The 144,179-nt window shown below is 37.1% G+C and overlaps 5 protein-coding genes across 12 annotated transcripts; 2 read left to right on the forward strand and 3 right to left on the reverse strand.

Annotated features, from left to right (window-relative positions):
* Positions 1-11,022: 11,022 nt before the first annotated feature.
* On the reverse strand, positions 11,023-90,397 carry LOC128855141 (putative thiamine transporter SLC35F3). 6 transcript variants are annotated; one of them, XM_054089825.1, is made up of 11 exons: positions 89,896-90,397; positions 53,806-54,355; positions 53,256-53,703; positions 52,989-53,167; positions 52,776-52,904; positions 52,506-52,695; positions 52,334-52,423; positions 46,186-46,315; positions 45,661-45,730; positions 34,652-34,681; positions 11,023-13,303 (listed from the first exon to the last, which is right to left on the reverse strand). In XM_054089825.1, the coding sequence occupies exons 2-11, from the start codon at positions 54,241-54,243 to the stop codon at positions 12,875-12,877; spliced, it is 2,133 nt and encodes a 710-aa protein (XP_053945800.1). In that variant the 5' UTR covers positions 54,244-54,355; positions 89,896-90,397; the 3' UTR covers positions 11,023-12,874. The 6 variants fall into 6 exon arrangements, 5 of the variants coding, with proteins under 5 accessions (XP_053945800.1, XP_053945797.1, XP_053945796.1 ...); XM_054089822.1 differs by lacking the exon at positions 45,661-45,730 and adding an exon at positions 69,520-69,658 and having other exon boundaries at positions 13,087-13,303; XR_008453695.1 differs by lacking the exons at positions 11,023-13,303; positions 45,661-45,730 and adding exons at positions 16,457-16,530; positions 16,908-17,257.
* An 11,843-nt stretch (positions 90,398-102,240) lies between these two features.
* LOC128855142 (serine/threonine-protein kinase polo-like) lies at positions 102,241-103,504 on the forward strand. 2 transcript variants are annotated; one of them, XM_054089827.1, is made up of 3 exons: positions 102,241-102,681; positions 102,770-102,868; positions 103,096-103,504. In XM_054089827.1, exons 2-3 carry the CDS (start codon positions 102,770-102,772, stop codon positions 103,387-103,389), a joined length of 393 nt encoding a protein of 130 aa, XP_053945802.1. In that variant the 5' UTR covers positions 102,241-102,681; the 3' UTR covers positions 103,390-103,504. The 2 variants fall into 2 exon arrangements, with proteins under 2 accessions (XP_053945802.1, XP_053945801.1); XM_054089826.1 differs by having other exon boundaries at positions 102,242-102,868; positions 103,096-103,500.
* Positions 103,505-104,343: 839 nt separating this feature from the next.
* LOC128855143 (serine/threonine-protein kinase polo-like) lies at positions 104,344-105,771 on the reverse strand. Of its 2 annotated transcripts, XM_054089829.1 has the most exons (3): positions 105,324-105,771; positions 105,137-105,235; positions 104,344-104,909 (listed from the first exon to the last, which is right to left on the reverse strand). In XM_054089829.1, exons 2-3 carry the CDS (start codon positions 105,233-105,235, stop codon positions 104,616-104,618), a joined length of 393 nt encoding a protein of 130 aa, XP_053945804.1. In that variant the 5' UTR covers positions 105,324-105,771; the 3' UTR covers positions 104,344-104,615. The 2 variants fall into 2 exon arrangements, with proteins under 2 accessions (XP_053945804.1, XP_053945803.1); XM_054089828.1 differs by having other exon boundaries at positions 104,365-104,909; positions 105,137-105,771.
* A 6,474-nt stretch (positions 105,772-112,245) lies between these two features.
* On the forward strand, positions 112,246-115,520 carry LOC128871889 (uncharacterized). The gene is made up of 3 exons (XM_054114044.1): positions 112,246-112,266; positions 114,373-114,452; positions 114,524-115,520. Exons 1-3 carry the CDS (start codon positions 112,246-112,248, stop codon positions 115,518-115,520), a joined length of 1,098 nt encoding a protein of 365 aa, XP_053970019.1.
* Positions 115,521-115,552: 32 nt separating this feature from the next.
* Positions 115,553-119,109, reverse strand: LOC128855144 (cyclin-dependent kinase 2). Its single transcript, XM_054089830.1, has 6 exons — positions 118,817-119,109; positions 117,998-118,193; positions 116,427-116,537; positions 116,200-116,361; positions 115,947-116,144; positions 115,553-115,885 (listed from the first exon to the last, which is right to left on the reverse strand). Exons 1-6 carry the CDS (start codon positions 118,939-118,941, stop codon positions 115,769-115,771), a joined length of 909 nt encoding a protein of 302 aa, XP_053945805.1. The 5' UTR covers positions 118,942-119,109; the 3' UTR covers positions 115,553-115,768.
* Positions 119,110-144,179: the final 25,070 nt, after the last annotated feature.

The following is a 144,179-nucleotide window of genomic DNA, read 5'->3' on the forward strand; positions in this document are numbered from 1 at the left end:
AGAAAATCTTTTCTTAAATGCCGTTCAAGAAGAATCTCACACGTCACCAAACGTCTCTCGATATCATCAAGAGTTCGACATGCCTCTTCATCGTTCGTCATGCGTCTTCATCCAATAATTGTTGTAGTTGAGTATCTTCGAACTTTTTCAGTGCCTCTTCGCAATCTTTATTACTCATGTCAAATAGTATCAGCAGCGACACCTCTTTTACGAGGGCGAAAATTTATTCCCATACCCAATACTTCACCTAGGGAGTCTCAATGGGGCACCCCATATTATTATAAAATATTATATAATTATCTGAATTTTATTTTCATAATTCAATGCTATCTATATAATTTATAAGAATTCAATTGAATCTGTATATTACTCAAATGAGTTTCCTGTTGTCCTTCTACAACATGAATCTTTGAATACAAGAAGCTGTCTATAGTATATACCCGCCGTATATAGTAACTCCCGCCCCACGAATGCTGCCATCGGAGTCCAACAACATCCATCGCAGACAAAGAGCTTCAGCTGCCTCGTGAGGTCCGCATTATCTTAGCACAATTGTGATCAGGATATTATAGTAAGTTAAACTGGTCGTTTCTAGGATCAATCCCCGGAAACTCCTTTTGAATAGCGCTATTGCGCGAAGAAAGTTGAGACATCTTTGCCGATTGCTGGAAACTGGATTTGGATGAGGTACTGTGAGGAGTAAAGGGCATAACAGATCATGAAATCGAAGTGCAAACCTCAAATTGAATCTAATCTAAAGTTAAACTCCTACCTATCCAGAATTCACCTCGACATATTCAACGTACATACTATATGTCCGGCATGTGAAGGTGCCGCTCACGATACCAACCAATTATTCACATGCCCCCTTGAACCCACTCACTTAACAGTCCTCTCCCTTTGGACCCAATCCCTCGAAGCAGTATGTTTCCTGGGCATACCTTAGTTTTTTTTTTATAGCCGATTTAAAAAGCAAATTTTACATGGCCCACCCTGTAATTATAAGTAATTTCGTCGATTCTTTTCAGGAATTTTTGATGTTAAAGATGCACCTTGTACATACAGGCTCGTCGTCGATATGAAATACTCGAAGTTAACCGGCATGTTAGTAGCCATAGCATCGCCCAAGAGCTAAGGATCGACCATAAACAGTTTTTTTTTTTATTTTGGTCGAAGTTATCGATTTGGTAACCTAAAGAAAATATGCCCCACAGAATTGATCTCGACAATTTTTTTTTCTAAAATTTTAAATTGTGGCATAAACTAACTATGTGCAAGTATCTATTTTCAACCTGACCAATTCTATAACTGCTTTATGTTATTCCTTTATTCATACAGGGTGTTTCAATAGAGGTATACTAACTGTCAAATGTCTAATTGGTTAATTATTTTCTAATTGACGGCGTTTTCTGGGAATTTTTGTCTGAAAATATAATTTTTTTAATAATATTCGTTTAAAAAAATTATTGTAATTACTTTGCATTACAAAATTTTATAAAATTCACTGTATGCCCCTTGTTTTGTTTTCCCCCACAAAATTTAAAATCCACGTCACCTTTACATTTCTTTTATTTATATTTATTTTAAATATATTTTTTTAGCTCTTGCTTTTAAATGCTTATAACATTATTTTATTGTAATTGAACTAATTTTTCACTTAGTTTTTTGTTCTTCCAATTTTTATACGATTGTTGAAACGTGTTAAATATAAATATTATTATTTTGACTATGTAAATACAGTTAATTACCACGGAACTATCCAGTTACATCTCTAAACTTATACTTATATAAACTATAACAACAACAATAACAATAATAATATTAACATTAATAACAAAATATATCGCGCATTGAAGAATTTTCACATTTTTTCGCTTCATCGATTAATCGATACTAATTACAAACAATTTTGTATTATAGCCATTCACTTTGATAAAAAATAGAAATTTTGTTGCAAGAAATATACAGCCCGCAAACAAATTTTGAATATTTGTGTATTTATTTTTGCATTTAAATATTTTTTTTAAATATAGTTCGTTCTATAATGAAGACTATATTAATACCAGTTACACACTTTCCGATAAAATTCGATAAATATCCATCAAAATTTCGAATTTATTAAGACTTAAAAAGAATTAGGGGCTTCGGATTGCACGGTAACCAACGGCAATTCGAATCAATCCATTGAAGCAATCCCAAGTCTCACCGCATGGCTACGTAACAGACAATGCCGGGTAAGGATAACCACATAATTCGAGAGCTGAGACTTTGCTAGACCTAGAACCCAGCGCTCACTAAATTGACATGAGGCCCATCTTTCCAGGAGTATACCACTGGTAGTCAACGGGATCCTAGTACTCTAATTTCGCGGGGAAACTTCTTCACAGGTCCCCTATCTAGACAGTTCATTTGCCCAGCAGTTTCTTTCTATGCCACTGCGGTCGGGAATCCAATGAGTCTAATATCTAAGTATTCGGATGCAGTCGAGAGAGAAATTAGGCATTCCCCGACTGATTTGGAGCGCACGACTAATTTAGGGCAAGAGCCCAAGGCCCTAATTGCGGCATGGCTGTCGGAATAGATATTTACATCCTTAATTAAGTAATTACAGTAATTACAGAAGTAATTCATCCAAACCAATTCATTGCCGCTTTAATTGCGGCTCTCCGCTTGTAAACACTACAGTGATCCGGGAGCCTAAATTTGAGCTTGATGAGGAGTTCCTCGTAGAATATTCCCCCCACCGACTTCTCTTCTGTCTAGCTTCGAGCTATGCGTCAACATATTTGCTATGTACTGTCTCCAAATGGTGCACACCGCCCACTCCTTCCTTGAGGGAATATGAATGGAAAAAGTACCGCTCGGACCCAGCGAGGGTATACATTGATCCAGCACCATGGGGATGAGCTCGAAGTCTCTAAGTGCACTAGACCACAGATACCACATTAAGTTTGGCGTTAAGCGCGAGAGTAAGTAGCGCCAAACTGATTCCAATGAGGGCACCTTTGGATCTGGCTTCTCTAGCTTCTTAAACTGATGTCGTCCTTTTCAGCGAGTTCCACCAGACAAGAACACGGATAGGAAACAAATTATAAAAATCAACCGGACTTTAAGCAACTTAAATTTTCGACTTTACTGTAATAAAATTTAGTAATTCTCTATAACTGCGTACCAAACATTTTCCTATAAAATCTAATTAAAAAGCGTGAAATAGTGATGAAAATTTGTGTAGCTTTTCTTATTTTAGAATAAAGCGTGAAATTTGCTTGTTGCTAGACAATGCTCTTAGACTTTTATAAACAAAATTATGAACATTCAAAACAAAAAACAAAAAGCAATAGTCCACACTGGGAAAAATGTTGAGGTGCTATAGTTTTTTCGCGGACTGTATAGTAAAAAGTACATTTCTCGTCAATGCTGATAGAATACGTCGTGCATTTACGTTTCTATAAACTACTACACTTATATTTCATTGCAACAAGAATACTTGTATATACAGGGTTTCCCAATAGGAAGTATTCTATCTTCGAAGAGTCCAAACGACCATTTCCTGTTTGAAAGCATTTTTGGCAGTCACATATTTTCTATATATCTCCATTGCAGTTCAGAGAAAGGACATGTCTAGTGAAAAACCCCGCAATTATATAAATCAAATTCTTTTGTCGACAACAATAACAATATTTTAGATATATTTGTTACAACTCTTATATTTTTAAGTAGAACTAATATATGCTTTATTTCTTTAATTTCTAAATACAATTTCGCTTGAATAAAATATATACATAGTACATAAATACATGTGCACTCACATGAATAACAAACTCATAGGTAAAGGGCCTTTCAATTGGGAGTTTACTTCTTAGCAGTGTAACAATTCGATGGCATCTCTTTTGAAAATCTTCAAACTACTACAATTTCGCACCAAAACCGTATAAAAATAGCAGTTTATAAAACGTTGCCCAGGGTAGTGAAGTCATCGGTCATCGCCGTCTATCTCAGCGAACGACAGGCCCAGGAAACTGGCTGTTTCGACTGATTTAAGTGGCCAGGCGAAGAGGTGGTTAGTGACATGCTGACATGCCTACAGCTCCATTCACTGCGTATCACTAGAACTCGGTATCCAAATAAATGCCGCATAATTTAATAACGGGAGACTGATTGCCCTGAATGTTGCCAGCAACATTTCTTTATCTTTGCGACAAGTGCTACCCGCTAGTGACTTAAGAGCATTGTTGCTGTTTTGGATCTTAGTGGCGTATGAGCTGAGAAGGAAAGCAAAGTATCGAACGTTTTTTGGTTACTGTTGGTGAGTTTAGCCACCCTCGTCTGGCCGTTCAACTGTAAATATTGCTGTTCAAAGGAATCATTGGAGAATACCATTTTAAGCCGAAAGCTGACGTTTCCCATCAACGGATTGGGATATCGAGATATATTAGCAACGTTTTATATCCTATTGTTGATGGGTATAGATATTGACGATGTCAAAAAGCAATCAATTTATTGCAAACGTAATTCCCATTGTAGCAATTCAACCTCAAGATCACCCGATTTAACGCCTATGGACTAGTTTTTGCAAGGCAGCCTGAAAGATAAAGTTCATGTGAAGGAACGAGAAATAATTGAAGCTTTCTAAGATAATAAACAAAAATTTCATCAAAGTAATCGACTACTGAGCGTACAATTTCTGGCGTATTCCGATGATATTGGCATCATCGGCCTTAACAATCGGCGCTGTTAGTTTTGTTTCTAAACTGGCAAAAAAAGCAAAGCGAATGTCTGTGGTGGTGAACCAGGATAAAACGAAGTACCCCCTATCATCAAACATATAGTCGTTGACAGTTGTGATTTCGAGGCTGTAAGAGTCGTCCTTTATCTAGGAACCAGCATTAACACCGATAACAATGTCAGCCTTGAAATCCGACGTAGAATCTCTCTTGCCAACAAGTACTACTTGGGATTAAGTAGGCAATTGAGTAGTAAAGTTCTCTCTCGGCGAACAAAACTAACACTCTACAAGACTCTCATCAGGCCCGTCCTAAGGTATAGCGGAGCAGCGTGGACGATGACAACATCCGATAAGGCGTCCCTTGGAATGTTTGAGAGAAAGATTCTGGGGAAAATCTTAGGACTTTTGCACGTTAGCGATGGTGAGTATCGCAGGCGATGGAACAATGAGCTGTGGGTGCTTTACGACGACATTGATATAGTGCAGCGAATGAAGATACAGCGGCTTTGTTGGCTGGGTCATGTTGTCCGAATGGACACCAGCCCTCTGCGCCGAAAAAATTGAATGCGGTATCAACTGGTGGTATCAGAGGAAGAGGAAGACCTCCTTTGCGTTTGAAAGATGAGGTGGAGAAGAACTTGGCTTTACTGACGCCGGTTAACACGAGAAAGAAACGATTGGCACGCTTTGTTGAACTTGGCCAAAATTGTCATTTTAATTCAATATTAATACGTACCCGGTTTATTTGCAGTGATTTTTTCTACCATAACAATACCACCAATCGGTTTTTATACCATATCGATACTTTCGAGAATATATCGCATCCCAGGGCAAGCGTGAAGTAGTGGAAAAAATGTATTTTCAAGAATGGATGTTATTTCTATGATGTGGTTCAAAGAAAGATGTAATGAGATTTTCATCAGTCGAAAGTGTTAGATTGAAAATATTTTAAGAATTATGCTTTTGCACAAAATTCGATCAAAAAGTTTGGGATGTCTTTTTTATTTATTTACCCTTCACAAATCAAGATAGGCAATGGCATAAAAAAGTTCCTCATAGAAATCCACTGTCGTTCGGCAGCATTAAACTATAGGTGGAGCATTAAATAATAGGATGAATGAGCTCAGCCAAGCAGTCAACAAAGGGTGTAAGCAGAAATTGTTATTATTATTATTTAAATGGAAACTGGAACGAAAGTCTCGAAAAATGATTGGTTATTAATTAATTTTCCCACTTTCCAACTACAATAAATTCTTACCAAAGCGATTCACGTCAGCGTACCAGCCTAAAAATTTAGCGCTCCCATTTTGAAGAAATTTAGAGAATACGGTATTACTTCACCTGAAGATGCTTTTTGTGGGATCGTCGGTATGTAACCTCAAGACATGTGCTGCCCACGGCAAGGACTAAATAGTGGCTAGCTCAATATCATTTTAGTTTGAGGGGCATTCATTTTGGTAATTTCCATGTCTTGGCATCACATGGGACGTACGGGTGGCTTATGGTTTTAATAAGAGAGAAAATCGGGCCCTTCTCCTCCAAGGGCTTGCGTGTCAGTAGAGGCTGGTTGTCTTTGGACGGAAACCTCCGATTTTGGAGGTAAAAGCAGTATCGCTGGAACGATGGAGTCCTCCCATCTTCAAATATGTGTATCTACTTTTAGCTGCAGGAAGCTAACTACGCACTAGCATAACTTGTGGTGAACTGGGAGAGCAAATATTTGAGTGGTTGCTGAAATATTGGATAAACAATTTTACTTTTTGTGCGGGTTGTTGTTTCTTTAAATTTCTGATACAAAATGTAAAAAAAAATATTTCGAAAAAAAAATTAAAAACTGTTTTTTCTTTTTTAATTTCGGTACTTCCAATGTTTATAATTTTGCTCAAATTAAAGCTTAGAACTTTGCTTTAAAATTGCCTACTTAAAAATGTAACAAACCAATTCGAACAAAAATTAAAAAGAAAATTATTTATTTTCTGCTTAAAAAAAACTTGTTAATATTTTTTTTTTTAATTTCGATATTTCCAATTTTTTTAATTATTTTCACTTAAAGCTTAGAACTTTGCCTTTGAAATGGTACCTTACTTTTGGTATTTTTCTGATTAAAGATGTAAAAATTCGCACCAAAATTAAAAATAAAACTGTTTTTGTGTTTAATTTCGATATTTCCAGTTTTTTTAATTATTCTCAAATTAAAGCTGAGAACTTTACCTACAAAATGGCACCTAACTTTTTGAATTTTACGATAAAAAATTTAGAAAAAAATTTCAAACAAAAATTAAAAATTATTTATTTTATTTTGAATTTCGATATTTCCAATTTTTTTTTTTTTAATTAAATATTCGAACTTTGCCTTAAATATGTTAACTAACTTTTCACATCTTTCTGTTACCAAATAAAAAAACAAAAATCGAAAAAAATTAAAGAGAAAATGCGTTTTTTTTTTTAAATTGATATTTGCAATTTTTTGTATTATTTTCAATTTAAAATATTGTAATTTCGAACAAAAATTAAAAACGGTTTATATTTTTAATTTCGATATTTCCAACTTTTCTGGTACAATATTAAAAAGAAAAATGTCGAAAAAAAATTAAAAAGAAAACTGTTTTTTTTTTATTTCGATATTTCCAATTTGAATACAATGAATAATAATTCACATTTTCAAACTAAAAAAATTTCGAACAAAAATTCAAAATGTTTTATTTTTTTAATTTCGATATTTCCATTTTTTTATTATTCACAAGTTCAAGCTTAGAACTTTGCCTTTGAAATGGAACCTAACTTTTTGTATTTTTCTGATAAAAAATGTAAAAAAAAAATTCGAACAAGAATTAAAAAGAAAATAGGTTTTTCTTATTTCGATATTTCCAATTTTTTTAATTATTCTCATATCAAAGCTTAGAACTTTCCTTTTAAATAGCAGCTAACTTTTCGCATTTTTTTGATAAAAAATTAAAAAAAAAATAACAATTGGAACTAAAATTAAAAAAAATTTAAATACAAAATTTTTTTTTTTTTTGATTTTAATGCAAAATATTTTTTTTAATTTAATTAAATTAAATTAAATTTATTAATTGCGCTGTTTCCAATTATTTTAATAGCACTCGTACTACAGTTTGTAACTTTTCTTTTAAAATGTTACCTTTTGAAGAGAAAACTTTATGATAAGTTTTGATCTTGAACGCACTTTTTCCCCACGCAATCGATCAATGTACTGTTAGAAAAATTAAATAAATTTACAGTACCCAACATACTTTTTTATTACCTCTCTCGACGAACAGGAATAACAATATGCAAGTCTCTCGCCACACCCGTCATTTGGTGGCACAGAAAAATGTATGTATTTATAATTGGCGCATACATCCTTTTTGGGTGCTCGGCCGAGCTCCTCCTCCTATTTGTGGTGTGCGTCTTGATTTTGTTCCACAAATGGAGGGACCTACAGTTTTAAGCCGACTCCGAACGGCAGATATTTTTATGAGGAGCTTTTTCATGGCAGAAATACACTCGGAGGTTTGCCATTGCCTGCCGAGGAGCGACCGCTATTAGAAACATGTTTTTCTTAATTTTGGAGTTTCACCGAGATTCGAACCTAAGTTCTCTCTGTGAATTCCAAATGGTAGTCACGCACCATGGAGGATGGTTCCATGTGTAGAAGTCCACGCAAGTGGGGAAAGTTACTGATCGCCATTCACTTGGGAGTGGCCAGGACGATTCTTCTACATATGGTTCAAGCAGCTCACAACGGCCGGGATTAGCCCACGTATCCTCTGGGTAGCTCCCGAACACCCGTTCGGGAGTGAGCTAACGTGAGAAGGCGAAGCATTCCAGGATAGCTGGTTGTGCGCTGGGTTTGGGACCCGCCACTTAAAAATCCCCCCCAATGAAAAGAATTACAAAGCCTCGGATGAGAACTGCCTTTACTGATGACGACCCCTGCAAACGAAATAAGGAATATGATTTGAGGGCATGCACCTGGAATGTCCGGTCCCTTAATGGGGAAGGTGCCTCTGCCCGGTTGGTTGATGTCCTCGTGAGAGTAAAGGCTGACATCACTGCCATCCAAGAGATGCGATGGACGGGGCAAGGTAAGAAAACCATAGGACCTTGCGACGTCTACTACAGCTGTCATGTAAAGGAGCGCAAATTCGGTGTCGGATTTGTTGTGGGAGAGAGACTTCGTCGCCAAGTACTGTCGTTCACTCCGGTGGACGAGCGTCTCGCAATAATCCGCATCAAAGCGCGATTTTTTAACATCTCGCTAATTTGCGCCCACGCCCCGACGGAAGAGAAGGACGATGCGACCAAAGATTCCTTCTATGAGCGCCTGGAACGTTCCTATGAGCGCTGCCCCCGCCACGACATAAAAATCGTGCTTGGCGACTTCAACGCCAGGGTGGGCAAGGAGGGAATTTTTGGTCCCACAGTCGGAAAATTCAGCCTGCACAACGAAACATCCGGTAACGGACAGAGGCTGATCGACTTCACCGGGGCCCGAAACATGGTAGTCTGCAGCACCAGATTCCAGCATAAAAAGATACACCAAGCTACCTGGCTGTCTCCTGATCGAAAAACGCGAAACCAGATCGATCATGTTGTGATAGATGGAAGACACGCTTCTAGTGTATTAGATGTACGTACGATCCGAGGGCCCAACATCGACTCGGATCATTACCTTGTTGCAGCCAAGCTGCGCACCCGCCTCTGTGCAGCAAAAAACGTACATCTACCTACGCAAAGAATGTTCGACATCGAAAAGCTGCAATCACAACAGACAGCCAGAAGATTCGCCACTCGACTCTCACTCCTGCTCTCGGAGAGCACTGCCCAACACACCGGCATGCGCGAGCAATGGAGCAACATTTCTCGTTCACTACGTACCGCCGCCGAAGAAGAAATCGGATTCCGGCGAGCCCGAAAAAACAATTGGTACGACGAGGAATGTCATGCTGCCGCAGAAAGAAAGGATGCCGCCTATAGAGCCACGCTGCGATCGGGCGCAACGCGAGCCATGTGGGATCGCTACAGAGAGCTGAAAAAGGAAGAGAGACGTATTATCCGACAGAAGAAACGAGAGGCCGAAATACGTGAGTGCGAGGAGCTTGAGATGCTGGCCAACAGGAACAACGCCCGAAAATTTTACCAGAAAGTTCGGCGGCTTACAGAAGGTTTCAAGACCGGGGCGTTTTCCTGTAAGAACAAAGACGGCGATCTGGTGACTGACGTACAGAGCAATCTTAAATTATGGAGGGAACACTTCTCGAACCTGTTAAACGGTGACAGCTGCGCATGTCATAGAGAATGTGAAGATCCCGATACCCCAATCGTTGACGACGGAATTGTCGTTCCGTTACCCGACCATGACGAGGTGAGAATAGCAATATCACGGCTAAAAAACAACAAAGCCGCGGGCGCCGACGGACTGCCGGCTGAGCTATTCAAACATGGCGGCGAGGAGCTGGTAAGGTGCACGCATCAGCTCCTATGCAAAATATGGTCGGATGAAAGCATGCCTGCCGATTGGAATTTAAGTGTGCTCTGCCCAATCCATAAGAAGGGCGATCCTGCAATTTGTGCCAATTACCGCGGGATTAGTCTTCTAAATATCGCCTATAAGGTTCTAGCGAGCGTATTGTGTGAAAGGCTGAAGCCCACCGTCAACCAACTGATTGGACCTTGTCAGTGTGGCTTCAGACCTGGAAAGTCCACCATTGACCAAATATTCTCAATACGCCAAATCCTGGAAAAGACCCATGAAAGGAGAATCGACACACACCATCTTTTCGTCGACTTCAAAGCTGCATTCGACAGTACGGAAAGGAGTTACCTGTATGCCGCGATGTCTGAATTTGGTATCCCCGCAAAACTAATACGGCTATGTAAGATGACGTTGCTCAACACCAGCAGCGCCGTCAGAATTGGGAAGGACCTCTCCGAGCCGTTTGATACCAAACGAGGTTTCAGACAGGGTGACTCCCTGTCGTGTGACTTCTTTAACCTGATGTTGGAGAGCATCGTACGAGCCGCAGAACTTAATCGCTCAGGCACAATTTTTTATAAGAGCGTACAATTGCTGGCGTATGCCGATGATATTGACATCATCGGCCTTAACAACCGCGCTGTTAGTTCTGCCTTCTCCAAACTGGATAAAGAGGCAAAGCGAATGGGTTTGGTGGTGAACGAGGACAAAACGAAGTACCTCCTGTCTTCAAACAAACAGTCGGCGCACTCGCGTATCGGCACCCACGTCACTGTTGACAGTTATAATTTTGAGGTTGTAAAAGACTTCGTGTATTTAGGAACCAGCATTAACACCGATAACAATGTCAGCCTTGAAATCCAACGTAGAATCTCTCTTGCCAACAAGTGCTACTTTGGACTAAGTAGGCAATTGAGCAGTAAAGTCCTCTCTCGACGAACAAAACTAACACTCTACAAGACTCTCATCATGCCGTCCTAACGTATGGCGCAGAAGCTTGGACGATGACAACATCCGATGAAGCGACGCTTGGAGTGCTCGAGAGAAAGATTCTGCGTAAGATTTTTGGACCTTTGCACGTTGGCAACGGCGAATATCGTAGACGATGGAACGATGAGCTGTATGAGCTTTACGACGATATAGACATAGCGCAGCGAATAAAGATCCAGCGGCTTCGTTGGCTGGGTCATGTCGTCCGAATGGATACAAACGCTCCGGCTTTGAAAGTATTCGATGCGGTACCAGCTGGTGGTAGCAGAGGAAGAGGAAGGCCTCCTCTGCGTTGGAAAGATCAGGTGGAGAAGGACTTGGCTTCACTTGGTGTGTCCAATTGGCGCCGGTTAGCACGAGAGAGAAACGACTGGCGCGCTTTGTTAATCTCGGCCAAAATCGCGTAAGCGGTTATCGCGCCAATTAAGAAGAAGAAGTCACGCACCAACCCATTCGGCTCCGGCGGCCGCAAGAAAAATGTATGAGACCTACCATAAATGTAAAGCACAAGTTCTATAAGGGCACGGTCTTTGTAAAAAGCATTGAATTGCAACGATTACATTGACTTAAACATGCCATACCCATGGCCGATGATATTCATTAGATTCGAGGATAGAAAAGAAGGACGGCAGACCAAAAACTGGACGTTCTGTTGAGAATATTGCTGCCGTAGCGCAAAGTGGAACAATTTGGTATTCATTAGTCGACTGTTTGGCGGAATTTGCCTGTAGGCTTGCTCTTGGTGGACATTTAAATGATGCCATTCTTCGCATATGATTGTTAAGAGTCGTATTTTGAGTAAAAAAGAGGAAACTTGAAAGAATCTACATTTTTACATGTTTTATCTTAAAGCAAGGATCGAATTCGGAAACAACATCCATACGCGTCGCTTGAAATACCCTTTATTTTAGCCAAAGATTCCACATGATTACTGAAAACCTCCGTATTACCATATTTTTTCGATTGCTAAGCCATTTTTTATAGTACTTTAAGATGTTTTATGGAATTTTTTTCAGTTATCGAACTCATTCTAACTATGCCTTTGTATTAAATCGTTCATCTTTTATATTTTTTTATTAAAATTTTCAAATGAATACAACTTTCACAATTGAACCATTACTAAATATGTGCACCAATCATTAATATACGTACATATGTATGTATGTATTTGGTATGTGAGTGCTTTAAAATCCTTTATATTAATTTTTTGTTATTCACGTGTTTATTCTTCGAGATTTTCAATTGAGCAGAATCAACTTTATATTATACTCGTAAACTACCTTCAACCTTCAAGGTGATTTATTAAATTACTATATAGACAGATTAATTATAACTTTGTTTGTTTGATAAAATTCTTCGACAGTAAGAATAATTCACTGCGGCCTATTTTTGAAATAGGTGTTTTATATTTTCAGAGCCTTACCCTCGTACATTATGCAATGCGTCGTTTGAAGAATTCCACATGTACATTTATTAACTAATTTTGCATTACTAATTTAATTAATTTCATTAATTGCATAAATTCATATTTTTCAAATTCAAACCTCAATTATGGAATTTAAATTCTTTTTCGCTTAATTTCCTTGCACAATTATCATCATTCTATCTCTTATAGGTAAGTGTGTCAATCATTCAATTTCCCTACAACAGTGCGTTTAGACATTTACGCATTCAATCCTTTAATCAGTGGAGGCATAATAAACGACCGTCGATTTGCGACGAAAGCCTAAATTAAAGAACGATGTTTCGGATTTTTTACGTTCTCGCTCGTGCTCGCCTCCGAAGTAGGGAAACAAACGACCGCCTACACCACCGCCGCCACTGCCAATTGGTGGCGCACGTGTCGTTGAACTGCTGCTGTGACTATGGCTACTGGAGTGCGGTCCCGACGATGTGGAATAACCAGCATATTGTTGATGTGTTTGGTGTTGATGCGGATGCTGGTGTTGTTGTTGCTGATTATTGAGTAGAAATCCAGTGGGCGACATGTCAGTCATCTCACACGGCCAGATGGTGACCGAAGATGGGACCTTATGTATCCCGTCCGATAGTCGATAATGGTGGGATGCTGACCGGCTAACGATCCGTGGCGAGGACCTCGACCCCATCTATGATGTTTTTGGTGTGTGTGTTTTATATGTGTTTTTTAATTAAGTGTTTTTGGGAAAATAAAAAAAGTGCTATTAGTCTCAAGGTATAGAAGTAAGTAGAAAAATGTGAGATTTCTACTTGAGTTTACATAGATGTCTAGCGATTGCGAGCCTTGCTGAAATTAATCGGTTTCGTAGAATGCCATACTATTATATACCTTATAATCAGAAAAATAATTCCATATATAGTGAATAAAGCTTAAGATTCAGGTGACTAAAGCAGGCTACATCCTAAAATAAGCATCCTGCTCAACATTATTTGCCTTAACAAAAAGCCCATATAAAAAGTTTAAAGAAAAATAGGTTATACATATAAAAAGTCTTGAAGGATATGTCTGTCAAAGACCTTGAAAGATCAGTCAAGATCAGAAAGATCGTATCGGCGAGGTCAATTGATCACCTCGAAACTGATATTTGACACCGTTGGAAAAGCTGTAGAGACCCGATGTTATGAGGAAGCCATTGATGAGATAGAGCCAGAAACCGCCACCAAGATCTCGGAAACTGGATTGATAGGGTGCGCTAATGCGAAGCCCATCGAGGCAGTCCAATGAATAAAATCGTGTTCAATAATGTTTGCGCGAATGTGTTTTTTTTTCGAATAAACAAAGGTTGGAATGTTTTCTTTTTCGAGTAAACAAATACATATTATAACGAAACAAATTTACTTTTGCTCATTTTTTATGCAGCCATGAACACATGAATGTGTCGTTCCATCCTTGGAATATATTTCAAGAACGCCTTTTTACTTCATGGTATTTTCACAAGGAAGTTTTATATGCATTTATATATATATATATATATATAATAATTGGCGCGTGTTTGGCGCGGGAGTTTGACCGAGCTCCTCCTCCTATTTGTGGCGTGCGCCTTGATGTTGTTCCACAAATAGAAGGACCTACAGTTTCAAGCCGACTCCGAACGGTAGATGTTTTTATGAGGAGCTTTTTCATGGCAGAAATACAATCGGAGGTTTGCCATTGCCTGCCGAGGGGAGACCGCTATTAGAAAAATCTTCTTGTTCCACCCAGATTCGAACCTACGTTCTCTTTGAATTCCGAATAGTAGTCACGCACCAACTCATTCGGCTACGGCGGCTGCATGCCAAAATAAATAATGCAAAGAACGTTTTAACGAATATTCTTCACCTCAAACTAAAAGCAGGAAAGTGATTCGTTCGCTGGGATGCATGCTAGTAAGTGTCCAATTACCGATAAGTTGGCTGGTACTAGCTGTTATTTTTTTTAAGAATGTATTGAAGTCATAGTTGCGTAATTCCTTTTGGATCTCCGATTTCCAGCAAGGAGATCTTTAGTTTTAGTGATCGACATCTGCGGGCATCTGATCAAAATCGATCATATTGTGATAACATCAGTATTCTGGCTACTGTCCAGAACACACTGAATCCATTATGCACCTACCTCCTTGCTTTGCTGAATGGATCCAATGGAGAAACTTCACCCGTTTAAGGCTTTGCAAAAACATCTTGAACGAGAATATTGACTTTGCGGAAATTGGGAATGACATCTTTAATGCAATTGATGCCAAAGGAGACCTCAGATAGGCTAACTATCTAAAATACAATTTCTTTGCATGCTATCATTAGCTTTGCGTTTTTCTAATTAGAGATGAAATCAAAATACTTGAAGTACATGGGCGAGAACAAGGCGAAGTGCCTCTTGCTATTTAAACTATCAGTGTACTCCGATATCGACACCCAGTGTTGATATATTGGCAGTTAAAATTTCGAAACTATAGAGAATCTCGTTCGTTTTAGGAGCAGTATAAGCATTCTAACAACGTCGGCTTTGAAATTCAATAGAGAATATGAGTAACAGCTCTTCTGCTAGTAGACTTTATACCCTATAAGTGCGAAACAACAACGCTTTCTCCACCTCAATGCTTGTTGTAAAGCACGGTGGTCAATTGTATGGTATTTGGGTACCAGGACATGAGGGACACGAAGGAAACAAGAAGGTAGACTTGGAGCAAACCCATTTTTCGGCTTTAACAAAAACAACCTAAAACAGCAAACCAAAAAATTTACCCAAATAAAAACCATCTGCAGCTTCTTCCATTAACCGATTAATTTCAACAAGGTACAAGAATATTTTATAAAATGCTTGCTGCTACTATCTTATACGATGCAAGTGATTTCCCTTCGATTTATCTAAGAATATCCTTTTTAAACATTTCACATCTGGCTCTATATGTATGACTTTTGCACAATAAGTAAGTAAGTATAATAAACGCTATATGCATCTAGTAGTTGCTCGAATTTTTACTGATTTACTGATGTGAATTCGAAGTTATAACAAAAATGTATAAAATCGTTATGAAATACGAGGAAAAGAATAATCAAAGAAATAAGAAAAAGAGCTTTGTAAAGCGTGGATAGACGGGCGGTTAGTGAGTTAGTAAGACAGAGAGAGAAAGAGAGGCAGACTTTAAATAACGAGGTATACAAAAGGACTGCGTAAGCCAAAAAGCGAAACACGATTTACGATATACGGTGTTACGATAAAGCGCAAAAAAGCCACGAAGTATACCGATAAGTGAGTTTACAATAAATACAATGGCTAAGAATGGAAAGGCTCAAATTTTTAATATAAATATTGTACATAGGTATGGTTTAAAGTTATGTTTTTTTTTGTTTTTTTCGGTGTACTTAAAATTTTTACATGCTTGTTTTAGTTTGAGTTTGCAATGAGTAACTAATTATTATATTTAAATTATTTAACGGATATTAAAATTTCTTATGCACCAATAAAGCGTTAGCATTAGGAAAGCGGTGAGTTAGCAGGCATGAGAAATTCGAGAGTGTTCAATAGTTCTTTACCTTCTATTTATTTACAAACAAACGATAAGTGAGTGAAAGTATAGAGAAGAAGCGACCAATTCGAGAGACGTGCAACCAGAGTGGCGGTGGTAAGTACATACTTGGCATGAATAAAGCGCGTTTAAAGCATATCTCGAGTTGTTATCGAATAACGTGGTGTTGTAAGATCGTGTTGTGAGTGGTTGTCAATAAATAGAATTTAATATTTCATAATTATAGAATTTTTTTTTGTTTTTGTTTTTTTTCTTTGGTAACATTTGGAAAATTTTAATCGGCAAAAGCATTTAGATTCACCGCATAGTATTTTTGACTTAATTTGCAATCGTACGCGTGTATTTGTTGGTATCTGTGAATGACGAAGTAGAAAAAAAATATATATTTCGCTATAAATGTACGAATATTAAGCAAAAAATATAGAAATTTAATAAACAAAGTTAACTGTTTGAATCAAAAATCATAAACGCAGTGTTGCATTTCCCAGCAGCAAATCAGAATGCTTATTTGACTTTAGTAATTCCTCAACGATTCAGTATTAATATAATATTTGAACCTTATGCTACCATTTACATATAAAAATTTGAACTATTCGTTGATTTGACGACGCTTACTTAGGTATGTATGTACATATATAGATTTTACGAGTACACTATACGAACAGTTTGACGATGCTTAAGCGGCGATCGGCAGCTTAAGTGCTGTACAATGCGGCACACTTGTACTTACCAAAGCTGTAGGAAGCGGCTACGTTTACGTTTACCATTTGTGTTTGCTTTCACGTTTAAGTTTAAAATATTTATTTGCGGCTTGCTAGTAGTTACGTTGCTTTGTGTTTGCTTTTTTTTTTTGCTTTTTTTGCTTATTTACAAACGCTCTTGTACAGTGAGTTGAGATTCTTACGTTTACGAGTAGTGAAATCTGTGCAATTGTGCTGTGCGCTCATTTGACATTTGTGTATTGACATTATTTGACGTTTACGAATTGACACGTGTTTGTGGGTAGCGTGATCGTGTGTCACCGCCTATCTTGTGGTGGGCGATGAGACCACAACATCTCTTCTACAAAACGCTGGGCGACTGCAATTACGTGGCGTGATTACATGGCATTTGCGAATTTATATTTTTTTATTTTAAAAAAATATTTTTTTTATTTTTCATTTATAATATTTTTTGTTTTGATTTTTTTTTTCGAAAGCGTTTAATGCAAATTAACCAATTTATAGAGATTAGTTTTGTAGTTATTATTTTCGTTATAAAATGTAGTTGGGAGAAAAATTTTGAAAAGGAAAGTGAAAGAGTAAAATGTGAGTAGAAGCGATAGTTGTGTGGCATAGTACTTTTCATACAGTTTGTTGAGTAACTAAAACTACTTCTTTTTAAATTTAACATAATCAAAAGGCAAAAATAGTTAGGTGCGTGTGTAAGGCAAATATAAATTCAATCCATAAAAAATGTAACTCAGCATAATTACAAAAGTTTATAAATTTCGTAGGAACGTAAATTATACTAATCAATTTAATATAATATTAATTGCTTGTTAAAGCAGGAACGTAAAATGTTTGGGCTTAGAGTGTCATTGAAGATAAAATCAGGCTTCGTAAATACTCATCCAAGTGCAATTCTTCAGTAACCATTATTTGAACTTATTTAAACCATTTTGTGCTCACAGCTCAAGAGTCTGCTGATGATATTTGTGTACTAGAATATCAATCACTGATAGTATCACGAGGAAGAGACTATAACTACGGAGGAGGCGTCGTTCGCAAACCGTTACTTTGTTCTTGACGAATTTGACAGAATCAGCTGCTTTGAGTGACGCCAGCATAGAAAATAAACAGATATTAGTTTGGAAAAAAACTAAACAAAATAAACAAATATTAGTTTGGGCAGAAAGAAATGCATTATTTTCTCGCTAGATGGCTGTAGTGATCGATATTTCGTAAAGTATAGATCAAACAATTTAAAGTTTATGCTCCTTGTCTAGGTGACATTTCCAACTAACAAAATTATTTGGCTGTTTTTGGTTTGTTCTATTCAGTTGTGAGTTATAGGGTGTTAACAATGAAAGTTAACAAGGAGAAAATTCGGTAAATTTAACATTTTTTCTTTGATAAAAACGAAGACGCAAGCCAGGTCGCTAAAATATCATAACCGAAAGCCATTTCAAACCTATGTTTCACACCGTATTTGTGTTGCGTTTGCATGCATTTTTTTATTTTTATTTTTTACTTTATGCTTTTTTTACGCATTTGTTAAATTGCTGCGATATTATTTTTAATTAATTTTAATTTTTAATTTTCAAAAATTTTTGTTTTTTCGATGTTTCGATTTTTGAAGTAAAACTTCTTAGGCGTTGATGGACGAAGGAAAATGGAGAGTGAAATTTCAAGGCCATGCACCGTTTTGGGCATTTTCGTTCCGCGAGAGAGAAAAAAGATATAACGTAGAGGAAAAGGAGAGAGAGAGCTATACCTTATATACACTTTAGGCTATTTTTCCTGAGTTTTTCCTTGTGGTTGCTAATTTCTAGTGACAAATAACACTGACTACCTTCTGGCATTTGTTTGTTGGTGCAAACTTGTAGGAAATATATTTTTGGTGCCTACTTTTTGGCGTTATATTTCCTTGGTGCCTACTGTTCGGGGCGTTTTTTGGTCCCAATTTTTTGACGTTTTTTTTTTGTGCCTACTTTTTGGCGCTTATCTCCGTTTCCTGGCTAGTGCTTGTGTGTACTATAAAGTGCTATCCACTCCGGCGTCGGATTTGATAGTATTGCCTTGCGGTAATTTGTGCCATTGCTGGGGTCCTGGAGTCGCTGCATTTGTGCGGGTGATAAACGCTCGGAGTAGTGCGCGTTGTTGCCACGGTTTGTGTCCGGCGTTTACCTCCACCGGTCGACCCTTCCCCGTTTTTTGTAAATTTTGTCTATTTGTATTCTCTGCAAATGTTGTGAATTTATTTAGATATATACTCTTTATCTCTCTCTCTCTCTCTATCTTTGTCTGCCTTGAAAGTTTCACTTCTGTTATGTGTACTACGCTACACGCAGTTTTTTGTTTTTCCGATACTTGAAAGTATAGTATCTTAAGAATATTCTCTGAAATTTTCAATATTCTGCGGAAATTCCGCATATTATAGCTTCTACAGCCCATTAACTAGGTAGAGAGCGGTGCGCGCGCTCCTGTAGTTCAAGCTTTAAACTCATTTATCTCGAAACGACTTTTTTCGGCCTGGTGTTGTCAAAAAAAAGTGCGTTTAACGTAGTACACATAACAGAAGTGAAACTTTCAAGGCAGGCAAAGAAAGAGGGGGAGACCCGAAAGAGAATGAGAGAGAGAGAAAGAATATATATCTAAATTTACAAATAATACACGTTGTATATCAACTGCGTATATATTGCGTCTGTCACCAGCGCGTACGGCCACAGCACGCACAATACGATCTGTCGTATTCTAACTATACATTGCTCTCTCTCGCACCGATGTATTAGCGTGGCGTTAGAGCAGTGCGCACATATAGCGTCTAACACTATAACGAGCATAGACAAGGCACGCGCATGCACAATACTATCTATCCTATTCTAACAATATGATACTCTCTTTCGCTCTACTATAGTATATAATATGGCGTTAGTGCTGTACGGTTACGCGTCACTCTTTTTCTCTCTCTCTTGCTCCTACAATACGAGTAACGTCGTACGACTTAGACTAGAGCCTTAGCGTAGGAGTGGGAGAAAAGACGAAGGACCGCACAAAAGGGAGACGTGAATAGCCTACAGTGTATCTAAGATATATGTGAGGTATAGCTCTCTCTCACCTTCTCCTCTACGTTATATATTTTTTCTCTCTCGCGTAACGAAAATGCCCAAAACGTTGCATGGCCTTGAACTTTTACTCTTCATTCTCGCTCTTCCATCGACACCTAAGAAGCTTCACTTCAAAAACAAACTATTCAACCGAATCGTCTGAAATTTTAATATGTTGTTTACGACATCAATTACAATGGCCGTACTATGTAGAATCATATTATTATTTCATTTATTTGGTTTTTTTTTTATTAAAAAACTGAAAAAAAAATCCGATTTTTAGAGTGTCAAATTCAAAACCGCGCCATTTTGTAATTTTTTTTTTATTCTAGTACGGGACATAGCTATAGTCATACTGATTAATCATTTTTTTGGTTTTTGTGTTTCAGATTAATAGAAGAGCCTAAATTGGCAACACCATCCAGGTCCAATTTTTCGAGAGGGGTCAACTTCAACACCATTTTTAAAATTATTAAAACTAAACATTTTTTTCAGTTTTTATGTAAAAGAAGTTAAATAAAAAGCCTAAAAAATTTAAATGTCGTTTCTCATTTTTTTTGTAAAAAAAATTCATGAAATTACCCTAAATTTTCGACGTCTAGTTTGCATTATATTCAATAAAGCCAATTAAGGCTAAATAGTGGCAATAATGTTGATTTACGAGATTTTTTTCCATTTGTTATTGCATTATTAGCGAACTATGGCAACAATGTTTTGCAGCTAGCAATATCTAGACGATTTGATTGACTGTGGGCGTCTAAAATTTATATATTTAAGTATCTTTTTAAGAGCTGGAGAACTTGAAATTATAATACAAAACAGAAATATTTCTGAAAGGAATTTTTTTAATTATAGCCTGGTGGATAATTTCATGGCATTTATCTTTTGAATATGATATCCGACATTTGTCCGCCGCGGCTACAAGTTAAATAGCCCATTCGATCAATCCAATTTGTGACCTCTACTTTTTCCAATAAATCTAACCAAATGGCGTCAATGGTGGCTAAAATATTGGAATAACACAATTTTAAAGCCCGTTTCGCCATATGGAAAGTTGCGCTGTCTTGTTGGAATCAAAAATCATCGATAGTTAGCTGCTTCATTTTTGGAAATAAAAATTAAGTCAGCATTTCTCGATAGGGCTCACCATTCACCGTAACGGCAACTTCTTTCTCATTACGAAAGAAGTAAGGACTGAGGATGCCACCAGAGCTCTGTGAACTTCGTCAATTGCTTGAAAAAGGAAGCGAATGCTCGAAATTGTGAGCTTAAACTTCTGAAAACATACCTCCTATATAGCAAATGTATGGCTCTAGTTTGAGGTTAGGGGATGTTCTACTGTATATAAAATTAATTTATCCTAGCGCGATTACACACAGTTGTTACAGAGGCCATTGACAAGCAAGATTTGTATCATCGATACAATTCTATTCGTCTTTTTCAGGATTTTAATATTATTGGTATCAATTGCATACATTTTTAATTTTTTATTATAGGTATAAGAGTACACATACGGAGTAGCTCATAATAATAGCATTGGTGGAATGCTCGAAAATTTTTTTAAGGAAAATACTAAAATTGAAGGGGCTATAAAAAAATTTTTCTAAAAATGTTCTAAAAAGGTTGAAATTTTGATGAAATTGTTTTGATTTTTTTTGTTTTTAATTTTTGACAAAGTGCGAAACTCTCAGTTATGTGGTTTTTATTGTGGTAGAGGGTTTTTCAATAAGAGGTGTTATGATCAATGGTTTCGTTGCTTGTGTGGCGCGTAGAGCCGTCTTTTTGAAAATAAACGTTGTCCAGATCAATACCCTCCAATTCCGGTCTTAAAAAATCGTTAATCATCTCTCGATAGCGGAATCCATTCACCGTAACTGTTGCTCCAGTTTCATTTTCGAAACAGTAAGGTCCACTGCCTCCGCCGGACCATAAACAGTCACACGTTGAGGGCAGAGAGGCTTTTCAACAATAACTCTTGAATTTTGTGAGCTCCAGATCCGACAATTTTGCTTGTTGACGAAGTCACCGAGGTGGAAATGGGACTCATCACTAAAGATGATTTTTCGATGGAATTCTGGATAATTTTCATACATTTCAACGACCCAATCGGCAAAGACACTCGGTCGGCTTGAGTTCTTGTGTTAACTGGACTTTATAAGCCTTAAGATGCAAATCTTTTATCTTAAAATACGGTGTAATGACGTTTTTGGAATGCCTAATTCGAAAGAACTATGAGGAATGGACAAACCTGGGTTTTCTTCAACACTTTCGGCTGCAACAGCAATATTTTAGGCTGTTCTGGAGCGACGTGCATGGATTTTATTCTTCACATCACTAACTTGTCCCAACAGGTCGAATTTTATCACCGATTTCTGTATTGCGGTCGGACAAGGTGCTTCACGATGACCCATGTCCGAGTTTTACGAACGGTCTCTGTCTTTTCACCATTTTTATAGTGAATTTTAATAGTTTTAATGCGTTCTTTAAGCGTATATAATTCCATTTTTATTAATGGCGTAGTTTCTACTTGTCAAATATTAATAAATTACAGCTTCAAAAGTGACATCTACCGAAATAGTCCGCTTCAAAATAACACCTGTTATTGGAAAACCCTTTAAAACATATATTTTTCATTGAAAACACAAAAACAAAACTCTAAATAATTAATAAAAAAGTTAAACTTTAAACCACGCCTTGCTATTATTGTGAGTACATCTCAGTCTCATCACAGTGTACGTATATGAGTAAATATGAATATAATTTATTATAATAAGAGTGTTTCAAATTTCAGATTTTCCGTACATAAAAGTAGCAAGCAAAGCTTCTGAGGCCCAAGCAGGCTCGGGAGCTTTGAGTTTGAGTTTGATTTTGACTAGCCAAAGATGAGCAAAGCACAAAGCCTAATAAGAACCCAATATTTACTTGGCTGGTGTATTCCTTTATATTTTTTTTTACAACTTATTAATTTAAGGGCATGCGGAGTATATTTATACGTACTATAAATATATATATATGTATGTATGTGTTTCACTAATATACATAACTCTAATATGTAATTGCGTTGCTTATGCTTCTATGTATGCATGTATGCACTATGGACCTTTGAATAAAAAAATTATTCATGTATATGTATGCACGTGTGGGCGGTGGGTGAGAATTCGTGAAGTGATGCTTGGATGTTTTAATATTTAACGAATTGGAAGAAACCATAAAAAGGCGCACTAATCTTTTAACAAGAATTCGTTGAGAAGTCCAATAAGTTTGCTGTATTGGGCTTTACAATTTTACAGAATATCTTACAGAAAATGCTTTAATCTCATATTTTGGCAGCTACATATGTATTTTAAAAGTCAGTTTGAGTAATGAGCTCGTAGTAAGTGCGACTAACCAAACCATACCGAAACAAACGAAACTTAGTTGCTTTTTGTGTATGCCTCAAAAGAGTATTGTAATTTCATTAGCGTATGAAATGTAGTGACATATTGAATGAGAAGCGGGTTCGTTGATGTTGAAAAATATCGAAGCACTGGTCAATTGGATCAGCAAAAAGTATCAAGTGGAAAAATATGCCCTAATCGCTGCATATAACAGAGAGTTTTACGAAAAAGTCTTCTGGAGTATAGCAGTAGGACTATTTTTGTATAAATACAGGTTGGTTGAAAAGTATTACAACTGGCACCTATTAACTAGTAGAAGAGAGCATAATTTTTTTTTTCCTTGTTCACTCCTCTTGGGAGCATAGGGCCTCGACAAGACTCTTCCATCGTACACGGTTCTGTGCTGTTGCTTTTGCACCGCCCCATGAGATGTCGGCATCTGCTAGTTCGCGCAGCATCAATCTTCTCCAAGTGTTTTTTGGTCGACCGCGACCTCTTCTCCCTTGTGGGTTCCAGTCCAATACCATTCTCGTTATACTATCAGCTGGTTTTCTCAATGTGTGACCTATCCTTGCCACTTTCTGCGTTTGATTTGCCTAAGGATGGGTTCCTCGTTCGTTAATCTCCACAGTGCGTCGTTACTGATGGGGTTTGGCCAAAATATTTTGCAAATGATGCGGAGGTATTTCTTAGTGAAGGACTGTAGCCTCTATGTGATGGCGTTAGAGACCAGCAATGTTTCGCTTCCATACAACAATGTCTGCCTTGCGTCATTGTTTTTAACTCTCATAGCCTTGATCTTGGCGATGTTGACCTCCAGTCTAGTATGTCCGCCTTCGCTTGCATGTCAGAGAGTTTGTGAGAGAGGAGGCAGATGTCATCGGTGAAGGTCAGGTTCTCAAGATGTCGGATGAGGCAAAATGTGTACGACTTTTTAAAATTTCATCTTTCATTTGAACAAAAAAAAAAAATAATATTTCTAGCTATCAATTCATTCTTTGGTTAGGAGCCATTTGAAGTTGACTTGTCGTTGTATTTTTCACTCTGCTCAAAGGGTTTAAAAGTCTTGCCGAGGTCATACAAGTGTTGAAGATGTAAGTATGCCGTAGTGGAAGTTGAAAAATGCAAAAACGCTAGAAATCATGTTCTAATTCTTATTAAGCGATATTATAGATTATTGACGATATTATAGGAGCCTCACATTCGTTCAAAATTCAACAAAAACTGTCAACCAATATTTTTCAGAGCTTCTGGAAAATCATTAAATTGATGCTAAAAATTATTAGAGCATCATTGGAAGAACTGTATTAAAATTGAGTTGATTCATTGAGTAAGTAATAACATAGAGTAAAACTCTCCAACCAAAACTATTTTGTATGTGGAGTGCCAGTACTGGCACATTTCCACTGAAATATCTTGTGCCTTTCCCTTTTGTAAGGAAAATAACAGGATAGACGAATTATCTTGTTGAGCTATAAAGGCGACCAATGATGGGTTTGCTCGTGTACACAAAGGGTAAACGACGCAGCGAGCTGCTGCTCAATATAAACTGTGGGCAAAAATGGGATAACGGATGACTTTTGTTAAAAATTTGTTCTTTAGTGGGCGAAATCCTGAATATTCGTGTTTGTTTATTCATAGTTTTTATACTCTCGATGAAATTAAGTGTAAAATGAGGATAACATTTTTTTCTGAAGCATTTCAACAATCCAAATACGTCTATATTTCGGACAACAAAATTTTTGATTTGTGCCCACATCCAAGCAAGATTTGCGCCAGACGCACAGAAAAATAGCAGGCAATTCGCTAAATATTATCGATTATTGATCGATTATTGATATACAGTCTGTGTCAGAAAAAGGGAACTGCGATTATTCATGAAGTATAAAAGATATATATGTATATATAATTTTTTTTACATGAAAGTATGTACAAAGCTACGAGTCGCAATTACTCAATAAGCCGTGTAGTCTCCATTGTTATCGAGTATAGCTTGGCATCTTCTTCATGCTTTGAACCAGCTTTTCTGCGTACCTCGTGGACAAATAGGACTAGATTTTGCGAACTTGACGCACGAGTTGCTTTAAATCATGGACTAGCCTTCTGGCAAGATGTGTTTTCGTAGTTCCCACACATTTTCAATGGAGTTGGCGTCTGGGGACTGGGAAGGCCAGCTCAATACTGTGACGCCATTTTCTTGTTTTGTTGTTTCTCAATGGGGTTTTCTGAGAGCAGTGGTTTTGATGATGCGGGACGGTAGGATATGTTCGCCTCCTTCGGTCGACGTTCGATGGTGTTGAGACTCACATCTATTCCCTTATTACCAAGAATTGATCGTGTTTGGCGTAATCACAAAGAAGGGTCCGCTTAAAAAGTTGGACGATCACTTTATCCTGCTTTTTTGTCGTTACTCGCTTCAAGCCGCGCTCGGAAAAGTCATTAACATTTTTGTACACCTTATACCGCTGATTCCACATCACAACAAACTTTTTTGATTTTTTAATTACTTTGGCAGGCGCGGCGTAAGAAAAATTTGGCTCTTTCGAATGCGTGCATAAAAATACCGCCTCAAAACGCTTCGCGTACTTTTCACTAATTTTTGTTTGGTTGCGTTTACGGAAAAGTTTCGAACGACACTAACCTGAGTTAGTACTGACGTCGTAGCCCTTGAGTGAGACTATTAAGCAGCAAAGAGCATAACGAAGTATATCTTGAAGTTACGAGAAAAAAACCGGTTCTTTTCTTCTGACACAAACTGTATGAATAAAAAAACAATTTACATTTTTCCATTTTTGTTTTCTTACCTTTCAACCAACCTGTATTCTCGAACGAACAGTGAAAAACAGTTTGAAAGACTTGATACTGCGTGAAAGGCCACTTTCGATCAAAAATATCAAAGATGGAAGATCGGTTAAATAGGGCTAAATGTGAGAAAAAAGGTATTTTCTGGGTAGCCAAATGTGCTATTACTCAAAATTTAGACTTGTTGGTTCTGACTACTTTCGCAAAGTTTGGCGGTAGACCAGGGAGCCTATTGTATATAAATAAAAAAAGATAGTTTTGAGCAATGGGGATATTTATTTTGATCTTTAAGCACTCCATTGCTTGGCTGTTTGTATACTGCAGCTGTTTACTTCACAAGTGTCCAATATGATTGACGTACGACGCTATTTGCAAAAATTATGCGTCTTTTGATGGGGTTATTAATTTTGAGCCACCTTGTATTTATTGTTTAGTGCTTCTGAAAGGAAAACGAAGATTTACCAAACACATATGCATTTTCAGTTTCGTTTCTCTTTGTTTGTGGTCATATCGGAAAAAGAGTAAGTCATTCTTGTTTTTCGTATGTATGTGTCCTACTCACCTGATATTGCAGGTATTATATAAAATATAATTAAAAAAAAAAAGAAATATAAATGAAAAAACATAATTCTAAAAGATCTGTCTAATCATTATTTCTCTAATTTTTCGACTTGCACCCGTGTATAAAAAAACTTTAGAGGTCACTGTAGTTCTCTTTGTTCTAGCAAGTAAGCTAATTAATCCGCATATGCCAAGTTTTCCCTTTCCTTCCTTTTTTCGTTTAAAAACTTTTATGTTGATTTATTTAACCAAGATAAGGTACGATTATTTATGGGGTTAGGGGTAGTCAGAATGTTCGAAAAATTGAATTTTTTTTTGCATTTTCTTAAAGTATAATATCTTAAAAATATTGTGTGAAAATTTTGTGTGAATCCAACAAATACTTTTCGAGTTATTCAACAATTAACAAAGGGCGCTCGGGCGCTCCGGGACCGACAGCAAAACTTTAAATGCATTTTTCTCAAAACTACGTTTTGAACTGGTTGTCACTGTAACTTAAAATCCACTTAGTAGATTTTAATAAAATTTATAGTGCTTTTGAAAAATATAAAAAACTCGTGCCTGATTTAAGGATTTTCTTTTCAACAATTAATTGTCGGCTTTTTCGGCTTCGATCAGGCACAAGATTATCTATGTATTAATAAAACTAATTTCTCTTTGACTTTAGATGAATCTCCAAGGACTTGTGAAGATCAGGGTACTTGTGGAGAAACGGGCTCCACACAAATAGCGACAACTTTTACAATAATTAATTTTTTTTTGGTTGTGAAATTTTACTAAAGCCAAGTCGAAACATGGTGTATTAATGTAAAATAAAACAATTCACTAGCAAAAAAAAAAAGATTGAAAATCATAATTCTTTCGGGCCTCTGACTACCCCTAACCCTTTGTAACCCGCACAGGACAAGTGCGACCTAAAAACGTATGCGGCTATGAAAACTGGAGGATAATAAGTATTCCAAAGTAAAGTTCAATACTTTGATAGTTTCATGAATTTCAAGAAAGGTTTTGCTTGAACGAACTTTAATTAAATACCGCAAATCGATTGCCCCTTCATTTCTGTTCTCCTGATCGTTTTCAAGAGCGTTAGTTTTTAATTATAGTTTTTATGCCGATACTACAAACATAGTGTCACTTCAGACACAATGACATTTTTACAGTTTGAAAATTTGATCAGTGTTTGTCATGGCGTATCTTTCGATCACAATGTGGCTCAGGAAGATAAGGGCTTACGTAATCTCTTCCAGATCTGCGAAAGAGGCAAGGAAGTACCTTTTCTTACAAGCTCAATATCAGGCATGTTGCAATACCTTGAAACACACATTACATGAAAAGCGAACTCGTTACTATTTCTGCCTTAACGGAAATAACGGCCTTGAGGGCAGCTTACCTATGTCGCAAGCTATCTAAATCTTCTTTAAATGCCATTAGTTCGCCCTGAAATGTGTACGCTGCAATGGTATTTAAAACAGTCAGTTTAGAACCGAAGTAAGGCATTACTCTTAATGATTGTTTGATTTGTAGGTAATTTTTAGGGCTAGAGGTCGCTCTCCGTAAGAGTTGTTGTGGTTTGAAGGTAAAGTGAATATTTGAATAAGAAACAAATTATATTAAAATAATTAAAGTATATTATCATTCATTAAAATTAATTATAATAAAATAAATGCAATTCAACATTCCCGAGTTTTCGCCCAAATTACCATAAATAACCCAATAAGGGTTAAACGATCGAGAGTGTTTCGCAATACTCGGGGTGTAGGCAGCTTAACTCCTCAAGAGAGCATACGAACTTATCCTTACTACGTTGTTTATATTTCAAATAGGTGATCACAACGTCAGACTCTATATATTTATATGTATACACTGGTGCTCACATAATTAAGCCACTTCACCTTATTACAACATTCATAACATTTTTCGTTAATCTTTTATAAAAAAATAGTGTCTTGTTTAGGATAAACCTTCAAATTCAAAACTGCAAACTTTCTACAAAATCCACAAAAATTGTAAAAATTTCGAAGAATCATCATACACATTTTCATCTTTTTAATTAGAACCTTTAGAAAACTTATGGATGTGCAACTTTTTAGTCCATCAAATTTCATTATGATAAAGTGAAAGTTTGAAGTCGCTCAAAAAGATGCGTTGATTTTTGATAATTTCTTTTTGCATACGATATAAACAGTTCCGAACACTTCCTCCGATTTCTTTAGCGAGGAAAAATCTTAGAGTAGCCCTTTTGTTGCTGATTAGGCAGCTAAACAGTTGCAGAGAGGATACACAAAGCAAAAACAGCGATGTACTCCTGCAGCTGGTCAATTGGAAAAAAATCTGAAATGGAATCCAGAATATTACATTGGCTTTATACTGCGGTAGTTCGAGAAGGATGTGAACATTACGACAGTTGGCATGGTCTAAATAATCGCATCTGTTCGTACAACCAGTGCAAGGTCAACCCATCGAAAGTGTTATATGCGACACCGTACTTCCTTCCAGTGGAACTGTAGGCGAAACATTCCGCTAGCAGTATGACAATAATGCTGTAAATTTTCAAGAAGTGGTCAAATAGTAGTTACGGAGTCATACGGAAACATTCTGACTGACATTTCGAAGCTCCCCGGCATGACGGACTAGGCCTACCCCTCCCTGCACAACGTTCATGACCTTCCTACGCTTAAGGGAAAAGTGGAAATAGGACATTGTGAACAGTGCGAGTCCATCATGTATATACAGATGGCTCAAAGCACCAGAGCAGCATGGGCGGAGATGTAAATTCCGAATATTTAAGGCTCTCTTTAGCCTCCGGCTCCTCGACTTTTGTAGGATCAATTCGGCCAAACGTTACTTAGATTATTGGCTATTGTGGGGCGAGACTCGACATCTTACTTCCTAACGAGAATATTGAAAATGGTATTGTTATACTACTACAAATATGTAAGCTACTAATTTTTGAGGCATTTTGGAGAGGAATGATGGCATAACGAACTCACCTGCAGAATTGCCTGAGAATTGTGGCCGACTCTCAATGCTAAATGCACAGTATCCCTGCTATACGTTTAAGCACCTCCGCTAAGCCAAAATAAGCATAGCCTTAGCTCTTTGATTTCTGTTATAACAGGGCATACTCCCACAGAGACTAGGCGTGCAGACATTTGACTTCTACAAAAGCTATCTAAATAAAGATGAAGGAAGCGATGAGACGATCCCGCATATTCTGTAATACTGTTCTGCTTTTTCCAGACGTAGATTCTTCAATTTCGGTATACAATTTTTCACTGAGCTGAAAGATCTCAATACTGTGGAAATCAGGGATCTTCTAATATATTTGAAAAGTTAACATTGATTTTAGGGATATTTAGATCAAAATGAATTCCTCATGCACTATCGCAATAACTTATGAGCCTGAGTGTGTCTTCTATTGGACTGCAGCTACAACTTAACCTGACCTAACCTGCGCTGATTAAAAATTGAAAATTTTTATGACAATTTTTTAAATCATAGAAAGCGCTATGGAAAATAAAAAAGTGTACTCAGCCGTTTTTTTGATGAATCGTAAGCTTTCGACAAAATATAGAACGAAGGGCTTCTCCGTAAAACGCGAAAATATATATTCATCTCTAAAAAAAAAAAATGCAGGAGTTCCACAGGGAAGCATTTTGGGTCATCTACTATATCTGATACATACCCACCATCTATCATCGGCCAATTGAATAAAACTAGAAGAATAAACTACAAGAAGCTGTTGACCTTATCTCTAAATGTGCTAAGAAGTGGAGAATCAAGCTAAACAAAAACAAGTCAGAACATGTAGTGTTTTCTCTAAGAAAAGCTCCAAAAGTCAATCTTCATCGATGTGTCGATGTGTGCTATATATCTGCGCTTAACACTTGATGCCAAACTGCGCTGGAAAGCTCATGCCAAGAAAAAACGAGAAGAGCTTGACTTGAAATTGAGCTTGAAATAAAATAAGCTTTATTATCTCATTAATAGGCGCTCAATCTTATCAATCCGCAACAAATTACTTATTACGCTAAGACCGGTTTGGACTTACGGTATACAATTCTGGGGATGCACCATCCAAAAGTACAACACCTTCTTCCGATATCTCCAAAACAAAGACCGGCGGAGCATATTAAACGCGCCATACTATCGCGGAATCGTGATCGTGACATACCTACTGTGACTGAAGAAACGAAGCAATTTGCCAAAGCTCACAAACAGCGACTAAAACATCCTGTCAACGATGCAGCAGCGAGCTTACTTCAGCTGAATTCTTCTTGAAGACGAGTAAAACGCACAACGGTGACAGACCTTATGGAGAGCGAGTAGCGATTATATTACAAAAGGCTTCTTAAATCAAGTTGAAAATTGTATTAGTATTCTTTTATATTCAAATACTAGGTGCAATTGTACAACGCTTCTAAAAACTAATAAGAATCGTTAATACAAAATAAAAACCAAATTTTTGAAAATTTGTTAAATTTTTGTAAATTTCATACCAAGTTTAAATTTTTGATTTGCAAGATTTTCGTGAACCAAAGAGCTTTGTTTTTTTTTTTTTGTAAAGAATTAAGATGAAGTGACTTAATTATGTGAGCACAAGTGTATATGCATTACAGTTTTGCTGAGAAGGTTGGGCTTAGAGCTGTGTTAGCCAAAACTTAGTTATGACTTAGTTTTCGTAGAAATTTAGAGATTGCTACTCAGCACGTCATCACGATTGCGCCAAGCATTTTAATTTTTCATCGTACTTGTTTACAATAGTTGGTTTGTTTTTTTACTTCGTCTTTGTTTTTATTTTCAAAAGTTCTCATTGATGCTATTTGCTTTACAATTGTACAAAAAATGTATTTTGTTTCATATCTTCGGAGAAATTTTAGTCAAAATAGGTGAAAGAATAGTATGGCGACACGATTCTCTCAAGGCTTTCTTTGTATTCAGAAATTAAATTTAGGTCTTTAAAACCTATAACTCTCTAAATTTTCTATTTTAAGTTGGGTTTTGACTAAAGCATAGCACTAGGTTCACGTTTCACGTGAAATGGCTGTTACAATGCATACGAATTGCATTGCGTGAAATATGCGTGAAATTTCATATGTATATCACGGCAGAGTACTGCTCATTTCACGCCGTTAAAGCACCGCGCAGCATGATGCCAGCAACATTTTGCCCACAAATTTAAAATGCACGTCATTTAAAATTGCGCGAAAACTGACTTTTCGTTTGCGAGTGAAGTGCCTGAGTTCGAATACTCCGAATACTACATTTTTAAGCGGAACGGCTTCGCAAAGAGTGTGAGTAAATCCTCTTTATATTTGTTTTGCCTCAAAATATATGTGCGTTAATTTGTTTAAAAACACATTTCTTACCAAAATTTGCCAATTTCTTCTGGGATGATGCTCATAAATTTTACGTTTCTTCTCATTCGACTATCAATGTTGCTAGCAACATTTCACGGCAAGTCAAAAGCATGTTGCTGGCAACATTTCACGGCTATTAAGAAACACGCGTTGCTGGTATGGTAGGCCCGCCTAAATTGAGTAAAATTATGTCTACGTCTTGGCTAACGCAGCTTTCAATTGAAATTAGTACTTGTCAATTATGTGCAGGCCTCTTGAGAACCCGAAGCTTTACGCGTGATAGTTTATAGTTTTCCATATGTATTTGTTTCATTAGTAAGTGATTTTTATTATTCGTTTAAAAGTGTGTGGCATCCAAATTTGAACATAAACTATAATTGGAGACAAGTGTTTTTTTGATAGTGACTGAGGTCAACAAGCTAAGCACACAGAAATTACAATACAATGAAGTAGGCTATCTAAAACTATTGCAAATATATAAATATGTATTTTGTTTTTGTAAACTTCACAAGTATTTTATTAGCTAAAAAATGGTGATAGTCTCAATAAAACATATGAAGATTTGTACCAGGATAATAGTTTGTATATCTGCTGATCCACGTAGTAAATAACATTTTTGGATTAGGAATACGAATATGATTGATTTATGTAGGTATATGCAAAAAAGTAGAGAAAAACATATAGTCAAAAAACATTAACTCGTTCATTAATACAATATCAATAGGGTAGAGCAAAATTCATATCAAAAACGTTTTGCAATGTTGGTATTCCATAATTTATGGAAAGTGTGTATGTATGTATTGGTGTATTATTTTATGTTAACACACTTATATATAAAGGCAGTTCAATAACGATTTTTTACGCAAAAATTACAATAACAACAATGACACTCCCACATTTTAACTTTAGTAGGAAGAACAAAATTGAAATAGAATTTGTTTGAGGGCAAAGAGAATTCAAATGGGAGAAATGCAAATTAAATGAGAAAAAATATGACCAATTGAGGGTAAGAAAAAAGGAAAATTTTCATACGCAATAAATTAATTTAATAATGTAAATAATAAAATATCAAAAATTTTGAAAAATAATTTACAAGACTTAATGATTAAAGTAGAGAATACCTCGCAGAAATTTAAGCAAATTATTAACTTATAAGTAGTTTTAGCAAAGAACGCATATATGCACATATCGCTGATTTACTTCAATTGTGGCGTAATCCATAAAAAAAAGAATGTTAGATAAGTACGCAGAAATGACTTGTGATCACTTCTTTTATGCTGCGTAACAAATGCATGGCGACATCTATTAGCAGCACCTCATTAGATGAAAATAAATACTCATTTTTACACAGGCAGGCATAGTTAATTGAAAACAGCTGTTTTTTCGAAATATTGGATTTTTGAGTTATGGCACTAGTGAAGCAAATGCGGGCGACATGCGCAAGAAACGGAAATCTCGGACCGTTTCAGTAACAAAATTTACCATACAGGATACCTTTAGGCACTATTTACCATGATGAAAATATTTTTAGAGGTGTACTACCAGCAGACCGTTATTCGGCTTTGAGCTTTGATAGATATGCCGACCGGGAACTTTGGATTCTACGTCATTCGTTTTGTGTTTCACTAAGCTAAAGCTAACGAGCAAACCTGTTATCTACCATCCTTGACTATTTGCAACAATTTAATTTTTTGTGTGGTGAAATTTTGTACCAGAAAAGAAAATCAGGTGGAACCAAATAAAATGTGTTCAGAAAAAATTTTTTCCATGAAATTTCATAACAAATTTTGTATATCGATGGTTTTTTGAGAAAAGTAACATAATTCAAAAATACAAAATACTGAGTTGGGTCAGTTTTCTAGATAAGTTACGCGCCAATTCGTTCACCTGACAAAACGACACTAACGCTATCTCTCAGAATCGCTTCAAGATTCGCTTATGATGCTTTTCCAGATAAAAATATATAAACTCTGTAGTTGATTTTTGCTTTTAACGGCAAAACTCCGAATTTGAGTTAAGTTTGAGTTGTGTCGCTTTTCTCGAAAACCCTCGATATTTAGAACAAGTTTTGTTTTTATGATTAAATATTCCTTCCAAGTTTTGTTAGCACCAGTCTTTCAGTGCTAGAGCATAGTTAAGCTTTCTAATGAAACTCAGTTTAAACGTCCAACTTCGTAGGCTTAAACATAGTTTAAAAAATACACCACAGTTAAGCTAGCACTGAAAAATTTACCCTTGGGGGAAAAGAGCAGGTTTGCAGGTTTGATTAAAGACAAAATAACCGCAGTTAAGCTCGCACTGAAAATTTTTCCCTTAAAGGAACGGCGCAGATTTACAGCTTCTTGTCATTATGCGTCCTTTACATTTAGTTATTTGAAAGCAAAAAATATATATGCATGTATGTATTTTATTAAAAAATGTAGTTTTGTTCTGTTTTTTTTTATTGGTTTAAATAAAATACTCGAATGTGTTTTTCCCTTCGATCGAATATGGTAAAATCAAGTTTTTTGTTTCTGTTTTTAGGAAATAGAGAAGTGAAAATGAAAGCATTACAAACAAAACTCACCTCGCGTTGTGACCCAACAAGATGATATTTCTGCAAATATAATGGAAATATCGATACCGTTTTTATACGAGTAATGAGAGGAGTACACGAATATAGATAGTTTAAGACGAAAATGAAACTTTAATTAAACAGAAAAATTATAAAGTAGCTTTACAATAGGTTTCAATTTATTTAGATTTCATTAGGTTTAGTTTAGTAATCAAAGATGTGTTTTTTTTACAAATAAAACATTTATTTTTAGTAAATTAAAGGAAAAATGTAAATTACATGCAATTTTCTTTTATGTGTATTAATTAATTGCTTATTTGATTTGATTAGGTGTAGAAAAAAAGTTTTGATTTGATTTTTTTAAAGATGCAAAAAAAAGCTGTTTGCGTTTAAGGGCAACGGATTTTCCCTGAATACAAAAAAAGATAAGCTGGTGGTGCATGCATCCAATATTGCTGATAAGACTAGTTTACAAAAAAATATTTTTTTACAAAAACTCCACTACTATGTGAAATCGGACGCCGAGTACGAAAATTCAACCCAGATGTCAAACAATTTTTCTTTGAGTATTTTTGCACTAATTCAAATAACTTTTATAAGCATGCTAGGTTGTTCAATAAGTTATGCGGTTCGATAAGAAATACATAATTTTATGCCTAGAAATATACTTTATTATTCATTACAATTTCCCTGAACAGCTATACATTTGTTCCAACGAGATTCCAATTTGTAAATTCCATCACTGAAGTGAGAGTCTGGAAGGGCTGCAAAATATACTTCCACAGCTGCAAAATCCGCATCCACACATTTTTTGATAAAAAACGCTTTTCATACCTGAATTTTTTTTGGTCTGGAAACAGATGAAATTTGCTAGGGGCCAAATTTGGTGAATACTGGTGGGCATACTAGTGGATGCTCCAACAATTCGAACTTTAGTTCATGGACTTAAGTCATTGTCAAAATGCTAAAGAAGGAGATTTTGTTTTTCCTTTTACAAACTGGATATTTTTTATGATTTTTTTCTTTTCGCTGGTCTAAAAGGTTACAATATTATTCAGAATTTATTGTTTTACCAGTTTCCTTTCGCATAGCGAAAAACAGATGCTAGCCTTCTTGGCCGATTTCTGGATACGAACTCGCTTCGGAGCCAAAGAACCCCGGGTTCATACCACTCTTGCTTTGATTTAGGATCATGGTAATAGACTCAAATCTCATCCATAGTGTCGAATCGATACACAAAATCCACTTTATTCTTTTGAAAACGCTCAAAGCGCTCAAAACGTTACCGAACGCAAAATGTGCACACAGCCTATTGAAACCCAATATTTCAAAATATTACTTACACTGCCCAGCGAAATGCCTAGGGCTTCTACTAAATATTTTTCAGTCACTTGACGATTTTCCTATACGATTTCCAGTATTTTTTCTACGATTTCTGGTGTTGCTGCTGTTTTTGGACGTCCTTAACGGGGATAGCCTTCAAGACTTGTGCGATCACGCTTAAATTCAGCCACCCATCGTTCATAAATTTTCGTTGCCTTTAAGCCTTCCAAAAATAAAAATCAATCATCGCACGATACTTGATTTTTTCCATTGTAGAAAATACTGTGACATGTCGATACTAAATGATTTGTAAACAAAGAATGCTTGGACAGATTGGAATGAAAATTCACATACGTTCATATGAAGAGTGTACAAATATAGAAAATAAAAAATGTGGCTAGTATCAACACCCTCTCTTATAGAACCGCGAAACTTATTGAACAACTTAGTATTTATTGTTTATTGTATTTATGGATTTCTATGCTATAGTTGAAGCTATAATTGTTTGCAAATCTGTTGACTTTAAAAAAAAAAAAATAAATGAAAGCAAAATTTTTTAAACTGACTTTAGAAAAATACTAGAAGAAAAATTTTTGGAATAATTTTGTTTTTGTTTTAAATTTTAACTTTAATTGTTTTTTTTTATTTACATAACATATATGAAAATTAGTGAAATATGCTGCATAAATGTATGATACACTATTTAACAACCTTTAAATTCTTCTTCGCTAGATATTACAAATGTTTTGTTTGGCCTTTCCTGATTGTTTTTATGACAAAATAAATTGGCCAGATATTAGAAATGTTTTATTTCACCATTCCTGATTTTATCAATAATAATTATTTGGGGCTAAAAAATCGTGGATTTTCGTATTCAACGCCAGATTTTACATAGAAATTGGACAGAACGGCGCTCTTGTCATTTTATACTGTAAACTAGTGCGATTTGAAGCAGTGAATAGAGTTTTCATAAAGTTCTCACGTATTTTCAATAACGCTTTGAAAAAGTTTACTTCAATCTAAATCGTATCAAATTGCAAATTTGAGTACTTTTCGACATTTGTACCATTAAAAAGAATTTGACATATTACCTCTATGAAATTTGCTAATTCCCTATAAAGTGACAGCAATGCCAAATGAAAATTTCTATTTTATTTACTCATTTCAAGTATTCATCAGTATTTCCAAATCATATTTTTGAATAGCGCGCATGCTTTTTTTGGACACCACGTTTACCACATTGGCTAATTGACTGCTGATATGAAACGGAGTTTCAGAAAAGTCATCACCTTGCTGCATTCTTCAATTTCTTCTTAAATAATATTTAGTTATAGAACTGCAGGATTTATGCAATGTCGATTAATAAAATAAAATTTTATTGTATGTATGGCCGACGAAAAAGTCGTTCCTTATCTTTGATTAAAAATGTCATAAACAGCGGGCGCCATAAACGAAAGGCTTCGTGCATGACTACCACTCGGATAGTTCGAACATGAAATATCTAAAGTGATTTGCGCTACATTTTTTTCTCGCCAGTAAGTACGAAGCAAATTTGAAAGCCTCGGCTGATTTTCTGATGTAACAGGGGTTATGACAACGGTCTGTTTACGACGGCGGTTGGCGGAACCTGAGATTGTGTTGACAGCCACTGCTGGTGTTACTTCGTTGCCGTCTGAACTACGACTACGACTGATTGGAAGAGCGTAAAGGTCCAATTATGCATACTTCGCACAACAGCGCAAAAAAAGGAGTCATAATATTTACAATTTTAATATTTATTTTTATAGTAATATAATATAAAAATTTCACGTAAATCTCTAAAAATATTGATATTTGATATTTGATATGGCACTGAGGAAAGAGAGAGGGTAGAATAGAGGATAGAGATAGTCAGTCCGGTGAGAATTTTCCAGATTCTTTGGCAGATCTGAAAATATCCTCCAGCTTGAGAGAAGGAATATTACATCGGAACCTAAAATTCATAGCCTAGCTCTAGTAAAGGCAGACCACTCATAGAGAAAATACTCAATGCTATCCCGCTCCTCTAAGCAAGACAGGAAAATCGGGTATTCAATGATTCCAATGGAGGACATATGCTGACCCCTTGGGCTGTGTCTTGTAAAAATACCGACCATCAAACGAACGTGTTACCTTCCAAGATTTAGAAAAAATTCGACAGCTTTCTGTTTGGGCCTTGCAGTTCTGCAGCATTATAGACTGGACTATCGACCTTTATGCAAATTTCATATATAATCGCTGAGACAATTCATGATTTCTGTAAAACTGATTCCAATTATTGGCTCTGGTCCCAATGGGGCTACCGCTGATTCACAGTTGGCCAATTCATCGGCAATTTTATTTTCTTGAACTCCGTGGAGCGCAGCAATCCGAGCTACAAGGCTCAATGAATTTAAGAAGGCTTAGTTAGTCAGTCGCATTACATTTGTGTGCGTTAACAGGCCCAGGCTGTTTGAGTGCCAAATTCAAATATTTATATAAAGCCGCAAATGAGCTCACACTGAAGTTAAGGGAATATTTTCGCTATTCTCGGATCACCCCATCTTCCTAAGCTTGGAAACGTTTTTACTAATAAAAATTCGACTATTCTTACTTTCTACTTTTATATTTGATCGATCATGTAATTGAACATTATTTTCTAAAATAGTTTCATACGTAAAATTATAGATTTTTTTTAACTAATTTAAATATATAGAACAAAGTTTAGCTTTAAAAAGTTTGTTAATTTAAAAATGAAATTTTTCTGTTAAACTAAAATATTATGGTAAAATTATTGGTATTAGATATTAATTAAACGTGTTAGTATACAGAAGAAATCTCAAAATCGAATTCAGCTGCATGCGTTTCTTCAACACTTTGGGTGGTGCTTCTGAAAAAATGCCGCAAAGCAATTGGTGCAGTTAACATTTCAATTTCATTACCAAATTTGTAGGCAGTATTTATTTGTTTTTCATTGAAAAGCTCGTTTTCATACATAATAAAATACAATAAGTTTGTGTTTTATGCTTGAAAATAACTAATTTATAAAAGCATTTGATTTTTGGGTACACAAATTTTAGATTTATTATGTCGTGTAGTAAAAGTAAACAACAAATTTAATTATTTACATATGATTTGTTTTATAAGCAATTTAAAAAAAGACTAAACAAATTTTGCCAATTGACAAACTCTCAATAAAAAAAGATTAAATGTAAAAAAAAATTATAATAATATATATATAAAGATATTAGCTCAAAAAATAGATACGTATATATTTATAATAACAACTTATTCATAATGGTTTTTAATAAAGGAAATAATATACATAAATGTTAAAAATATAATAATAGTATTATAATAATATATATATATATATACATGTATAAAATCCTCCTCTTTCAATCCAAAAATCATAACCCTCATTAATCCCTATGTTGGGCATGTGACAAACAAAAATATGTGCGAGTACTTTACCTATGAGTTATATCAGGTTAGATTCTAGGTCTAATTGAATGCGAAGCTCAGCTCTAGGCAAGGAAAGAAAGAAGAAGGAACAAAAGAAATACGAGAACGATGGCGACTAGAAGTTGCGAGTGAAGGAAAGCTGTATGATAGAAACAAAATTTCGAGCACAGCTTATATTCTGACTGTTTGATGACTCTAAAGCACTGGCGGGGCACTAAAGACTACGCCCACGGCAGCGATGAATGTCATGCTGCACTTATTGAGGCCTACAGCAAACAGCTGGCGGCGAAATCGGCACTTAATTTAAGAGAAACTTCTAACCTAGCCACTAACAGGAAGGGTCACGCAAGAATACTAGATGAATACCCCTTCTTAAATCAAACGACAGACTTTTGTAACTCAGTAGAGCTGCATGTAGGTACACACCTGCTTTAGCACAATTTTTCCAATCGGCCCCGAAAAAATTACAGTCACCTAATATTAACTCCAAGACAGTAAAATAATGTATCGGCGTTTTGACAGAACTATCACGGTAGGTAGGTAGGTAGGGTGGTTGTCGCAAGACACACTTAGACCTTCAGCAGGTATATTGTGATACCACTGGAGCTTATCCTTACTCTACGTGTTCCTTTTCAAACCATCCGGTTGCTTTAATAAACGAGCAGAGCTTCGCTAGTTTTAGATGGGCTATGTCCGCTACATCGGTTAGAAATGCTGTCTCGAGAGTGCGCAGCCTTCTCATAGCTAGGCTTTCACACTCACAAAAAAAACTATCACGGTAATTTACAATAAACCTGTCCTGGGTGCCGAGTCACAGCGACGTAGCAGGCAACTGCAAAGCAGATGAACTAGTGAGATTGGGTACCAAATTACCGATCCAACCAGACAAAGCGAGCACACATATATCCTTAACAACTTGTAAGATGCTTATAGATAAACACACTATCAGAGCTGTCAATGGGCTATGAACTCAGTCTCTGACCTGTGCAACAAGTAGAATGACTGTTGAAACTGAACAGGTGGGACATGAGAAATCTTCTTGGGGTCCTAATAGGGCACTGTCTGATTGTAGATTGACAGAAGATGTAACGACTATTGCAAAAGCTGTAACGAGATTGATGAAGAAGATACTATAGAACACTTTCTATGCGGGTGCATGGATCTGGATAGAAGAAAGTTCAATATCACAAAAGTTCAATATTTTAGGAAAAAGTTCCCCGAATAACTTGGCAGAAGTAGCCAATTTAAAAATAACAAGCCTTGTTAGATATATTAAAGCCACAGGTTGGTTTAATGAGAACAATGTAGAGTGAGGAGAGGGGACAGCTCTGATGGTATCCCAATGGGCCTACAGCAGGCCTAGGTATGTCAATTGACAACCACTATACCTACCTACCTACCTATCTAGACGGCAAGTTGTGTAAATCTTAGCATCACAAAAGTCCAAGTACACAGAATAACTCGAATCACAGAAAATGCGCTCGAAGAAAGGAATGTATACTCTGCGACCTTTCTCGATGTTTCAAACGCTTTTGGCAAAGTATGTCACGGCGGTCTACTAAATCAAATTAAAGCAGTGCTGCCCGAACAATATAATAAATAAAAACTGGAGCTCCTTAGGGGAGGTTGATGGAACCCATTTTATATTATATATATACTTTTTACATGTCAATAGAAACTGCGTTCCTGCAACATTTGCCGGTGACACAACAATACTTTCTGTTGATAACACAGAAAGCAAGGATAATGCACAACTTCAATGCGATTTCAACTTAACGAATCGAAATCAGTGCATATAAATCTCTCTTATAATACAATGAAATAAGATATCTTTCATTGTATCTAATACCGTATCATAAGACGGCGAAATACTTAGGTGTGACTTTAGATGCTAAGCTTAGAACTTGAAATCAAATATAAAAATCTCTATTGGGTCATGGGCAAAAGCTCCAAGTTATCAATATTCATAAAAGTTCTGCTGTACAAGAAAATTCTGAAATCTACATGGACATATCGAATACAACTTTGGGGTTGCTCAAGTTCCAGCAATGTAATACAGATTCAAAGATTCCCAAATAAAGTCTTAAGGTGCGCCATAAATACTCCTTGGTATATTCGCTATAAGGACATTGAACGCGATCTTGGCATCAAATCAGTCGCCGGCACAATACAAAAGCATGCTAAGTCACACATGGATATACTTCAACAGCATATCAACAGCGAAGCTTCGGTATTGTCTGACGTAAAAAATTGGAAGACAAGGCTTAAACGCAAGAAGCTCCAACATCCCCTGTAGTAAACAATATCTCTGCAATTCTGCAGACCACCCATACAATTATTTACATTAGACAAACTCAACGCAAGTGGATGCTGAGATAATTCCAACTCATCATTCTCCAGACAACTACCCCTAAAGGGACTCGAACTAATGTTGAGCATCACCGCAGGAATACCGATCGGACAATGCCTGGTTAAGACTTTAATCACTAACGATAGTTGAAGCTTTCTCTGGTCAACCCGAGGGCTGAAAGAAGATCTGAGCGAGACCTTGCATGGGATCTACTGAGCTATCACCGTCCTAACTATTCAAAAGGACACCATAGGTAGCAAAGCAAACTTGCATTCTCTCTTTGCGTGGAAACACTACCCCGAGTGTACCCTGCCCAGCCAAATCGACAGACATACAGTTTTTTGACATTTCCTCTGAACTGAGACTGAATTATGAATACTATCAGATAATTTATTTATTTTTTATTTACGTACATTATGAAAGGCACTAGGTTAGGCTGACTTGGCTGGCTGAAAGCTATCACATAGGCCCTCAGTGGTACTAAAGCGTTTTTCAGTAAGAAAGCTTAAACTTTTTTTTTGACACAAACGGTTTGATTTTTTTAACTCATTTTTTTTTTATTATCGAGTTTGAACATATACATTTAAGTATGAAATTCGATTTCTTTTGCATGACCACCGCGTGCACGTTTTACGAAGTCCAATCGTTGAACCCAATTTTCGACCACTTTGCATAAATCGGCCGAAATTCCAGCAATTTCGCGTTCAATATTGGCTCTGAGCTCACAAATCGTCGCCGGCTTGTTACTGTAGACCAATGACTTCACATAACCCCAAAGAAAATAGTCTACAGGCGTCAAATCACACGAGCGCGGCGGCCATTCGACCGGTCCATTTCTGGATATAATGCGCTCATCGAACTTACTCTTCAACAAATCAATTGTAGTGTGTGGCTTGTGGCCCCGTCCTGTTGAAACCACATGTCGTCTAAGTCCATACCATTCAATTGCGGCCAAAAATAATCGTTTATCATGTCGCGGTATCGATTTTCATTCACAGTAACGTGGCGATCGTTCTCGGCAACGAAAAAGTATGGGCCAATTACGCCAAACAGTGATTTTTTCGGGATGCAACGGTGCCTCATGAATCACGTGTGGATTGCTTTCTGCCCAGTAACGCAAATATTGCTTGTTGACAAAGCCATTGAGCCAAAAGTGAGCTTCATCACTGAAGATGATTTTTTGGAACAGAACAATATTTTCATAAAAACAACAGAACGATTATTTTCATAAAAAATTTGCACGATTTGCAACCGTTGCTCAAGTGTGTAGCGTTCCATGATGAAATGTATACTAATGAAGTTTACAAATGACAAGCGAAAAATAAAAAATATTGCGTCGTTCGCCCTCCCTATCGGAAAAAAGTTGAAGCGCACCTATTGAAAAACGCCTTGGATGAAGCTTGCCCTTTACGTTTCTTTGTAGTAGACTTTTTGAATAACCCTGAAATTCTAACCTCGAAAGGCATTCTAACTTCTCTTAATGTAGAGCTCCTAGGCATTTCATTCGAGTTTTATCAAATGCTGGGCAAGAACATAGAAGGTACGAAGGGAACGAAAGGCCCTAGTAGTTATGACTATCGGCCTACTATCCTCCTTTGAGGGTATGAGAGAGGAAAAATTTGTGTGGATACAACGCAGGTTTACACGGGATTGGCTTGGTGGTAATGAGTTCGATACCATGACTGAACATGACTTTTTTGCTATGATGCGACTAAAGCAAGTTAGGCATAGGTGATCTAATCCACAGATAACTTATTTGGAGCTCACAAAAGCTCAAGTCAGAAGCTAAGAAAAGACAAAATTTGTAACAACTGATAGATCAGAAATGGACTTCAGCTAGCCTATCTAGATGGGAAGGCCAAGCGCGGTTAGAAGAAAAAGTTACATTTGTTACATTTAACCTACGGCCAATCTGGAGTCAGCTCAACTCAGATTAAAAAAAAAAAAAAAAATATATTAACAAGAAGATGCTCAGGAGATATGCTGAGCTCCACTTTATGTGGATTAAAGCGATTAAAGATTTAGTAAGTAAATTGCCAAATTTGAAATTCGGGAAATTCTTAGTTTGGAATATAGGAGATGATAAGGTATTCAGGTTTCGAGCAACTTGAGAAATTTAAGTAATGTCACTTAGAGGCGAATTTTTATGTAATATTTTTATTGTTATATGATATATAATTTATTGGCATGTAATTTATCAAAAAAACAAAATAGTAGTAAATAAATAAATAACAATAGCGAATTGATAAAAAAAATTAATAAAACAATAAAATAATAATTTTGAACCAATCGAACAACAATTTAGCCAACGACAATAAACAATTCAAAATGCTACAAATACGTTAGTAGATATGTATGTGTGTTTCCAAATGTATATAAGTATTAGTTGTGGCACTTGTTTTTATTGTACACATTTCATAACTGCGCTATCCACTCATTAGCAAGCTTATATATAATACATATGTATGTATGTATGTACATTTCTAGATGCAAGTGGGGTACAGTTAACTCTCAATGCATAGCGCTTGGGCAAGCAAACGGGGTGAGCGGAAATTTCTTTTTTGTGGGTTTCCAACACTTGCTGATCATTTGCTTAGCCATAACATCGATTAGCAATGTATGTATGTATGTATGTATATGTCTGTATATAACATTTGCAATACAATATATCATATTTGTGTGTAAATGTTGACATATTTCAGTACTGATATACAAATGAATACGTGGCAATTCATTAATATTAGAAATTATTTACGAAAATGCACAATAAGCCCGAAAGGCAGATAGAAGGGAAAAGTTGAGAGTCGCAGAAGTCTCAAAAAGAGAGTGAGGGCGTGTATGGTTTAGTGTATTTGTTTGTTTGTTGTATTATATTTGAAACATCAAAAAACGATTTGAGATGGGTGGGAGAGTTGTTGGTATAAGAGTTTTAGGTAGTCAGTATTTTGTATTTGTTTTTAGAATTATTGTTAGTATTTAGCAAGGTGGATTTAATAAGGTGACAGCATTCACCCAGCTGAATTTTTCGCCGTAGGTATGGCTTACGTCAAAATGATATGCTTTGTTTGTATGTATTGGTATGTTTACATTCGTATGTTTACATTTGCTTGCTAATTTTGACATGATGCTTGCACCAAACGCAACAACAAATACATGTAGGGTTTTACTTATATGTGTTTGCTGTCACCTGTAATAAATTCGCCTTGGTATTTAGTGATAGTGGTTGAAAGAGTAGTAAGAGTGGGATGAGAGTAGTAGTTGTTAGTAGTAGTAGCGGAGGTAGGCAACCAAGGTTGTTAAAAAGAAACGGAAAATGCAGTTCTCTTCAGGAACTCAGTAAAAAGTCTCGTTTAGCGCAAATTGCAAAAAAAAAACAAATATGGAGTAATATTCTGGCGTTACAAAATTTACAAAATCTTCGCACAAAATGACGAATAGTAGTTAGTTTTCAGAAATAAATTTAAAAAAGCGCTGCTAGTGAATGTTAGTATTTATAGGTATGTATATGTAAAATTATACATACATATATATTTCTATGTATGTATATAAGTATACAGCTCTCAAATATTCCTCTTTGCAGTGCAACACCCTTCTACGAGGGATTTCGAAAGTGTTTGAAAAATTCAAAAATACATACATATAATTTTTAGTTTCGCTACTAAAATGGTTTGGTTGCATTTATATGTATTTATAAATATGTATGCATGTACGCCAGTGGACGCATTCGCTAATTTTTAGTTAATATTGTATTTAAAAATTGAAGCGCGCAAGACTAAGGTCGAACGAAGCTAAACACAATTCACTAGAAAAAAGTCATTTTTTGTTGTAATTTTTATAGTAAATAAATTCGATTTTGGGAAGATTTCTTATATTTATTTTAGCCTACCGCATGGGGATAATGAATTTCAGCTAATTCACAACAACATTGGTAACGCAGTATAGCACGACCACTTTTTCTGAAATATTTCGGGCATAAAAATATGAGAAAATTAAAAGTATTAATTTCAATTGATTTTTTTGTTTGATTTTTGTTAAAAATGTAATGAGAATAATTTTTTTTTAATTTTTTAACAAAACAGTTTGTAATGCTTAAATTAGTAAATATGCATGTAGGGTATATTTAAAAAAAAAACTAGTTTAAAATTGATAAATTAGCATTTTGTTACTAAATAAATTGAGTTTACTTAATGTTTAGTAATGAATTTCATGTGATTTAATTTAATTCAATTTTTAAATGTTATTTAGCTTTAATAAGAAAATATATCAAAAACTTTAATGAATTAATGTTAAAAAGTACTTTTTCGGACTCGGACAAAAAATTAGCAATATAACACAAGCACAAGTGAACAATTTATTTTTTTGTTGTTTTGTTTTTATAAAACACAAATACTAAACTGCACTTCTGTCTTACCTTAGCAAGCGTGTTATGTAGTCTGGCCAGTTTTCGGGGAACATAACTAGGAAAAACCCAACGGCTATTAATATGACGCCGGCCAATTTCATGCCCGCAAATGTGGCGCCATAGAGCACAACGTCTAAAGCTGGAAAGTAATGGTAGAAAATTAAATTTTATCTACACTGCTTAGAAAAAGATAAAAAATGTATCAAAAATAAAAAATAGCCCGAAAACAGGGTGGCACAAAATTAATCATCCAATTTAGTTTCTGAATACCTTTTTTACTAAATAAGAGAGATGGAAATATTTAGAATAGAAAAAAAAGTTTAAAATGCCAGAAAGTATAGAAGCAAGTTAAAAAATATTGACTAAAATGATTTCACAGACGATGGAATACTCTGGGGTTTTGTGGATTTTCATCCCGCCATTTAAATAAAAGTTAAAAAAAGCGGTCGCCGTAGCCGAATGAGTTGGTGCGTGACTACCATCCGGAATTCAGAAAAGGGAACGTAGGTTCGAATCTCGGTGAAAGACAAAAATGAAGAAAAAAGTTGTTTCTAATATTGGTCGCCCCTCGGCAGGCAATGGCAAACCTCCGAGTGTATTTCTACCTTGAAAAAGCTCCTCATAAAAATATCTGCCGTTCGGAATAAAATTAAGACGCACACCACAAATAGGAGGAGGAACTCGGCCAAATACCCAGAAAGGTGTACGCGCCAATTATATAGGTATATAAAGCGTTTTTCAGTAAGAACGCTTCAACTTTGTTTTTTAATAAAACACAAATGGTTTGCCTTTTTTAACTCTTTTTTTTTTATCGAGTTTGAACATATTCATTTAAGTATGAAATTCGATTTCTTTTGCATGACCACCGCGTGCACGTTTTACGAAGTCCAATCGTTGAACCCAATTTTCGACCACTCTTTTGCATAAATCGTCCGAAATTCCAGCAATTTCGCGTTCAATATTGGCTCTGAGCTCACAAATCGTCGCCGGCTTGTTACTGTAAACCAATGACTTCACATTACCCCAAAGAAAATAGTCTAGAGGTGTCAAATCACACGAGCGCGGCGGCCATTCGACCGGTCCATTTCTGGAAATAATGCGCTCATCGAACTTACTCTTCAACAAATCAATTGTAGCGTGCGCTGTGTGGCTTGTGGCCCCGTCCTGTTGAAACCACATGTCGTCTAAGTCCATACCATTCAATTGCGGCCAAAAATAATCGTTTATCATGTCGCGGTATCGATTTCCATTCACAGTAACGTGGCGATCGTTCTCGTCAACGAAAAAATATGGGCCAATTACGCCGCCGGCATGTAAACCGCACCAAACAGTGATTTTTTCGGGATGCAACGGTGTCTCATGAATCACGTGTGGATTGCTTTCTGCCCAGTGACGCATATTTTGCTTGTTGACAAAGCCATTGAGCCAAAAGTGAGCTTCATCACTGAAGATGATTTTTCGACTTTAAACTTTCTTAACAGAACACGCATTTTTATAATAAAATTCAATGATTTGCAAGCGTTGCTCAAGTGTGTAGCGTTCCATGATGAAATGTATACTAATGAAGTTTACAAATGACAAGCGAAAAATAAAAAATATTGCGTCGTTCGCCCTCCCTATCGGAAAAAAGTTGAAGCGCACCTATTGAAAAACGCTATATATATATATATATAGAAATCTCTGAACTATCATGACTAAGGTATAGCCCCACTAATTGTACCTTTACGCTCAAACCGATCCATGCTAAATTTCCAACGCACAGATAAGAACGTGAACGACCCAAGAAGTAATTTTCCTAAATTTTCGGTGATGGTTTTTGACTCCTCCATAACTGATTTGTTTAACATCGACCTTTCAAAGCGTCATTGAATTCCATTAAAGTCAAATAACAGCTACCAGGTGGTCAATTAACATTGACAAAGATGACTAATTGCATTACCGGACCTAATGCCATCAGTTACTCAACGTACTGGCCTTAAAAGAACATTTGAGCCCATGCCTTTAATATTGGATTATAAAAAGTCGGTAGTGATGGCTCACTGTTATGTGAAATGGTACTTCTGGTAATGCTTTGCTATTCTAATAATTGCGCCAAACGTTACCTTCCAGGGATACATTGGCTTCTCGGTCATCACATATGACTTTTAACATGCGAGCTGCTCTAACTAAGACTCAGTCTTCGAAGTCGAAATCTTGTTGAAAAATTCTCATCAGGCTGGTGCATGAGATGTTCATCAGTTGAGATCGATGACATGAATAAATTTTCACTATTTTCGCTATTCAATGTTGGGTACAGTATCACTAGCTTTTGGCACAATCATAAGATCGTGATTGGCAGTTAAAATTTCGACCGGAAAGAGTTCTAAGTGGCCAAAAAACTTTGACTCAAACAGAAATTTATATTTGGATCACCCTCTTTAATAGCAACATTTCATTCAGAGATATATATGCGTTAATTTACGTACATAGTGAATTTTGATATTGCATAAAACATCGTTTATAATAGTCTAACGGCGTCGATCGTAGACTGGGCTGCTATCTTGGGAATTTATCCTAGTTATGATGTTACAACAGTTTCACCCTTATGTAAGGCCTGTTATATTCGCTACTTCCCTGCTCGGCACTTTATGAAAAATTGGCATGTGCCAGCAACAACAAAGTTATCGAGCAAGACTCACCGCTAGCGAGTATGGCTATACCTCATAAAACTGATATAACTCACTATTTTCCAAATCCATGTAATTTAAGGCAGTTCTATTTATACCAGTTGATTCATCTATTCGTCACTGGCTAACGCTTGGCGAAAAGAAGATTGCTATAGTTATGAGAGTTACAGGGTGCCCCATCGGTTTTTTAAGCTTTCCAGGTAAAATAACAATCGTGATCAGAAACTTAGATAATGCTTAGGAATTACAAAATGCTTGAAATGCTTGGGAAATATTCGAAAATTGAAAAATCAGCCGATACGGCGTTGTCAAACCGGCGTTTAAAAACAGCGATTTTTCACCATTTAACTCTTTTGTTGCTTGACTAGTGTATTCTTAACCTTTAAGCTTTGGAAATCATTTGCTTACAATTTTATTCCATTAGTTTAATGGCAAGGCTTTCTCTTTGCCTTAAAAAACAAAAACAAAAATATTAATAATTAGAAATTATGGAAGTACAATACATTTTATTTATAGCCACTTTTTTTAAAGAATAATAAACTAAACTTTTGCCCTCCTTCTCAGCCGACACCAGGGATGCAGGCGTACGGTCAAAAAAAGCAGGGCACCGGAAGGCAGGAGTTTGTTAAACGTCGAGGACTAAAACTGTCCAGCTACAGAAAGAATTCATCAGCTGACTTCAAATTCAAAGATATATCAAGAACAAGAACAAGTTAGATACGAATAAGTTTTTTCTACTGATAAAACGAGTTTTTTCTACTAGCGGTCGTTCCCCAGCAGGCAAGGTAAAACTTTCAATTGTATGTAAGCCAGGAAAAAGCTCCTCCTAACCCTCGGGCTCCGCCGGGCTCAGCCGAATGGGTTGGTGCGTGACTACCATTCGGAATTCACAGAGAGAATGTAGGTTCGCATATCGATGAAACACCAAAATTAAGAAAAACATTTTTCTAATAGCGGTCGCCCCTCGGCAGGCAATGGCAAGCCTCCGAGTGTATTTTTGCCATGAAAAAGCTCCTCATAAAAATATTTGCCGTTCGGAGTCGGCTTAAAACTGTAGGTCCCTCCATTTGTGGAACAACATCAAGACGCACACCACAAATAGGAGAAGGAGCTCGGCCAAACACCCAAAAAGTAAATAAACTTGGTATCCCCGAAGCTAAACGGCGTAGAACTGAGTCTTAAAGGCAACACGAAGTACCTTGGAGTAATTTTGGATTGAAAGCTATCGTGGAAGCAGAATATATTAGAGGAAGAAAAAAACCAGCTACATGGCGACTACTTCCTTCTAAAATTGGTATTAGTGCTATTTCTCTACGGTGCTCTACTGTGGTGGACTGCGTTAAGAAACACGGCATACAAAATACCTATGGAAAGTATTCAACGTCAATGAAAACTACACCAACGGTGGCGGGTGGGGCAGAATGTCTAGCAGCTAAATCTGCCGTAAAACTTAACGCAACGGTTGAATTTACCTGTAAAATATTCGGGCATAGCTCAATAGGCATGAATTATAAGGCCAATACAGATTATATGACTCCGAAGTGCAACTGGGTGAAGAGGTTCCGAACGAAAATAGAAGAAGAAGGGTGGAAAAGAGGCATGAAACATGATTCCAATACACCTCCTATACTTACTGATGACTCGAAAATGTTGGACGCAATGATGCAAGGATTTATTGCGCAGAGCTAGACATCAAGTGACCATTTAAGCGTCGTAACCACTGCAGTATCTTTCAAGTAGAAGTCTTTGCTGTAGGCAAGACATCGAGCAACTCCAAAATAAATATGTACGTTGATAGTCAAGCGGCGAGATAGGCATCGCAAACAACGATCACTGCAGATTGTGCTTGCCCTGCATTGTCTAGGGCCCGAATGAAATGCCTAGGAGCTCCATAATAGAAGGAGTCAGAATGTCTCTCGGGGTTTGAGCTTTAGGGCTTACTTACATTTGCAAAGAACGCAGGCTTATTATAGGAAGTCCAATACAAAGAAAGGTAAAGGTCAAGCTCCATCTGGTACCACTAAGGACCAATAGGTTTATATGATGGCTTTCAGGCAGCCAGGTCAGCCTAACTTAACCGTTGATCAGCTGTCTGTTAGTTGGCTAAATGACAGACTAGAGCATTATTTAGAAGCGCGCGCGAAGTATTTTGCAGAGAGTAAACGCGAGCAAAGAAATTAGTAATAGAATTTAAACGTAGTAGTGTGATTGCATTATATTTGGCTGGAAAATCACAACTAGCGATCGTTCGAGAGTTCGAGCGCTTTAAAGTAAATAAAGCTTTTGTTTATCGCACCATTACCCGTTACAATGATACTGGTACCAAGGCGAAATGTCATGGAGGTGGTCATCAAAAGATTGCAACGTCACGTGAAATGGTTAAAAAAATGAAGAAGCGACTTAAGCGAAATCCCCGACGAAGTGCGAATCAAATGACGAAAGGACTGAAAATATCTGACCGTAGCATCCGTCGCATACTATAAAATAATCTCAAAGTCAAGCCTCACAAGATCAAAAAGGCGTATGACCTCACACCAAAGCAGCAACAAGTCAGACTTAAGAGAGCGAAGGAGCTGTTTCGCTTGGCCGACGGGGAAATTTTTTAAATTGAGCAATTCGTAAAATCCTAAAACGATAGGGTTTATTTGACCGACCGTTCATACGAGAATTTGAGTAATCGATTGGACACCAGAAGGCAGCACCCGCCACAGGTAAAGGGTTGGCTACTGTAACCGTAGATAGGCACTCTCCAATCGTTTTCATCGAGCCTGGCGTCAAGGTAAATGCGAAATATTATCCGGAAAGTATTCTGGAGGCTGCTTTGAAGGCGTGTGCAGACAAACATTTCGGTGGCAGACCATGGACGTTTCAACAGGACTCGGCCCCGTCTCACAAAGCTCGATTGAATCAAGAATGGCTAAAAGACAACGTTCCGGACTTCATAACGTCCACACAACGGCCCTCAGACGCGAATCCGATGGACTATTCTCTTTGGTACACCTATTCTCTTTGGACCAGTTTGGAGAGCAAGGTCCGAACTAAAATATTCACCAGTCTCGAGGCTCTAAAAAAAAACCATTGTCCGCGAATAGGTTAAAATGCCTGCAAGTCGCATTCGGGCAGCTTGCGACTCGTTTCTGGGCCGTCTCAAGGCCAAAGTCAAGGCAAAAGGTGGTCATATCGAGCAAAAGTTAATTTTGTATTACCTTCATACATTTTTTACTTTGAATTGAATAAAAGAAATTGTTCAAACTAAATTTATGGCCTTTTCAATTAGTTACACTTCGAGTGCCGAATTTAAAGAATTTGTATAGAGTCTCATATGGTCACAGGTCGTGAGACCATATCTCTATTAGCATTCCAATGTCAGTCTGGTCTGCGCTACCGGTATGACGCGTATTTATAACCAGCAAGTACTGGCATATCAACAGCAGTTTTATGCCGGTACAACAAAAACCACAGCAAGCACTTAATGCTGTGTTTCAACTTACCTCCTGAAACTGGAACTGCTGTAATTAAACCCAGCGTTACAAACATATTATAAGTGACAGCTGCGCTGAATTGCATTAGTATGTGGAAAACTGAAATCAATGCAAACATTTTTAATGGCTCATTGAATTATTTATTACAAATGTGTATGTACGTATGCACTCTTAAACTTACCCAATAACAAAATACTGGCAATTAATAAAATAATCCATGGCATGCGATCTGGTGGCATACTCTCATAGCCAGCCAAATACAGCCCCACACAAACTGGCCACAGCAGTAGCGCATTGAGAAATCCGAGTGTGGTGAAGGCAAAAGCAATCTGACCAATCGGTGGATCGCCCATCACCTTGCGGAACATAACCTACACGCAATGCGTTACATAAAGAAGTAAGTACATTTGGGCTTAGAAGCAGATACATGACATGTGGTCATAACACATACCCTGAATACTGCATAACCGGCGGCGCCCAGCGTGGCTAGCACAACACCACTCAGCGTGCGACTTTCCGTAATGCCGTCCATATAGGCTAGCAGTGCGATACCGGTGTCGCATAGAATGACCGCAACAATCTAGAGAGGATTAAAAAGCACTTAATTGCATTTATTTTTGTAACAATTTAATGCCATGTTGCTTCGTGCCGTGGCCACACATACCCGCACGCCCACAAATTGTTCATGTAGAATGACCCATGACAGCAGGTAAACACAAGCGACATTGGTCGCAAATAGCGCCATGGCATCGGTGGCGAAGAGCACGCGTAGCGACATCGTATAAAGGTAAGTGGTCACCAGCCAAAGTATGCAGAAGGAGAGACAGCGATTGAGGAAACGACCTGTCGACACGTGAAGAAATAAGATATGAAAAGATGAATGAGTTGTTCTACTGTTCTGCTTTACGGTGCTCGCACATGTTGCTCTTACCGATTGTGAAACCACGATCGCGAAATCCGCGCAATACGTCACCCAAGATCTCGCCTGGCTTGTCGCATTTTCGCAACGATACGCGACCTAGCACATAGATGGGGAAGAATAGGAATGAAAAGTTGGTGAAGAACCAGGCGGCGAAGAAGGGTGCGCGAAATACTGTCGTCTCCGGTAAAGTTGGTGGTGCGACTTGGAAAAATTTTGTAGCCTCTTCCACCTCAGTGACGCTTAACGAATTATCACTGATACCCAGAATATTATTTGGATCGTCAGCATCCATATTGGTGACCAAATCTAATTCGATGGCGCGATTTGATGTGCTGTCGATGTCGTCTGCAGTAATACTGGCGTAGGTGCTGCGATTCAAGTAGAGAAATTTGATGCAATGCGTTGCGCCAACCCATGACGCGGTGACGAGTATGGTGACGCAAACACCAAAGTACATCTAAGCAAGAAAATGACCAAGAAAAGAAGAATGGAGACAAATGCCATATAGTATTTCCTGATTTCGAAAAGCAAAACTGTTCATGCTTCTTCATATACTCACCTTTCGCGCCAGTTCGGAACAACATGTCTCTCTGCAAGCTTTTAGTCGTCGGAAACGAACTTCTGTGCCATCTGGTCCCGCCTCCAAACCGGGCGGCGTATCTGGTTCATTTGAACCACCTCCAATACCAGTAACGCCACTTACACCACAACTACTCACAAAACTGCCACCAACGGCACTGAATCCACGCCGCAAACCTGGGTGCGTACCAATCGGCGTCGAGACATCGCGTACATCCGGATGTATTGTTATGACTTCACTCGGGTCCTGTTGACTCGAAGAAATTGAGTCTTGGTGGGCGATTTGTGGATTGCTGGTGTTAAGCGCATTACTAAAGCCGCCATACGGACCATTCGGAGATTCGCCAGTCACAACAACGGATGGTGTACGCACCCGTTTTGGGTTGAAAATGGCGGGTATCTCTCCGTCACGAGTCATGCTATCGCTGATTTGTTGAACACTCACGATGATGGCGACACATTATTTTGGTGGTGAAAGGGTTGGATTTGAGCGGCTCTCAATATAAATTGACGTCAACGAAATCAGGTAACTAGAAATCAGATGAAAGAAAGATGTTATAGGAAGCTATTGCAAGTCGGTCATGGAAGTTATTATAAGGGAAAGATTGATCGGAAATTTACCAAATAATGAAAGTGGGTCGAGAATATTAAACATATCATACAAATAAATAACCCAATATTATATGTTAGGTATTTAGCAGAGTTTTGTATCTACTTATTTTTGGTATGAGCAAGCAAATAGAGAGACCTAAAGTTTTATTGCGCCTCCAAACGGCAGATGCACTGAAAAACTTCAAAAGGTAATTTTCAAGGCGGAAATGCCCTCTAAGATTTGACATTCTCTGCCGAAAGTTGACTACAACATGGAACTGCTCCTTATTATTTAATATTTCATGTCGCCATTGGGCAACGAGCCTGGGACCCACCGAATGAAAGTATAGCACAAACTAACTTGACTCGGAACGTGGCCGCCGTGGCTGAAGGGTTGCTGCGTGTCTCCCATTTCAGAGTACGTAGATTCGAATCTCCGTGCATGAAACATCAAAATGATAGAACAAGTTTTTTCTAATAGCAAGCGCTCCTCGGCAGGGAGTGTCAAACCTTCGATTGTATTTCTGCCATGAAAAAGCTCTTCATTAAAAATCATTTGCCGTTCGGAGTCATCATAAAATTGTAGGTCTATTTGTTTTTTTTATTTAACTGGACTCAGGCGGCCATCACGAACTCACCCTTGAAACATTGATTTTCAAAAGACATCGAATAAGTATCAAGAGAGGGGTGGAACTGTAAGCGAGCATCTGCTTCAAAATTAGTGCTCGGACCGCCAAACGTTTCTTTGCACAAAATATGTTTCCTGAGGAAGCAGACCAAGAGATACCACGAGCTTAAACATCTCGATATTTTGTCCAAAAGGTATCTTAATTGGTACACCTCTTCGGATCCTGATAGTCAGATAAAGCAGATTTTTGAGAGAGATCTGGCAATATCGCTAACGGAAGTTAAGACTTAAGAAGTGCTGGTCATGGACGCTTCACTGTCAACGACTGTTGTAGTTTGATAGCTTTCACTCAAAACTTCTGTTCCCAATTAATGTTAGAACTGTGTGATAAGGCTCTGCTGAAGAGTGTTGGAGGGAAAGAATGAAGAGGGAAAGTTGCTTACGACTAGATACTGCAGGACAACAAAATATTTAAGCAGGGTCTTCAAAGTGTGGAAGGAGGAAAATGGCATCTCTGTCATAAATTTAACTATTGCATACCTCGGTTGACATTAGAGAAGTTAAACTTTACAGGGAATCAAAATAAAGAAAACTCCTTTGAAATGGAGGAGTCTGATAAAGATTACGCAAGTAAAGCGGTCCAAAACTGCTCTGTAAAATGCCAGGCCATAATTAACCACCCAGTTTACTGAAGTATACGTATTTAAATAAAAAAAAATCAGTTAAGCTATATGTATTTCTTTTACTAAATACCGGACGTTTCTCTCAAACATGCCATTTATAAAAAGCTGGCTAGGTTAGCATCAGCCTTGGAAGCTCTCTACAATATTTTGCAATAGCCTGGAACCCAGCGCGAAATTACTCAGCCATCTCGTTAAGACATGTGTTTCGTAGATACTAAGGACGTTGTTCCTGACCATCAGTTCGTTTTGGCGTTAAAGACTTTACTCTCGAATAGTAATGCTAATGAATACCTAAAGCATATAAGTCAATGGTCGAAAGTTCACCAAATTCTCGGCTGGCTCGAAAGGATTTGTATCGTTTCTCTTTGTGGCATCTTTTTGTCTACTTCGAAAGAGAATGCATTCTTCACACTGCGATCAATCCGCTATCATGGCCCTCGGGCTTTTGGCTATTTTCCCGGTGAATTGAATATTCAGAAACTCTTTCTCGGAGACTCAAAATCCAATCTTGGTAATGGTTGTACGGGTTATGTTAAGGTATTTATGCAATGCGACCCGATTGATCTATTGTGCGCCCCTAATTACTTAATTATAATTAGGAGGAATCGAAACAGCTCCTTAGGGAGGGAGCAATTGTAGGTCTTCCTACTCTAGTAGGTACGAGCCCACGATTCTGTGTCTCCTGTGGCCTAATACCTCACAGTTGATGATTAAATATTCCATAGACTCCCCTTCATCATAGCAGCACGTGCATGATCTTGTACTAGATAGCCCTATTGTGTTTAAGTGTTTATTACAAGCAAAGTGACCTGTAAGTGCTCCTCAAAGTAATCTGAGGCCCTTTTTATCTAGGGTTAGAACAGATTTTGCTCTGTTGGCATTGAAGTTCAAAAACTTTTTGGAGTGATTAGGGCCGCTTGTGCCGCTCCAGTGTTCCCTGTTATTTTTGTTAAAGCCAAAAAATGGGGTTGGTTCAATAGCCCTTTTGCCCCTTTTTTGGTATAAAAGTCTGCCTTCTCGTTTCATTCGTGTCCCTCATGTCCTGGTACCCAAACCAATGAGATGTGATTATGAGTATCCAGTTTGTTGAATGCATTTTTACACTCTATTAGGACTTTTGACTAGGATGTGAAGCTATTCAAGGCTTTGAGAACCGATTGGCTGTCCGAAAGTATTTTAATTTTTACTTTCTCGAACACTATTTTGGATATATTATAATTTCCACTGTTTCCATTATGGCGAAGACCTCCGCATGGAAAATTGTGGCATCTGTACTTAGTGTTAGGAATTTGTGTACTCTAGGCCACACTATTCCTGCTCCTACTCCTTGGGAACCATCTGTGTACCATTTTTGTGAATCATTTTGCCATGTAGGGTTAGTGCTTCACTCTTACCTAGGCGGGAAGATTACCTTGCATTTTTTTATATAATTGAGTACGGGTTCCGTGTGGTCATCCGCCTGGGTTATACTGCATGTTGAACCCTGTTCAAGATATTGAGGTGTCCAGTAAGATCTTCTGGTTTAAGTTTTTCATTTATATGAAAAGAGAGTGCTTGCATAGTAGCTTCCTCTTGTATTGCTAAATGTAGTAGTGGTAAATTAAAAAGCGCTTCCATGTCAGCAGTTGGAGTAGTGGCCCCTGTTTAGCTTAGGCACGCAATCCAATCTATCTAATTTATGTTATCGCATTTGTTGACAAGATATTTATAGTTCCCTATCTAGGTCAGTGCTACGTGTGCACTATTTTCCTTTGGCTTTCTGGTTGCATTACTAAATCTTCTCATAATAATCATCATTATATAGTTATAAAACATACGCCACATTAAAATATTTCAATCTCTTTGTGTACCGTTCGACTGATTTCAATTAAACATACGCCGATTTGAAGAAAATAACTTCCTTTAGCGCAGAAATTATGACCCTGATAAGTAGGGCGCATCTGGCATATAGAAAAGGAATATAATTATGGTAAATAGTGGTATTGCAGAAGGTAGTGTGGCACCTCCCATGTAAACTGAAATTTCAAAGTCAAAGCGACTTCGGAACCACAAAAGCTAGAATAATGAAATTTGATACTGTAACTCTGTGAAAATCATATTCTACGGATCAAAATAAGAAACTTTGCCGAAGGAACAATACCTCTAAAACGAATTCTGATGTCCCCCAATTTGGGTTGAACTTTTTAGTTTCTTTTCTCATGTAAAGGCCAAAAATGGTAATATTTTGAAATGATTGTATGGGGAACCCCCAAGGGGAGTTTCAGGGGGTGTGCCACTGGCATGGGTGGGTCGGCCGTCCAAAGTTAGTGGGGGGTCGGTCATACATTTGGACTCGATTGGAGCACTCTAAATGGGTCAAAGTGGGATTTTTCGTTCGACCCAAATTGGGGGGCATTAGAATTCGTTTTAGAGGTATGGTTCCTTCGGCAAAGTTTCTTATTTTGATCCCTAGAATACGATTTTCACAGAGCAATGAGCGATTTTTAAATCAACCTGCCCTAATATATATAATATATATATATATATATATATATATATACATATATCATTGGCGCATACACCCTGTTTGGGTGTTTGGCCGAGCTCCTAGTCCTATTTGTGGAGTGCGTCTTGATGTTGTTCCACAAATGGAGGAACCTACAGTTTCAAGCAGATATTTTTATGAGGAGCTCTTTCATGGTAGAAATACACTCGGAGGTTTGCCATTGCCTGCCGAGGGGCGACCGCTATTAGAAAAATATTTTTCTTAATTTTGGTGTTTCAGCGAGATTCGAGCCAACGTTCTCTCTGTGAATTCCGAATGTAGTCCGGGAGCCAGGGGCCATTTTGACCTCATCATTTCATGCCGAGTGATTTTAATACTGAAGGCAGACGCCATCCAATGGATGTCGAAAAAAAATTTTTAACAACGCATTTTATGCCGGCTGAAATTTTTTTCATGTATTGTTGACATTTAGTAGAATAAAAAAAGATAGTCAGAAGACATGCTTGAGCAAGTGAATTCGGACCTAACGTTTATCCAGCGCATCATAATAGGTGATGAGTTTGACAAACTAGTCAACAGGCGGCTGAATGGCGCTATCCACATGAGCCGAAACACAAAAAACTACGTCAAAGTCGGTCAAAAGTGAAAGTCATGCTACTCATTTTCTTTGATTACCATGGTGTTGTGCACTCGGAATTCGTTCCAAATGGTTCTACGGTAAATAAATAATGTTATTTGGAACTTATGCGACATTTGAGAGAGAGTGTGAGTAGGAAACGGCATAATTTGTGGAAAGAAAACTCATGGATCTTGCGCCATGATTGCGCACCGTCTCACAAGGCTCATATTTTGAACACTTTTTTGACCAAAAACTTGCCGTATTCGCCGGATTAAGTCATCCATGTGACCTTTTCCAAAACTTAAATTGCCACTCCGCGCACGCCGCTTTGTGTCGATAGAGGCCATTAGGGAGAATTGGCTGAAGGAGTTGAAGAAGATCTCTTCAGACGTGTTTAAAAAGTGATACGATGGCTGGACTAATCGTTGGCATATGTGTATTGCTTCGAATATATCCTAATTTGAAGGCGACAAAATAAATTTTAAAGATTAAACAAATATTTTGCGTTTTATTGAACGATTCCCGGTACTGTTTTGACAGAATGTATGTTGCCTTAAAAACACATTACAAAGGTTTGATTAAAAAACAAAAAGTAACTCTTTGCTGGTGAGATTTATGCTCGATTTTGTTTGTTTTTTCAATTTGTATAAGATTTGATTGTTTCTTGAGCGGATTTCGTTCTCTTTTTGAGCGCTATAAGGCCCTCCAAAACTTCAAAATCTTATAAATATGTCCGACAGCATAAACCTCATTGTGAATAGCGCCGTTGTTTCATTCATTGTCCAAACCTCAATCTTATCAACCTCATGCATCTGGGGACCTTACGTGTTGAAATTAATTTAAATCGAGTTAACCGCACAAGCGTGAATCGTAAGTATTTCGTGCGTACAAGTGTACACATACATATGTACATACACATTTGCGAATGTCCCCAACCACATATGAGTGCTACACTGCCACCAGGTTTGCAAAGGGCCAAATTGGAATCGTGCAAATGACGATATAATTTATTCGCATAGCGATTAGGCGAAGGTTCAAGTACGACCTACAAAGTAACAAAACAAAAAAGAAACACAATCAAAATTAAAACAAAACAAAAACTCAAATTTTTGCCAACCCACTCGCCACGTCTTTCCGGTCCATATCCGTCTAACGGTCACAAACCATGAACATATTGGCTTTCATTCGATGAGCGTGTTGTTTAAATTAGCGAATTGTACAACGCAAAGAATAAAATAACAACTTGAAAATAAAGCAGAAAGAAATACGAACCCGTTAAGCGGCGAGGAAAGCCGACGAGGGCAACCGAAAAACTGCGAACCAAACCAGCTTTCAGTATAGAATATCAAAGAAACTACGTTGCGCGAAGCATGAGCAGGTGGGCGTAGGTGGAATATTATCAACACCCTCTATTGAAAGAAACCGATTTTTTTTAATTTACAAAAATAACCAAGTTTTGTGCAGTTTTCAAATTCGATATAATAGTGTAATATTTCCATATTTTAAAAAAAGTTTGACATTTAGATGCAAATAATTTCATTTATTGCGCTATATTTGATCGTCTGTTATGTGCTTCGGTCGGAAAATGTGTTTCAAGCAAAGATTTGCAATTGACTTTTGTGTTAAACTGGGCAATTATTTTTCGAAATGCACTAAAAGCTTTACCAATTATTTGATGATGTTTGCTTACCCCGTATGCAAATTTACGATTGACACCACCGATTTCGGGTAAGCGTCAACGCTTAGTGACGATCAAAGAATATCCACTCTATTATCCTCAGAAAACAACGGAAAGTGCGTGATTTCATGAAAAATATTAAGAGAGCCTCTCTGAAAAGTGTTGAAAGTGAATTGTGGACTTCTCAGGCAACTGTATAACACATTCAAATTGAGTCCTTAGGTCTTCGGATGCTAAATTCAAGGTTTGTGTCGCACAAGTTGACAGATGACTAAAAATTTGATGTTATATGAAATGAGTGTCAAAAAGGCAAAGGCCGATCGCGTACAAATTACTGCTCTGGAAAGTTGAAAAATTAGGCTTCGACTCGGTTTTCCTATTATGACTGAAATCATACCTGCCAAATAGGATCTGAGTTGTTGAAATTCTGAATACTAAATCTCATACATTTGTGCCAACTTCTGAAGTATCACAAGGTAGTATTCTTGGCGCTATTTTGTTTATACTTTTCATTAATCGTTGTTTAAAATATTCTAAATATTTACTGTATGCAGACGATTGATCAGCCAATTTTTTTTATTTCCTTGATATTGCCGAATACTGCTAGAGTTTTTCAGGCAGAAGTCTTTGCGATCTTGCAGGCAAGCAAAATGCTTAGTCAAGCCGCCATCAGGGCTCTGACGACATCATTGTGCAGATCCAAACTATATTAGTAAACTCCAAGAGAAGAGGGGGGATATTTTTAGTGGAATCACCACACACGTAGTAGCGATGGTTACTATATGGTACAGTTTTAACCCAACCTCACCGCCAAAAATAAAAAAAAAAAAACTCTTATAAGGAGAACATCAAATCTCTTGGGTGTGCAGGTAACATTTGTTTTATCTAGGTTCCAGGACATAGAAACATGGAGGGAAATGAAATTGCTGATGAGCTTGCCAGGAAGAGGGCTGAATTGGTCTCAGAGACCTCCTACCCGGTCACCAGCATCCCCTGACTGTTGTTAAAGGGGAATAGCAGAACCTATTTCACAGAAAAGTACTGAAAAGATGGAGCTCTATTTCTTTATGTGCTATTTCGAAACCCCTTGGGGCCCAGTACAACAGATGCAGTACTCTGAAAGTCCTGAGGACTCCACGCCATACAATTTCAAAACCCGTAGCCGTGTTTACTCGTCATTGAGCGATCGATACTCACGCGGAAAAGCTAGGTTTGCCATTTAATCTCCATTGCAGAAGTTGTGGCGACATTTCAGAGAAGGAGACTGTTGAGCATTTTTTCTGTAAATGTTCGGGTTTGGCAGCTAGAAGATTAAGGTAATAGGTTGCTAATTTTCTTCGATAGCCTGGGGCAGTGCTCCAAACTAAGTTCCATCAATGTTTTCCATTACATCAACAGCTCTGCCCGTTGGAGGTATCAAAATGATATCAAAATGGCTCTTTATTGCTACTTGGGAAGTGTCAAAGCGGTACTTCAATCATTTGACCTACCTACCTAGATGATTTGACATTTTTTTGCAGGAAACAAACTATCTCTTCATAGTAGTAAGTGAAATCACACAACGTTTTCCAAGTCCAATAAACGCCTTTCCTCAGATTATTATATTACAAATGTAACTCATGTCTCAGTCAATGAAATTCGTATTCTTGGGTTTCTTTTTGACTTGTCATTTACGTTCGCTATACATACGAGATGTGTTGAAAAAGTATCGCGAATTTTGTGTTTTTTCTAAAATTATCTATTTATTCATTAATATCTATTTTGTCCCCTTCAAAGTTTTCTCCATGAGATATTATGCACTTGTGCCAACGTTTTTTTTCAATCCTTGAAGCACTTCAAAAAATATTTTTTTTATCTTGTTCAGCTCCTCCTTCGATGCCGTCTTTATCTCGTCAATCGTAGCGTAGCGTCGTCCTTTCATGGGCGTTCAGTTTCAGGAACAAGGAAAAGTCACAGGGTGTCAGATCTGGGAAATACGGTGGCTGTGACATCATTAGTGTGTTGTTTTTGGCCAAAAAGTCGTGCGCAAGCAACGTTGTGTGAGCAGGGGCGTTATCGTGATGGAAGAGCCAATTTTTGTTCTTCCACAAATCCGGGCGTTTCTGGCGGATTGCTTCGCCCAAATTGCGCATAACTTGCAGGTAATACTGACCGTTTTATCCTATGGCAAGAACTCATGATGCACAACGCCCCTGCAATCGAAGAAAATGGTAAGCAAAACTTTTACATTCGACCGAACTTGGCGCGCTTTTTTTCGGTCTTGGTTCGTGCGGCAGCTTCCATTGAGATGATTGAGCTTTGGTTTCCACGTCATAACTATAAACTCACGATTCGTCACCAGTTATGACTCTCTGGAGCACATTTGGGTGGTCGCGGACAGAGTCCAACATCTCATTAGCAATGTTCATGCGATGCTGTTTTTGGTCGAAATAGAGCAGTTTTGGTACGAATTTTGCGGCGACCCGTCGCATGCCCAAATCATTGAAAAAATCGAATAGCACTAGCCAATCGGTATGTCTAGGTCCTCAGCAACTTCTCTAACGGTGATTCGACGGTTGGCCAATACCATTTTCTTCACTTCATCAAATTTTTCGTACTTCGACGCTCTGGCGTCCGGCACCCTTTTCGTCATTCACATCTTCTCGGCCTTCTGAGAACATTTTGCATCATCGATAAACGTTGCTTTGATTCGAAGTAGCTTCTCCCTATGACACTGTGAACATTCGGAATTCATCCGCGCACTTAACTTCGTTTTTCACACAAAATTTGCCACAAGTTCTTTGATGCATCAAAGCAGCTGTCAACAATTAACTGAACATTCAAAATAGCCGAACTCGTCGGCATGAGTGAGAGATGGTACTCATACTACAAAAAAATCGAAATTCGAATATACGTAACCGGCGAAGATTCAAAATTCGCGATACTTTTTGCACACCTCGTATTAACTCTATTATTCCGAAATTATTTATTAACTTAGCTTTTTGGCGACGCTATACTACTGTGGGCAAAAAGGAAAGTGAATTTATTTGTCAAACTTAGCGGGATTAAAATTTCGCTCTAGCTATTTTTTTCATGAGTTGGCAGCACTGCTAATAACATCTGGGCCAACTTTCATGTGAATGTCATTATCAGTAATATATTTCCGCTTGTGTTTACCAAACGACCAAGAGTGCATTTTTCGATTTTTACAATGTCTGATTTGATTGAGCAGAGAAGTGCCATCAAATTTTGTTTGCGGAATGAAATTTCGGCTGCGGAAACGTGTAACATGTTGCAGAAGGCATTTGGTGATTCGACCATGTCGCAGAAAAATGTTTATAAGTGGTACAAAGTCTTCAAAGTGGGTCGAGAACGTGTTGATGACTTGGAGCGCTCCGGACGACCATCGACGTCAACAGATGACCAACACGTCAATAAAGTGAAGGAGTTAGTGCTCAAGAATCGTCGGTTGACTGTTAAAGACCTTACTGATATGATCGGAATGTCAGAAGGATCTGGGAAAACCATTTTGAAAGACCATTTGGGCCTACGAAAAGTCAAATCTCGTTTGGTACCGAAAACGCTCAATTTCTTGGAAAAAAGTCGTCGCGTTGATGTGTGTGAAACAATGCTTTTAGACTATCAGGACAAGCTCAAATGCATCATTACAGGAGATGAGACTTGAATTTATGCTTACGACCCTGAAACAACCGACCAATCAAGCGAATATCGTGCTAAAGGCGAGGCCAGACCGAAAAGAGCACGTCAAAGTCGTTCAAAAATAAAGGTCATGATGACAGTTTTTTTCGATTTTCGTGGTGTGGTGCACTACGAATTCCTTCCACCTGACCAAACTGTTAATAAGGAATATTATTTTAGCGTTATGCGTCGTTTACGTGAAGCAATTCGTCTAAAAAGACAAGAATTATGGGCCAACAACTCTTGGTTTTTGCATCACGATAATGCACCGTCTCACACTGCACTCGTTCTTCGTGACCATTTCGCCAAAAATTCCACGCATATCGTTCCGCAACCACCGTATTCGCCTGATTTGGCTCCGTGTGACTTCTGGCTCCCCCCAAAACTCAGGAGACCACTCCGGGAAACGCGTTTCGAGTCGATTGAGGAGATAAAAGCTGAATCGAAGAAGGTGCTGACGGCTATACCGGAAAAGGACTATTTGGCATGTTTTTCATTTTACAACCAAATTCACCTTACTTTTTGCCCACAGTAGTACCTATATAATACTTTAGTCTGTTCGATGCCTCCGTCGACAAAATCCTTACATTTTCTTAGAATGGAAAGAGTGCAACACAAGTTTGTCCATTTCGCTCTTCATCCTCTTCACTTTGATACTCCCTTGCCATCCTACTACGCTAGGTGCAAGGTTATCAATGTTTTCTCACTTGAAATCAAACGACTCGTTCAAAGCTTAATGTTTATATATTTATACGATATAATATCCAGCACCATTGACTGTTTAGGTCTACTTGGAGAATTTAGTTTCAATATGTTTCAATGCTCCTGATAGAGTACTTCGCTCTTATAATCCATTTTATATTAAAGTTCTCAGACCTAATTACCTCAATTTCGCTCCACTTAGAAGAGGACTTGGATAATTTAATCGGCTTTTTAAAAGTCTTGATCTTCTTTTTAAGCAGATATCTGTTAAGTCACTTATTGAGTCTTGTTATCTATCAAATAAACAACCTATTAAATTTCATTCTTAAGTTATTGTTAGGTAATCCTGTAAATCTGGTCAGTAAAGTCGTTGCCATTAACTTAAATAAAGAAAGACCTATTCGTGGCATTCTACTGATTTAGTACCCTGTGCCTATTACCTATTTCCAAAAGGATAATAAAGGGAAAGCGTCATAAGTCAACTGAGGCTATTCAAGCCGCTTTGAGCACCATCCGAAGTAATAATCCATCAGCGGGAAAAGATCGTTTTTTTGATAACTTGGAACGTAGAAATTTCTACATAAAGGAAGAAAGCGAATATACTGATTAATAAAAAAATATTTGAATATAAAATAAACGTTTTGTTTTCTTTGGAATAGAGTGTGCTTGCGATGAGTGTTGTGGCAGCTGAGGCTAAGGCTGAGGTTGAGTTCTTTCGCTACAAGACCTTCAACAGTGTCAAGTGCACACATAAACGCGTACGCATGCATACACCTACACTAAAACACACACACACCGAAATGTGTAGGTTCCCTAATGAGCGCCATAACATGGCAATTTTCGCGACACCTCTTCACGTCACAACAATTGGTCCACGATCTGTTTGCTTTGTTTGTTGTTTGTACAACTTATTCGGAGGACACCGTTTTTTCAGCGCCCAGAGGCAATGCCAGCCTAATAATGCCATAATTTACACATTTATGATGAGAAATTTTGTATTCGCATGCTTTTTATGGAAATTTCCATATGTCACGTGACCTTCTCTGGTCATAATGGTTGGCAATGTGGGGCTGTAGCTGAGGTTGCACCTTGGCATTTACATTTTTAATGTGGGTGCAAAGTGTTTAGTTTACGCAAAATTAAAAAGTAAGCGCAAATTTGTTTGAGAGAGCTATAAAAAAATATTGCATTACTCACAGATGATGTAGGCACGCGACCTTATGGAGAGGGGAAGGCACTGATGCAATTTTTTATTCGCCGAATAGCGTAGCGCTACTTTATATAGACGTGATGGCGTGCCAGGTGATCAAAGTATTTTGGGCAAAGTCGTCAATTCTTCTAAAAATTGGTGTATTAGCAGGCTTATGTAAAATAAAGATTAACTGGAAAATTTTATAATATTGAATTTTATTCAATGTTGAAAATTTTGGTATAGTGCTTTTTAAAGTGAAATATCTTCGGTTCTTAAAATATTCAATTTTTTTAATTTTTGTCAAGTGCAAAATACTGTTCTAGCGCAGCGTTCGTCTGCAAATCGATCGAAGCGTCGCTACGTACATATATTAGTAATCAGAAATACGGTATTTTGACTGCTTTGACTCGTTGAAAGTATTTGAATATGCCATGCTATAGAATATGCTCCAGAATATAACAGGTGGCGCTAAAGTAATCCTCCTATCAGAAAATGCTATAAATTTTGCGATTGACCCCTAATGTCAGTTCTGTTTTGACATTTGTGTAGTAAACACATGCGAAATACACGTTAATAAACAATGTTACGCTACACTGCTCCAGAACGCGGAATATTGCTTGACCAATAATCGGTCGGTGACTTTGGCACAACGTGAATTTCGTCGCAGATTTCCTCGCCGTCCAACGCCTACTGGTGAAACACTGCGACGTTTAGCCACTCGCCTCGAAGAGACTGGCACAACACGAGATGCTGTCAGGCGTGGCAGACTCCGGAGTAGCCGTTCTGCAGAGAATATTGCTGCTGTAGCCGAGGATGTCATGGAAGCGCCGTCGACATCGACCAGACGACGTGCCACGTAAATGGGTATCAGTCGACGGTCTTCACAGCGAATTTTTGGGTACAAGATTTGAAGATGTTTACGTACAAAGTGCAGACGGTGCATCAGCTGTTAGCTGCTGACCGCCAATCGCGTCTAACATACGCTCAAGCCATCCTTAATCACCACCAAGAGGATGATGATTTTTCATCAAAAATAATCATGAGTGATGAGGCCCATTTCCATCTCAGCGGGTACGTAAATAAGCAAAATTTACGCTTCTGGGGCACTGAAAATCCGCGTGTAACCCACGAAGAGCCATTACACCCGCCCAAAGTCACTGTATGGTGTGCTGTTCTCGCTGGAGGAGTCAGCGGACCTTTTTTCTTCGAAGACGTCGCGGGCCAAACGGTTACTGTGAATGGTGAGCGCTACAGAGCAATGATCAACGAGTTCTTTTTGCCGCAACTTGATGAATTGGGATTGGAAAACATGTGGTTCCAACAGGACGGTACAACGGCACACACTGCACGTGCCACAACCGATATGCTGAAGGATGCATTTCCCGGGCGCCTAATCTCTGTTTTGGCGATTTGCACTGGCCAGCAAGATCGCCTGATTTGACCGCTCCAGACTTATTTTTGTGGGGTTTTTGAAGTCGCGGGTTTATGTCAACAAGCCTCAGACTCTTGCAGCTCTTAAAGACAATATCCGTCAAGAATGTGAGGACCTATCGCCGGAAGTTTTGCCAAAGTGATGGAAAAAGCCATAAAAAGGGCTCAAATGGCAATCAACTGTGGCGGCGGCCATTTACATGACATCATATTCTCGACTTGATGTAAAAAAAATTAAAAGACCAAATAAAAATAATCCACAAGAAGAATCAAAGTTTTTCATTTTTTTTTTTAATTACAGCCAAAAAACATCGCAAGGTTACTTTTGCGCCACATTGTATTTATTTAGAAAATTCACAATACAAATTTATTGCTCAAAAGTGGTACTCTCAATCAACTGCGACGCACATATGCCAGCGGTTGATCCAGCTCTCGAAACATTTCTGGAACTCTAATTTCGGTATAGCTATCAGAATCGTCTTCAATTTTTCTATTACTGCCTTTCGCCTGTTAAAACGACTTCCCCGTAGCGGTTTTTTGACTCGATAAAACAGAAAAAAACGCAGAGAGCCATATGAGGTGAAATCGACGTCTGTTGGATGGTATAGGTTTCGTTCTTGGGCAAAAATTCACGGATAATGGTGGCATTGTGCGATGGTGCGTTATCATAATTCGAAATTGACGAGTTGTTTTCCCACAAATCCTTTCTTTTTGGCGAAATGCTTCACGTAAACGTCTCATAACGCCGAAATAATAGTCCTTATTAATTGACTGACCTTCAGGCAGAAATTCGTGGTGTACAGTATCATTGTAATCCATACAAACCATGAGTATAGCTTTCTGTTTTGACTGAAAACGACGTGGTTTTTTGATATTGGTTCATTCAGAGCTTTCCACTCACTTGTTCGGTGTCTGGATTGCGTGTCGTATTCATAAAGCCACTTCTCGTCTCCGTCTCGTGATGCGTTTGATGCATATTGGATCGGATTCAGACTTAAAAATCATCAAAAACATCATCATTTGCATGAAACTCAGATTCTTTGGAGCCAACTTTGCAGCAACAAGAGGCCCAAACCCAAATCAGTAATTGCAATATCCTGAGTGGATACTTAAGCAGTCCACTCTCTGATGGTCCTCTCATAGGCCCTCTGCCAGCTCTTTGATGGTTAATTTGCGGTTATTGATTAACTTTTCGTTCACTTTATTGATGTTTTCATGAGTTTTCGATGTCGACGACCTACCACAACGTTTGTAATCCTCGATGGACTCACCATTTATTCTGAAGTGTTCGTGCCACTCGTAAACGGCTGTTTTCTTTAGAGTATTACCGAGACAGTTTGACTCCTTGTTGCAAATTCAAATCCATTTTTAAAACTGTAAAAATCGAAAACACGTGAAGAGGTAGATTTATTTAAGACGGCGCCCTATTTATAAATGTCAAGCAATGGCGACAAAATTTTGGTTGGAGTCAGTGGGCTTAGAGTGTTACCTTGCTTTTTTTCCGAGATTTTTTCGATAAAGGTTGTATGTCACTCGAAGAGTTAATCGCATTATTAATAAAAATATATGAAAAACATTTGAAGGAGTGCGTTTTTCACAAATAACAGACAAACAAAAATTTCCCAAGGATTTTGAACTCAAAAGTTAAATTTATTCGACAACAAATTTTTGTAAAAAATAATCTATACAAAATTTAAAAAAAGCACCGAAAATATTTGCCTTAAAAAAACTCCGAAATTTTTCAACAATTAAATAAATCTCAAAGTTATTTAATTTTTTCTCCATATTTGTTCAATTCACTTCCCAATTTACTCAAACCTATAAATAAGCCAATTTTCAAAAGAATTGACGACAGTGCCCAAAATATTTAGGTCATTTCACATGGATTCGATCTTGAGTTTAATATTATTTGAATATACATACTTACATACAGGTGACAGAAAAAATGGCAGAAAAGCAAAATACATTAAAATTCAATATCAATTGTTTTATTATTTTTTTTATTACCCTTATTTGGCATGAGAGCCAAGGAATTCCCAGTTTGATAAGTGCGCTGCTTATTTCAAATCAAATGCGTGTTTTTTAATGTCGGTATTTAGAAAACCATTACTCAGCAGCGGAGACTCTTCGATATGAACGCGACTGCCTGAAATGCGTTAAATTATTTTAACACATAAAAATATGGCAAAATTATAATTAGATATTGTTAAGTTAAAAAAATTATAAAACCTAAGGGTAAGTGTGATGTAAAAGTAGTAAATAGTAGTAGTAAATGAGCAACTCCACTGAGAGTGAAACATTTTTTTAGGAAAACTGAGTTTGAGAAAACAGACATCCTAAATGACGGTGGCGCTTGGACTGTAGAGGATGAGCAGTAGCTTAGTACTCGAGCAGAATTAATCTAGTGCAGAATCAAATCTATGTTGACGTCGAAGACCATCTTAATTTCGATAATCAAGTCCTCATAAATGGTGAAGATATAGAAAATATTTATACTGAAATTGTATTGTTTTTTAATAATCGCTAGCCAACTCTTCTGAAGGTGAACTAGAAAATGAGATTGACCATAAGTTAACTTCTAATAAGTAGGCTTACTTAGATATAAGAAAACTTTTCCTCAGTCTTTATATCACAACGACCTCAAAGGCGTTGAATCACTTACTAATCTTCAAATACACCTTGAAGATATTGAAATTAAAGAAAATACTAGCTAAATTTTCTAATTTTTTTTTTAATCTATTTGAATACATGAAAAAGAAGGAAAATCTGGTCATGTCGCAACCGCATCACTAGAGAAACTAAAAACTGCCAATTCTGAGAGGAATAGATGCGTTTACTTGCCAGAAGGTTTTGGAAAATTAAGGAAAATCAACCATCGAAGACAAATCATGTTTCGTTTAGACAATGCGAGCTCTCACGTTTCGGCTGACACAAGAGAGTTTTCGAGCATTTAAAATATCGAATTAATGTATCGACCACTTTACAGTCCTAAAATTATCGATTGATTTTTTTTTTGCTCCCGAACATCAAAACTGAAATGCGAAGTGAACGTTTTTCAACGCTTGTAGAAGTTATTGAAGCCTTTAAACAGCTCATTTTGAAGGCATCCACTTTTGAGTGGCTTTTGTGCTTTGAAAATTGGTTCAAGCGATTACAGAAATATATTGACTTCCAAGGTGAATATCTTGAAAAACAATAAAGTCATTTTCAGTACTATTTTACTGTGTTTTCATTATTGGGCCCAAAATATAAGGGACAACTTTCGTATACCTATGCATATTCTAATTTTGAAAATAAAACTGATTAAAGATTAAAAACTCATTGTCACAAATTATTATTAACTTTTTAGACTTTTTCTTAATCAGTATTCGTACTAAGTACACTTCGGATTTGTCATAAGAAAACTTTATCATCACAATGGATCAAGTCAAGTAGCGGCAGGGACATTTTCACTTGAGCAAACTTAGAGTGTATATCTCTCCTAATATTTACGAACTCACTCAAAACAGAAAAACAATCCTTTAATTCTTAATACACACATACCTATACGAATATATGTGTTCACGAGGCTACCGGTAAATGAAATTTAATTATACTCTTGACTTCGGATTATCCTTATTAACTTTTCATCCGAGTGCTCAATAGCAATCTCAATGGAGCAAATGTCAGTGCACACAATACAAGTACAGTTCCTCCAAAAAGTGTTCACATGCTTGCTTAGAACTTTCACTCCAAGTGTTTTGATTGATTTTGTATTTTATGACCGTTAATTTTGATTGCGCTAGCAGAGTAGGTTTGTGCCTGCATGACTGTCCTTCAATTGGTTCCTAGTTTGATGCTCACTGTAGAAATGTGACAACAAGCAATAGAAAAGCTTTTTCCAAAGCGAATATTCCCCAGTAGCCAATGGCAAATATCTGACTGCATATCTACCATTAAAAATGCGGCACAAAAATGTAGATCGTGAGAGCGCTGTCAAAATGTACATCTTTTACATATAACATTCGTCAGTAATGCCAAACCGGAAGAAACATTGAATGGGTATTTCTTAAACAAACATTGAGAATTTTCAGTTTCCACACCACCATTGAGGCTAGTATTGAGTGTACTACGAGTATTACCCAGTAGGCTTATGTCAGCCGTATAAACCTGCATATAATGAAAATACGGACAATCAGCATAAAATACATCAATAAGCAAACAGTTCAAAAATTGATATTTAAATGAAATTATTGTTGAAATATAAGAGTAATATAATAATAACAAAGTAAAAAAACATAAGTATAAATAAGTACATCAAAAGTGGGTAAAAAATAAGAGCTCGTGAAAAACGAACAAAATAAGTTAAAGCAGATAACCTTTAATTTGTTATAACTTAAAAATTGTTAGCAAAAGAATGTTTGTAAAATATCGCAAACTCAAATGCTATTCCCTTTCCTACGCTCTTCAACCATAAAATATTAGCATATATACAAATTTACATACATAGTTTTCATTAATTTAAGGCCGGCGGGCCAATTAGATGTCCTAAATTCAGTAGTTTTCGCGAAGCATTGTAGGATGATAAAAAAAACAATTAGCCAAATGAAGTTTTGGGGATAGTTTAATATATATTTGAACTAAAAAAAAAAAATTTGTACAATCTCCAACAATATATTGTAAGCCGAGTTATCAATAGATTCCCAGAGCGCCTTGCCACTGAAGTATCCAACTTCTGTACAAGATACAACTTGCAATTTTCATCTGAAAACAAAAAAAAAAGAAGAATATTAATTTTGATGTAATTATCTTTGATGTGAACTAAGAAAATTGGGAGAAACACGTAAAATTCGAATTTTTGGGGAAGGTAGAAAACACAAAGTGGGTTTTCAAGGAAAAAAAAACTCTTCAACTGGGTAAAAAAGTCGCTTAAAAAAGTTGTTGGATGTTTTTTTTTAGTTCACATAGAAGAGAAAACAATACTGAAGATAACGCATTTTGAATGAAATGGATAGCTCGTTTAGTTTTTTTGCAATCGTGTACATAAATTAGGTAAAATCGTGAAAATGAAAAGCCGAGAAAACGCGCTTCAAAGTCAATGGTCAATGGGCGGAGCACTACAACAATAAGCGCACGGTTGCTCGACGCCGCACTACGCTCGGCTCTGTAGCTCTGCAAATACTTGGAATTTAACTCTGAAAATTTGTGTCTCATGTTCTTGAATATCTAAGCTATTGGTTTCAGGAAAAAAAAAATCGATTTTTTTGACCTTTTAATTGGCCCGCCGGCCTTAACAGTATCTACATAAAATGTATTCATACATTTACCCAATTAAAGGTAAAGTAAAAAATAAATATTCTAAAAACACACTTTAATTTAATTTATTACGCCTCAATTGAATTTATTTTAAATATAAAAATTATTTAATTATAAACAAATGAACTGTTTTCGTCGGTTATTTTTGGTGCCTTACTTCTGGCAGCCCCCCATTTCGCCTATCAGCTGTTCATCGCCACACGGATTGGCAAAACTGCCAAGTATTGAAACGAGTTCCTGGGCGCACTTTCATACGAAATGAAAGAGTTTCGTATTCAAGAACGATAAAGAAATAGATTGCACCTTTCGAATTCACTGTGTCGTAAGAGCCCATGAATAAACAACCAAAAGGAACGAGTATTACTTGTTTGTGAAGATGAAGAGTAGGCGAAAGCAATGGAAACAACCAAGCACAAGAAATTATGCACACACACAAATAATAGACGCCGTCGCTGTCTTCCGCATAAAGACGGAAACAAACAGCATTTGGAGGCTTTATATTCATTTGTGCTTAGTTTGATTAGTTTGAATCTCACAAATCACAATAGGTATTACCAAGCCATTCACTAAATTTTCACAAACAGGTAATTTCTTCTACTTTTGTTTGTATTACGAAACTGACGTCAGACTTGTCAAAATCGCGAAAAATAAAGTAACTGTTTCGCCTTAGCATCTTACTATCTATGGCCAGAACAGCAACTGATTTTAATAGCGGAAGAATACTTGTGTTGAGTGTACTGCTGGCACGAGTAGGCTCTGCCTCGACCTCTGCTCTAAGGTATAAAGCATATGTCTTTGAAATCGATACCTTTTAATAATTGAGTGAACTGAGATTTTACTGTTAATCAAGCATCGCGGAATAGTTGTCAAAGTGACTGTATTAGTATTCATGCATGCACACCCTCCGACAAAACGATAGCGCATCCACATTTTAAAGAGTTTTAGATTTGTTATATTGGAGAAAATGCAAACCACTGTAAGTGGAAACAATTAACGAGACTAACTAAGTTTTAAAGGATTTAAAACATATAGTAATACTAGTGTCAAATTGTACTGAGTATTTGTGTAACGAGTTCATCATTAAGTGTCGTTTCTTAGTTTGTGTCATTTCGTCGAAGTGTAAACAAAAAATTTTTTTATACAAAGTCTATGTCAGCTTTTGTGCCTACAAAACTTCATTCGCGGGAAGCATTACTATTTTGCTTCCATCTGAAGAAAAGTGCAGCGGAAAGTTATCGGATGCTGTGTGAGGCTTACGGTGAGAATGCTCCATCAATTTCAACCTGCGAGTACTGGTTCCGACGATTCAAAAGTGACGCCAAAGCCAAATATCCATGGCAGCAAGGTAGTGCTCTGCGCTGGTGGGACCAGAAGGGAATCGTTTACCACGAACTACTGAAAAGTGGTCAGACGATAAACGGAGCACTCTACAGACAACAACTTATGCGATTGAAGCGAGCAATTGCGGAAAAACGTCCCGAATGGGACAATGCTCGGCCGCATGTCGCACAAGTGGTCAAAACCTATCTCGATGGTAGCGGATGGGAAGTTCTACCCCACCCGCCTTATAGCCCAGATCTTGCACCATCAGATTACCATTTGTTTGAGTGCGTTTCACTTCGGTTGAAGGTATCCAAAATTGGCTTGATGAGTTCTTCGCCTCCAAAAGCGAGCAGTTTTATTGGGACGGAATCCATGCATTACCAGAGAAGTGGGAAAAAGTTATAGCTAGTGATGGACAGTATTTTGGATAAAATAGGTTGTACCAATTTTTAACAATAAATTTTTGAAATCGAAAAAAAACCTTTAAAACTTAGTTACACACCAGTTTAAAGAGCTAAAAACCTACATATCAAATTGTTTTTTTTTTTTTAGAAATTCTAATTGAGATCGAGGAAGTGACATGAGAAGTTTGTGGAGTTGTTGTAATTTTTGCATAAAAATTGAATATTGCATTTATCTGGTTTTTATTAGACAATGAACTGTACGTTTATGAAAAAAATAATGACCACTAGAAAAAAAACTATTCAAAACTGGTGGAAATGTTAATGCCCTATCTTTTCTCGCGAGCTGTATGCATACCGGCTTATGTGTCGCATGCATTGAGTGGAATGAAATATGCAATTAGGTCAAGTGGAAATTATAAAATTCAATATAACTAAATTACCTTTGAATAAGCAATGAAAAGACCCCTTGACAGTGAGCGATTAGAGGTATGATAGTTATAGATATATGTATAGCATACACATACACACGTAGCAGCGCTTCATAGGCATTGGAAGTCTCCATCGGCGCAAAGCAATCAACTCAAGTGCCGCATAGCAGCAGGAGCAGTAATTCGAGTTAATGCAGTGGTGCAACACAAGTAGCAATAATGACAGGAAATGTGAAAGTAAATAAGAACTAATAGCAATAATGAAAATGATAGCAAAAATAAAATGAGAGGCAACGCTTAAAAGCAGCTGGCAGTACAAAAATAATGCAAACGGGTGGGAAAGGTTAATCTAGCATACTTTCAGGCGCTCTACCATTCTTTCCTCCCTCATACATATTGTACGTATGTATGTGTGAATGTATATATGTGTATGTTTTTTACACAGCGTCGTTTACTACTCAATTTGTTTACCAGCTGAGTATTTTGTTTCGTTGTTATGTGCCCATGCATGTATATATGTATGTTAATTAGCAGCCTTAGCCAGCCACAATAAAAATAATAGTCCTACGACAAGAACAACACATCGGAGAGCGTGTTGTAACTTGTCATGGAGACAAAAGAAACACACAAAAAAAAACAAATAAAAAGAAAATTCAACTAGGCGCCTATACCACCCACAACTTTTGTGGGGTTAAGTGGGTTTTTGTGGTGAAAAAAGAAGGCTTGTGTTGGCCGTTAGACGCTTCTTTGAAGCCAACTGTCATGCCAAGCAGCTAGTTACTCATTTTCTTGGTCATGGTTGTGTCTACTTCACTATTCACCGCTGTATAAGTGCATGCGCCTAAATGTATGCCCTAGCTTTCAACATGTCAGCAGACAGTGAGATGTCTTTGTTGGGTGCAATAGCATCGACTAGAGTCTAAAATGCAACCGCGCACAACAGGTGGACACGCACTGCTGCACTTACTTAGACCCCGCTGAACTGTTGACGATGAAGGCAAGCGACTGAACCAGCTGGTAGGCTGACATATAATTGCAGTTATGCAGCAGTTTGTGTGTGTGCACGAATCGTTTATTTATTTATGCATAATACAATTGCAATAGCACTTGACGACGACCAGTTGGAAAGGTGCAAATATTTTTATGCGCCATTTTTATTTATTTAGTATTCTTGTTTTTGTTTTTTTTGTTCTTTCTTTTTACGGACCATGGACCTCTCACGTTTTGCGATTTTCTACATTTCCACTTGTACATTTGTTTGTTATGTTTTTCTAGCGGTTTTGTGCTTTCTCGTTGATAAATTGTCTGTCTTCCCTGTGGCATTTCACTGCATTCTCACTGCAGTTGTGTGGCAATTTTGTCCGCATTTCGCATGCACTTTACTTCAAGTGCTCTGACAGTCATTTATCTACAAACACACATACACTCACAGACACAAATACATGCACACATAATAAACGAACATGCAAAAGTATGCAAACGGAGGGGCGAATAATGCAGAAGACTGGCTGATGATTTTTTTTTTTGCTTAGCTTTGAACGTTGGGCTTCCTTTGGTGGGAATAAATGCAGCAAGTCTGCCAAGTGTGTGCCAGTGGGCGTACATGCGTTGGGGTGCTGTACATTGCGACAAAAGCGATGTCAGTTAGAATGAGCAAAATGATTAATGGTGCAGTTTAAACATTTTATATGCACACTTGTTTTCGAATGTAATCGAAAGAAAATATGGGATAAAAAAAATGTGAGAAAGTCGTCAATTTCTCAATAAATATTCTGGAATACTTAAAATTAAACTTTTTTTTTCAATTATTATTGAAATTATAGTGTAATTCAATGAGAGTGATAAAATTAATTTAAATTAGAATAGTAAAAACGACTTTTTCTAAAGAACGACCGACTTTCACTTTGGCTTCGGCCATGCTCGGTCAAAAAATTGCACTTCGGTTTTGGTTCGGCTTCGCCCAAAAAATACCCGAACTTTGGGTGAACATTTTTGTAAATTTTTTGGATTCAAACATTTTATCTACTTTTAGTTTTTGCAAGATTTTCTGAATACTGCCTTCAAAACCCAATTTTCTGTTTTAAATTGCTTTGAAATATCAGCTGCGCCCTATCGAATGTGGCTAGTGAGCGGTAGTTTCTGGGCTTCCATATACAGAATGGCTTCAGTGAATGACGAGTTTGACTCTATTCAAACTAATATAAAATGAGTAACCTTTTAATCAATTTGTGCCGCTTGTTGCGAAAACCATATCAAATAAATGCCGTCTTTGGTTTAATAGCTGCATCAAAATATTCAATTCAAAACGAAATCGAGCGTATCGAAACTAAGAACATTTAACGTATGTTCTCTACAACGATTTCAAAACTCTACAAAAAGATACAAACAAAGCAATAAAAATGCAAAAAAACTATATTATCTTTGGTCGTAGATTTAGTGCAGCAATTGGGTCAATGGCAAGCGGTTTGGCGGCCACTGTAGCCGAATGGGTTGGTGCGTGACTACAGAGAGAACGTTGGCTCGAATCTCGGTGAAACCAAAACTAATAAAAACATTTTTCTAATAGCGGTCGCCTCTCGGCAGGCAATGGCGAACCTCCGAGTATATTTCTGCCATGAAAAAGCTCCTCATAGAAATATCTGCCGTGCGGAGTCGGCTTGAAACTGTGGGCCCCTCTATTTGTGGAACAACATCAAGACGCACACCACAAATAGGAGGAGGAGCTCGGCCAAACACCCAACAAGGGGGTACGCGCCAATATTTGTATGTATATATATAGGGGTTTTTAATAGGTGCGCTTCAACTTTTTTCCGATAGGGAGGGCGAACGACGCAATATTTTTTATTTTTCGCTTGTCATTTGTAAACTTCATTAGTATACATTTCATCATGGAACGCTACATACTTGAGCAACGATTGCAAATCGTGGAAATTTTTTATGAAAATAATCGTTCTGTTGCTGCTACTTTAAGAGCATTACGGCCATTTTACGGTCCATTTAACAAGCCGTCCCGTTTTGGGGTTATGTGAAGTCATTGGTCTACAGTAACAAGCCGGCGACGATTTCTGAGCTCAGAGCCAATATTGAACGCGAAATTGCTGGAATTTCGGCCGATTTATGCAAAAGAGTGGTCGAAAATTGAGTTCAACGATTGGACTGAAAACAGAAAGGGTCCTCTTTACTGCACGCAAAAGGAGGAAACAGATGAAATCGCGGATTGGCGGTCACGTAAAATTATCACAAGAGGCAATTGAGCGCCTGAGTGTCTTGATTGATGCACGACGCAGTTTTAAGCAGCAGCTAACTACTGTGAGCTCCGAAGTGGCTGCAGTCAACGGAGCGTTCACAAGAATTCTGCCAAATATTGGTGGAGAAGAAGCCATGACTTTTGCACAAAATTTATGCGCAAATGGTTTAAAATTGTTTTATGGGCTTTTTTTAGCAGCTGGGCGATGCTACGACTACTAACATATCAGTCAACTTCGAAAACATCAAAAATGCCTGAACGGCATCGACAAAATTAAAATTTCACGTAATTAGCTGTTACAGTATTGGCACCACTCACGATTTCAGCGGCCTGGCTTGCGCTTTCGCCTTTATTCAGGGGGTATTCTAGTCTAGAAATTTGAAAAAATCGAAATTTTTTTTTTTCAAAATTCGATAGTTTAGGTATGTATTCAAAAATATCTCCCTAAAAGGATTTTGCAAAATTCGAATTATTTTCGAAATTACAACTATTTTAGTGACGCGACAGCTAGACTGGTTTGAGCGGACGGCGAAATTCAAACGCGTGTTTCTCGAAACTACTTCGTTCGAAACGGTCGGCACGATATCTCAAGTTCTAATCAACCGATTTGCTTGAAATTTGTCATGAATATTCCTTAAATATATCTCTATCGTATGAAGCTCGAAAAACTGGAAATTTCAATTTTTTAATATGTGTAAACAATTCGAGAAAGCTTAAAAATAAGAGAAAAATCGACCTCAATTTTTTGAGTAGCCGCCATTTTATGGGAAAAATTTTTTTTTCCGTTTTCCTGGTTCATACGATAATGACATTCATATTAATTAAGAGTTTGTATTTTTTTTTTTTTCAGATGACCACAAGGGTAGAAATCGTGACGACGGGGACACTGCCTTTTTTCCCCCCTTCCACTTCAAGGACGCATAACTCCATGAAAATTCATTTTTTTTTCAAATTTATTTTGTGTGCTCCTAATATATGAATAAATAAATGATAAAAAAATGTATCGTAAAAATATCAATAGCTTTTTTTTTATTCATCGTCAAAAAATGCTCGAAATTCGGGCCTCTAGACTAGAATACCCCCTTAAGGACAAACTATGAAATGTATCGGATTTTCTCTTTGTGACTTCCATTGTTAGCGCCCTGTGGCTCACAACTGAATGGAACAAACCAAAAACAGCAAAAGAATTTTTTTGGTTTGATCGATGCTTTACAAGATATCGATCACTTCAGACATCTACAGGGAAAAATAACGCACTTCTTTTTCCCAAACTAATATAATTGGGCAACTCGGTCTATTGGTATAGCAGCATCGTTTTCAGTTTGCAAATCAACTCTTGGTTGTGTTCTCTAGCTTCTTCAATGGTGTATACGAAGCGATGTATTTGATCGATCGTAGAATGTTTGCAAGGCGCATTCATGGAAGGTGGTTGCACTAGACCAACACCAATGTTCCGTACGTTTGATTGCCAAAGCAAAGTATTGGGAAACTAGAAAACAAATAATGAATTCGCCTTGTTTCATTCATAGAGGACAGCCACATGGACACGGCGTGAAAAAAAAACTAGTCAACGATTTACCAACACCACCTTTAATAGATTCGCCTTGAATGTTTGTTGCGAAAACCAAATTGGTGAGAAGGTATTAGTTGTTTGTATTCTATTATTTGCTTTAAGCGTTTGGAAATAACTTTTCAAATAGCTTTCCGATTACTGGAAATAATGCTATTGCGCGGTAGGGTGTGACTTCATTGGGGTATTTCCCGGCTTTCGAATGCTCGAATAACTCGCTTCGATAAAGCACCCAAATGGCAATTTGCTTTGAATTTTGAAATAGTGATACATTTTTTGAAAAATGCTGCTGGAAACGTCGTTAAGTTTTTTGGCAATTAACGGAAGAACATACAATTTAAAGTTTTACGTGGGTTGTTATGAAAAGCTTTTTCATGACCGAACTACGCTAAGCAGCATTGGCTGCCGATTCGCCAGCGCCGTACGAAACACCTTTTTCTATAATTTAATGGTTCATGCCCCAGCGGGCTTTCAACTCTGACACTATCAAATGGTAGTCACACATAAACCCATTAGACCCATTCACCAGCAAATATACATACAAACAACAATTTAATTACAATTATTAGATTTATTGGAGTTTTGCACTTCGATCTCATGGTCTTTTGTGCACTTCCAATTATTACAACAGGTGGTTTTTGCTGATGATGGTAGTGATGACGAAAACAGCAGGTTCCACAGAAGACCCTTCTAAGCTCCAAATCGACATAAATAAAATCTTCAAACGGCCTCGGAGCTGACGCTTGAAAGTGAGTGAAAAAAAACGTCACATACAACATTTACCACAAGGAGAACTACCTGAACCCACATCAACCTAAATCTTACCCCAACGCAGCTATGTGACACTGCCAAACATTCTGGGCCTACATTTGGATTAAAGTCTTTTGAGGAAAACGCATATCTTTGCAAAAAAGAAAGCCCTAGGTTTAATGAATATTTCGAAACATTGGCTGTTATGCCGTAAATCCCCCTCTCAACGGACAAGAAGCTTATTCTTTACAAATCTGTGCTCAAACAGTCTGCAATTATGGAATCCAACTGTGAGGCACAGCATCAAATTCAAACTTAGAAATTCTGCAACGTTTTCAATCCAAGACCATAAATAACCTAGTAAACGCTCCGTGGTACATGACGAATGTCCAAATTCATCTAGGCTTGAAAACTCCTTTAATAAAAGAGGAAATAAAAAATGTTAACGAGATCGTCTTCAACCGCAACCAAATGAACTGGCCTATACTCACATGTTGCCATTGCGTGTCTTTTTGAAGTTGAAAAGGAAAATACCGATCCAGCTCATCTAACAACTAGCTATAAATTGTTAAATTTGTGTACTGGGAAGAATATTTCACAGGACACAGGAAATATGCAGTCTGTGTTAGAAAAAAGGAACCGCGATTATTCAAGAAGTATAAAAGAGGCATATATATATACGTTTTTTTTTACATGAAAGTATGAACAAAGCTACGTGTCGCAGTTACTCAATAAGCCGTCCATCGTTGTCGAGTATAGCTTGGCATCTACTTCATGCTTTCAAACAGCTTTTCTGCGTAGCTCGTCGACAAAAAGGACTAGATTTTACGAACTCGACGCACGAGTTGCTTTAAACCATGGACTGGTCTTCCGCCAAGATGCGTTTTCATAGTTCTCCACACATTTTCAATGGGGTTGGCGTCTGGGGACTGGGAAGGCCAGCCCAATACTGTGACGCCATTTTCTTGTCTTGTTGTTTCTCAATGTGTTTTTCTGAGAGCAGTGGTTTTGAAGATGTAGGACGGTAGGATATGTTCGCCTCCTTCGGTCGACGTTCGATGGTGTTGATACTCACATCTATTCCCTTTTTAGCAAGAGCTAATCGTGCTTGGCGTAGTCACAAAGAAGGGTTCCGCTTAAAAAGTTGGACGATCACTTTAGCATGCTTTTTTCTCGTCACTCGCTTCAAGCCGCGCTCGGAAAAGTCATTAACATTTTTGTACACCTTATACCGTTGATTCCACATCACAAACAACTTTTTTGACTTTTTAATTACTTTCGGAGCCACGGCGTAAGATAATTTTGCCTTTCGAATGCGTGCATAAAAATATCGCCTTAAAACGCTTTGCGTACTTATCACTCATTTCTGTTTAATTGCGTTTACGGGAATGTTTCGAACGACACTAACCTGAGTTAGTACTTGAGTGGGACTATTATGCAGCAAAAAGTAGAACGAAATATATCTTGAAGTTACAAGAAAAAAACCGGTTATTTTCTTCTGACACCGATTGTACCTTTAATAATCAATGAAACTTTTTTAGTGAATTCAAATGTTTGTAAAAGATCTTCAATGAATTATAAAAAAGAAAGAATAATAAAAAAAGGTAAAAAAATTTGATTTAATGGGCTATTTGGCTTATAATAACACATATTGGACTAGCTATAATTTTTAAATGGATGGCGAATGCGCTAAAAAGTATGTGACGAGATGACGATTATTATTTGCACCCCATATCTACAGAATTGGCCGGTTTCATGTCGCATATATTTAGACTTAATCAGTAACCATTGGGAAATTTAGAAGCGGTCACTTTAAAAAAATTTATGAACATAAATATGTAGATTTACATTTACGTTTGTCGTCATAAATTCCAAAAGATTTTAGCCTTTGAAAAACATTTGTGAAAATTTCTTTACAGCACCGAACCTCTTTAGTACCTGTAACATTCCATTATACAAATTTTTACTCAAGCAGTATTCAAAATAAACGCCTGCTTCCTCATCATAAGAATAACAGTACTTTGCAAACAACTTGTTTAAAAATTAACCACTTAAGTAAAAACTTACACACCAACAACCAAGTAACACCGAAGGCAGAGAAAATGTCCAAATTACATGAAGAATAATGTGCTAATGTAAGGCAAGTGAATCCAAGTGAATCCTGCACCAGCAGAGTACTTTTACTCGTAATTTTAAATGATATATGATAGCCGGACATGCGACCATTACGGCGCTAAAATTTAGTTTGTAATTGGAGGAAAAAAATCAGAAGAAGCACAAAAGCAGATAATATACATTAATTGTGCACAAAAAGCTAAAAGCAAAAGGATTTGCCAGAGCAAGTAACGAAGTGAAGACAGTAGTGGCTCTTCACGGATTTTAAGTTGTAGTTTTTAGAGTAACTCATTTATGTAATAACAGTAATAAACTTAAATGTTGCACATGAATATTATTAGCACCAAAAACAAAAAAAAAAAAACGCTAGTAAGTAAATAGTGCTGCTACTCTTTTGCTGGTATAGTAAACACTTTGTGTCAAAATAGCAAGCAGACACACGCAAACACACAAAAATACCAGCCATCGTAACTAAAAGATAAATGCGCCTAAAAGCAGTCATGCGAAAGCGAAGACATCGCTTACATCCAACATGGCGTATACGCGACACGACATTTTTATAGAGCTGGTCAAAAGCCACGTTAAACGGCCTGTCTCTGCCAAAAAAAAAAAATACGTTGTAACGAAATAGTAAAAAAAATAATAAAATAAAAAACGGCAGCACAATAAAGTAAACCACACAGATATTAAAAAAAAACACACGGTTGAAGAACAAATAAAAGCAAAGTAAACGCAGAGAGACAAAGAGACAAACCACCACAAAGCCTGAAGGCACAACACAAACATTTTGACTGTGAGTGGCACAAATAATGAACATCCAAAACAAGCAGAAGAAGAAACCACAAATGGGCGAAAGAAAAGAGTCGAACGAAAGGTGAATGAAAGCGTACGGCGTATGGCTGTGGGGAGCTGCCTTTGCACTTTCATTCACACAATTTAGCGTCGAACTGCGGCTAAAGGAAGTAAGTCGGATATATTTTAGAAGAAAATGAGGCTCGTTCAACATGTCATTGAGCACTGTAAAAGCACAAAGTTGCAGTTGGTGGAAAAATGTATGAATGTGCGAGTTTAATTTTACTGATCAATGATTGTAGCGCCGACAAGTTGCTACGATGTACCACAGAGTTTTTCGTCGAGTTTTTGGTTGCGTTTTTTCCTCACTTTTTATGTTTTTGAATAAATTTTTCCCCGTTTCTGTGGCCGTTCAACAGCTGAAATGAAACACTTTTCGTAATTACCTAAGTTGTATTGCGATTTGGCTAGCCTTTGAAACAAATTTCTTTACTTTGCTGCTTTTTCCACACTTGCCTCGGCTATTCTTTGTTAACTCATCTAAAAGTTTGTCTGCTCTGTGTATCTCAACGTGGCTCGACTCACAATCGCACACACACACATACATGCATACGTGCATTAATGTATAGGACACGAAGCTGCTTGCCCGAGCGCATTCATTCCCTAATTGGTCCAACCTCGTGAGCTACATACCCTGCAGGGAAATTTACTGATTTCGAATTTCGCTATTTTTCGTTATAAAATGAAAGCATTTCCAGACCATGATGATTTTCTTAGGTACATTCAGTTAAAAAATAAAATATAATATACAATTTTCATTTAATCAGCAAAAACTTTGTTCGCGCCCTTAAAGTACCACTATTTAGGTATTACATAAATTTGCCAACGCTTTTCTTCACGCTTTGAAATAAATATATTTTATATGCGCCTTCTAGTAGGAGCGATAATTACGTCTTCACTTTTGGTGTCGGAAGTGAATACAGTTATTGACCGGTGATTATTATGTCGTGTTTTACTTTTAAATCGCTCAAAATGTTTTGCCAGTACGAATGTGCTTTGTTGCCGTGCATAATCCAGATGTATGATTTTTCCACCATTTCGGACTCCTAATTACAATAAATTGAAGATATTTTAAGTTTGGTAATAGAATGATACTAGATGATGATGTTGTTGTTGTTGCAGCATAAAGATTCCCCATGCATGTAAAGAGGATGCTGTTGGATTTACAGTCCTTGACTGAATATAAATCCGGGTCGTTTTGGTAATGTAGAACCGACTGTCATGGGAACGAATGATAGCAGATCGTTGTTGCAATTGCAGTTGCAGTAGTTTACAAACTGAAAGCGGATGGCATAGTTGGGTGCCATTTAATAGTCCTTATGTGAGCACACCGAGCTCGGGGCTTTAGCTATCGTCGAGCATTTGGTGGTTAATTAGTAGATTTGAAGGGTTGCTCGAGGTAGCCATCGATAAGAGGCTGATCATATTATAATATACGACAATATGCTTTTTTTCAACTTTTTTTTAGTAGTTGATCCTACTTCATTGGTGTCTTTTGTCGTACTAGTTCTAGTTTTTGAGATATCGGCATTAGAGAATGAGCCTTCAGCCACTGAAAGCTAATTCAAAAACAATTTCACATCTCATCTTAAGGTGATTCGATCTTGCTGTTGTTCAGAAATAATTGAAAATAATGTTTAACTCCATAAAAAATAAAAATTAAATTTTAAGCAAACTTGTTAAACGAAAAAATCAAAATTATAAAAAATACAGGGTGAAGGATATGAAGTGTTACCTATTCAAAACACCATAACTTTTTCGTGTGAAATTAGTTTTTATTCATTTCAAAGACAAAATTGTTCAAAAATGATTACAATTTTAACATATATTCACTTTAGCTCGATATGACCACCTTTTGCCTTGACTATAGCCTTCAAACGGTCAAAAAATGAGTTGCATGCTGCACGAATGTGATCTTGAGGTATTTTGGCTCATTCTCGTGTAATCGCTTTTTTCTCTTGCATATTTTTTAGTCCTCACTTTGCTCTCCAAAATGGACCAGATGGAATAGTCCATCGGATTTGCGTTTGGCGAATTCGAAAGCCATTGTGTGGACAAAATGAAGCGTGGAACTTGATTTTTTAACCATTGTTGGTTCACACGAGCTTTATGAGACGGTGCCGAGTCCTGTTGGAACGTCCATGGTCTACGACCGAAATGTTTGCCTGTCCACGGCCCTAAATCAGCTTCTAAAACATTTTCCCGATATTAAGTCGCATTCACTTTGACACCAGGCTCGATAAAAACGATTGGAGCGTGTCCATCAGCGGTCACTGCGGCCCAAACCATTACTTGCGATCGGAAATCGCTTCGAGTGGCCATACCTAGGCTCAAATTCTCGAATGAGTGTTCGGTCAAGTAAACTCGATCGTTTTGAGTGTTTATGAACTGCTCAATTAGGAAATTTTTTTCATTAGAAAACACAATGTTAGGAAATTCGCCACGTTCGTGCAAGCGCAACAACTCCTTTGCTCTTTCGCACCGAACTTTTCTTTGCTGGGGTGAAAGATCGTGTCCTTTTTGGAACTTGTAAGCCTTGACCTTGAGCTCATTTTTCAATATGCGTCGAATGCTGTCTTGCGATATTTTAAGTTCTTTGGCCATTTTTCTTCCACTTCGACGTGGATTTCGTTCAAGTCGAGCCTTCACTTTCCGAACCATTTCTGGCGTTGTTGCGGGGTTTTTCGGTCCACCTCCATAGCGTTTTGCAATGCTACCAGTATCCTTGTAACGTTTTATAGTGCGATACACAAACATTTTATTCACTTTGTGGTGACTGAGCTCACGAACAATGGCTGGTTGTGATTTTCCAGCCAAATATAACGCAATCACACTATTACGTTTGAATTCCACCACAGAAAAAACAAATTCAACAAAACTGAGACGCAAATGCTTTTGATGGCTTATAAACAATATATTGAGCTGTCATTAGAACAATTTGGCGTTGATGTCATGAGCTGTTTTACAGATACAAGCAGTGTGAAGTTGGTAACACTTCATATCATTCTCCCTGTACATCAAAACATTTTGGACATTTTTTTTAATCTCATGTTATATATATATGGCGTACAGCACGTTTCGAACCGCAGATGGTTTTATATAATGTATATAAAGAGCTTTTTCTTGGCAGAGGTTCGCCATTGCCTGCCGAGAAGCGACTATTAGAAACAACTTTTTCTATAAATTGGTGTTTCGTGCCCGAAGTTTTCAACCTATGCGCTTCCGGATGGTAGTCACACATCAACCTATTTGTCTACGGGGATCGCCGTATCTTAAGATTTAAATAGTTTTTGATTTTAAAATATGTTTATAAATGAGTTATAAGTGGCCTCAAGGGAAATTTTCAAAAACCCGTTCATCAGAAACTGGAGCCAATCTGTCGAAATGGAGGCCGCCATTAAATTTAGAAGGCCTCAATTAATAAGAACTCCCATTAAAACCATTGATCACATTTTTAACTTACATGGTGTAATAAACAAGCAATGTGCGCTTTCAATAAGGTATTTTATAAGTCGGTTGAAAATTCTAACACGACTGTTAAACGAATGAAATACTAAACGCATGATCCAATACTTGCTTAACTAAATTTATTCTAGCCAGTAACTGAAAAAAAATGTATCGTTATACTCTTATACAATACAAATGAAATTGTTGTTCAGTTAATCTTTGTCACTTCAGCTGCTTACTCAAAAAAAGATGTTTGCGCAATTTTCCAGAAAAAACTAGGAGATAGGGTATGCCCACTTCTGCAACATGTGGACCAACTCCCGCCTCTTTCTTTATATTTCCACCAAACATTCCCTCAAACTCACCAATTGTAGACTCTGGAGATTTTCCGTAATGTCTCGTTTAGTTTGAGAGGGTTTTAGTAAAGATTATCTAAAAATCTCTGCATATATAAAGTAAAAGTTTAGAGCCAGGAGTATTTTGCATTGCTTTCGATGCATAGAGGAGCGTATCATGCAAAAATGTCGTTGGACGTCTCTCGTTTTCAATAAGAACAGCAAAACACTTTTTTGCTTTTGAATTTTACTTCATTGAATAATACTTCCGGATCTCTTTTTCCAACGTTTTAGTGCAGATGAAAGAAAAGTCCATACACCTTCTGTTAGTGAGCTGATATCCAGATATCCTCCTTTACAGGGTGTGTTTTTATTATGAAGGAGAACCATACAAGAAATTACAAACGAATGGAAAATCATAAGCGGAGAAGCTCACATTATATACCTATATATATCTAATATATGTATAATAAAGGAAAGGCCGGAAGTCCACAAGTGATTTGAAGAATGATGAGGTTTGCTGATGAGTTTATTCTACTACAGTTAGATGGAAAAAGTAAGTTAAAAGCAAACGCTCGATATTGCACGCAGGTGTTATTGATGCTCTAAATCGTTGTCAAAGAAGCCAATGGCCACATAGCTTCTATCACTTTTTCCGAATATATTTTTATGTCATTTTGCATATTTGCATTACAAATAGTCAAACGCCTAAACGGAATTCGATATTCATCGATATTTGTGTTGCGGTGCATCATGATTCCCTATCGATTGGTGGAGTCCTTAGCTAGTGGAACTCGCTGGACTGACATTAGCTATAAAGCTGGAGAGGGTTCAAAGGTTTTCCCTCATTGGAAGCAGTGGGGCGCTTCGGATCACTCCTACTTCAGCGTTTAACGCTATGTTGAATGTGGACATCACAGGGAACACTTCCGCTGCGCTCGCTGCAATCAGATTGAGGTGTTCGGGCCATAAGCTAGACATAAGCTATAGATACTCTTTATTTTTGAAAACTTTCGAGTTTATCCCCATGGTGTTCGATTAATGTACACTCTCGCGGGGTACGAGCGGTACTTTTCCATTCAGTGGGAGGGAGTGAACGGGATGAAACATTTGGAAAAAGGCATAACAAACATGTTTACGGATGACTGCACGGAAGGGTTGGTAGAGAAGTATTCAGCCAGGAGCTCCCCATCAAGCTGAAATTTAGGCTCCCAGATCACTGTAGTGTTTTCAAGCGGAGGTGGCTGCAATTAAGGCAGCTCTGAATTGGTTGCTTGCCTCTGTAATACTGCAAAGGACGTAAATATCTACTCCGACAGTCATGTCGCAATTTGGGTCTGTTTGTGCGTTTAAAATTACTCGGGGAATGCGTGACTTCTTTCTCACCTACATCTGAATACTTCGATATTAGGATTATTTTGGTTACCGGTCACTGTGGCATAGAGGGAAAGTGCTGGGCTGGTGAGCTGACTAGACGGGAGACCTGTGAGGTAGAGACATGTGGTGAGACTTGGGATTGCTTTAAATACTTTCTGCAGAAGCTGTCTGGAGTATGAGGTGGAATTCTCTCAGCATCTTCTTCTCAGCTGCCCGGCGAGATTCAAACATCTGGAGTACCACTTTTTTGCTACACCTTACACCTGCAGATATAGCAGGTTTAAATATCACACGCCTGGTCGATTTCATCAATAGCTTGAAGCGGTTAATACACAGCTTGGTTGTCATCCTCCATTCTAAAGCCCTTTCTTCCTTTTTTCCACCTGTTTGGTTATTTTGCCTCTGTTTTTCCTCTGAATGTTATCACAATGGATGGATTTCGATTCCAAGTGGGCCCCTCGCGAGAGCAGCCATTTATCCTACCGATTCATAAATCGTTTTTTCTAATAGTTTGAATCAGCCATAAATAGTTAAAAACCAACATGGAAGTTGCATAGCTACAAAGCGGAGTCACATTGAACAATCATCACTGTTCTGACGAGTTTGAAGTAAAAAAAAATCCAGAGCTACTCAGGTCTGGTCTTTTTGATTTTTCTGAAATTAGAATTTTACTAACAGAAGGCACATTTAAAAAAGGCTTCAAAGAAAGAGAAAACTTGGTAAGAAACATGAAAGGGAGCTCTTTGATAAATAAATCAAATTTGATGATAAGAAAACTTTCCCAATTTTACCCTGCTCCCGCACTATCACTAGTTTCTTCCAAAGAAGTAAGAATCAACGCGTTTCTAAATTTACTTGAAGCACACAAATTCTCTGTAGGGCAACGCTTCATGCGTGCTTCGAATCATAGGTACACAAATGTTGCAGTATGAGTGCATGTGCACGCGCGCCTCTGCGTCCGAACGTTTTCAATGTACTTAACTTTTCTCTCCTTATACCTACACAAATTTTTTCCCTTCCCACACACTTACATACTCGTGCACACATACATACAAATTACAATACATTTTCCTTTTCAAGCACGTTCCCACAGTCTCTGAGGTCTTGAACGCATTTTAAATTTAATTACATATTATACTTATGAAAATTTGATAGTGTGCATTATTTATATGTATGTATGTGCATATACATACTTAGGGACGTGCACACACACACACCTACTATATACATGCGAGCGTACCTTTTCTTTTGATTCGATTAAAGTTGCTGTTGCATTTTTGTCAGGGAAATTATGCAATTTTTGTTTTTGTATAATTGAATTATTTTAAATGCATTTTATTGCGAGTAATTTGACAAATATATATATATTTTTGACGACTTTTCTTCCTCTTCTTCTTCTCCTTCTTTCGCCTTTCTTTGCCTCTTCCACCCCTTTAGCACTTCTTACAATCACTTTTCTTCACTTGATTACACTAGGAATTCGTATGCCTAATGTACATTGGGTTTGCCTCATAGCGACATATCCCCATCGAAATCAACGAGCCGTGATGGAGCCCATCTTACACAATGCACCACTATTCACGATTGAAAATATGTAATAATTCCACTTTAACCATCCGCCACAGCTGCTGCACAGCAAAAAGAGATTTTTGTATGTGTACACAGAAATTTAATTTTTTTTTCTTTTCTTCTTTTATCAATATTCATAAGGACCGTTTCAGCGTCGCGTTTATTTCTGGGTAGCTCAGTGTAGACTGAATTGACCATTCGTTCCGTATCGTTTACAGACTTTCTCAAACAAAAAAAGCTTGTCACGTTTGGGGGTGGTGGGTGGAAAGCTCTAAAGTTCCGCCTACCATCTTCCGCAAGAACTTCTTCTCGCTCAGTTTCCACTTTTCTGCTCTTTCCGTTTAAGACTCGGCTTTTCTAATGGCACGAAGACACTTGTTTGTGTTTGCTCATTGCACGTTGGCGCCCATTTCCATGCTTCTCTTATTTCATCCTTCGGCGATTTGTTTATGTTTTGTTATTAGCGCTTTGTTATTGCATTGGTGAAAACAAACACTTTTGACACATGCGCGCGGCCGTTTTCGCCAATGCTGTTGGCCGTTGTTGGCATTTGGCTTGGTGTCAATGCACTCGTTTGCGTGTCACTCTGTCGCCACGCAATTGGGTTTTATTGTTGAATATTTAAAAATAACTACTTTTTAATACTAATTTTATTATGAATCTACCAGCAGAATAAGCGACGTTGTTCGGTGCGATATATGAATGAAGAAGTACATATAAACACAATAATACGAACTTTCTGTTTAGCCGAAATAAATGGGGACATATATATATGTACGAGTGAGTGTAATAGTTTACTTTTTTTCATTTATGTTAGTACATACATTCAATACGGCTGGAGCTAAGAAGCGATAGCAGTTAATATTTAGCTCCAGTTGAAAAGTGAATAGAGTTATGAGCCTTAATTTCTATTTATTTATTTTCTCCTTTTTGTAGGAAATCCTTATTGATATACGATTTTATTTTATATCTACTTCATAGCTCTTCACCTTTCTAGGCTGCTAATATTCGCGTAATGCTCGACTTATTCGAGTTTTAAGTGAATTTAATTCAACCTCAGATTATATCCTACTAAATTTCTCATCTACGAAAAGAGTATTTTCATTTACTTTATATTCAAACTTTTATATATTTAAATCATGTTCGATAGTTATTCTTCAAACTTGGAATTTGAAAAGGCGTGCCAAGAAACATAGAGAGATTGACAACTCCTAAAAACAAGCCTAAGCCTTTTCCTAAGCTAAAAAGCCTATTGTATTCGAAGCTTTGGAAAGTCTTCCCTAGTCAAGGACGAAAACAGAGAAGCGACAGAGAGAAAGATGTAGAATAGAATAGAGACAGAGGCAGAGACAGAAATAGCTAGTTCTGTGAGAATTTTCCAGATTCATTGGCAAATCTGAAAATATCCTCCAGTTTGAGAGTACGAATTTTAGTCATTCTCAAGACATTAGAGCTCAAAATTCGTAGCCTTGCTCTAGTAAAGACAGGATACAGAAAAAATACTTAGTACTATCTGCCTCTTCCAAGCTAGACAGGGAAATCAGATCGTCAATGATTCCAATGGTGGTCATCTGCTGAAGTATAATACGTTGACATCTAAAATACAAAATAAAAAGTTTTATTGTTTAAGTTAAAGTAACAGAGGCGCAGAATTAAAGCTGTTGTCCAAATTCTGCTTTGGCACTCAATCTTGTGCTCAAACTTAATTTTGTATTGATCGTACGTTTGCGTTATAATCATCGCATTGCAATAAGAATTCAGCAACAACATACCTATGCCCCCGCTTAGCGGCACCTTCGAACACGCGTTTATCGACACAGTTAATTTGCCAACAATAACTTCAGTTGCTGATCGAAGCGTCCCGCATTACAAAAAGAAAAAGCTTCGGTATGCCTTTGCATTTCCCCAGCCTTTGCATTTCCCCAAAATAACGCCTCTTGTTATCCCGCTACAAGCAACGGAATGCGTTTGCATATACATACCTATCAGAGGTCTCCCAAAACGCACTTGAGTAATAGTAGGGCATTATAAGATTTGTCATAGAGCGAGTAACATCGCTGTGAGCTTTTAACAAATAAAAAAAGTAATACGAAATAAAAAGTGTTTTGTATTAATTTATAATTTATGTCAGTAACAAAATATTTGCTCCCTTTTCTTTAGAAACCATTTTGCTGATAGTGCTGAACAAAGGAAAAATAGTGGACAAACTTTGATTGACTTTCAGAACGAACCAAGAATTAGACTTAGTAATACTCGTAGTAAGCACATAAGCAGACACTGTATATCCAACAGACGATGTTTCAGATACAAATAAAGATTATTTTTCATATCCAAAGGGATCTAGAAGGTGAAGAGGTGTAGTTTGAGATACTGTGACGACATTAAAAAAGATCGTATGATCTTACAATATATGACTTCAATTACAATCAAAACCAGTTAAGGCTACTCTGAGTTCAAATGCAGATTCAGTATTTTAAAAAGAGTTGGTTAAAAAATTGTATTGGCTTGTGTAGTCGATATTTTGATTACTTAGATAGATAAATAGATAGAATTGGGAGTTGCACTTCAAGCTCATGGTATTTTGTGTCCTCAACTAATCACAGTACTTCTTCCAAACTCAGTTCCCTTCTTAAAAAAATTTTAGGAGACGATGTATTGGGGTGTCCGGGGAGTGGTCGCAGAAACGACAAAAGTTGGTGAACCATATCCAACTCTTTGCAGATGACTTCGCAATCTGCAACGACCTGTAAGAATGCCTGTGAGCATTTTCAGTTAATCCTTAGAGAGGGTTATGAGATTCCTAAACCTCTTATACTTATAGACTTGAGTTTGCGCTACTTCTGGAGCGTGAAACTACCGTTAACAACAAAATAACATCCAATTTTAAAGAAACCATACCATGGCCGACCCTTAGATATTTCTTTTATTTGTGAGTAATTACTAAACAATTAATACCTATATACATAGCCCTCAATAGTCTTTAAAACCCTTGTACACTGAAAAAAGTTTCGTCATGCGATGGGATGTACGCGCATTTTTTAACCTTAAAATTTGCAGTGCTTCGAATAGTAAGGCTAAAATTATTGTTTTCACTTTGTGCGCAGAGTTTTACTGCTGAGTGTATCTCGAAATCATGATCTAAAAAGCTTATAAGGTTAATGTGCTAATATGACGGCTACCTACAATGAGAAAATAAATGAATTTTAAAAACAAAATTTGAATAAAAAATATCCATTCTTAGTTCCATAGAAATATAGGGTGATTAGAATGTAAATAAACTATGATAAACAAACGTGCATACCTCCGTTAATTTCAATATAAATAGAAATACAAGAATTAGGTTAACACGCACCATTGAAAACATGTATGTTTCTATTTGATATGTATGTATGTGGCTACAAACAATAAGCGGTTAAGTCGATTTAACACGAAAAGCAATGCGCAGTAAAAATTCTAGTTTTTTTAGTTTTGGGATGAATATTTTTTTTATTTTTATTTCTGACAATAAATGGAATATAACAAAAAAAAATGCGTAAATAGAAAATTATAAATTATGAATACGCAAATAGAACGTAATTGCGTATAAATAGAAAATTGCAAAATGAAATCGCCACCCCCTCCTGGGGGAGTGGGAAATACATACGTACTTATATGCGTCCCGTTTGCTAATTTGGGCGTGATGTATAAATTCCATTAGACGTGCAGGACATATACATATATAATCAAATGAGAACAAAGCATTAGCTTGACGTAAGTGTCTGTAAACTAACAATACTTGCAAAGTAACATTTAACACTCTTCACAAATTATTTTAATGCGTATTTCAACATTTTGAGGCAACACGCAGTGTCGCACTGTGAAACGAGCTAAGTAGTACGAATCCTTAGCATAAATGCATTTTTTTAATTGTAAATACAATAATAAAATCCTATACAAACGCATTCGTTTTCCCTTGCACTTAGTGCGATTACCTTGTTAGCTTTGATTCAGTTTAGTAGGCGATCAACACTCACCTGACAAGAAATGTTGCTAGAGTTGAGAGGCAATGAAACGGTTCACTCTTCTCTTTTAAAGCATGAACAACTGTTGGTCTTATAACTAGTTTTACAGCATACTGAGTAGAGAGTAGGTACAGAGCAAGGCAACAGTTACACGAGAAAAAGCCATAAGTAAAACGATTCATTCGGTTGAATCGTTGCTTGTGTTGCTTTTTTTTTGCCTTCAAATGATAGAAATTAAACGACACTACAATGGAAGAAGGCGTAAATTTATTATTGATAAAAACTGTAACTTTAGCACTACAATTTTTTCGTTAGTATTGTTCAAATAATGTCACAGAGTTTTATGTGAGTGACCATATGACGCCAAATGAAAGAACAGTTGCAGAGTGTAGTAAATAGCACAGGCTTTTAGTTTTGTTTTTGTTTGGATTTGTTTAATGAAATTAAGTGAAAATTGCGTTAAAAGTTGACATAAAGAAATTGTTGAAAGTTTTTAATCGTAACGCGGTAATTTTTACTCCTGAATTTTAAGATATCTTTTCCAAACAAGGTTCTATTGAGTTATACAGACTTGGCTAACAAGTTATATTCAGATTTTAAAATAGTTTATTTTGCATAAAATGATTTGTTAATAGTTATATTATATTATAATAAATATTATTTAACAATTTATATTCAATTTATATTTTCTTTGTAATTTCGATAAAGATTTTGACAGTTTGAGAAGCTTGCCCGTATTTTGAATTTCATAAGCACAAGAAATCCACCTATTTTATGTAAAAAATTGGCAACACTAATTTGAGCATTTTGAAGTAATGATGTTTTGCGTAACATTTACGTAACACTTTATCAAAGTGATTTCACCCTGCGACAAATGGGTGGCGCATCAACATTTTGACCAATTTTGACTATTTATATTTTGTTGTTTTTTTGTTTTTTTAATTCTCATTATTTTTGTATAGAGGCTTTATTATTATATAAACGAGTATATCCAATTTTCAAATTTTATGCAAAAATTAGAATAATTCCACAAATGTTTTATCTTAATTCCACGATTTTTAATTGGAAGTTACAGAAATACTTTTTTGCCGTTATATAGGTAGTTATTGAATTAAATTAATGAGTTAGTATGTGCAAATTTAGCATAGCTGAAAAGCCCAATTGATTTTTTATAATTTTTTTATATCGGGTGTTTGTTAAGAGCTTGAGAACTTAAACAATTTTTTATTATAATCTGGTAGATAATTTCGTAGCATTTGTTAATTTTTTTTAAGGTGATATCCAGCATATATCCGCCGCGGCTACGAGTTACATGGCAAGTCTTGTTGGAGGGGGAAAAGTGTCCCAGCCCCTGCTGCTCACAACGGACCTATTTCGTGGTCTAAATGGCATCGCTGTTTCTATGTACAATGCGTCTGCTGAACCTAACCTAACCTATGTAACCTAATCTTGTTGGAACCAAATGCCGTCGATGTTTAGCTGATCTATTTTTGCAGACAACTATTCAGAAACCGTGGCTCGATAGCTACTCACCATAAGGGCAGCCCCTTCCTTATTTCGAAAGAAATAAAGACCGGTGATGCTGCCAATCTCTATGAAGTTCACGAAGTAATATTTTTTTTTTTTTCAAAATAAATTTCCACAATTTGAGAGTGTTGTTTCTTCTGAAAAGAAATGTAATTCATGCTACAGTTTCTAAGCCATCAAACCAAAGTTATCGATAACAGTCAAACCATAGTTGTCATACAGCTAAAAAAACACCCCATATATCGGATGCACGAAACTTTTTTTATTGGAGAAAAAATACAACACCATAATTAAAAATTAATTATTTTTACTTTAGAAAAGATCGAATGCCAACACGCGAGATAGCGAGAAAACCTGGATGCAGAGTTGGAACTAGGAAAGAGATATCTCCCCAAACAGGTGGCATTCCCAGAATGATAGAATACACAATTGCGCTTTCCGAATTCGCTGTGGCGTAAGAGCCCATGAATAAACAAGCAAAAGGAAGGGGAATTACGTCTTTGTGAAAAAGAAGAGTATGCGAAAGCAATGGAAACAACCAAACACAAGAAATTATGTGCACACGCGCATACTTTCTTGCCATCGCGTCTCCGCATAAAAATACAAACAAACTGCATTTGGAGGCTTTATATTAATTTGTGCTTTCACAATTCACAGCGCATTTCGTTTTCATTAGTTTGATTAGTTTAAATCTCACAAAAAACAATATTACCAAGCCATTCACTAAATTTTCACAAACATGTAATATCTCCGCCTTTTGCTTGTTTTGTATTGTGAAGGGAGCTGTCGACAGACTTGTCAAAATCGCGAAAAATAAAGTAACGGTTTTTTAATAGCGCCACCTTAGATACTCAATTCACCTTGGTGATATTCAGATGGGAGTATTCAGAACAGATTTGTTTAAAGAATCGCTTTAAAAACTCTGTATAATATTATATGTAGAAATAAGAAATGCCTCCAATTCCACAATGTAGCAATAAGTGCAGGAACTGTACGCAGGAATGTGGTTTGAGAGAAAGAAATCAGCGGAAAAACCACTTTTGACTAAAAAAATAATATTTTCTAGGTTGGAATGTGCTAAAGCCCACCGTAAATATAAATGGTTTATATGCCTATTTTTTTTAATACATAAAATATATAATATAATATACTATGTAAAGGGTGATCAATTTAGTGGTATCGGATTTAAATTGAAATAAAACAACGAAAGTTCAAATTGATTGGGCAATCTGCATTAGTTTTGTGTAGAACGGTTCTTTTCAATGGATGTAATGACAGTTCTTGAATGGCTTCGGGTTGCTCTTCAGCATAACTATGGGAATTTCGCTTATTGATGTTGCGATGAAGTAAAAACTGAGCATCTTCGGTGAACACCTTAAGTTCGCTTGTGTGCGCGATGAGCACTTTTCACAGAGCGTCGATTTTCGTAATTCATTTGTACGATTTGTAAACGTTGTTGAGACGCAAGTCTCTCCATGATGAAATGTCAATGAATACTGAAAAAAAAGTGTATGCAGTTTAACAAAACTATTTATATATTTACGTCAAATGCCTGCTTTTCTAAGCATAATTTTTAAAATGTTCTTAGCTAACACACTCGTATTGGTCTGCTGACAATATAAAGAATGTGATTTTTGCCGAAAACATTATTTTAGACTTAGGCGATTACTGCTTGTAACTACAGTTACATATGTATGTAGTTTATTTACATAAAACAAATAAACGAAAACAGAAGTTAGACAAGCGATTTAATTTATTCGTGTAGAGCAGCAGTCTTCAATGGTCACCTCAAAGCCGACACCACCGACACTCAAGCTTCAATTTGATTTAAAGCGCTCATTAACTTAGCCTACAGCCGGCTGCTGCAAATTTATGCAGATGACAGCTTATAGTAAAAAAAATCGCCTAATATTGCATACATACATACGTATCTAGATATGTATGTATGTATGCAAGGTATGACTGTGCAAAACTTTCCTTGTTATAGTTGTATTCATATTCAAATTTTTGTTTGGAGAAACCAAGTGAGGCGAAAGGTGTACGCGGCCGTTCCGCCACTATGCCAATGTGAGTGGAATGGACAAATGAATTTCGATTTGGTTGCGCATCTTCGATTATGCAGCCTCTTCAACGGTATATGATAATAAAATTATAATATGAAGGTATTGCATTAGTTTCTATTTTATTATTTGATATTTGTTCGATTTAGATTGCAATCGGTTTTGGTTCTTATGCGAATTTTTGAGCGTTAAGAAATCAGTTTTATGAAAATCTTCAAGGCGTCTAGATGAAAATAACTAAATATTAAGTGGGCTGGAGTGTGTATTTAGCGTTTAAGGAAAATGGCACGGCAATTGGTGTGTAATTAATGAGAATCGTATTTAATTATATTAGTATAAATTTGTTGCTGTGTATTTTATTGATAAAATATCGCTTTACTACATTCATATGACGCTCAGTGTTTTTTGAATACGCAACACTACTTAGAAAAACATCTTATGATTATAATTGGAGTGTTCGTCGACGTTTAGCTACTTATGAAATTAATAAAATGAAATAAATTCAAAAACAAAAAAAAAAATAAATTGTACTCGCAAGAAAGGATGCCTTTATGACCACATAATGTCTCTTACTTTTTCAACGAATTTGCTACTACCATAACTGTTTTGTATGGCTTTAATGGACGACATGCTATCCGTACAAATGAGGAATTTTCCTTTATTACACTGTGCGAAATCCGCTGCTTTGTATATGACCATTGCTTCCGCTGTGAACACCGAGCAGTGTTCAGGTAACTGGCCTCCAGAAATGAGCAATCCTTGTTGGTTAACTATAGCAAACGTGGTGTTAGTGCTGTTTTTTGATTCGTCCGTATATAAAAAATTCCAATCGTTGTTCCGATAGTTTCTTTCCAGTTCTGTGAAGAATTGTTGATAGGTCGAACTACTTGCCGTAGATTTATTAAGCGCGTGGAGAACGGTGTGGAAATTTGGTGTATATGAGTATATAAACCACGATGGTTGGCATTTTAATTTAGTGCAGCTTCTGGGTGGAGTCCAATCAATCTCTAAGCCATACGAAATATAGCGGCGAATTGTGGACTTGAGCCTATATCTATGTTTGTGTCGGAACGCCGATATGTAATACTTGTGCGAAATATGATTAGTACTCGTAGTACATAGAAAAGAGTTTCGGAATTAGTAGCCATGTCGCTGCGATAACACGATCCTTTATATTATATTAGGGAGACCAGCTTCTGCCAAAACGCATTTTACAGGGGATGTTGGGAACGCGTTTATACTACGACGAACAGCAGTATGTAGCTTAATATTAATATTGGCGATCCATCCGTACACAGGTAGACCGTAGTCTATCTTAGAAAGTATCATTGCTGTAGTGATATTGACTAAGGTGTTTGTATGGATTACAGAGTGTTTCGATAACAAATACTTGAGTATATTGAGTCTGGCAGCTAGATTTTTTCTTAAACCTAAACAATGTTGCTTAGATGTAAATCTTACATTTTCAATATTCAAGTTATTAATTGTCAAAGTAGAGTATAAACAGTAATGTTTTTTTACAAAGAAGCAACGAAGCAACGAGCCAGCCGACTTATGCCAGCAACAAACCCATTTTTTCAGTTTCACATTCAGAAAATAATTTACATATACATACATGTACACCCTCTTTGGGTGTTTGGCCGAGCTCCTCCTCATATTTGTGGTATGTGTCTTGATGCTGTTCCACAAATGGAGGGACCTAAAGTTTTAAGCCGAACGGCAAATATTTTTTGAGGAGCTTTTTCATGGCAGGAATACACTCGGAGGTTTGCCATTACCTGCCGAGGGGCGACCGCTATTAGAAAAAATTTTTTCTTATTTCTGGTGTTTCACCGAGATTCGAACCTACGTTCTCTCTGTGAATTCCGAATGGTAATCACGCTCTAACCCATTCGGCTACGGCGGCCGCCGGCATATAAAAAAAACATATTGACTCGCTTAAATCGTATACGTTTAGGCATCGGTATACTGCATTCAACGGCTGGCACAAACCATCTCTATACCCAAGCAATACACCTCGATATTTATCAAGCCAGTTCGCCCGACTCAGAATTGGGCATACCAAACTCATACACTTAAACCTCCTCACAGGAAGTACCTAAAAACGATGTCCATTTTGCAATAATAACCCATCAGCTGACCATCTTTTAAACAATTGTCGCACCTTAGAAAGTTTCACAAAAAAATACTTCGGATCCAGCAAACCTTCTGCTCTACTGGCTACTGTTTCTACCATCAATATAACTGCTTTAAATAAATTTTTGAAAGATTGTAACTTAACTACTATGATTTATTATGATTTGCTAATAATAACACTGACTGTTCTAAATAACTATCGAGTTGTAGGCCCTGGCAGCTAGTACTCGTTCTAGTATTAGTTTTAGTATTATAGGTATATTAATTCTAATAAATCAACAAATAAGGAAATAAATAAAAAAGAAGTCTTCTGAAGCATACAGATGTACATATATATTGTACATACATGCTTATGCTTACGGATGAATGTAGCTAGCTTTCTTCTGAACAAAACAGGCCGTCGTGCCCGAATCTAAGTTGCGGAAATCAATTTCAAAACAATAATTATCAATGCAAGGCAATTTAAAAAAAAAAATACCAGTCTAACGGTTAGACGCGATAGAAGTGAAACCTTCCGTAAAACAAACTGAGAGAGAATGAGACGAAAGTAGCATTAGCAGCGGGATAATTATAGGTTCATTATAATATTGCTGTAAAGTTCATATTTTATTTTCTTCATTTTATTATTATTCATCCTCAATGTTTTCAATTTTCTGTCGAAATTCACGACACTTTTCTGCATTATTTTTCGGCATAATTGCGGTAAATATTTAAAAATGAAAATATTTACGAATATAAAAATACGGACGCAATACAGCACACGCGGTTGCTATTATGAGCCATAGATGACTAGATGTGAAACTCTTTTTCTCGTGAGAGCGCTGAAAAATGTGCATTTTTTATAACATTTTCCAATATTGCCACACCGGTAGAAACATGAATTGGGTATTTTCGAACCAAAGGTCTGAAATTTTTAGTTTCCACACCACCATTGAGGTTAGTATTTAGTGTGCGATTGCCCAATAGCCTTATATCACTCGTAAACACCTACATATACTAAAAATAAGCACAATCCGTATTATTTTATCTTCGATCTCGTTAATGGACTAATTGACTGCCCGTTTCTTCTAGAAAGAATACATTTTAATGTTCCTTGCAGGAACTTTCGCCGTGTCAAAATTTTTCATGTTGGCGTTAGGAGGACATTATATAGTTCCAAAGCGCCTCTTGTTAGAATGCTGTCTGACATGAACTATCTCGCCTCCCTTTTGGATCTAGACTTTTCCAGGGCGAAAAATGTATTTAAATCCCAATTAAAAAATTTTTTCCTTGTAAGAATTCTAAATAATTACCGAGTATATTTTGTTAATTTAGTTTTCTAAGCTTTGATTTTGTTAATTATTTCTATTTATATTATATATAATATAAATACTCTTAGTTCTATGTAGTCTGTAAGAAACTTTGTATTTTCTTGTCTTACTAAAATGAATAATCCTCCTCTTTAAGTTATAAGAAAGTTTATATTTTTCTTTTACTCATTACAATTGAAGCTAGTTAATTATAAGTTTAATTTTACTTTGATTAATGATTTAGCATTAATCTGTTTTCATAGTCTGTAAGAAATACTGTATTTTTTAGACTATTAATTGAATTAAATAAATACATAAATATGTACATAAATAAGCAAAACATTTAAAAATTTATATGTAAATGAAATTATTTAAAACTGAAATACAAAAGTAAATTAATAATAATAAAGTAATGAACGCGAAAAACATAAGTTATAATTAAAAACATGACTTATTGCGATTTTTTAATATAACACAGAAATTGGCTAACAAAAAAAAAATTCTCAAACAACGAACAGAATAAGTTAAAGCAGATTACCTTTAATTTTTGTAAAATATCTCAAACACAAATTCAGTACCCTTACCTACGCTTTTCAACCATAGAATATTTACGTATATACAAATTAACATAAACCAACACACAGTTATCAATAAAATTACATTATGTACATAAGACTAATTAAAAGTAGAAGTCGAAAAGGATATAACGAGCTTTGGATTCTACAAACTCACTTAAATTCAAATTATTACATTTCAATTGAATTAATTTTAAGACAATTAATTATAAACATTTCAACATGTCATTTCTCCATTAAGCAAAAACGAACTGTTTTCGTCTGTTATTTTCGGCGCGTTTCTTCTGGCAGTCTGCCATTTCGCCTATCAGCTGTTCAAAATCCCATAATGTGTGAGTGCTGCCAAGTTTTGAAACGTCCTCATGGGCGCGCTCTCTCTCAAAATGAATAAGTTTCACATCTAGTTATCTATGGAATGAACTAAAACTCCGAGACAAAAAATAATAAAAATAACAAAAAAAAAATGCTAAATCAAGTTACGAAAATGGTAATCTGGCCATACTGGAGCTAAAATCACGTAACTAGTTGTCAAATTCGCTGAGCGCAAAGTAACGGGACCACGATGGGCGCCATCTCATTATTCTTTGCATCATGGTTATCTATGTTATCTATGCTTGTTTGGCCGCTTGAGTTGATTGTAAATTCGTTCTTTCGATTGCCGCTGTTCTATTTTTCATTGATTGTTGACTTATTGGTTAAGTATAAACGTTGTCTAATTAGTATTTATCAATAAATAAGCGGCAAGGACGAACGCGTGTGATTGTATATATTTTACGGCTGGCTTGCTTTATTTGGCGTAGATAGATATTGCATATCTTCTTCGTGCCATCTGCGTTTGCCGGGAATATTAAGTGAAGCGATTACGAAAGGTAGCGGATTTAGATTTAGGTACGGTGGATCAGTGCAGTAAACGTAAGTGCACGTGTGTGTGTATAAGTAGCTGAAACTTTGTTCAAGATGGCACAAAAGACTGATGATAAAACGTCTGACATACCAGAGCGGCTGTATGATACAACCACAAGGTCCACCTACAAGCGTCTGAGATTTTTTGGAAAAGTAAGTATACTGGAATGAATATGCAAAAAATGTAATAATACGCCAAACACGCTGGTGTCTCGGTAGGCTTATATAGTACGCTATTAGTTTTATGTTATAGGAATACAAGTGCTAATTGCGATTTATGTACAATTAATATTGCTATATAGTGGTTGATTTTGCTGATCCTCAAGCTTCCTTACACAGGGTTGCCAAGTAAACGTTACTAATAAAATTGTATTACACAGGGTGGCTTTGCAAAATGCTACGAGATTGTGGATGTGGAGACCAACAATGTATACGCAGGCAAAATCGTATCCAAAAAATTGATGTTGATACATAATCAAAAAGAAAAAATGTCACAAGAAATCACTATACACAAAAGTCTGAATCATGAAAATATTGTTAAATTTCATAGTTTCTTTGAGGATAGCTTCAATATTTACATTGTGCTGGAGCTATGCAAAAAGCGGGTAAGTTTTCTATATCTACAAACAAAATTTCCGTCATTTACGCGCTCCAAAAAATTTTTTTGCTCATAATGTACTTGTAAACATTTCGAAATTTCTAATCGATTTTCATACTTACAGTTGCCTAAGCTTGATTTGTGTTAAAAAGTGAATAAGCAATTTAATGCAGACCGCAAACGGTCCTACAACTCGAATTGCAGATAGCCTTAGAGTGATTTAAAAAAATTTCGGTGCTTCATACTTATATTTTAAAAAGTTCAAGTTGCGCGTTCATAAAGAAGAGTTAGATTAATTAACATTAAACCTACCATGACGAGTCAAATGACCCATTTTAAACTTTTGGTCAGAAGTTCTTAGAAATAACATTATTAAATCGCCGTTTGCCTTCTTGAATTTTATTAAAAAATACATCGAATGTATTTTTCGAGATTTACTCCTCTCTTGCTAATTGTTTTACCGTGTTTTACGTTAGACTGAGTAATATACATATATAACATTTTAAAGACGAGTCATGTGAATAGGAATACATAAAGTATCGGTAGGTTTAGTGTTCATCCAATTTTCCGATCTTCTGCCGTTAATTTGCTTTCCTTGTCCCAGTCATCCACCAACTTAGATATTTGAAATATCGTACCTTTTCTAGATCTATTGTGCGGTTAGCTTTGGCCACTCTGGTAGATAATGGTAATGGTTTTAAATTATTTCTATATAACTGGCTTATATGTCATATAAACACCCTTTTTGGGTGTTTGGCCGTGCTCCTTCTCTTATTTGTGGCGTCCATCTTGATGTTGTTCCACAAATGGAGGGACCTACAGTTTTAAGTCGACTCCAAATGGCAGATATGTTTTATAAGGAGCTTTTTCATGGCAGAAATACACTCGGAGGTTTGCATTGTCCACCGAAAAGCAACCGCTATTAGAAAAAAACTTTTTCTTCGAATTTGTGTTTCACGGAGCTTCGAACATATGCCTTCCGAATGGTAGTCATGCACCATCCATTCGTCTACGGCGGCCGCGACCGTGTAGAAAATCCCTTTTTTATATTCACTTACTCTTTTTTGTTGCTCTTGTTTTTCACAGCACTGTATGATATTTGTTTTTTTTTAAACGTGTTAATTACAGAAATATATTTTTAAAAAAGTTCCAAGCAAAAAAATTGAAATGTCACATCATTGTGCCGTTAGTCGAATCTAACAATGATGAGGAGTATCATATCCTGAAAAGTTGATAGACATTTTTTTAGTTACTTTGGTTACTAGTATTTTAACTCTTAATTTCGAAATGTTTCCAAGTACATTATGAGCAAAAAAATTTTTTGGAGCGCGTAAATGACGGAAATTTTGTTTGTAGATATAGAAAACTTACCCGCTTTTTGCATAGCTCCAGCACAATGTAAATATTGAAGCTATCCTCAAAGAAACTATGAAATTTAACAATATTTTCATGATTCAGACTTTTGTGTATAGTGATTTCTTGTGACATTTTTTCTTTTTGATTATGTATCAACATCAATTTTTTGGATACGATTTTGCCTGCGTATACATTGTTGGTCTCCACATCCACAATCTCGTAGCATTTTGCAAAGCCACCCTGTGTAATACAATTTTATTAGTAACGTTTACTTGGCAACCCTGTGTAAGGAAGCTTGAGGATCAGCAAAATCAACCACTATATAGCAATATTAATTGTACATAAATCGCAATTAGCACTTGTATTCCTATAACATAAAACTAATAGCGTACTATATAAGCCTACCGAGACACCAGCGTGTTTGGCGTATTATTACATTTTTTGCATATTCATTCCAGTATACTTACTTTTCCAAAAAATCTCAGACGCTTGTAGGTGGACCTTGTGGTTGTATCATACAGCCGCTCTGGTATGTCAGACGTTTTATCATCAGTCTTTTGTGCCATCTTGAACAAAGTTTCAGCTACTTATACACACACACGTGCACTTACGTTTACTGCACTGATCCACCGTACCTAAATCTAAATCCGCTACCTTTCGTAATCGCTTCACTTAATATTCCCGGCAAACGCAGATGGCACGAAGAAGATATGCAATATCTATCTACGCCAAATAAAGCAAGCCAGCCGTAAAATATATACAATCACACGCGTTCGTCCTTGCCGCTTATTTATTGATAAATACTAATTAGACAACGTTTATACTTAACCAATAAGTCAACAATCAATGAAAAATAGAACAGCGGCAATCGAAAGAACGAATTTACAATCAACTCAAGCGGCCAAACAAGCATAGATAACATAGATAACCATGATGCAAAGAATAATGAGATGGCGCCCATCGTGGTCCCGTTACTTTGCGCTCAGCGAATTTGACAACTAGTTACGTGATTTTAGCTCCAGTATGGCCAGATTACCATTTTCGTAACTTGATTTAGCATTTTTTTTTTGTTATTTTTATTATTTTTTGTCTCGGAGTTTTAGTTCATTCCATAGATAACTAGATGTGAAACTTATTCATTTTGAGAGAGAGCGCGCCCATGAGGACGTTTCAAAACTTGGCAGCACTCACACATTATGGGATTTTGAACAGCTGATAGGCGAAATGGCAGACTGCCAGAAGAAACGCGCCGAAAATAACAGACGAAAACAGTTCGTTTTTGCTTAATGGAGAAATGACATGTTGAAATGTTTATAATTAATTGTCTTAAAATTAATTCAATTGAAATGTAATAATTTGAATTTAAGTGAGTTTGTAGAATCCAAAGCTCGTTATATCCTTTTCGACTTCTACTTTTAATTAGTCTTATGTACATAATGTAATTTTATTGATAACTGTGTGTTGGTTTATGTAAATTTGTATATACGTAAATATTCTATGGTTGAAAAGCGTAGGTAAGGGTACTGAATTTGTGTTTGAGATATTTTACAAAAATTAAAGGTAATCTGCTTTAACTTATTCTGTTCGTTGTTTGAGAATTTTTTTTTTGTTAGCCAATTTCTGTGTTATATTAAAAAATCGCAATAAGTCATGTTTTTAATTATAACTTATGTTTTTCGCGTTCATTACTTTATTATTATTAATTTACTTTTGTATTTCAGTTTTAAATAATTTCATTTACATATAAATTTTTAAATGTTTTGCTTATTTATGTACATATTTATGTATTTATTTAATTCAATTAATAGTCTAAAAAATACAGTATTTCTTACAGACTATGAAAACAGATTAATGCTAAATCATTAATCAAAGTAAAATTAAACTTATAATTAACTAGCTTCAATTGTAATGAGTAAAAGAAAAATATAAACTTTCTTATAACTTAAAGAGGAGGATTATTCATTTTAGTAAGACAAGAAAATACAAAGTTTCTTACAGACTACATAGAACTAAGAGTATTTATATTATATATAATATAAATAGAAATAATTAACAAAATCAAAGCTTAGAAAACTAAATTAACAAAATATACTCGGTAATTATTTAGAATTCTTACAAGGAAAAAATTTTTTAATTGGGATTTAAATACATGTTTCGCCCTGGAAAAGTCTAGATCCAAAAGGGAGGCGAGATAGTTCATGTCAGACAGCATTCTAACAAGAGGCGCTTTGGAACTATATAATGTCCTCCTAACGCCAACATGAAAAATTTTGACACGGCGAAAGTTCCTGCAAGGAACATTAAAATGTATTCTTTCTAGAAGAAACGGGCAGTCAATTAGTCCATTAACGAGATCGAAGATAAAAGAATACGGATTGTGCTTATTTTTAGTATATGTAGATGTTTACGAGTGATATAAGGCTATTGGGCAACCGCACACTAAATACTAACCTCAATGGTGGTGTGGAAACTAAAAATTCCAGACCTTTGGTTCGAAAATACCCAATTCATGTTTCTACCGGTGTGGCAATATTGGAAAATGTTATAAAAAATGCACATTTTTCAGCGCTCTCACGAGAAAAAGAGTTTCACATCTAGTCATCTATGGTACTAACATACACGCAAACATTCGTAGGACGCTTGGTTTGAATTTTTTATACATATGTATGTATGCTATACTATGGTCTAGCCTATGTACGTACATACCTATTTGTGTTCTGAACTTCCAGCAAAAGAATGCTTATTAATATACACATATGCAAATTATCTTTTGCTTAAATAGCAAAAGCTTTTTTAAAAAACATTGTGAGTCTTCGTTGCACACCGGATCAAAAACTGATCCGAAACTTTATTAATCTTCCTATTTATACAGAATCTGAAGCTTAAATCTTAGGTTAGTATGTCTTAATTCTATTGAAAGCGGACCATACGTGATATGTGACATGTTTGACATTTTCGCTAAGGTAAGCGCTTATATTTATGGTTTTCTTAATTCTATTGAAAGCGGACCATACGTGATATGTGATGTCCACTTCCTTCATTAGCAAAGTGTCAATGACATGTTTGACACTTTCGCTAATGGTAAGTGCTTATATTTATTGTTTATTTATTTGGGAAGTGGCTTGCGCTATTAATCTATGGTTAATTGTTTACATACTGGGTTAGTGGTGTGTGGTATAGGAGGCGTTAACTCCCCCTCTTCTAAATCGAAGCGTCCCGTCTTCGAATATAAAGCTGTTAAGTGATTAATTCTGTCTGATAATTGCAATAATAATTCTTCTTTTTCCTTTGCATTTTTTAATTTAATTTTTAGATTAATGTATATGATAAATTTAAAGACAAAATATGCAGATAATATTATTACAATTAAAGTGGTAAATGTCCACCAAACAGGATTTCGTTTTATTTCTTGCTTTAATGGTGTGAGTATATTAACATTGTTTAGTTTTAAATCAATATTTTTTGTTTCAATGTATTTATTTACAAAAAAAGATTTTAATTTTCCTTCCCTTAAATATCTTAAAATTTTTCCTGTAGGATTTTCATATTTTCTGTTGTCAATTATAACATCATCTTGAAAAGTTATCAAATAAACTCCTTCTATAGTGTGATTATTAATTTTATGCTTTCCTGATGCTATTATAGCACCATCTTTTACAATATTTATTGATTAATTTGCTTCATTTATTTTTGTGCAGTTGGCATGTTTATCATTTAACATATTGGACAAACATGTGTTATTTCCTTTTATCATACAAAAAGCATTACTTAATTCCTTTTTACAAAATTTGACTGAATAAAATTTATCTCCACATTTTATTATTTCATTTTCAATCAACAATTTTCCATCATTTTGCGCTACAGCTATTGCTTTATACAATTTACAAACATTTTTTACTTTTGGATACTTAATGTAAACAACTATTAAATTACTTTTTTGTACAATTTTAAATTCCGAAACATCTATAAGATCTGATATTGTTACATTTACTTGCTCATTGCTTATTATTAATTTATTTCTTTGCCTTAAAACAGTTTTTTCATTAGAACTGCCCTGTAATTGCTTAAGGATTTGCGTTAATTCTGTGATTGTTTTGATTATATTCTTTGCCACTATATATCCCAAAAATTCCACCTCTCTTTGGTAAAACTTAGATTTTTCAGAGGATATTTTCATATTTGCCTCCCTTAATATATTAATTACCAAACTCAAATGTTTTTTATGGTCTTCCAAATTTTTTGAAAAAATTATAACATCGTCGACATAAACATGACAAAACTTTCCAATATATTCTCTTAATACATTATCCATAGCCCGTTGAAAAATACTTGGTGCATTTTTCAATCCGAACGGCATTCGTAGGAATTCGTACTTCCCGTTATTTACCGAAAATGCCGTTTTCTCTATATCACCTTCTTTCATTAATATCTGGTAAAATCCAGACTCCAAATCTATTGTAGAAAAATAATTAGACTTTCCCAAATTCGAAAGTATAACCTCTGGATTAGGCATTGGGTACCTATCAGATGTGGTTTTTTCATTAATTTTTTTGAAATCGATGACCAATCTCAATTTAGGACTTCCGTCATCATTTACTCCTTTCTTTGGAACCACCCATACTGGAGAATTGTATGGACTTTTACTTTCCCTAATTATATCCTTTTGCAACAGGCTTTGAACCTCATTATTAACAAAATCATTCACTGACATTGGATAAGGATATTGTTTTGACCAAATTGGCCTTTCTTCAAAAGTTCGTATTTCCGCCTTTACGTCGGTACGAAAAGGTAAATCTAAATTAACATCACTATGTGTTATTGAAATTTCCTCAATCACCTTATTTTGCAACCCTTCGATCGACTCCCCTTTCCTATCTACTTCAAAGGATATCTTTGAGGACTCCGACCTTAAATTATTCAATGAATTTCCAATTTGGGAAGCTTCAGTCTTATCTTGATTTTTAAATTTTTTTATTTTCGCGGTATCTACCTCAGCAAAAGTTTTAATAGTTAAGTTTTCCGATATATTTTTTTGCAAATTTTTATTATCTTTTTTGTTTCTAGTATAATTTTTGGCAGGCCCCTTCTGACCTTTTTTCCCTACTAGTTTCTGATTAATTTTCTTCACACCGTTTTTGGTATTTCTTTCATTATTTTTCCCTTTGGGTTTATTGATAACATCTTCGACAGACGTTTCAGGACCTTCTTGTCCCGAGGGGTTTGGTATATCAAAATCATCAAGAAAATGAATTTTTTCTGTTTTGTTATTACCATAGATCAACACCCGATTTGGAATATCAATCTTGGCCTCGATTTTACTCAAGAAATTGATTCCAATTAAGAGATCACTTTCTAAATTTTCAATCTCGTAAAATCGTTCCTGAACATCAAATAAATTGATATTATGGAAAAAGTTTATGATGGTCGAACCATGAATGGTTCTTACCCTCTTCTTATTTTCTAAAACATTTTTGTTTACATAGAGCCCGGCCCGTATATATGAGCTTGTTGCTCCCGTATCAACTAAGATTTTGAAGATTTGCCCCGTCTTCCTATCCGTCTTGACAATGTAGGGCAAATCAGACCTTACTCTAAAAAATGGTTTTCTCCCATGTTATTAATTCTTTGCACCTTCTGTTGAGGTTGCGTACTTATTTGCGCACTATCATTCGACCTCTTTGGCACAGCATTTGCCTGATAATTATAATTGGTCTGCCAATTATTTCTATTGCCTCTCACCTGTTGCTGGTACGTTTGTACCGGTTTGGGCCTATTTGTGATCTGTAATGATGGATCAACGTCCATTGGCTCTGGACGATTTTGTTTGACCTCATTTGCTTGGGTATTCCTTGGTGGAGACCTTAAATTGTTCAGAAAATTCGCACCCCTACGAACGCCCTGAGGAGCGTTTCTGTTTATTGTAATATTATTATTACTATTATTATTACTCCTTGAAAAATGCAATGCGAATTGTGCTCGCATTTGATTGGCATCGAGCTCCTGCGCCTTGGCAAGAGCATTTGGTAAGTCACGTGGTGCCAACGTGAAGAGGATCTGGTCCAACGGAGGGTTAAGACCTGTAATGAAAGTTCGAAGAGCTGTTTCCCTGTTTTTGGTATTAAGCTCCTTTGTAATTGCGGAATTCGTTCCGTGCGTCATTATCGTTTTGTTAATTAATAACGTCAGTTTTTTATTGACCTCGTTGTAGAACTCTATTAGGGTACCAGGTCCTTGCCTAAGCACACTCATTTCCTGTTCTATTATGTGACACGGCCTCTTATCAGCGAAGGCAAAATCTAGCCTACTCAGAATTGCATCGAAATTAAGAACCGTACCGTGGTTCGTTAAAATATTGTTAGCGTCCTGCGTAATTTTGTTACGCAAGATAGTCAAGGCAGCAAAATATTTTTTGCTTCCCCTAGTATACAATGACATTGAATTGTTAGCAGCCTCGCGCCAGCTAACATAATTGTTGATTTTTCCTCGAAATTCAGGAAGAGATTTTATGACATCTAAACTTTCCTCACAATTGATCGTTGAATCTATTGATTCTGTTGCATATTCAGCAACATTGTCGGAATTACTTAAAGCCTGCAACTGACGTCTAACTTGTTCTACCTCGCTACGCAGCGAGGCGGTGCTAGCAGCTATAAGTCGCGACACAACATCCATATTGGACGTGCTGTTGTTATTATTCACTATAGACATATCTGCAAATCTACTTCTCAACTCTTCCAGCTTTATTTTTGGTAAAATTTGAAAAATTTTTAATCACTTCTTTATTTTTTACACAATTTTTGTGGTTTTCTTTACACTTTTCACAGTAGTGTAATCTCTCGTAACCTAAGCTACTAGGTCTATTGCCCATATGCTATATTTATTCTTAATTAATTAATAATTTACAACTTTTAATTCTTAAAAATTATTTAATTTCTTACTCATTATTGGAAGATCCCTTCAGGTCCAACTTGGTGTTTGCTTGCTAAAGATGTTTGCATACAGTGATTTTCCCTCTATTGAGTGCGTTTTTCCTCCTTTGCTTTTTTCCTTGTAGAATTATTATATTTTGTAGAATTGCTCGATATTTTGGTTTATTATTTTTTTAGACTAGGATACTTTTTGGTTTTCTCCTTTTTTAAATTTTTTCTTTTTGTTTTATTAGGATACTTTTTGGTTTTCTCCTTTTTTTAAATTTTTCTTTTTGTTTTATTATTTTTTAGACTTAGGATACTTTTTAATTTTCTCCTTTTTTTAGTCTTTAAAATTTTTTTTTCTCCCTTTTCCGATTTAGGGATACTTATTTATTTAAATTGTGCACTGCCTTTTTACAGGCTACTATAGTACACAACTTTTATTTGGTCCACCAGAACTTAAATCGCTCCTGGCAGGATCGCCAATTATCTTTTGCTTAAATAGCAAAAGCTTTTTTAAAAAACATTGTGAGTCTTCGTTGCACACCGGATCAAAAACTGATCCGAAACTTTATTAATCTTCCTATTTATACAGAATCTGAAGCTTAAATCTTAGGTTAGTATGTCTTAATTCTATTGAAAGCGGACCATACGTGATATGTGACATGTTTGACATTTTCGCTAAGGTAAGCGCTTATATTTATTGTTTTCTTAATTCTATTGAAAGCGGACCATACGTGATATGTGATGTCCACTTCCTTCATTAGCAAAGTGTCAATGACATGTTTGACACTTTCGCTAATGGTAAGTGCTTATATTTATTGTTTATTTATTTGGGAAGTGGCTTGCGCTATTAATCTATGGTTAATTGTTTACATACTGGGTTAGTGGTGTGTGGTATAGGAGGCGTTAACTTGCATCTACATACAACCGCACACACAGGCCACTCACTTTATTCCTGTAAATGCGTATGTCGTCCAAAGCTAAAATTCTATGCCTAGCGACTACAAGAACAAAATGCATTAATACGCGCAGGCGTAGCGGCCATCATCCTAGTTGCCATAGCGCTGAACAGTCGCGGCGGCGCCGAACAGTTTCAACTATTGTACTGTGCAACAAAAACTCATCATCAAAAAATTGATTTATAAATTCGAGCTCATAGTTCTAAGAGCAAGTACTTTCATTCATAAAACGAGCCGCCCATATGCTAATTTTCTCGACAATTCGAAAATAGTCAATATTGGAATATTTCGCGTAGAATTATTTGCCAATATTCAATTTTTGTCAAGTCGAGTGTCCGCGGCTCCGTAAATATGTTTGCACCCATATATGTATGTAAATATATGTTTCTAAATGCTCGACAACCGCAGCTGCCTGTTCAAGGTTACTGTACATTAGGCCGGGTCGATTTGTGGGAAGGCAAAAAAATCGCCCATTGCTCTGTGAAAATCATATTCTAGGGATCAGAATAAGAAATTTTGCCGAAGGAACCATACCTCTAAAACGATTTCTGATGTCCCCCAATATGGGTCGAACTTTTTAGTTTCTTTTCTATAACTCACATTCATTCATTTACATATGTTCTGACTAAATAAATTTCTTAAGAGAAAAAATAGATAATATTATAAATAAATAAAAATAAAGAAAAAACATAGCCATTTAGCTGATTTTTTCATGTAAAGGCCAAAAATGGTGATATTTTGAAATTGGGGACATCAGAATTCGTTTTAGAGGTTCCTTCGGCAAAGTTTCTTATTTTGATCCCTAGAATACGATTTTCATAGAGCAATGAGCGATTTTTAAATCGACCCGCCCTACTGTACATGCAATGCTGTGCCTATGAATGCGCGCTGGATTTCTTGAGAAATTTTACCGTATGTTTTGCTGTGGCGAGGCACATATGTACATACACACAACATATATACATATATCCGCATATATACATACATATATAAATTCACAAATTTAAATTTGCTTATGCCATCCTTCTGTGTGCCTGGTAATGAAACATTTTCTATACATACATATATATACGTATATCTTTTTTCTTCTTCTTTTTGGTGTCGCTTTTTCGTTTCATCGAGTCTCAAATCACTCCCAACGATTCTAAAGAAGTTTTCACTTAAAAAAAACACACAATATGTAAAAAGCTGTACACTAACGGTTTTTGAACAACTTTTTTATTTGGCCCGTAATAGTTTCTAAATAACAATAATAGGCCTCTTAGTATCATACCAAATTTTAAAAAATTTGCTTCAGTAGTCACTGAAAAATCGATCTTTAATTTTTTAAAAATTACCGTTATGTGAACGGTAAGCATGAATTCCCTCAAGTGCCACCTCATCTTTAGAAATAAGACAAACTGATGGAGAGCAATATCGTTGGAATGCTAAATTGCCTTCAGTCGCGACTTGGACATTCCACGGCATCAGTGTTGGATAGCCGTTACAACTTAAGCGGCCTCATGTACCTAATGGCCGTAATAATATTTTGCATCGAAAGTACTTTTATTGAAAAAGAGTATTGTTGTTGTTGTTGTTGTTGTAGTAGCATAAACATTCCCCCATACTTACATACGGTAAATGCTGCTGGAGTGACAGTCCTTGGCCGGATATAAATTTCGGGTCGTTTCGGTAACGTAGAACCGACTGTCGTGGAAACATTTATGCTGCTACAACAACAACAGTTATATTGATATTGTATTTTTTGTTTCATTTTATAGATTTGACTCCCTAAAGTATGCTTTATTTTGCACTCAAACATATGAACTAATTAATTTCAACTATTTTCAGATATATTTCCTGGTAATTGCAATTTGCCTCAATTACGGTGCATCAAAAATTTTGAAGAAGTCTCCGGCACGCAGTACCAGGTAAACTTGAAACTAAACAGATTCACACATACAACCACATCGGCTGTATTAACGCAACTTATCGTTTCTAGCAACGCAGACCTTCAGCTTCTTGCCGGCACTGCCTATGATTACGATTATTTTGCACCAGAGGCGCGCAGAGCGCCAAGTCGCTATCAGAAAGCCAGTCCAACCACAACTGAGCGACCATTTATACGATATTGGAATAACTTCGTACGCAATATACGCCTGCCTGTGCCAAGCATTAGCTGGAATATGACCAATCCGTTAGTGAATCTCTTCAACGCTGGTGCCACAAATGTTATTGACTCGCCAGTAGGTAACTACAACCGCAGACGGACGAAGCGTAAACGCAGTAAAAGCACACGAAAACAAACCAAAAAACGCAAGCATACACCTACAATTTATGAGGGAGAAGAGAATGACACCTATCAGACATCTGGTGGTTATGGTGGTTACGAAGAACCTTTTACTGTCAAATTTGACCCGCGTAAAACACTGTACTTTTACGATGCGAGCACTGGTCAATATTACAATATACGAAAAACTCAAACACAGTACTTAAATATTTACGCTCCTAACGAGCAGCAGCAGCAACAGCTGGATGAGGTAGAAGAGCAGGAAGAGGAGGAAGTAGAGGAGCCAGATATACAGGCGGAATCAATAGCACCACAAATCGAGCCACCGACTATGGAAACGGGTAACGAAAGCACTGAATTCAGCCATGAACCGATGGAGCAAATCAACGAGCAACCCATTCTGTCTGACTCCCAAGAAGTTCAAGATTCTGCAGAAGTGGAGATCATACCACCGGAAGTTGAAAATATCGATGAATCTGAAGAGCAAACTCTAGTTGGACAGCCATTTGATGATATTCAACTAAGTAAACAGCAAAATGCTAAAAATGTGGAAATGCTGCGTAATTCAATAGGGACTTACATGTCAGACGATCGCCTCAATAGAATGCGCCAGCGGACGAGTACAAAGCACAAGCCAAAAGCAGTGCGCAGCAGAGTCAAATCGCAGCCTAGGACAAAATTAACCTATTATGTTTTACAACGGATTTAATATATACTGGAAGACGAAACAAAAAATGTATATTAATTTATCTAGAAAATCAATGTGCATATATTTTTGTAGGCCTTAAAAATAGTTACATAAATACAATAACAGCAGAAATAAGCCTACAAAAAATGGCAGGCAATTATATTACAAATCCTCGACTGGCATTCATTTAAAAGACATTCCATAACTATTAACATTAAATGGTAAATTAGCTATTAGTTAAATAAATGCGAATAATTATAGAAACACTTTTATGGTGTATCCACCGGCAGGGCTACAGCATCCACATGCTCAACATCATCGAAGTAAGGATGTGTCATAGCATTTTTGGCTGATATGCGTTCGTTTGGCTCGTACAGCATCATATTCTGCAATGACACAAATGTCGGTAACATTCCATCGAATAAAAGGTTTTAATGCACTAATTACCTTAAAGAGATCATAAGCTTCGTGTTTCAAAATAACATCTGGTACATTCGTTTTTTCCCATCTAGGAAATTTAGCTTTGTAATCGGGTAATTGACTAACACCCGGCCATGTGTTTTCGTCGGGTGTACCTAAAGTACGGAATATCCGATATAACTGATCGATTTCACTGTCACCAGGGAAGAGTGCGCGCTTCATTATCTACATAGTGGATAGTGAGCTTAAATTGTTTCATTTTTGAATATTGCTTACAAACCATTTCCGCAAATATGCAACCTAAACTCCAGATATCCATACCCGTCGCATAGTATTTGGTGCCTAGCAGTATTTCAGGCGCACGATACCACAGCGTGACAACTTCGTGTGTATATGCACGCATTGGCATATTAAAAGCGCGTGCCAATCCAAAATCTGCCAACTATAAGCAAAAATAAAATTTATAAATCAAATATTGAAGGAAATGGAAGAAAGATGGACGTCTACCTTAATGTTGCCCACACTATCGACTAGTAAATTTTGTGGTTTAAGATCTCGATGTAAAATTCGATTTGTATGGCAAAAACAAATAGCGTCAAGAAGTTGATGCATATAACTCTGGAAATGAATGAGTAAAAATAAAGTAAATAAAATATTAGCATTATTTTAAGAAAAATGTATTGCGATAGTTGAACTCGGGATTTTAATGAACACCTTTCAGTGGGCTCTGGGCAAGCAGGCGTAGACAGTTACAAAGCGATTACTTAAGGGGGGCCTGCTTTAGAGGCTTCCAAAAATCGATTTTTTCGTGGTTTTTTTTTGGAAAGGAAAGAAATATTCGATTGAAACGAAACTTTCAGGTTTTATTGTTATATATTTCAAGTCTTCTCAAATTTTTGCATTAAAATATATGTCATGTTATGCCTGGACAAGCATTTTGCCGAGGCGCCTCGAGTGTGCATGTGTCGTGAGGCGGGAAAGATGCAGATCGCAATTTTCATCTGAACCCAAAACAAAAAAAAATTACTTTAATATAGTATAGCTTCTAGTTAAATCAAGAAAATTAAACAAAAAGTGAAAAATTCAACAATTTTTCGCTAATTAAAAAAAAAAAAGAATTTTTTTTGAAAAACAAATTCACTTTAGATTGTTTAAAAAGTGTGTTAATCAAAACTTTCTTAAGGGTTTTTAGGTTCAACTAGAAGAGAATTTAATTCCGCATACAATCAATGGAATCTCGTTTCGATAGGACGTTTAACTTTTTCCCTATCTTTCCCGCCAATTAGGAAAAATCGTAAAAATAAAACACCGAGAAATCGCACTTCGAGCGATCCGGCTGCTCGTATACCTGCTCGACGCTTGCTCACAATTTCTTCTGTAACTCCGAAAATATGTTGAAATTGCTTCTGAAATTTTGACGACACATTCTTGGATAGTTTTGAAAGACATTTATGCAAAAAAAAAAAAAAATACATTTTTTGAAGCCTCTAAAGCAGGCTCTCCCTTAAGGGGTTAGGAGTAGCCAGAATTAAAAAAAAAAGGACTTTTTCTTCTGCATTTAAAGTATATCTTAAAAATATTGTGTGAAAATTTTAAGTGAATTCGACAAATACTTTTCCAGTTATTAAAAAATTACCCAAAGGCGCTCAGGCGCTCCGGTAATCGATAGCAAAACTCGGGCCTCTGACTACCCCTAACCCCTTAAAACAATTAATTGGCGCGTACACTTTTGTTAGGTGTTTGGCCGAGCTCCTCCTTCTAATTGTGGCGTGCGTCTTGATGTTGTTATACAAATGGAGGAACCCACTCCGAACGGCAGAAAAACGCGTTTAGAAAAACGTTTTCTATTGTATAATTATTTTCATGCACGGATATTCGAACCTAAGCACTCCCGAATGGTAGTCACGGCCCATTCCATTCGGCTACTGCTGCCGCTTAGTTAACTTTATTGCGTGCAAAATCACAATTATTTTATATATTTTTGCTTTTTTTACTTTTCGGCCCTTTGAAATTAAAATAAATTGAATAAATCACTCGTTTGGGCTTTGTCAGCATTGTTACCACTTCATAATGCCCACCTTTATAAGCTTCGGCGTAAAGGCATCCTTTTTCTTGTCCATTAACTTCTTCATGTCCATATTCAGGTATTCAAACACCATATACAAGCTCGAATCCGCCACCACAATATCATACAGCTGCACGATGTTATTGTGCGTCAAATCTTTGAGTAGCGAAATCTCACGTATTGCCGTCGACGGGACGCCCTCAGTTTCACTGCAATATAAATTACAATATTTTAATATAATTTACATTAAACGTTAGTTTATTTATTACTCAGCAGTTTTCCATTCACCATATTTAAAATGACAGCATGAAATAAAAGAATTATACGAAATTTCAGTTTAATCAATAACACATTAATTAAGTTATACGGCAAACATCGTTGGTCTTCTCCACCCGACAAAGCCGAATCATGTGGTGCTACGTATAGTATTTTATAAAAGCGCAGCATCCGCAGGATACGGGCCTTGAAAGGTTGCAACATATCTTTCGAATTTTTATTTGCCTTGGTTTGAAATAAACACTAGCCACAACATTCCCACATGGTAGCAGTGCCCATGTCCATATCACCGCAACTGGCATTTAATTGCCTGAGGCAAATGACATTCATCAAGGACAACGCACCTGCTACCACCGTCTGCTATAACAGCGTGACAATTGACGTATATGTGTTTATCTCTTGTCTCTACACCTACGCAAAGGATAGCGTCGCAACAACAGTGGTGTTGGCGGCAACGGTAAATCCATTGAACGCCAAAAATAAATTGCTGAATTACCAATTAATTATGCACATATGTATGTATGCATTGAAATAGGTGCTTGTTTAGGTGACTCACCTTTCTAAACGAATCTTCTTTAGTGCCACATCTTTTCCTGTTTTTGTATCCTTTGCCTTATAAACGATGCCATAAGTTCCTTCGCCTATTTTTTGTATCCTTTTAAAATCGCCCACCTCGAGCATTCTGTCAAACGCCACTACTCCAACACACTTTTTAGATGCAAAGGCATTTATTAAATAAATTTAAGTATTTTAGTAATTTTTTAGAGGTTTATTTGAATATTTTAATAGAATAATTGGCTTAGAACAAGAAATGTAGCATCAAGCGAAAACGGAAAAAAGCAAATAAGAAAATAACAGCGAGAAAAGTGCCGCAAAAATGCGCGCCTCTCTCGTAAAATCCCGCACTAGGTGGCGCGATGGTAGTGTGGCGTTGCCAAGAGCAGAGCAAAATTTCATAGTGCTGCCTGATTTGTTTCAAATAAATATAGAATTTTAAATGCACCATTATCCATATAAAATTCTATACATAAATGCAACTAAATGCTATATATGTCTTGGATATAGCTTTTAAATGCTGAAAGCAACTCTGAAATATTCTAAAAGTTATTGAATTGGAACAATACTTTGAGCGGTTTTGTAACAATCCATGTTTTCAAAGATTGTTGCACGCATTTTGTTAACTTCGCAAATCTTGGTGTTTATTTTCTCAACTATAATTAAAATGGAATATTATAGACAATAATAGCTTTGTTATAAATAAGATAAACGTTTTCACACTGATTTCAAAATTAAGTAATTCCTTAATACACATAAAAGACAAGCGTTCCGTTCCTCATCACAAAAGTATCACTCAAAATGTTATGTAATTCCATTGCCTTTAAAGCATAGCACCTGAAAGTATGCATTGAAAAGTTGTGGTACACCTATGAGTGCAACAACAAATATATGAATGTGAATGCTCATTTAGTAAATGCGACACCATGAACACATTTCGAAAAGGCAATGTTCGAAAGTGTTCAATGCGCGATTAAGGTTCAGCATAATACAGGGTCCGGCACTCGAAGTGTAGCTAATTAAAAAGGCTATAAATTTAGTTTGGAAAATTACTTTTATTCCATTCAAAGTAAAAAATGTGTCAAAATAATACAAAATCAAGAATCAGTGCCGAGTCTTGTTGAAACGTCTGCTACTCTGCCCGCCTGCAGCTAATGCGCTTGAAACGAGCTCTCAAAGAAAAGCGGTCAGAATGGGATGGTAGACATGACAAACTGATTTTGTTATAGGACAACGCCAGGCCACACGTGGCTAAATCGGTCCATAAAATTTAGAGGGACTGAATTGGAAAATCTCACCCGCCGTATTCCCCAGACATTGCACCTTCGGATTACCAACTGTTCCGATCAATACAGTCAGCCCTTATAGGTGAGTGGTTCACTTCTTACGACATCATCGCAAACTGGTTCAATGAATTGATCAAGTCAAAATAACTCGAATTTTTCATTAGAGGAATCCGTAGGATGCCTAAAAGATGGAGTAAAGTTGTAGCTTCCAATGGCACATACTTCACATAATATCATGTTTTATTTAATTGTTTAAATAATTCGTAACTTTGGCTAAGAAAGGGCGGAAACTTATTCCCATACCCAATATATACCTTAGACCTTATTTTTTCCATTTACGGGAAGTTTCGGGCAATGCGTATAAGAACGAAATGCCCTCTCAATAGAACATAAATTATCCAGAAGCACTGGAGCACAAAAAACACCATTTCTTGCCCAAAAAAGAAAGCGAAAGTTATTTGTTGTTGTTAAGTGTTATTTTTAATTTCTATATTCAATTTTACAGTTTTCACAAGCCCGCCCGAACTTCTTTTAGGGCGGCTTCAAGTTATTAAGAAGCTCAAATTACTCTATCAACAACCCGAGAAGCGAGGACGGATACACAAAATGGACGGTTTTGCGTATCAGCAAAGAAACTTGCCGATAGATAGAGGAAAGGGGCATAGAATAACATTCACTGCACAAATTGAGAGCTCGACCCTCATGGCGCTTGAGCACGAAAAAAACTAGGGCAGTCGCCGACGATGCGGAACATGTGCTTTTCGTATGCCCCCAATTCAGAAGTCTAAAGGATAAACTGGAAGATAGCCTCGGCTACAGCGTCGCGTCCCAACATTTAGGGACACTAATGCTGAAGAGCTACGACTCTCGAAGTGTTGCAGCAACTCTGGCACAGCGAGCAGGCAACGCGTAGACGCAAACGTCAAGAAAGTGCATAAACCAGCAGGGTCAAGGACTTGATGGCTGAAGGCGTACAGATCCGACAGGCATATCTTTCTCCAAAAATGATTTTAATAGGGGGTGGTAACAGGTTCATGTAACTCCTGACATATCGCCTCAGGACAGTAACTGACATTGAGCCGAGTGCAAACACAAGGGCGGAGAAGTCCCGGGCCTAACACATAGATGACACTAGTTTTATTGCGTTCACCTTTCTTCCAGTTAGTACTTACCTTCAAAAGACAGCTGTTAAAATTTCATCATATTCTCTTCATTAGTTGGTGAGTTATTGTGCTAAGAGCGAAACTACTTTTTTTATATTTTCAATGGATCAAAAAGAAGATTGTGTTGTTGTATTTTACATTTCTTCTTGAAGGGAAAAAATATTGCTCCATCAGAAACTACAATAAAACAACGACTTGCTGACGTCAAACGTGGTCGTAGAGACACCGATGATGCACAACCCAGTGGACGTCTAAACGGGGTGGTAACAACAGAAAACATAAAAAAATTCACAAAATCGTTTTGAATGATCGAAAACTGAAGTTACGTGAATTAGCTGACATCGTAAAGATATCAAAAGAAGGAGTTGGTTTCATATTGCATGAGCATTTCACTATGAGAAAGCTCTGCTAAAAGCGGGTGTCGCGTTTGCTCACTGTTTTGTTTCATCAGGACAACGCATTGTGGCATAAGTCTATCAAAACAATGGCAAAATTACATGACTTGAACTTCGAATTGCTCCCACATCCACCGTATTCGCCAGATTTAACTCGCAGCGACTACTGGCGTTTCGCACACCTAAAATAAATGCTCGACGGTAAGAAATTTCGCTCGAATGAAGAGGTTATCGCTGACACTTAGGCCTATTTTGAGGCAAAAGATAAATCGTTCTACAAAATAGGAATTTAAATGTTAGAGTGGTGCTGGAATGATTGTGTTGCTGTTAGTGGAAATTACGTTGATGAATAAAACAAATTTTGATAAGAAAAAACGTATTTTCTTTGTGAGGCCCGGGGTTTTTCAGCCCAAGTGTTAAAACCGCTTCCCGAGAAAGTACAGGTATCCCTTGTATAACGCGGTCTTATACAACGCGGTTTCGATATAACGCGATTTGGAAAAATTAGGTTTCAGTACAACGGGAAATTTAGGCTTATATAATGCGAAGGGGAAAATACATAATTATAAAATCTGGTAACACTAATTTGCGTACCACATATTTATAATATGTAATGTATTTTTAATGTAAACCGGGAATTACCCTTTTTTGCCTTAGGTAGATAGAATAGATATTAATCTTACACCTTATTACGAAATTGAAAAGGAGCTTAAAAAAACCACCCACCAAAAACTGATAACAGATTTTGAAATTATAAAACCAGTAGAAGAACCACAAGGTCCCAGAACGAGTTCCTTATCCAATAGCGAAAACTATGTTGAAGAAATATCTTCTGATGAAGCTATTGCTCCCCCAAAACGCCCACGTGCAAATATCTTTGAAGACAATGAAACAGATTAATTACCATATGAAGTTTGAAGAATAACAATAAAGTTTTTAATAAACCTTTAATTTGTTTTAGTTTGTTTTCAAATTTTTTGTTTTGTGTTTTTAATTGTATTATAAAGTCTGAACTTTAGTATTGAGTTGAAATATATGTGCATCTGTTATTTTGTATGTATTTTATTAAAAAAAAAACCTATTGGAACATAACCCCCAAATTTATATGAAAACTATGTTTTAGATAGCGCGGAATTACATAACGCGCAATTCTTCTGGAACGTAACTATCGCGTTATACGAGGGATACCTGTACTTAAGAGTAATACAGGGTGAACGGTAGGAGGTTTAGTTCATTTTCTTAAAGTTGCACACCGACGGAATTAGACTTTTGGTGCTTCCTCTTCGTAAAAAAAAATTAAGAGAAAAAATCATGTGCAGCACGATGCTAGAAGTGAAACTTCTGTGTGTGAATAAGAGAAGAGAGAGAGAGAGAGAAAGAGCGAGAGAGGAAGAGAAGGAGACAGGGATAATTTCAAAAGAAATACAACAGTATAAAATTTGTGTAACCAAAATTCGATTTTATTAACTATATATGCATTATGCTATCATCTGTTGGTGGTTCAATTGGTAATACTGATATAATTGGTTTGTGATAGCTGAAATATGAAATATATATAGTACGTGATTCAATACTTTTTAGATAACGTGTGAAAATTGCATCTAGTGTAGTTCCGGATTTTGTTGTTGATTCTTTAGGGTTATTGTTTATCTGCAAACCGAATGTTTCTCGAAGAAATTGAATCAACGGCAAAGAATCATTGGATCCGAAATTTACGTTGAAATCTCCCCTGAGAATCAATGGAATTTTGTCTTCGCCTCTTCCAAGTGCATTTGCACCTGCGTGGCTGTAAACCAGTAGTGAGCGGTGAATGAAATATAATATAAATTATGTCAGCAAGATTTTGGTTCGGTGAGATATAGATGGCGGCTGTGACAATAGTTTTTCCATTCAACGTTTGACATTCTGCAATGCAAACATCGCCAACTGGTGTGACTTTTGATGAATATGACTAAGACTGCCTTGCAGTCATTTCCATGTTTGGTGTGACGATATTACGCTATCATCTTGATTGTGGTAGATTGCCACACCGCCAGCTCTAACATTTAGTCGCTTATATTTGATGACGCAATTGAAATTTGGTATACTAATATCCTCGTTATCGTTTAACCAAGTTTCGGACAAAAGTACTATACTCGATTTGCGGATGACACAGTCTGTTAAATCTGCGGAATGTGCTCGTAGGCTCTGACAATTAAGAGTAATAGTATATACAGATAGCCCTCCTATCTGAGTCATGAAATCGATTATTTGTTTATCCACAGTTTCCAGTATATTTAACGATAGTCTCCGGAATTCATCTTGTAAATGAGACTTACTGACTGATGCTCGTCGACCATGGTAGAATCTAAAATTATTTCCGTTCGTTATAATCCACAAGCCTTCAATACAAGTGACTCGTGATAAAGCAACGTAAACTAATGATTGCGAATGTTTTTTATCATATTCGTAAACAACTGAGACTTGTGAATGGTCGTCGCACAAGCACAAACTAATGGTAAATGTGATCGTTTAGCGTTAATCGTTTTGTTGTTGTTAAGCGGGACTATTGATGTGCGTCGTCCGATTGGTAACGCTGTTTTACTGATCTTATGCGCTGCAACATGGCCAGCAACTTTTTTTCTGATTTTTTTACCTGTAAAAGAACATTCCGCAAATTCAAGCCATGCAACGGTGACTTCTCCATTGTCATCAAATTCGAGATGCACTAACTTGCCCACTGCGCCATTTGCCAAGCCATATCTATATTCGGTGTTATCATGTACAGTACGCCTATCACAAACACAGTTTCATTTGGTGATGTATATGATGTATAGCTCTCCTTTTCTTTCTCTGTATGTTATATATCTGTATACTCTGAATTACAACGAAGCCTATGTCTTAGGTATAGAAAATGTATAGCTCTCTTTCCTCCTTCTCTCTACGTTGTATCTTTTTTTCTCTCTCGCGTAACGAAATCTCTAAACGTTACATTTTTTCCAATTCACTCTCCATTCTCGCTCAAATATCAGACCGCCGCTAAAGAAGTTTCACTTCAAAAATCATCATGTCTGCCGTTGCAACAAGTTTTTCACACGAAAAAGGAATATCAATTTCTATTGAACATTTTTATTTTTCTTTATTAGTTAAGACATACAATATATCAGGGAGCGTCGTATTTGGAGACAATCGTAAATAGTATCCTCCAGATTCACTAATCGCCACTTGTAGGTAGCGGTAATGACATATGATAAGAGGATGTGCGCCAGCTTAACAGCAACGCCTTTTCCACTCCAGATTTTCTTATTGCATATCCTTACATTAAAGTTCTTGGGACTTTGACTGAGTTATCAACAAGGTCCTGCTATAGATTGGGTACAAAACCTAATACATGCAAAAGCAGCTTACAACTCGCATCATTAGTTGCCTACCATTTCTTATACTTCGTTTTCAGCTAAGACCTGCTACACAAACAACTTCATTCAAACACTTTTAACTGTAGCCTTTTGCTCTTGTCTTATTTTTTTTGCCTAAATTTAGAAATTTCGAAGCAAATTCCAACACTTCTATTGAATACGTATCAATGCCAAACGTTGCTCCTCTACACCAGTTTAGCGTCACTGCTGCGAAAACAAACCATCCAAAACTGTGTAACATCAGTTGAAATAATTTCTTGTATTGCCATGTTCTGCAACTTCTGACTTTCGACAAGAAGAAGTGGAAAAACTGAATGAAGCGTATCGTTATCAAAGCTTCAACAGCAACGGCAGTATACGTGGCAATAGCAGAAGCAGCAGGAGTAGCAGCAGTCTAACCGGCGAAAGCAGCAATCTGACCAAAAGTGTTTCCATTCGGCCAAATGTGGCAGATCAAAGTCGTGCTGTGGAACTAAGAAAAGTGCAGAAGTCTCCTCGAACTGGCAAAAGCAACGGCAACAAGCATTCATACGCACCACACACACACACACACATGTATATGTCACACGTGTAAGACCGCACTTGCATAAGCGTTTTCTTATACACAGGCATAGTTATTGTTGTATCTAAAATGTGTCTAAAAATAAACTTATATTGTGCAACAAAAATAAGGAAAAGGACACTGAGACGCAAGATAATACCAAACACATAAATCTGCGCTCAAACCCAAATAAACATAAATACAACCAAGTATTGATATGTAGAGTAAAAACAACACTGAAAAATGGAAAAAAAATCACATAAGTCTATGTTATCGCCCTAAAGCCTTGCTATGTGCAGACGATCCACATGCACTCACGCTTTCAATGACGAATCAAATGTGCACAACCACTTTTTGGGCAGTAGTGGTGGTAGTGGACCTGGCAGTCACTTGACAGAGCATTGCAATGGCCAATGGCCAATATTTCGCCTTTTTGTGTGCAACCTTACAAAAGTGGCAGGTTCTCTCTTGACTTTTCTTTTCCACTTGGCCACTGTTGCAAATGGTGAGCTGAATGGGCAAAGTGAGTGGCAAAGGGACTTGTTAAACATATCCTACTTACTACCTACCGACTCTGTACTTGTATGTAAGAGTGTTTGAAAGTGAAGTGAAATTTATATCTGAGACATGCCGTTTTTTGTTTATTTTTCTGCTATTTATTCCTAAGCAGTCAACCAAATTTGAAGTTTTTTAGTTGTTTGAGAAAAGCTCTGCTTTTTGCCAATAAATAGAACGAGCGCCAACAAAAGAGTTTTGATGTTGATTTTTAGTACTGAAATTTAAAAAAATTCTTTACAATTATTTTATTTCGCAATTTTCAAATTTTGCTTGCTTCTTGTGGAAGTGAATTAAAACCAAATAGGTACGAGGTAAAAAACTTCGAAAATGTGAGGCATCAAAATGATTGACGACAACAAAATTGAGAACTCTGTGTTGGATTAAGGTATATTTTTAGTTGTAGCTGCTTAAATGCTAGGTCTATTCGATTTTTAAACCCCTACATGAACTGAGTTCGGGCCGGCGTAAACCAGGTTGGTTTCCATCTTTAATAAATTATAATATTTTACTGCGAAAGAGTCAAAATCGGTCCCGATTTGTGGAATATTAGTTATGACGAGTTATTCAATACAGAAATGCCCGATAGCACCTTTCTAATCTGACGATATCGTCGCAGTGATCACAGCACGAAATCTTGAAGAAGTCCGTAGTTATGATACCAACAGAAACGTGGCTAGATTCACTTGGCCTCAAATGAGCCACAAAGAAAATGGACCTTTTACTTCTAACCAAGAAGCCCACCCTATTAGAAGTTAGCATGCTAACTTGCACAAATACGCTAACCACAGAAAAGGTTATAAAATACCTAGGTATAAGACTCAAATAAAAAAACCCACCAGAGAAAGCCGCTAAGATGGCATCCCTACTCAGTAGACTGATGGCAAACATAGGGGCACCAACCTAAAGGATACGGGAAATAATGATGTCTACCACGCTCTGCGTTCTCTTATACGAAGCTGAACTGTGGGCAAATGCGCTAAAAGCAAATCACCGGGGAACATTCTAGTATAAGTACTACGAACAGCAGCTCTGAGAGTTGTGTCTGCCTACCGCTTGGTATCAGTACCAGCTAATCAAGTGATAAGCGGCTCAATACCTATAGATTTACTGGCCTTTGAGAAGAAAAAGTTGTGGGCATTAAAGAACGAGAACATGGAAGAAGGAGTAAACAAACTAGCATCGCGCGAAATGAAGGACGAAACGATGAGGCTATGGCAAGACCGCTGGAGAAACGAAACACGCGGCAGATGGACGGTCAGGCTAATAAAAGAGAACTTCGCTGACTTTAATTTTGATACAACCCAAATGCTTTCAGAAATACCTGTTCAAAATAGGGAAATGCGTACACCCCACATGCATGTACGGTTGCGCAGCTGAAGATGACGCTCAGCACACCTTTGTTGGGAACAAGAACTTGACCAAGGAGAAGTTTTGAGAGATGCTAATTTAAGTAATAGTGACCTTTTAGAAAACCTACTATTTTCTTGATGTCTACTTTATGCATGTTGTGCAATTTCCTCTTGTAGGTTAGGGACCTTTCACCCTTTTGGTTTCACGAAGTTCTTGTGTGACTTTCCAATGGCCTCTGCCCAGTTGATACCAGCTGCAGTTATCTGCAGATCATTGACTTTTGTAACAAACTAACAAACCTATTTTTCTTCGAAAGTAGTCTAAGCATCAAAATTATAAATAATGACGGTAATCGGCAGCCGCCGTAGCTGAATGGGTTGGTGCGTGATTACCATTCGGAATTCACAGAGAGAACGTTGGTTCGAATCTCCAAAATTAAGAAAAACATTTTTCTGATAGCGGTCGCCCCTCGTCAGGCAATGGCAAACCTCCGAGTGTATTTCTACCATGAAAAAGCTCCTCATAAAAATATCTGCCGTTCGGAGTCGGCTTAAAACTGAAGGTCCCTCCGTTTGTGGAACAACATCAAGACGCAAACTACAAATGGGAGGAGGAGCTCGGCCAAACACCCAAAAAGAGTGTACCGGCCAATTATATAAAGGCTTTTTCAATATGGGCGGGTGGATGTTGAAATGGAATAAAACAAGCTGTGTGTGAGTTATTGACAAAATTATTTTTTTATTTGAAAAGCGCATATATGCCATTAAGTGTACCATAATTCAAATGCCCGCCTCGGCTTCTTACGGTGGAACGGATCCGAGTGGTCCAATTTTCAATGACTCTTCCGCATAGATCCGGCTGAATTTGAGCGATGGCCTGTGTTATGTTCACCTTTAGAGCATCGGTCGATTGTGGTTTATTTGCATAGACCTGAGACTTTAAGAAACCCCACAGGAAAAAGTCTAGCGGGGTCAAATCGCATGACCTTGGTGGCCAATTCACATCACCCCTGCGAGAGATAACCTTACCCTCAAATCGTTCATGCAGAATGTCAATCGTGGCGTTTGTTGTGTGGCACGTAGCACCGTCCTGCTGGAACCACATGTCGTCTAAGTCCATATGGTTCAATATGGGCCATAAGAAATTGGTTATCATCGTTGTGTAGCGCTCGCTGTTGGCGGTGACCGCCTCGCCAACGTCGTTTTCAAAAAAGTACGGACCAAAGACGCCGCTGGCCCAAAATCCACACCAAACGGTAACTTTTTGAGGATGTATTAGATGATGGTGAACCTCGTGTAGATTATTGCCGTCCATATACGGCAATTTTGTTTGTTAACACAGCCATTCATCCAAAAATGCGCCTCGTCACTTAAGATGGGGTTTTCTTCCAAACGATTCGAAGCCCAGTCAGCGAACAAACGGCGTTGTCTATGGTCATCAACGTCAGTTGGATCTTGTACGGGTGTAGGCCCAAGTCCCGACGCAAAATTCGTCAAGTTGAAGTCTGCGAAAGGCCAAGTTCTTGTGTACGGCGAGGAATAGACTGCCTCGTCTTGCATTCCTTGAACGTACGGGTGTTGGCTGATTGTTTACTGACCCGGTCGTCTCAAATTTGGCCACCAAACGTTGAAGAGTCGACTTTGAAGGGCCATCACGTCTACCGAAAAATGGGCGCAATGCGGGCAACGTTTGCGTTAATGAACACTCATTTTGATAATAAAGTTTTATCATTTGAACGTGCTGTTCAATCGTGTAACTTGCCATGATGATTTGGCATAAACAACTGAATAATAAACAAAAGATTTGACAGATGTCACCAAAACAAAATGGCTGCCACAGGGCGCCAAAATCGACCCGCGCCAATTGAAAAACCTTTTATATATATATTTTTCATGGCAGAAATACACTTGGAGGTGCAGTGGGGCGACCGCTATTAGAAAAAACTTTTTCTTCATTTTGGTGTTTCACTGAGATTCAGATTCAGATTCAGAATGGTTGTCACGCACCAACCCATTCGGCTATGGCGGCCGCCAAGTATTGTAAATACATAATGCCCTTCTAATGGCATTTTTAAGTATTTTCGAGGTTAGATTTGTATGGGAGGTATGCCTTAAAGCATATTGTAAATACGTGGACAAAATTTCGGAGTCCTTAATTCATCGCAGCAGTTTCAATAACATTTTACGGTAGAGGTTCAAAAAATTATGTTTTTTGTGCATTTCCTAAAAGTATAATATCTGAAAAATACTGTGTGAAAATTTGAAGTGAATCCGACAAATACTTTTCGAGTTATTCAACAATTAACCAAGGCCGCTCGGACGGCCCGGAATCGATAGTAAAACTTTAAATGCGTTTTTCTTAAAACTATCTTTTTTGAACTAGTAGAGTTCAATAATATTTATACTGCTTTTGAAAAACATTAGAAACTCGTGTCTGATCGAAGGATTTTGTTTCTTAAAAATTTCGATGTTTTTTAAACAATTAATTGTCGGTCTTTTTCTCGAAAATCTGGAAAATATTTCCTGAGGCCACCATATTGTTAATTTTGAAAAAAATGTGCGATCAGCCACAAAATTATCCATTAATAAACTAATTTCTCTTGTCCGATTGATTTTGGATGAATCTCCAAGGACTTGTGAGGATCACCGCGCGGGACTTCTAGAGAAAAAAACAGCCTCCACACAAACAGCGATAACTTCTACAATTATTAATTTCTTTTTTGGAAATTTGATTAAGTTAAGTCGAATACATCATGTATTACTGTTATGTTTTTATTTTTGTAAAATAAAGCAATTGACTAGCAAAACAAAAACAAAAAAGATTGAAAATCATCACTTATTCGGGCCTCTGACTACCCCTAACCCCTTAAAGTAAATTTTTTGGTATATTTACGCTCTCTTTTATCTTTAATACAAGTACGAAATTTCGGAAGTCTTAATTCATCGCAGCTTTTTTAATACAATTTTTAAGCCGTTTGTGAGGTTACGTTTGTATGGGCGTTACTCTTTAAAATACGCCGATCACACCCATTTTCTATTTTCTCCTTGAATAATGTTCCTAAAAATTACATGCGAAAGATTGACATATACCAACTGCTTCTAGTTTTCTCCAGAAAATGTATGGGGCTGAGTCACTGTGCTGCAGTACAATTTCCGTGAGTTTGTTAGAATTTTGTATGAATTTTTGGGGAAATACATTTTGAGAGACGGACGAGCTGAGTTTTCCTTTTTCATATCGACAAATGATTTTCATAATCTTTCCTCAATTGGTCGCTCATTTTGGAAGCAAACTCGTGGAAATCGTTTTATTTCCATAACTGATGAGTTTCATAATCAATCGAAGTGGAAATAGTGCTTTGAAAAATGTTTCAAACAAAAGCAAAACTCATAACTTAATATCAATTGCTGTGTAACCTATATTGCACGTCATAAAACCGAAGCGAAACTAATTTTACTCCTCGACACCGCGCGAAAATAAGCGGCTGTACATAGCAGCAGAGTAGCAATTGTTTTCAGCTTGAAACCATTTTCAGACGATGGATCGAATACAAAACATTCATCCACACTCAACTACGTTCGCTTATATTGCACAAGTAGCAGTACAATTGCAACTACTACACGCACACATATAAATCAAGAACAATGACAACAATGATTGCCATCACACAAACCTTCAGGAACGTCGGTTGTATTTGCCACTTGCGGCAACATTGCAATAAAATTGAATGCGCATAACTTACTGAAGCAACGGCTGAGTTGGATGAATGCAAGAATGTGGCGGGAATTATGTGAAATGTAGCAGGCATGCAAATGCAATGTGGCTTGGAGCAACACCAGCAGCGCCATTATAGGCGCAAGAAAAGCCAATTGTTGCAAGCAAAAGCTGAGTGCGTCCATACACGTGATGTCAAGCGTACTAAAATCGTCTATAAGTACAAGTGAGCTGGCCAATTCATAGCAAGAAGAATAAGGAAAGAAATTTTGCACAAGCAGCTCAAGCATACAAAAGCAAATTGTGTAAATGCAAGTGTTGGCTTGTAGTACACAAGCTGGCACCCAATTGCGGATCTCCACAAGACGAGGCTATTTGTCAAAAGAGAAGGGTGGCAGTAGCAGTGCTGGAAAAAGTGGTGCATGTATCATTACTGAGCTGCAGAAGCTCGGAAAATATTAGCATGTCTGTCGTTCGTTTTGGACTGTGCATTAGGACGTATCGACTATGACATATGCCACATACGTATGTACCATATATGTCAATGCTATGCTTGTGGTGCATTCTTTATGGCTCACTCAATGCATAAAGGGTGTTTTTTAAACTTTGAACTTTTAATAAAAATATAGGTCAAACCAGCTGCTCAAGTGCATATCTTTTTTCATACTTCCATACAATACACTTTAGTTTGGAACGGAATCGTAGATGGCCCGAATTTTTCAAACACGCAGCTAATATTGACCATTGCACTTAAGGTCCAAGCGAGGATTTAAAGGATAGTAAAAGATAGGTGGGGTGGAAGTTTATCGCTTTTCAGCAACTTCCCAACTTCCCAACAACAGAGAAAATGCTTTGTATTATCTTCAGCCTTCAAGCGAGATGTACGCACTAACTATGCTATGCTAACTATTTGCCTTCCCCGTGGATTGTGTACAGTAATGGGACCTATGAGAGCTCGTAGCTTACTTCTTCTCTGCCTCATAATGAATTTTGCTACCACACTGGGCCGAGCTCCTCCTCTCATTTTTGATGTAGGTCTTGCTGTTGTTCCACAAATGGAAGGACAACTAGTTTCAAGTCGACTCCAAACGGCAGATAGTTTTCTCTGTCTACCATTTGATATTTCACGCGCCGAGATTCGAACGGGTGCACTTTCGAATGGTAGTCACGCATCAATCCATTCGGCTACGGCGGCCACGGATTTTTTAAGGTAGTAGTCTGGTAACTTACACGTTTTTTGAGGCCATGTTTGGGACATTTTTTGGAAGGGAAAATAAAATTCAATCGGTTTGATTTTCGGATATGTTATTAAAGGTATCAGAAGGTGTGCAAAAAAAATTTTTTTTTTTTAATGTTTTGATACCTTTTTTGTACACTGCAGCAAGCGGCAAAAAAAAGAGGTACAGTGGATGGCCGGCGTGATTTCGTCACTTGTGGTCATCTGAAACAGAAAAAACAAATTGCTTATTAATCAGTGTGCTTGTCGTTCTGGCGGGTAGTAAGATCAAATGATTTTGACAAAAAATAACAAAATGGCGGACTTCGTAAGAAAATTGCCTTTTTTTAAAGTGGAAATCGGACTAAAAAATGGAAAGTTAGGGACGAAATAAATTAAATCTACTACCCACCAGAACTATCGATGTGTAGAAAAACATATCTAAATTTCAGCTCAATCCGTTAGATAGAAAATTTGTTTTCACGACGGCCATCCGGAAAAACGTTGTTTTGAGAAAAACGCGTTTAAAGTTTTAGCAATTGAGCGCTCTCATGTATGTGCTATAATTTCGTCAATATTTCGAATTTCGGTCTAAAATTTGTACAGTATATTATCAATATATCGCACTTTCAAAATATGTAAAAAACCTAAATTCGAAATTTTCAAAATAAGTTACCAGACTACTACCTTAACGTATAAGTAGTTAAATTCTGGGTGAATATTGGCTGTAACCTCACATCAGTGTTTACCAGGCCCGACGAGAGCGGGGCGGATCGGGTACTTTTTACCCCGGGCCCGGAGTTCTCAGAGGGGCCCGGACTCGAAGTAATTCGAATTATATGAATTAAATATAATTGGAAAGGGCCCGCATTTGCAATTTTCCCCCGGGGCCCGGATATGCTCTCTACGGCCCTGGTGTTTACAATATGTGAAATTCATTTAAGAAATCAGTGTTTAGCAAAGTTCTGAATTTTTGCTTATCCATTTCATTAATAAGAGGTGTCAGTATTAGTACGCAACATGCCATTCAGCGTTTCATCATTTTATTTTAGCAAGCTCTTGATGAGTGAATCATCTCACGAAACAGACCAGCCAATTAGTCGTTTATTGATTGATTATTTGATTACTCCTTGTGCGCGTACGTCAAGTTACTGATAAACCAGCCACGATTTTCTGAAAAATAAAGTGGCACAGAATGGGTTCATAAAATGGGCCTTCATATGGTGCCAACGAAATAGGAATACGAGTATGCCTTAAATTATTTTTAGACGCTATGTATCAGAAAATTTGGAAGGAAATAAAATCTTCATTGTCATTTGATTGATTTGGTATGTGTTTTAAGAAAAAAAACTGATTTTCCTCTAAAAAACACCCTTAACAATTGAAACATATTGTCGTCATTGTTTGTTCTACTTTAAGCCTTACTACAACCAATGATTGCTGTTGTTGTACACATACGGCTTACTGTTGAAGTGGTAAGAAGACAAACTGCTTCAGCTAGGAGTGGTACACAAATTTGAAACTGAACAAAGTTCTAAGTCAAGTCTTCTGCGTGAGAGCTAATTATTTAGTGATGAAAATAATTTGAAAAGAAAATTAAATAGGGAAAATTATATGCGTGATGTGATTGCAAATATAGCGGTTTTTGATTAGCGCAATGCGAGCTTTAAAAGTAATAATTTGCCTATCAATAAAGCAAACGTAGAATTGGCGTAATGCGCAGTAACTAAATCGGGTCAATATACAAAAATTTTACTGAAATATTGTGTTTTATACATCGGCGATTAAGGCACTCTTTCTTGTAAATTTCAGCCGATATAGTCCCCGTCGTATGAAATGGACTGCGTTTAAGTCCACAAGTACAAATTGCTTGCCATATGTTAGGATCTTCTTGCCAAATTTTTCCTCTCTGAGACACGATACCGTCGCATGCACTCTACCATCTTTCTCTTTATAAAAGGTGATTTTTTAAGAGCTTTAGGAAAGTTTTTCAAAAAAAAAAACACGTAAAATTCAGAAAAATTCATGAAATTTTTATTTAAATCGATAGTACAGTCCATATAATTTAATGTTTGAAGATTATTTCATGCAAATGTTGACCGCGACTGCGCTTCAAATGGTCCATCCACTTAGTCCAATTTGGCATACTCTTTCCAATGCTTCGGCCGGTATCTCACATATAAATGCTTTAATGTTGCCTTCCAATGCGTTAATTGAAGTAGACTTGTCTGAATAGACATGAGCTTTAACATAGCCCCACCAAAAATAATCTAAAGGCGTTATGTCGCACGATCTGGGTGGCCAATTGACAGGTCCTGAACGTGAAATAAAATGTTCACCGAACTCGCCTCTCAACAAATCCATTGTTACGCGTGCTGTGTGGCATGTGGCATCGTCTTACTGAAACCACATGTCATGCAAGTCAAGCTCTTGCATCTTGGGCAAAAAAAAAGTTGGATATCATTTGACAGTTACGTTACGATTCGCAGCATCTTTGAAGAAGTACCTGTACGGTCCAATGATACCTCCAGCCCATAAACCGCACCAAACTGTGACCTTTTCCGGCTGATCTTCACTCCAAAATCGACAATTCTGCTTATTTAGGTACCCATTGATCCAAAAATGAGCCTCGTCGCTGAACACAATTTTTCGATAAAAAAGTGGATCTTCGACCAACTTTCCAAGAGCCCCTTTCACCAAAAATTCTGTGTTGCGGTAGGTCGTTCGGCTTCAATTCTTGCATCAGCTGTATTTTGAAAGGCTTCACACCTAAATCCTTTCTCAAAATTTTCCACGTTGTTGAGTAACAGAGGCCCAATTGCTGCGAACGGCGACGAATCGATAATTGATGGCCATCATTAACTCTGGCCGATACAGCTGCGATATTTTCTTCAGTTCGCACTCTACGTAAGCGAGTTTTGGTGGTTTGATGTCCAATAATGTAAATTTGGTTCTAAATTTAGTCACAATAGCTCGAATAGTCGCTTCAGTGGGTCGATTAAACTAACCATAAAATGGAAGAAGCGCGCCATAAACTTTCTTTTATAATAAAATTCAATGATTTGCAAGCGTTGTTCGTTTGTAAGACGATTCATGGTTAAATTATAGACCAAACTGAAGATGTTTGACAGTGAAACAAAACAAAAAAACGTGCGTCAGCTGTTCAAAAAGATAATAGCTAAAAAATCACCCTTTATACGTAGTATTCTCGACCTGGTGATATTCTAGAGCAAATTTTGTTAAAAGTTTCATCATCAATCAAAATGCATTTAACAAAGTCTCGAAGTAATGAGTTGCACAACTTTCGCAGATGTTTTCCCAACTTTCATTTGCTTTTCACATTTTTTGAGATTCCTTGTTTTTTTATATTTTTAGATTATGCATTTTCTTCGCTAAATCTCTCACAGACATTGTTTTATTTTTTTTTTTTTATTGTAGTCAGTACCTTTTCCTTTATGACTCGGCTTTTCCGCACATTTTTTTCCCCACTTTTAGGCTTGCCTTTGAGAGCACAGCTATCTCCCAAGTCAACAATTATATTTTTCACACCATTTGCACTGACTTTATAATGTTTGGTCAGCTGCCGGTAAGAAATTTCTTTTTCAGTGAAGTAAGGGTGCACAAATTTTCTTCGTACTTCTATTTCGATTCGTATTAACGCAATAATAAAGGGATTTCCAATAACAGGTGTTACAGAGTGAATGGGTTGCGCTATCGAGATATGATTAACGGTTTTTTATGACCAGAATTGGATGGTCTTGATCTGGACAACGTTTATTTTCAACAAGACAGCGCTACGTGCCACACAAGCAACGAAACCATTGATCTTTTAAGGGAAACATTTCCGGACCGTGTTATCTCTAGAAGAGGTGATCACAAATGGCCACTGAGATCTAGAGATTTAACACTTGTGAGTTTTTTCTTTGGGGCCACGTGAAAGAGAAGGTCTACACCAACAGCCAATAATCGATTCAAGACCTCAAAGATGGAATTCGTGACGCTATCGAGGACATAGGGCAGCCACTTTGCAATTCGGTTATGGAAAATTTCATGAAAAGGATGTTGCCCTGCAAGCGTGGCGGTGGTGGTCATTTGCCTGATGTTTCTTTCCACTATTAACGGCATACTTTCCTCTTTGTAATGAAATAAACATCCAATCATTTATATTAAAAAATAGTATTTTTCTTTGAATATCAAAATAACACCTCTCACCTGGAAAACCCTTTATAACAAATCAAACTAGAAATAAACCACTATTTATTAGGGCGGGTCGATTTAAAAATCGCTCCTTGCTCTGTGAAAATCGTATTCTAGGGATCAAAATAAGAAACTTTGCCGAAGGAACCATACCTTTAAAACGAATTCTGATGTCCTCCAATTTCAAAATATCACCATTTTTGGCCTTTACATGAAAAAATCAGCTAAATGGCTATGTTTTTTCTTTATTTTTATTTATTTATAATAATATTTATTATTTATTTATAATAATATCTATTTTTTCTCTTAAGAAATTTATTTAGTCAGAACATAGTATGTAAATGAAAAAATTAATTTAAATGAGTTATAGAAAATAAACTAAAAAGTTCGACCCAAATTGGGGGACATCAGAATTCGTGTTAGAGGTATGGTTCCTTCGGCAAAGTTTCTTATTTTGATCCCTAGAATATGATTTTCACAGAGCAATAGGCAATTTTTTTGCCTCCCCACAAAAGACACTAAAAGTTCGACCCAAATTGGGGGACATCAGAATTCGTTTTTATTGATAAGCTTTTTTCATGACAGAAATGCACTTAAAAGTTCGTCATTGCCTGCTGAAAAATCTTCATCTATAATTTCGAACTCGAACTCACCGAATTCTGGCCACGCTTATAGTGGCTGCGTTATACTTATTTGATAACTAAGAAACAAAATTAATGAATTTAGATTCTAAAGCTAAATAATATTTTCCTCAAGCATATAGAATTTGTAGAGCAAATATAATACTTTGTTTTGTGGTGCTACCAAACATTTGGTTATGTTTGTCGCCCGAAACGTTAGAGTAAATTATCCACTTAATACACAAAATAACTTTGCCAAAGTATTGCAAAGTGGGTTGAAATTTGGCTTGCATGCAATATATTAAACGAGATATTCGAGTTTCAAGCCATCCACCGAAGTTTGTTTTAGTGAAGCTTTAGCTAATCCTGTAATTAATACTTTCAATATCTAACAAGGTCGATAGTCGTTTCTGCTTCCTATTGATGTGACACATGACCTATGCGTCTGCTAGTTGGAAATACGAAAATATACAACATAAGTGCGAGTATGCATCTGCGTACATACATATATAAAAATACACTTATAATTTGAACCTGTGAGATATACCTGAAAACCTTGACCCTACGCAGTGCTTTCACTTTCATCTGCTTACTTCACTACATATAATTTGATATACCCGTGGACAAACGGCCGTGTCTGATGTGGTGATTTCTGTGGTGTACATAGTCTTGGTTTTGGTTTGGGACGCTGTAGTATGCGAATGGATAGGTGTGTGTGTCTCTGGCAGATTGGGCGAATGTTGCGCTTGGGGACTTATGTCAGCAAATGCAAAATACCGGTGCAGTAGTTTTATTTGCCATTGCTGGTTGTGGCCTGAAAATGCCATGTCGGCCGCAATGGTTGTCGAGCAGCTACGTTCACATAAATTTATGCATGTTTGCGGGTGTGTGTACGTGTATGGCTAAGTTATGTGTGTGCACTTGTTAGACAGCAGCAAATGAAGAGCAGCCGAGTGGCAAGTATGCATGTGGCAGTGGCAGTGGCAGTGCATAAGAGTACCAGAGCACTCTGCCGGTGAGAAGCGAGTACAACCTTCTACAGGCTGTTGCAGTGCCAACCTCTTGGGTAAATATCCTTAATGTCGCCACGAGTGTGGGTGGCTGGAACACATTCATGTGAATGAATGTGTGTGCGTTAATGTGCACATCTGAAGGTAACATTTGGTGTGACTCGACGTGCGAATTTTAAAGCTCCCAGTGCAAATTGCAGCACCACTCACTTGGGTATTGACTTGTTGTAGGTAGCAGTTGGAGATAGCAGTGCAGGGGGAAAGTAGGAGGCAAAGAGCAAATATGTACATATCAAAAGGAGGTTGAAACTTTTGCTTTTCAGCATTTTTAATTTATTTTAACTTTATATGAATATGAATATGAAATTTACGATACTTGAAATGTTTCAATGCTGGATAAATCAAAGAACTATATTTTTCACTTAGCACTGTAAACATCCAGTGAATAATTAGACTGTCCAACACTGGTTACTCAACATGAAGAAAAGCTAATAATTATGCAAGAGGAAATCTCCAGGTTGAACTTTGCCGTAGGCAGTACTAGTCAAGAAAGATTAAGGTCTTTACGGAGAGTAAAAGTTTTGTATGAAATATGAAAAACATGGGCGTATGACATATATTTTATAATAAAGGGTGATCAATTTTGAGGTATCAGATCTTAGGTTAGGTTAGGAAGTAATAGTTGCCCAGAGAATGGGCTCATTTGGACGAAAGATGTTTGGTTCATCCTTTGTGATACCATTGCAAGAGCGGAAAAAGGTGAACGAAAAAAAAACGATAGGACGAAAAGGAGAGGGGTGGGGAGGGTTGAGTATATGTAGACTATGAACGGTGACTAATTTGCGGTTGTGTTAGTCTCTTTATGTTGCTGATGAAGTTCATCAGATTTTTGACATCAATACCTGCTATATCAGCAGGCGCAGAAAAGAAGTGAGCACCAACATGCTTGAATCTTAGCCTCGCGAGAGCTGGGCAGCTAAGGCGCAGGTGCTGAGATGATTCCACTTCATCCTCCATACAGCTAATGTAAAAAGGACTCGACATAATTCCGAGTCTCACGGCATGTATACCCCGTGGATAGTTCCGCGTGAGGATGCCCACGAAATTTGAAAGATGAGATTTTGTCATCCTCAGAATATCCCTCGAACGCCTCCTATTTAACGTGGCCAGAAGGGTTTCGCGACCTTATACGTTCGTGTATTTGTCCAGCGCTCGCTGAGTTGGTGCCAAGCCCATCCTTCCAGGAGTAGAGCGCAGGTTGTCAAGGGGATCCCGATCCCGATTCTCTCCTTTCGCGGGGACACTGCCTCCAGCTCGTCGGCTTCGCAGTTTCCAGCAGTGTCACTATGAGCAGGTACCCAAATTATCCTTATGTTGAAGAATTCTGATGCAATCAAGAGAGAGACCAGGCATTCCCTGAGTAAATATGGGAGGTGGAATTAGTTTTAAAGGTGACACACAGATGGCGCTATTTATCACTTTATCGCGTTGGCAATACTGAATATATATTCATGACAAAGCCTCATCCCTAGGCTTTGTTTATCAGTATCTGTCATTTCGCTGAAGTATAAACAACGTAGTGTTTTCGTGCTCCGAGTATGTCAACTTTCGAGCCGTCGAAACGCAATTTGCGGGAAGCTTTGCTTTTCTGCTTCAATTTGAAAAAAAATACAGCCCAAGCCCGTGAATTGCTGCAGGAGGCCTACCCAGACCATACTCCGTCGATTTCAACATGTGAGTACTGGTTTCGACGATTCAAAAGTGGTGATTTTCACACCGAAGACAAGGAGCGTCTTGGCCAGCCCAATAAGTTCGAGGACGCGGAATTGGGGGAATTGGTAAACGAGGACTCGTGCCAAACCCAAGAAGAGCTTGCTGAATCATTGGGCGTTGATAAATCAACCGTTTGCAAGCGTCTAAAAGCGATGGGAATGATCCAAAAGCAAGGACATTGGGTCCCGTACGAGTTGAAGCTGCGCGACGTCGAACGGCGACTTTTTACGTGCGAATCGCTGATCGAGCGACAAAATCGGAAGGGTTTTTTGCATCGGGTGGTGACTGGCGACGAAAAATGGATCCACTACGATAACCCAAAACGCAAAAAATCATGGGGTTTGCCCGGCCACGCATCAACGTCGACGGCCAAGCAGAATATTCACGGCAAGAAAATCATGCTCTGCATTTGGTGGGATCAGGTCGGCGTCGTATATTTTGAGCTGCTCCAACCGGGCGAAACAATCACGGGGGATCGTTACCGACTGCAATTGATGCGTTTAAGCCGGGCATTGAAAGAAAAACGGCCGGAAACGGTAAAAAGGCACGACAAAGTTATTTTGCAACATGACAACGCTCGGCCGCATGTTGCTCAACCTGTCAAAAAATACCTTGGAACGCTTGGCTGGGAAGTGTTACCCCACCCGCCGTATAGTCCAGACATAGCTCCCTCCGATTATCATTTGTTCCGGCATATGAGTCTCGATTTGGCGGACCAGCGGTTCTCCTCGTACGAGGCTACCAAAATATGGGTTGAGTCATGGATAGCCAAGCAGCGGCCAGAATTTTGGAGAAACGGCATCCGGAAATTGCCCGAAAGATGGGCGAAAGTTGTAGCTAGCGATGGCCAATACTTCAAATAAAATATTTTGTACCGTTTTTTCACAATAAAGCCCCAAATCTTCGAAAAAAACCTTTAAAACTAATTCAACCTCCCATATTTACCTTCTTAACAGTTATTACGCAAGTAAGTAGCCAGTCAGCTGCTTCTTTGATTGTGATCACCTCTGCTTGGAACACACTGCAGTGGTCCGGTTAGATGAATTTGAGTTTGATGGGGAGTTCTTTGCAGAATACTCCTCCTCCAACCCTACTATCCAACTTCGAGCCATCCGTGAACAGGTTAACCAGGCCCTGTCCCCAAGTGTAGCCCCCGGTCCACTCCACCCTTGATGGAATATGGGTGGAGAAAGTTCCGCTTGGACTTAGCGAAATAAATTGAAATAAAACAACGAAAATTAAATTTGATTGGGCCAGCTTTATAATTGGGCTATCCGTGAACACTAATTTTTAATGACTCACTAAAGGACTTCGGTTGGTATCTCGTGAATAACTTTAGTAATGTTGGCCACCAATTCGACAATCGAAGCAGGTTTATCCACAAAAGTCCAAAGCTGTGATATCACACGATCTTGGTGGCCAATCCATTGGCTCGAGACGAGAGATAAATTACTCACCGAAACGATGACGCATTAAATCCCATGGGCTGTATAGCAAGTAGCGCCGTCTTGTTGAAACCGAATTTTGTGGAGATCACGGCTTCAATTTTCGGCAAAAAAGTCGTTTGTCAGTTAGCGTTCGCCATTCACTGTTACATTGGCGTCAGCCTCGTCTTTCGAGAAATATGGGCCGATGATTCCTCCCATAGGCTTAACCAAACGGTTGTTTTCAACGGATGTAAATGGCTGTTCTTGAATGGCTTCGGGTTGCTCTTGAGCCCAAATATGAAAATTTTGCTCATTGACCAAAGCCATTAACATAAAAATGAGTCCCATCGTTGAACAAAATTATTGGTCTGAGCGCGCGATGAACACTTGTCACAGAGCGTCGATATACAATTCACCGATTTGTAAACGTTGTTGAGGCGAAAGTCTCTCCATGATGAAATGTCAATTAATACTGAAAAAATTATGTATTCAGTTTGACAGTAGTCCTATCTGATCATTTCATATTTAAAACTACTTCAAATATAACAGATTTTCACTCTCTACTTTCTCTTCTACCTTAATGGGCATATTTGATCCTTTCTCAAAACATGGTTAAGGAAAGTTCATTACAAGTAGCAGTTAGAGGGTTAAAATGTTCCACAGAAATTTTAAGCAAACAATTTTATTGGGGTTACCGAGGATGTAATACTTTTACGGGTTAAAATAAACGCACAAGAAAGCTTTGCCCAAGCAAATGTTTACAAATTTGTTGTAGATTAGCGAGAATCGATATGAAGATACATTTTGTTACGTACTGTATCGAATTGTTTGATACACAAATTCTTTTGACAGCAGGTAGCAGGTTGTCTTGAGCGAGTAGTTTTTTCGTCTTTTCCTGCCTTCTCCACCTGATATTTCCAAAGCAGAGGAGGTCTTCCTCTTCCTATGTTACCCAGATGGTACCGCTTCGACTAATTTCGAAGCCGGAGCGTTTGTACCCATTCGGACGATTTGAGTCATGATGATGATGATGTATCTTTATTCGCTGCACTATGTTCACGCCATTGTAAAGTTCATACAGCTCATTGGTCTATTGCAAAGGTCCAAAAATCTTATTTAGAATCTTTCTCTCAAGCACTCCAATGGACCTTCATCGGGTATTGTCATCGTCCAGGCTTCTGCGCCATACGATATGACGGACATGATAAGAGCCTCTTAAAATTATAGTTTTGCTTTAGTTTTTGGCGTTTTCGGTAGGTTTTTCGGTTAGGAATTAAATTTTACTAGATCTGTGAAAATTTCAAGGTACCTATCACAGATATGGCAGTCTGGAACGCATATAACACATATATTGAACTCGACTAGAAAATATGGTGCACAGATGAGTCGAAGCTGGCAGAAGCTCGTCCTCGTTAAGGAATGCTTCACTCTTCCTAATACCCTAGAACAAAGAGCATCATATTGTTGGGCTGAGAACCAGTATATTAAGAGTGTGATGGCAACGAACAGGCGAACTGCTTAGTGTGCAGCATAAAAAGGGCGTCTAAGCCTGGGCAGAGAGGGCTAACGAATTCACGCAGGATACTGCACGGGACATTTTCAGGACACTTCAAGGACCGTTTTCATTATCATTACAGGAAACTAGAATTAAAAGAAATAAAAAGCAGCCGTTTTGCGATCTGATGATGAAATTCCATAACACATTTCCTGCGAATGTGCAGCTTTGCAAGACGAATACTCGTACACCTATTTGATGTAATTTTGAATCCATTCGCGATGTACAGCAAAAAACTTAACGAAGTACTCAAATTCATCAGAAGCCTCCAATTTTAGGTTTGCGGTGAAGTAAAGGGTGGTTAAATTTCAAAGGCCGATGTTGAATGTGAACCACACCTAAACGTCAACGACATCGTTGGGCTTCTTTCTTTGGGGTTATTCGAAAGAAAAGGTATACGTCGATAAGCCAGCAACAATTCAAGAGCTAAAGGATGAGATAATTCGGCATATTAACGGCATAGAACCTCAATTATGCCTCAGCGTCTTCGAATATGTTGACCATCGGATGGAGGTGTGCCGCCGAGGCCGCGGCAGTTACTTTGCCAATATTTTGTACCATACCTAATTGAGCTATACCAATATTATCATAGTAAAGAGAAATGACAATAATTTCTTAAAAAATTGTATTTTATTCAAGATCAATACCGGCCCTTAAAACTTAACCACCCTTTATAATAGAGCACATCAGAGGTTGCGGTGCAATATGGCCTATTAATGATTTATAATAATAGTAATCATAAATTCTATTGTGAAATATTATTTTATATTTAATGTTCTTTTTCGATAAATTATTCGCATTTTTGTTCAAAATTTGAAAATTATAACCCTCCGTGAAAAAATACGGACCCATCAGACTCTCTCTCGCCATCTTGAAGATAACCTCTTTGATTGTTACTATCGTTTGTCCGTGTTGATTAACACGTCCGTAAAATTGGTGGTCTGTGTTCTGAAATATAATTAATTTTTACGCCGATTTCTTATTTCGTCAAGGTGGGTGTGGACACAAGAATCAGGGTAGTTAAAATGTCTCCACGTACATCTTAATACTGTTAGTCATGGCGTATGAGTGATTTTAATTCCAAGCAAAATCACCAATGGCCGCATTAACCGAATATGCCTGTGTGGGGCTTCTAATTCCTCAGTTTGTGGATTCAATGCTTACTCT

The sequence above is a fragment of the Anastrepha ludens genome, chromosome 2, assembly GCF_028408465.1.
Source record: "Anastrepha ludens isolate Willacy chromosome 2, idAnaLude1.1, whole genome shotgun sequence".
Classification (NCBI taxonomy): Eukaryota; Metazoa; Arthropoda; class Insecta; order Diptera; family Tephritidae; genus Anastrepha; species Anastrepha ludens.

What these genes read in the sequence shown, in the direction of transcription:
- LOC128871889 (XM_054114044.1), top strand. Translation starts at nt 112,246, where the DNA reads ATGTTTGACATTTTCGCTAAG. An exon ending in TGTTTGACATTTTCGCTAAG is followed by an intron (nt 112,267 to 114,372) that starts GTAAGCGCTTAT and finishes AACTATTTTCAG; the next exon opens with ATATATTTCCTGGTAATTGC. An exon ending in TCTCCGGCACGCAGTACCAG is followed by an intron (nt 114,453 to 114,523) that starts GTAAACTTGAAA and finishes TATCGTTTCTAG; the next exon opens with CAACGCAGACCTTCAGCTTC.
- LOC128855141 (XM_054089825.1), bottom strand. Translation starts at nt 54,243, where the DNA reads ATGACTCGTGACGGAGAGATACCCGCCATTTTCAACCCAAAACGGGTG. An exon ending in TGCCAGTATTTTGTTATTGG is followed by an intron (nt 52,424 to 52,505) that starts GTAAGTTTAAGA and finishes CATTGATTTCAG; the next exon opens with TTTTCCACATACTAATGCAA. An exon ending in AGCAGTTCCAGTTTCAGGAG is followed by an intron (nt 46,316 to 52,333) that starts GTAAGTTGAAAC and finishes ATTACTTTCCAG; the next exon opens with CTTTAGACGTTGTGCTCTAT.
- LOC128855143 (XM_054089829.1), bottom strand. Translation starts at nt 105,235, where the DNA reads ATGGCACAAAAGACTGATGATAAAACGTCTGACATACCAGAGCGGCTG. An exon ending in GTCTGAGATTTTTTGGAAAA is followed by an intron (nt 104,910 to 105,136) that starts GTAAGTATACTG and finishes TGTATTACACAG; the next exon opens with GGTGGCTTTGCAAAATGCTA.
- LOC128855142 (XM_054089827.1), top strand. Translation starts at nt 102,770, where the DNA reads ATGGCACAAAAGACTGATGATAAAACGTCTGACATACCAGAGCGGCTG. An exon ending in GTCTGAGATTTTTTGGAAAA is followed by an intron (nt 102,869 to 103,095) that starts GTAAGTATACTG and finishes TGTATTACACAG; the next exon opens with GGTGGCTTTGCAAAATGCTA.
- LOC128855144 (XM_054089830.1), bottom strand. Translation starts at nt 118,941, where the DNA reads ATGCTCGAGGTGGGCGATTTTAAAAGGATACAAAAAATAGGCGAAGGA. An exon ending in AAGAAGATTCGTTTAGAAAG is followed by an intron (nt 118,194 to 118,816) that starts GTGAGTCACCTA and finishes TTTATATTGCAG; the next exon opens with TGAAACTGAGGGCGTCCCGT. An exon ending in GTTGCATATTTGCGGAAATG is followed by an intron (nt 116,145 to 116,199) that starts GTTTGTAAGCAA and finishes TCCACTATGTAG; the next exon opens with ATAATGAAGCGCGCACTCTT.